Source organism: Trifolium pratense, linkage group LG5, assembly GCF_020283565.1.
Source record: "Trifolium pratense cultivar HEN17-A07 linkage group LG5, ARS_RC_1.1, whole genome shotgun sequence".
NCBI classification, from domain to species: Eukaryota; Viridiplantae; Streptophyta; class Magnoliopsida; order Fabales; family Fabaceae; genus Trifolium; species Trifolium pratense.
Genome location: NC_060063.1, coordinates 49,640,634 through 49,781,752, shown reverse-complemented (window position 1 = coordinate 49,781,752; position 141,119 = coordinate 49,640,634). Strand labels below are relative to the sequence as shown.

The window sequence follows — 141,119 nt, the reverse complement described above, 5'->3', positions numbered from 1 at the left end:
AAATAGACTTACAGTAGAAAAACAAATGTTAAAAAGATAATAACTAACTTATTTTCAATTTAAAAGATAATTATCCTAATAATAACAAACTTAAGAGGCCAGAATATCTTTTTGTTTCAAAATCAAAATTTCAGTTTGTTATTTTTTTAACATTTTTTTTTTATTCTTTAAGGGGTTGGCCCAAAAGCCCGTGGGCCGGCCCATGAAAAGCCTGGTCTGATAAGGTCTGACTCGATAAGGCCCACCCCACTATTTTTGAAGCCCGACCCGTATAAATATATAGGAAAAATGGGCCGGCCTGATAGCCCGATCCATTTTGACAGCTCTACTCGTACGACACATGTCGGATAGGTCAGACCGGTGTCCAAAAAAAATCAATTTTTTCTTTACTTTGACAATCCTTTGATCCGTGTTCGACACCTGTAAGACACTCACACGACACGTGTCGGACCAGTGTCCCAAAAAATTGTTTTTTCTTTACTTATATTCTCCTTACACACATATCAGACATATCTACAAGAGTTAAGATGTGTCGAAACAACAATATTTATCAATGATCATTACATTTTTATTACAATATTTTTAGTTTTTTCGATGGTAGATGGATAATAAAGGTAAAATATTATTATATCATGTTTTAAATATTTTTTTTAAGAAATAACTTGCTCAACTTAGATTTACATGTAGATATTTTGATTCTCAATTTATATCTTTTATAAATATGTAGCGGTGTCGATGTCCTATATTTTTTACATTAGCAGTGTCGCTGTGTCCGTGCGTATCGCGGTGTCCGTGTCAGAGTCTATGCCTCATAGATGTCGAGAGTCTGAGATTAACATGGAGACTTGGTTGCAAGAAGGTAGAAATGAATATAAACTCCAAATTAAGGGTGCATACTTTTTTGTTTTTGTTTTTGGTTTACAATGAGTTAGAGATTGAACAGAGGACTTATAACATACTACATAAACCTCTTACCATTAGATCAAATCTAGTGGCTTTTAAGGGGTGCATACTTTGAATGATAGAGAAGATTAAAATGCAATAATGTACTAATTAATTCTCCAAATTATGATACTTATGAAATTGAATTGAGAAGTTAAAACGTGATATACATATTGTGAAATTAACATGTTTGTAGATACTTTAACGACGATGAAATACAGTGATAGTAATTTTATACAGAATATAGAAACTTTGACTTTAAATAAGACTTCCGCAATTATGCAGTGTAATTGATTCTCTCGAATTAGTTCGTTCTTAAACTGGATATTTTTCTAAATGGTTGTTTATGAACAGGCTTAGGCTAATATGAACAAGTTGATCAAGTGGTGCATGGTGCACCACTTGCCAATAACTCTACGACGAATACAAATTTTACAAAATCTACCGTTGGATTGAAAGTTTATATCACATAGATCATCCATATAAATTTTTAGAAAAATTGAAAATAATTTGATATTTTATTGGGACCCATCAAAATTAACGGCTTATGAGTTTTTATTAAATACCGTTAATTTTGACGGGTCTCAATAACATATCAAATGATTTTCAATTTTTTTTAAAATTTCTATGGATGATCCATGTGATATAAACTTTCAATCCAACGGTGGATTTTGTAAAATTTGTATTCGTCGTAGAGTTATTGAGAAGTGGTGCACCACGCACCACTTGATGAACTTGTTCATGATAGAAGTGGCCTTATGAACAACCTATACACAAATTAATCATTTATTCCTTAAAAAAATTAATCATTTATATTTATTGTTTTGATAATATTGAGATAAGTCATCCCAAAATTATTGTTGCTTTGTACTCCAAACTAGGTCCACCTTTATTAAAAATTAAATAAAAATTTTCTAGAAAAAAACCAGGCCACACGTATATGGGCCATGAACTCGAATCTGTGGCCACCTAACCACTTTCACTAAACTCACGAATATTATTGGTTCGAAATTCTTTACAACGAAACTCACGAATATCCTAATGACAGATCATAATGACTCTTTTACCCTTTACAAATCATAAGAAACTAATTAAAGTAAGATAATGTTAACTTGTGCCCTTAAAGGCACATGTTAAGAAAATAAATGTGAAAATTTTTTATTGAACTTGTGGTGTGTATTCAATTTTCTAAACATTAAATTCTTTATATCATTAAATATTATATTTATATTTTTAGATAGTTTAACATGTGTCTTTTGGACACAAGTTAAACTGACCATTAAAGTATCATCACTAAATGGTCATTTCACCGCACAAGAACCTGACAACCTGTGACAATAGAGAAAAAGTAGAAGCCCGTGCAAGAATCGTTGGGCCCCACCCAATTGAAAACATACAGCGAAATTACCGGCGCAGTATCACGAGTCATGCAGCGGTCTTGTAGAGTTGATAAACCCTTAACCACACTTTACTAATTTATATACCTAAAAACCCTATTTCTCATTTCTTCTACAACCTTCTACTCTCCCTCGTTCATTCTGCTATCACTCTACTGTCTCTACTACTTCACTTCATCATCCTCTTTTTTCAGCCATGGGTAATCACAACTGTTTCCTTAATTTTCTTAATTTTTCATTTTTTTTTTCTATTAGTCTAAGTTGATCTGATTTTTTCTCTGTTTCGAATTTTGAATTTCCGAAGGTTCAGGCAAGATCAAGATCGGAATCAACGGTAAATATTCTAGTTCCTGCGATCTCTCTTTGTTTCTGCATAGATCGGAATTTTTCTTAATTATAATTATATTTACCATTCATAATTTTTTTGCCGTTTGTAACTGTCAGGATTTGGAAGAATCGGACGTTTGGTTGCTAGAGTTGCTTTGAAGAGGGACGATGTTGAACTCGTTGCTGTTAATGATCCTTTCATTACTACCGATTACATGGTACAAAATTCTTTGCTACTTTTTGTTTAATAATTCCATTTTTATTTATTTGTTTAGAAATTTTTATTCCGATTATATAGTCTCATGGTACATAAACCTTAGAAAATTTTATTTATTTGTTTATTTTTGTGTGATTATTTGTGATGTTGCTGAGTTATTTGTTTTAGATCTAATCTGTTTCTTGCAATTCTGTGCAGACATACATGTTTAAGTATGACAGTGTTCACGGACAGTGGAAAAACGATGAGTTAACTGTTAAGGATTCCAAAACCCTTCTCTTTGGCTCAAAGCCCGTAACTGTCTTTGCACACAGGTATAGTTCTTTGGATCAATTGTTATGCTTGTGTGTGTCTATAAATATGCAAATAGTCTTTTATGTTACACAACAGAATGAACTAACAATGCTCAATTGGGTATGATATGGGAATGAATGGAGTTTTTATCAAATAGTTAATTTGTGTGTTTGATTCATATGATTGCTGATCTCTTCAGGAACCCAGAAGAGATCCCATGGGCCAGCACCGGTGCTGATATTATTGTTGAGTCCACCGGTGTTTTCACCGACAAGGACAAGGCTGCTGCTCATTTGAAGGTTTGTATTTTTGTGGCTACAATTTTTTGTCAGTTGATTATTCCCTTGTTCAAGTTTGTGCTATTTTTTAATGATCGCACATATATTTTCATTTTATGTGGTCTATGTTTTGTTTATTTTTGCTTGATTGCAGTCTATTGCTTAAACTTGCCCATGGTTTTTTTAGTTTACTTGCATTCTGTTTCTGTATCATTTGCGGTTTTTTAGAACATATATGTGATACTGTGATTATGGTTGATTTTGATGCTTTCCATGTTTCTCTTGTGGGAGAGTGCTAATATTGGTGTTATTTTTATTAATGTGTGGTTTGGGTTTATTAGATCTAGTAAGCTATAATTTGCAACGTTATATGTAGTTGCTCAATGTTATGGAATCATGAATGTTACCGTGGAATGACAATGTATCTGTTTTTTTTTTTTTTTTTAATCCAGGGTGGTGCTAAGAAGGTCATCATTTCTGCTCCCAGTAAAGATGCTCCCATGTTTGTTGTTGGTGTTAACGAGAAGGAATACAAGCCAGAGTTCGATATTATCTCCAATGCTAGTTGCACTACCAACTGCCTTGCACCCCTTGCAAAGGTTTTACAACAACTGATATTTTATCCTTAGTTTCCATGTTGCTTTGCTGTATGTGGTTTTAACTAACTTTAGTTGTTTATTTTGTAGGTTATCAATGACAGGTTTGGCATTGTTGAGGGTTTGATGACCACTGTTCATTCCATCACTGGTAGGTTTTTTTTGCTAGTGTGTTACTGTTGCATTTACTATCTTATTGTTGCTTGCTAATTCCTTTTATGATCCTTTGCTAATCAGCCACTCAAAAGACTGTTGATGGGCCATCAGCCAAAGACTGGAGAGGTGGAAGAGCTGCCTCATTCAACATTATTCCTAGCAGCACTGGAGCTGCTAAGGTGAGAATATTTGACTGTTTTCAGACTCTTATCCGGTTATATTGTTGTTTAATGTCGACATTTCTTGATGTGGTTTTCATTCTTTCTTTTTCTCTACTAGGCTGTTGGCAAAGTTCTTCCTGCTTTGAATGGAAAGTTGACCGGAATGGCATTCCGTGTCCCAACTGTCGATGTGTCAGTTGTTGACCTTACAGTGAGGCTCGAGAAACCCGCCACCTATGACCAAATCAAAGCTGCTATCAAGTAAGGGAACAATGCACATTGTCATCTTATGTTTATGTATTTTATTTGGATTATAGTTTAGCATGACTTGTATATTCTTAGTTCTATGATTGTTAATATATCTGTCTCTGTAGGGAGGAGTCTGAGGGCAACTTGAAAGGAATCCTCGGTTACACCGAAGATGATGTGGTCTCCACTGACTTTATTGGTGACACCAGGTAAATATTAACTATATTTTAGATGTGTTGATGATGCGGGTTGCTATTTTATTTTTTCATTACATCTCATATAATTTATTTCATCAGAGTTAATTTTGCTTCTAATCAATGTTCCAGGTCAAGCATCTTTGATGCCAAGGCAGGAATTGCCTTAAATGACAACTTTGTCAAGCTTGTCTCATGGTACGACAACGAGTTGGGTTACAGGTAATCTTCCATCTGACCTTTTCACATGGTTTCTTTTTGCTTGATATATCTGCATCCATCAAAATTGATCTGCAATTCTAGTAGTGGAATCCAACTAGATTTCTTCCACCTATTCATTCATTCATCTAATGCCTGTTTTTTTACAATTTCCTGCAGTACCCGTGTTGTTGACCTCATTGTTCACATTGCAAAGCAACTTTAAGGTGGTTGTGCTATTAATTGTCCTACCTTTGTTTCTTACCATGCCATTAGCCTAGCACAGCAGTTAGGCCTCTTTTTAATGTAATAAGTTGTTTCCTTGAACTTGTGAAGTTTGCATGTTATGGAGCCGTAGGGTTTTTGTTTGCTTAATACATTAAGCATTGAGCTATTTTGGATTTTTATGTATTTACTGAGTTCTAGTTGTGTGACAATAAATGATTATTGCCATGTCCGCGCAAGTCAATAGAGTGAGTATTAGTAAAATTGGATTACAAAAGCTTTTTAGTAATGAGGCCGGTCAAAACACAAAATACATAAGTTTATCTTTATTAGAATTATTGCCTTTAAATATTCCTTAGTTTTAGTATTAGCATCACCTAATTGGAATATGTTAGCATGAGAATAATATATATGCATTTCATAAAGTAATAGTGAGTGGTTTTTCCTTTTATGAAACTTTGGAAATTACAGGTTTGTTCGTTTTAAATTAAATTTTAAAATAACACATCACATTATTTAAATTTAAGGTAAATTCTAACTTGACCACTTCATCAAGTGGTCCATGGTGGACATGAATAACATTATAATGAATACGAATTTTACAAAATTTATAGTTTGATTGAAAGTTTATATCATGTAGATTTAGGAAGCATCGACACTCCTTAGATTAGGCGTGTCCGTGTTGGACACGTGTCGGTGTCTGTGTCCGATACCGACACTTATGATTACACTAAATTATGTCATTTTTTCAAATTTTTATCGGTGTCGATGTGTCAGTGTTCGTGTTATGTCCGGTGTTTGTGTTCGTACTTCATAGATATAGATCATTCATAGAAAAATTTAAAAGAATTGAAAATCATTTAATATGTTATTGAGACACATTAAGATTACTGATTTATTAAATAACGTAAATTTTGATGGGTCTCAATAACATATTAAATGATTTTCAAAAAAATTTATGGATGATCTATACAATATAAACTTTCAATCCAACAGTGAATTTCGTAAAATTCATATTCGATAGATCATTTGTCCACGGTGGACTACACCGTAGCATTAGCTTAAATTTAAATGTTGCTTTCGTACTCTTTGATTATTGAAAAGCCGTGCCCTTTTGATGTTTATTCGTTTTCGCCTGTCTTGACTCTTGAGCCTTATGAGTCGTTGTTAGCTCTGAAAGGGGATGTGAGACACTCGTTTATTACTAATAATACAAATAATCAAGCTCCTTAATGCGTTTAATATTCTTTTTATCGTTATCATCATGTCTTACTTGATCACTATGTCTGACTTCAATGTTGTTTGTGTACTCTGACAACGACATTTTTGAGTTGTCATTTTCTAAATTAAACTGTTGAAAGTCTATTAGCCACAAGTTTCAGATATCATGTATGCTTAGTTAATTAGTTGAATTCTTGATCTAACACTTATGAACAGTTTTTCCGCACCAACGGAGGAATACACGTGAACTACAAGTGGTTATTGTCTTATTGTCTAAACCCATATGATTTCAAACTCAGGTTAAAGATAAAATAAAAAATCCAAAACAAAAAAAAAGAAAACAAAGGAAAGGAAATATAAGGCTTCATACGTTAGAAATGACAACAATTCGTCCCCACGAGCATATGCAGGGTCGAGGTTAAAAAAAAAAAAAATGACAACAATTCATTTGAGTTTATGTAATGTTAGGAATCTAATCTTGATACAAACCATGGAAGAGAGACGAATACCTAAGGTGAAAATAAATTTATATTCATAAGTTGGGAAAAGTAATTACATCAAAGATACGGTGGGACTTTTATTTATTTATTTATTCCTTTATTTCATAAAGTCAAAAATATAAAAGTGACAACAAAATTATTTTAAGCATGTTTGAAATTTAAAGAACTCACATATAAGTTTTTTTTTTTTTTAAACCACTCATTTATAATTTGGAGTATTTACCAATGAATCAATAAGAACAAGCCATAACCAATCGTTAGTTGGTTCAGTGGTGAATGACGCTAAACTTTGTAGGGATAATCACGGTTCGATCCCCGCGATTACGATCGGAAATGGGCTGAAACCACTTGATGCCAAAATTGACTCATGAACTAGATTAAACCGGTGGAGAAAGCATAAAAAAAAAAAAACCACATGCATGTGAAATAAAAATTTGTTACAAATTAGTTGTAAATATCACATAAATTTACTTATGTGAATTGTCTCAGTAATCTATAGTTTAGCCGTGAAGTAAATAAAGTCCGACAAATAATTATTTCTATCAAGAATCAAACTTTGAGTACAAGAAATCATCTCACCATATTGTTTAAGTCACTAAGATTTGTTGGTGAGAGATGTTTTAGGTTCAATCCTCATTATCAAGTAAAAAAAAAAACTCCCCATATTGTTTTTTGCTTTCTTATTATCCATTTATTAAAATTGATTTTTCTTTGTTTAGAAATTGTAGCTCAAGTTACAAAATATACTAAAGTGATTGGTTTAAACTCGTCTCTTCCATTTATCAGTATGAGTTTTTAATGATTCTTGTCATTTTGTTTAAATAAAAAAACTTGATTTTTCTTTATTTTTTTAAAAACTGCGTGAGAAAAACAAATCTCATAAAAATAAGTGAAAAATATTATAAAAATAAAATAAGAGTTCCTAATTGGAAACTGCTGTATCTGTATGTTATAGTTGCACAAAAGTAGGAGAAAGTGGGAAGTAAGGAAGAAAACATAAACCCAACCGTCTCAAACAAAAACAAGATCATTGAGAAAACAAAAATGGCTGAAACAACTATCAACATTAAACCAAGGAATGCAAAATGGTGCTACTCTGCTTTTCACAGTGTCACTGCTATGGTTGGAGCTGCAGTTCTTGGCTTCCCCTTTGCTATGTCTCAGCTTGGATGGTTAATTTTTTCAACTTCATTTTTTATTTTTTCATTTAATTCATCAACATTTGAAATATGTAACACCGACCGACACTTTTGATAGAAGATGTGTTGTGTGCCGCACCACCGACACATGTAATTAGATATAATTAATTTTAAAAAAAATTATTATTGACATTGACGTGTTAGTATTGTGTCTGGTGTCTAGTCACACACATTTTTTAATGGTTGTTGTTCATGCAGGAGTTTAGGCATTACAATTTTAATCCTTTCATGGATTTGCACATTGTACACTGCATGGCAAATGATTGAAATGCATGAATCTGTGCCAGGAAAAAGATTTGACAAATATCATGAATTGGGTCAGCATGCATTTGGAGAAAAGCTTGGTTTGTGGATTGTGGTGCCTCAACAATTAATGGTGGAAGTTGGCATTGATATATTTTACATGGTCACTGGTGCAAAATCTCTAAAGAAACTTCATGAGATTCTTTGTGATGATTGTGTGCCTATTAAGACAACTTACTTCATTGTTGTGTTTGCTTTTGCTCAATATGTTTTGTCTCATCTCCCTAGTTTCAACTCCATATCCGGTGTTTCCCTTGCCGCCGCTGTCATGTCTCTCAGGTAGGCCACATCAATCGTATTTGACTGTAATTCTCAGTAGTATTAACTATTAAGTATTAAGTATTAATTAACGATGGCAATGCGAGATTTAAAACCTTTAGAGGGAATTTTTTAAATTTGAATTTCTTCCATAATTTTAAAAATATCCAATGAGTTTTCTTAAAAGAATTTTGTTTTTCACTAGAAATTGTTGAGCCAAATAAAAGCATGCAAGAATGAAAAAAATTGTTTAATGAGAAAAAGTTAAAGGTAATTTCTTTTTGTATTAACTCCCTCTCAAATTATTCGTCTTTAGGAGCTTATTAACCATTTGAACCAAATCACTTAGTTGAAAAAAGTGTCAATTATAAGACACAATTTTAGAGCCATAGAGTTTTAATAAATAAATCTTGTTATATACTATGTGAATTCGAGTGTTTTTATTATTATTTACATTGACATTATTTTTTATTTGAGCAATTCACAATGAACCAACAAAATTGTGTTTTTATGCGAATTCAGTTGAGTATAGTTGGCAGGAGAGAATAATAGCGATCTATTCAAATTCTACTGTTCTAGAAAGTCGATATTTATTTAGTACTATAGCGGCATTCTAGAACAGTATAATTTGAAAAGAAAAAGTGTTATTTTCCAGCATATGCAATTGACAACATTGAATGGACCTTAGTACTATATCCAAGTAAGTAACAATTTCTTTCTTTCTAGAAGACATAAATTAACCTGAAAATTATACTCTCTCATTTTACAGTTATTCCACCATTGCTTGGATAGCTTCAATTCACAAGGGTTCTCAACCAGGTGTACAATATGGTAGCAGATATTCAACAAAAGCAGGAAATGTGTTTGGCATATTTAGTGCTTTAGGGGATATAGCTTTTGGATATGCTGGCCATAATGTTATTTTGGAGATTCAATCAACCATCCCTTCCACACCTGAAAAGCCCTCCAAAATATCAATGTGGAGGGGAATGATAATTGCTTATTTAGTAGTGGCTTTATGTTATTTTCCTGTTACTATCTTTGGCTACCGCGCTTTTGGAAACTCCGTCGATGATAACATCCTTTTGTCACTTGAGAAACCACGTTGGCTTATTGTAGCTGCGAATATATTTGTAGTTGTTCACGTCGTTGGAAGTTATCAGGTACGGACTCCATTTTATTAGTCATTCGATTCGATCTAAGTCGTTGCTTAATTAGAAAATTTTGATCTCAAACATCTGATCTTTATTAATGCAAGTTAAGATTGTCCACTATATATAGTGTCTAGTGACTATTTACCACATTAAATTCATTTTTTACTAACTTCATTTTCTATCATTATACCGGTTTGCGCGTGTGTGAGTGTTATGAAAGTATTATTATTTAGATTTTATCATTTACGTTTGATGAATTTTCTTGCTAGGTCTATGCCGTTCCGGTGTTTCATATGTTGGAATCATTTCTAGTAGAAAAAATGAATTTCAAGCCAACTCGGTTTCTTCGATTCGTGACTCGAAATTTATACGTTTGTGAGTTCGCTTTCCCTTCTCATACTTCAAAAGTTGAAGTTTCCATATCAAGCACACTAAATTCCACATACATGTAAAATTTTAAACCAACAATTACTTATATGCAGCAATTACCATGTTCCTAGCAATTACATTTCCTTTCTTTGGTGGACTTCTCAGCTTCTTTGGAGGATTTGTGTTTGCTCCAACCACATATTTTGTAAGTAAAATACAATCTCTAATAACATTTTGCAATAACACAAAAGCTAATGCTAATGTTAATAATTTTTTTTTTTGTGATGGTTTTGTAGCTCCCTTGCTTAATGTGGATTTGTATCCACAAACCAAAGATATTTAGCTTGTCTTGGTGTGCAAATTGGGTATGTAAACCATAATTCTTTTGTTTACTATTGAGGTATTTTTATCTAACTGAATCTGATTTTTCTAATCATTGTCATAGTTTTGCATCATCTTTGGAGTGTTGTTGATGATTTTAGCTCCTATTGGCGCATTGAGGGAGGTCATACTGCAAGCTAAGGACCACAAATTTTACTTGTGACATTCTTGCCATAAATGAGGCTGCAGAATCATTCTTACCTTAAATTCTTTTGGTCCATGTTGTATTGGTGTTTTTCCTTTTTATTAGCTCTAGTTTCATTCTTTAAATATATCCTGGATTACATGCTTTTTAGTGTATATTTGGTTTCATTTATGGAGTAGCCAAAATTGTTTCTAAAGGTGCAAAAATTATTTTTACATATTTGGTTTGTGAATATAATTGATTTTGGATTAAGCTACTATAAAGTGAGTGATTCACTTTAAGCGACTAACAATGATGAACATATAGAAACATGGAGAAAGAAAAAAAGAAAGATCATTTGACTTAGGATTTCAATAGAATGAACAAAACAAAGAAAACAAGAGTCCAAGCACATTGCTCATGTTGTTTTCGGACCGTTAAGTGTATAAATGTATTTTGGGATGAGATTCAAACCCTTAAACATGGTATCAAAGTTGAGTTAAGGATTGCAATGTGAAAAATGGACATAGACCCACACTAGACGTGAGGGTGGTGTTGCAGTTGTTTGAAATACCACATTGCTCAGATTTTCAGGTTGTTAAATTAAATGTATAAATGTGTTTGGACACTCTCATCCTTTGAGGTAACTTTTAAGATAAGATCCAAACCCTTTAACAATTAATAAGTTAACCATTGATTTTCTCACTTTAATTATCAACTGTTCACTTATTAAAGGAGTCAAATTCATTCACTTTGCCTTCAAAATTGATTATAAATTGAAGTTAGAATTTGAAGCATTTTATTCTAGAATTGTTTTAAGGATTTGGGGCTTTTAGATTCTAAAATTTAATTTACAATAAACTACAACATATTTGAGTTTTAGTAACAATTAAAAAAGTGTGTTAACTATGAGTGTTACTAATTAAAGTGACAAAATATAGTAGTGATATGAGTGAACCTAAATAAGAGTGTGTTTGAATGAACTGTGAAGTTGACAAAATTAAAGTGACATTGTAAATTTGTTGAAACTTGAAAGTGCAAACTTTTATCAAAATTGCAATGATTCAATGTAATTTCATATATTGACCTCACCGTGAATTTAAACATATATACTTAGCACTATGTAGCATGGGTACTTGTGAAGTACACGGTCCGTACCGGGTACGTATCAGTACCGGATACTCCATGGTACTCGTATGGTACGCACCGATTTCGTACCCATTTTTATTTGGTTGATTTATGATGATGAATACGGAAAAAACATATTGGCTGTTGAAAAATCTCTTAAAATATTATAATTTTTTATTATATTTCAATTATCTCTCATTTTTTATGAAAATAGTTAAGACAGTGGACCAAAAAAAAATTAAATTTTCAAAGCATGATGATAATAATTCACTTAAAAATAATTTTTCTAATATTTTATATTAACATACTCGTACCTTAAATTTTCTTAAAATATCGTACCGCATACCAGTACTTGTACCGGATACCGGTACCATACCCGTAGCTAGGCAAAACATATTGGTAGGCAACATATTGGCAATAGCACCCCATGTTTCGCCTGTTTTGCTATGCCTCATAAAAATTGTTGTTTTATTTAATGAAACTACAAACATAGAACATGGGTCATATTGTTGAATTATCAAGTTCAACATGCATGCCTTTCACAGATTTTAACACCCCGAGACAACGTTCATGAACCTCGGTGAAGAAAGACTTGGCTAGGTAAGATTTGTACCATATGGTACATAAGTAAAATTGTCTTGCACTTTCTACCAAAAAAAAAAAATTGTCTTGCACCATATGAGTATGTTTTATATCATTAAATTAATATGTACATATTTCATTTGATTCAATAATAAAAATTAACATGTATATATCACCAAAAAATAAAAAAATTAACATGTATATTATGCAGGCTTGTTTCAATTGCACCAAAGAATTGCACATTGGGTGCGTTTGATCTGCTAAAAAATAAGGGACTGAACAGGACAACTCCTGCCGTACTGTGTTTGATTTTAAAACTGTTCCTGTTACTGGACAAACTGGGGGCCAAGGGACAGAACAAAACTTGAAATTCTTGTCCCTCACAGAACCACGGGACAACTTTTTGTCCTCAGCATAAGTTGTCTAAAATACCAAAATAACCTTTTGTCTACCAAACATCGTACAACACAAAGTTTGATCAATACCTTAAACGTTTGTCTTGTGTTGTTCTGTCTTATAATGTCATGTACTGTTCTGTGCAGTATTTATATTTTGCAGATCAAACGGACCCTCTATGACAAGAATGGGAAAGACCCTCACTAATTATCCTTTATGATCTAGCTAGGTTCTTCATATTATTCTCCTTTTCATTGTATTGCAGACCCAAATTAAATTGTACTCGATCCAATTTGATAAAACAAACCTGCAATAATTCAAGGTTGTTTCGGCTAGAAAATAAAGTGGTGATTTTAAAGTTTTGTTTAATTGAAGGAAAGAAAGAAAGAGAATCTAACTATGAATGCTTTGTTGGATGTAGAGCAACGTGGTTCAATAAGAAAATGCCAGAGTTGATAGCTGAAGCTGAAGGGGTATCCCAAGGGACCCGGATTCCGTACAGTCACCTTTTTGGTGCAGTCATGCATTCAGGCCATCTACAGCCGTCTGATCAAGATCAGACGGTTATGATTTAAAAACTTATTTATTGACTGCATTTGTTTAAGCCGTCCGATCTAATCGGACGGCTATAAAACGACTGCATGAAAAAGTGACTGCACCAGATCCAATTCCGTATCCCAAGTGATATTCAATACGACCACGTACCCCTTCCAACTTTCAACCCAAACAGTTCTAAAGCCATTTTCCCATTTGCCCCCACCCCCACCTTCCATGTCCTGTCTCCCCCAACACATCTTCCAACTTTTTTTTTTATGAACAATTAATTAATGGGTAAATAGGGTTTTGCCCCCTGCAAAATAAGTCAATTTTGCATTACACCCCTACAAAAGAAAAATTTGGGATTACCCCCTGCAAGATTCTCTCTTTTTACCCCCTGCTTGACAACTTGGCATAAAATCTTTATTTTTTATGAGGTGGCATGCATATGTGGCAAGATTGATGTTGGATAACAAGTTTGCTATAGATTTGGCTAAGCAACAAGCATATAAAAACTAGATATCATTTCTTGAGGGATCAAGTGAACAATTATAAGCTGGAGTTGCAGCACTACAAGACTGAAGCTCAACTTGCAGATATTTTGACAAACGCTTTGAAGACTAGCACACTTGAGGAATTGAAGATGAAGTTAATTAGCAAATGAACTCTACAAATTAAGATTGTAATAAGGAGGAGGTGTATTAGTTGTATTTCGGTCTTAATTGTGTGTTTTAGTCAGAGTCTGGAGTCAGGTTCGGTGGTAAGTTTATTTGAGGAAATATTACTATTATTATTATTATTTTTGGGTGAAAATATTAAGGACATTAAGATTTTAAAAATTATGGTTATGATTTATTTATTTTGAATAAAATGATAATAATTTACTCCATATTTTATGAAAAAATAAATAAATTTATCCCATAAAAAACAAATAATTGAATATTTATAACTAAAAAAAGAAATTGAAATGACTAAAAAAATTCGTACATTACTCTAAAAATTGAAGACAATTTATAATGAAACAAGTCCCTCTAAAAATAACAAAAAAAGAAGTTAGCCATACATTACTTTATAAAGAATTGAGAACTATTTATTTAATAATTAATAAAAATAAACCATGTTCATAAATTTGCACAGAATAGTTCATAAATTTTATATGAATAGATAAAAATATCAAAATTATTAAAATGAACATCATAATCGGAATAATGCACCAAAAAATAATAATTTGCATTTAGATACAAAATAATTTTTTATTTTAAATAAATCAACTTTATTTAGTAAAAAAAACTTTTGTTTTAATGAAAGAAAAAAATCAACTTTTGAATTTTTTTGGTAAGTAATCAACTTTTAATTGTTTAAGGATAATTTAGAAAAAATAAATATAATATAAAAAATAATATAAAAAATAAATAAAATACAATTCCAATTCCAATCCATCCAGAAACGGAAACTCAGTTGTGATCTGTTTAACCATTAAAAAACATCAATTTCACGATGATAATCATATTCATTGGCTCACCAGTGTTCCAACCACAAAGGAACAGAAAACAAACTCCGAATACAAAGCTACATGCACTAATTTACGCCCTAATTTACACTCAACCCTTTGTTCTATACATTTATGATTTTAATCAACCACTCCTCCTAAAAACACATCTTCATTCAAAAATCTCATTTTTCCTCTATTAAAAAGAAGCATATAATAATACTCCTTTCTTTAATGAAGAAAAATGTAAAATTTTCAAATTAGAGAGTAGTTTAGAACTTTGAAACAAAAACACAAATTAGTTCTTATATATGAGATTAGATAAATGATTGATTTAGCAACCTAATCTCAAGCTAAGAGCAGCTTTAACATCTAATCTCCATGCAAATCCACCACAATCCATTCTCCAAACATCACAAGGAACCGTCAGTGAATTTCTCTCCCTTCCACTCCCACATGCGAACTGCACCACTCTAACCCTACACGTGAACGATGGATACAAAATCACACCGTTTACTTTCATCACCAAAGCTACTACTCCTTCACCCATCATTTCCCTATAAGCACCGTTTATCCACGTCACTCTTCCGTAACCGTCAGATATAAACCCTGGACACGTGTCCACACTCAGATTCATTTTCTTTTCATCATCCGTACTCCCTAGTCCTTCACCCTCCACCCATGCGTCAGTCACACACTCAACCGTCACGCTCGAGTAATTACCACCGTCACCTAACCGCACCGGCACCGGAACCGGATCCATCGTACCGTAGCAACCGTACTTTTCGAAACTCAGCCACCGACACCGTTGCATGTTACTATTATTTTCAATTTTATTTGATTCCTTTAGAGTTAGATCTCTCGCCGGAGAATCCTTCCGATCGGGAGTTTCCGGTAGTAAAGGAAGAGTCACCGGCACCGTCACCGGTACCGGATGATTATTTTCCGGTGAAGAAACGGTTTTCTTCCGACGGATCCTTCGTTTCTCTGTGGTATTGTTTTGTTTAACTTGTTTAACGTACTTTCTTCTTGTTCTGCCGGTTTTGACAAAAGCTTCGCCGCTCTCCGATGAAGAAGTACCGTCGGAAGCGGTGGTTCCGGCTACTACTGGTTTAGGTGCGATTGGACGAAACCTAAGCATTATTCTTTCCATGGTTGACATATCATGTGCACCAGTTGCATTTCTGACGATGCAACAACCTCCTCTTCCATCCATCATGCTCTTTCTCTCTGATCGTACCTGGTGATCAGAATAGATTGATGGCCGGTCCGTTGAGCAAGCTTCCACACCGAAGGGGGGGTTTGTACCTGCAGGTGCTCCGATGCCTAAGTCAGCAAAGAGAACAAGAGAGATACAATAGAAGAGAGAGAAAGTATAGTGAGAATGAATCAGAATACCTGGCTCTCCTGTATAGGAGAGCTTATATAGTGCCCCCAGCGCTGGGCCAAAGGTTGGTCTATTGGGCCTGGATAACCGGCCCAATAGGCTCAACTGCCAGGATAGTCCCTGTATCGTAGGGGAAGGCCGTTATTCGCCTCTATCCTGGTTGGAGTCGTTCCGCTATTCGCGGGTAAGGGATAGACTCCGTGACAGCTGTGGCGGGATAGAGGAGCACGTGATAAACGTGCTGCTTAGCTGTTAAGCTAAGGCTGAATGAGTCGTCGTGCACGGATAGCCGAGCACGTGATTAGCGTGGAGCTAATCTGTTATGTCGAGCAGGACACGTCATAGGCTGACGTGTCGGGGAGACCTCCCCTTATTGGGCTGTGCCCCAAATGTCGGGCATAAGTGATTGGGCCAGCTCTTGGCCCAGTCCAGAACAGGAGCCCCCCAAGTCGTTGCTCCTAGCTATAGGAGTAATGACTTAAGGTCCATGCCCGTATGTCGAGGAGAGTTCATATGTTGTTCATAAATTTCTCAATAGTATGACGAGGAGGATTTTACAAAGGGGAAGTTTCTCTTCGCCTGTAACACGCGTGCCACGATGTACGAGGAGAGGATTTTACCCTTTTCTTTGTCGAGGGTATATTGTGGTAATTGTATGTTTGTTAATGCTGCGCGTTTTAGCGGGCACATTTTGTGGCGTTTGTTTCACTTGTCCGTAACTCGCGTTTGCTCCTTGTGTCGAGGAGACAATTACGTTGGTGATAACGATGAGCCCCTCGAGAGACGCGTGGTCTGTTCGATGGGATGTGAAAAGACAGACGTTTCGTCTGATGTTGCCACGTGTGTGGGCTATCAACAGACGCAATGATGACTTTGGGAGTCCGCGTTTTTTGCTTCGTTTTCCGAGGAGGTTTATTAGCCATTGGATTCATCACGTCTTTTCGTTTTCCATCAGATCACATCAGGGCCCTTTGATGCGTTTGATCTTGGCCGTAGAATTCAGATCAACGGGTGTGATTGGAGGGGTGTATATTTTCGCCATGCAGGCGCAGGGCTTTGAAAAGCCTATAAATAGAGAAGGGAGGTTTCATTTACAACTTTTCTCTTCTCCTTTCCCTTTGCCGTTGCTGCTACTGCATTTCTGTGACTCAAAGGTTTCAAGCATCCTTCAAGTTCAAAGTTCCAAACTTCAAATCTTCTCAAAACAAAGGTAAATAAAAGCTCATTCCCTTGTTTTGATTTCGTTCTCATTTTGCCCATTTTGTTTGTGTTAGATTTGGGTATGCTTTGTACCCATTTGGTTTATGTTGTTCAGTTTGTTTTGTGCTTGATAGTTGTAAATCTTTAGTTTTGGTGAGGCTTAATGTTTGTGTCGTATAGCCCTCCCTTTCATACCCATTTTGTTGATGGTTTAAATCACTGTTTTTTAGTGAAGTATTAGTGTTTGGTGGTGGTATTATTTACCATCAAACGCTGATTTTGGGTATTGTAATGTCTCGTAATTCTGGGTTTCGCCCTTATTTTTCCCGTTTTCTGGAAAAACATAGAAATTTGATGAACTTTGATGCTTATCTGGGAAAAGCTATGAACATGTGATGAAGACGATGAATTTTCTGGGTTTTTCGACGAACATTCATAGATTTCTGGAAATCTGTGTTTTGTGTCGGGGAGGAGAATGGTGTTTCCTCTCCCCGTTTATTGTAGTAAAAATTAGTTGAACTTTATGTCGGGGACCGTCTCCCCGTCATTTTCGTTTAGAAAAATGAGTTTGTAAAAACTCTGTGTCGGGGACCTTCTCCCCGTTTTCGCTTTCGCGAATGTTTTAACTGTCGGGGACCTTCTCCCCGTTATTTCGCTGTGGAATTTGTGGATAAATGAGTTTGTAAAAACTCTATGTCGGGGGGGGAACTTCTCCCCGTTTTTAGGCTTTCTCCTTGCTTCCTCTGTTCTGTCTTTGTTTGCCATTTTGATAAGGGCTTTTGGTCGGGGACAGCGTCCTCGCCCTATCCTACGCCCTTTCACTTGATTTGCGGTGAAAGGGTGGATTTGATATGACTGTCGAATTCACTTCATTTTCGCTGCTTTTCAGGTATTCAAAATGTCAGACACAGAAGAGGCTACGGGAAGCCAGGCGGCGTCAAAACATAAGTTGGTCGACACAATTACAGATCCAGAGCTGGCCTGGGTTGCGCCCGAGCCTCGGGGCATCGCTTCCACGATTACTGCCCAGGATCCCCGGCTTTTTACTATAGTCGAGGAGGCTGGCTCAGAAAACTGGGAGGTTCATGCACCTGCCGAAGGGGAGCGGGTTTGCTCGTCGTACGGGGGAGGTAGATTCACTATGTACGAGATGGCATTTAAGGAGTTGGGATTTCGGCTGCCCTTCAACGATCTTGAAGCTGGGATTTTTGGCCGATTAAGGGTGGCTCCTTCCCAGCTTCACCCGAACTCGTTGGCGTTCATCCGGGCGTACCAGATCCTTTGTCGGTATCTGGAGGTGGAAGCTACTGTTGCTTTATTTTTCTACATCTTCCAAATCCAAAGACAGAAAGTCGGGGACCGGCAGGGTTGGATTTCCTTGAAGCACCAGTCGAGCAAAATTTTTAAGATGTTCGTCGAGTCTGCTCGGGGTTTCAAGGAGAGGTATTATGTGGTGAAGCCGGTGACGGAGTTTGCTTTCGATTCTCTGCACATGGAACGGCCCGTGTTCCTCGAGGATGGGTCTCCTCAGTTGGACGAGGAAGGGGAGCAAGTAATGGAGTGGGTTCTTCGATTCCCACTGTCGTGGTCGTCGGAGCACTTTGTGTTGAGGACCGACGAGTATTTAACATCTGCTGAGGATCTTTCCCCGGCCGAAATGGCAGGCTTTGAGAAGCTTAAGGCCTATGTGGACGGCTTTAAGCCGTGTAGGGTTATGACTAGTTTAGGGGAAGTTGCGTTAGATAGGCATGGTCAACCGAGGATCGAGCCTCGTTTTGTTAACACCAAATTATTACTGTCGTGCAAGACTGTTGCAGCTGAGAATACTTTGCTGGGTATTTTCTTCAATTCCTGCCCGTTTTTATTTGTTTTACATTCAGCATTTTGATGTTTTGAGTTCCTCCCCGTGTTTCTGACCACGTTTCCACCTTTGCAGGTAGAATGGCTGATCTAGCTTCCGAGTTGATGAGGATAGCTGCTGAGCAGAAGGGAGAGAAATCAAAGAAGAAGGCAAGGAAATCCAAGCCTAGTGTTTTGATTGCTGAACAAGCTGCTTCGGGGAGTATTAGTCAGTCTTCACCGGTGGGAAGCTCAGCGGGAACCCCGGGAGGTCGTGCAAAGAGGCAACGGGAGGAACAGATGACGCCTATCGTCGACCTGTCGGAGGGGGACGGTGGCTTTGTCCTCCCCGCGTGTTTGAGCAACCGGAGCTTTTTTGATAACAATCCCCTCCAGGTGCCTGCGTCGGAGAAGAAGTATATACTGGGCGCTTCTGCATCTGCCCGACAGAAACAGCTCAACGAGGATGTTGCTGCTGTCATCCGTCTGGCGGAGACAGCCTTGGTGCTGAATGAAGGGGGGCCAACTCTCGAGGCTGAGAAGCTGGCCGCTAAAAACAGGAAGCTGGAGGCAGAGATTGCTTTGTTGGAAAATGATCTGCTCGACCTTAGGAGCAAGCAGGAAAATTATTTCAAGAATATGGAGGAGGCCCGACTTACCGCTGAGCAGCTGGAGAAGACGAATAAAGTGCTCGAGGATCTGAAAATCAGTAGTGCCGAGCAGAGGGGTAAGCTGATGGAAGAAGTGGCTATGTTGCAAACCAAGTGTGCCCCTCTTGAGGATGAGAAGGAGGAAACTCTCAAGTTTGTAACTCGAGGAGACCTGGTGAAGGAAATCAAGAGGCAAGGGGGCTTGATGTTGGCGAGCATGGTGCATGGGTGGAAGAATGCGATCGCCCAACTCAGGGTTGTGAATGCCGAGCACGGCTTGATTACTGATGGCATTCATAAGCTCAAACGGGTTGAGCACGGGCAGATTGTTATTCCTGAAGAGTATAAGAAAATGGAGCTCGAGGAGGAAAAGTTGGATGAGGAGGAAGGTGATGGTGAAGACGAGGAGGATGAGGTTGAGGATGATGTTGTCGAGGAGGATAAGAATCCTGAGGAGGACAAGGAAGGTCATGATGAAAGCCATTAGGTCTCCTCGACAAATTAATTTTTCGGCCTGCGCGCCATTGTCTTGTGTTTTATTTGCTTTTCTGACAATTTATTTTTGGGGGCCTGCGTGCCCGGTTTTTGTAACATCCGAACAAATGGGTTTTTATGCCCGGTGATTTATAACAATGATGCCCGTTTATTCATCCTGCTCGTCTATTTTATCTCCTCGTATGTATGTTTTAAGTTATTGCTCTTTGTTTTTGCTAAGTTATGCCTGTTTGTAATATGCATGTCTTTATGCTTGCTCGTTTTTAACTTAACAACTTTTTGGTTTTGATATTCGTATACTTGCTCGACATTGTTGTATGCCTGCTCGACAAAACCGTTTTTATATTTGTAAGTTTTTTGTTGCGAGCGCGTTTCGTCGAGGAGGTCGTCCTCGGATTTAACTTAGAAGTTTAGGGAACTAACTAAGCGCCTAGAGTTGTTTTCTGAGGCTAATACGGACGCCGGCACGTTGTTGTGCCCGCCCCCCGCGGCTTGAACTTCCCATCGCGAGCTGGGCGTTAAGCCTTGGCACGAAAGACGAGGAGCTTGTCTTAAAGGTCATCCTTGTCGGGGAGATGCTATGCCCTTCCTGAGCCAAAGTATCTCCTTTTCAATAATTGGATCGAGCACGTGTGCCCGCGTGCTCTCCGTTGTCTTGCTGTCGGGCTCGTTGCTTGAGGATCCGAGCAGCCTCTTTTGAGGGTATGTTTTTTAGTTCGGCAATAACTTAGCTGTAGTATTGTTTTAATTTTTGGGCGTTCCAAGGTCGAGGAAGTTTCTTTCCTCGAAGATCCTCGAGGTAATACGCGCCATTTTCTGTTTTGTCAATGACGCGATATGGTCCTTCCCAGTTGGCCGCCAATTTACCATCCTGGGAGTCCTTAGCATTTCGTCTTAAGACGAGGCTGCCTACTTCGAATTCTCTTTTGATGATTTTGACGTCATGTCGGGCAGCTATTTTTTGTTTAAGGGTGGCTTCCCGAAGGGATGCCCCCGTGCGGATCTCTTCGACGAGATCAAGCTCTTCACGGAGAGCTTCGTCGTTCATTTCTTCTTCGAGCGGTTGCTCGGTTCGGCGAGATGGCTCGCCCACCTCCACGGGGATGACTGCTTCTGTTCCATATACCATTCTAAATGGAGTCTCCCCGGTTGTGGAGTGTGGTGTTGTGCGATAGGCCCAAAGGACGCTTTCGAGCTCCTCGACCCATTTCTTTTTATTTTGATCCAATCTTCGTCGTAGGCCGCGCAGGATTACTCTGTTGGCGGCCTCGGCTTGCCCGTTAGTTTGGGGATGTTCCACGGAAGTGAAATGTTGCTTAGTCCCCAGGGCAGCGAGGAAGTCTTGGAATCCTTTGTCCGTGAATTGTGTCCCGTTGTCCGTGACGACGGCTTGTGGTATCCCAAACCGGCAGAGTACGTCGCGTTTGAAGAAACGGAGTATCCTGAAGGACGTTATGTCGGAGAGAGGTTCAGCCTCTACCCATTTGGTGAAGTAGTCCACGGCGACTATCAGAAATTTATTTTGGTGGAGTCCCTTTGTGAAAGGGCCAAGTATATCCATGCCCCACCAAGCGAAGGGCCATGGCGACGACATGGATTTGAGCTCGTGGGGAGGAGCTAGGTGCATGTCCCCATGTCGTTGACATTTGTCGCATTTTTTCACATGGTCCTTTGCGTCTTGCTGCATGGTGGGCCAATAGTATCCTGCCCGAAGAGCTTTTCTGGCCAGCGATCTTCCTCCCAGGTGCTGGGCGTTGATCCCCTCGTGTACCTCGCGCAGGATGTAGTCGACTGTTTCTTTGTCGACGCATTTTAGGAGTGGGATTGAGAATCCTCTTCTATATAACTTTCCGTCGAGGACGACATATGCGCATGCTCGACGTCTAATTATTGCTGCCTCTTTCTGATCGTCGGGGAGGGTTCCATTCGCGAGGAAGTTGTACACGGGGGTCATCCAGCAATTTTGGTCGCCAATGACATTTATGTCGAGGACGTTGCTCGTCTTCTCGATGCTTGGTCGGGGGAGTACTTCCTGAATGACGGATTTGTTTCCGCCTTTCTTTTTTGTGCTCGCCAGTTTGGACAGGATATCTGCCCGTTTGTTGTGCTCGCGTGGAACGTGTTGCACCTCCACGGATTCGAACTTAGTGATTTTTTCCTTCACTAATGCTAGATATTCAGAGAGATTATCATTTTTGGCTTGATATTCTCCCAATACTTGTGAGGCAACAAGTTGTGAATCTGTGAAAATTTTTACTTCTTTTGCCTCCATGTCCTCGGCCAACCGTAGCCCTGCTAGGAAGGCTTCGTATTCTGCTTGGTTATTTGATGTCGGGAAGGATAGTGCTAGGGACACTTCGATGATGATCCCATTTTCGTTTTCCAGGATAATTCCTGCTCCTGCTCCTGTGGAGCTTGACGCTCCGTCGACGAATATTGTCCATTTGTCTGCCTCGCTTGTCGAGGAGGCTGGACTCGTCATTTCGGCCACAAAGTCTGCTAGGACTTGTGATTTTAGCGCTTTCCTGCTTTCGTAACGAATGTCGAATTCGGAAAGCTCGAGGGACCATTTAAGCATCCTGCCCGCCATGTCTGGTCGACCAAGCAATGATTTGATGGGTTGGTCGGTTCGTACTATGATTGTGTGTGCTAGGAAGTAGTGACGTAGTCTTCTTGCTGCGTTGATCAAGGCAAGGGCCACCTTCTCGATTTGTGTATATCTGAGTTCGGGCCCCTGGAGAGCCTTGCTCGTGAAGTACACTGGTTTTTGTCCTTCCGTTGTTTCGCGGACAAGGGCTGCGCTGACGGCCTCGGATGCGACGGAGAGGTAGATGTATAACACTTCCTCGACATCCGGGCGCGAGAGGACTGGGGGTTCGGAGAGGGCCTTCTTAAGATGTTGAAGGGCCTGCTCGCACTCGTCCGTCCATTCGAACACAGCTTCTTTCCTTAGTAACTTGAAAAGTGGTAATGCGTGTTGAGCAGATTTTGCTACGAAGCGAGACAATGAGGTCAGCATTCCGTTCAAGGTTTGTATGGATTTTTTGTTGCTCGGAGTTGGGAGCTCCGTAAAGGCACGACATTTGTCGGGGTTGGCTTCGATTCCTCGTTCTGTTAGGTAGAATCCGAGGAACTTTCCTGCTCGTACCCCGAAGGTGCACTTTTCTGGGTTGAATCGCATGTTGTGTTTTCTGGCCTGCTCGAAGACCTTACGTAGGTGGGCGGTATGGTCGATTTCCTCGTGGGATTTTACGATCATGTCGTCCATGTAGACTTCGAGCATGTCGCCTATTTCTGCCCGGAATACTTTGTTCATCATCCGCTGGTATGTAGCACCAGCGTTTTTTAGACCGAAGGGCATTACGTTGTAGTAATAGTTGCCCGACTCGGTCATGAAAGCTGTTTTTCCCCTGTCGGCCACAGCCATTGGGATTTGGTTGTATCCTGAATATGCATCCATAAAAGACAATAATTTAAAGCCAGAAGAATTATCGACTAATTTATCAATGCAAGGTAAAGGATAGGAATCTTTAGGGCAAGCCCTATTGAGATCGGTGTAGTCAACACACATGCGCCATTTTCCATTAGATTTTTTAACTAGTACAACGTTTGACAACCAGGTAGTGTATCTGGCTTCAGAAATAAAATTTGCCTCTAGGAGGTCTTTTACAGCTTTTTCAGCAGCCTCCGCTTTTTCGGGAGACTGCCTACGCCTACGTTGCACTACAGCACTAGCAAGTGGGTCGACAGTAAGTTGATGGCAAGCAATGTTTGGATCCAGCCCGGGCATGTCGGCGGCGTGCCATGCGAACAAGTCAGCATTTTCTCTAAGGCAGGCTTTCAGCTGCTTCCTCGCCAACTCGGGGAGCCCTGTCCCAATCTTGACTCCTTTTTCTGGATCCTCGCCAAACTGGACTATCTCGAAGTCTCCATCTGGAATGGGGCGATAATGTTCTTTGCTCGCCTCGTCGTCCTCTTTCTCCTCCTTCTTTAGCTTTTTCTCCTCCTTATGCTCTTTCTTGGAGGTGCGGCTGTCAAGATCAACAGAGCTCACACTTGGACCGGGCAGACTTGGTGGTGCTTCCGGGGATGGTTCTGGTGGTGTTTCCGAGGAAGGCTTTGGCTTCTTTGCTTCAGGAGCTTTGCCAATGAAGTTGTTACCTTTGGATGCTGCGTCAAAGCACCTCCTCGCGGCTTCGATGTCCCCGTGCAAAGTAGCAACCTGCCCCTTATGAGTGTAATATTTCATCTTCAGGTGGGCGGTGGAGGGGACAGCCATCAGGTCTGCTATGGCCGTCCTGCCGATGATGCACTGGTAGAGGCAGGGGCAGTCCACGACCAAGAATTTCACCCTGATCGACTTAGCAGTCTCTTCGGAGCCAAAGGTGACGATCAGGTCGACATAACCCCAAGGCCTAGTAGTTGCTCCATTGAATCCTGTGAGGTCCGAGCCCATGTATGGGGTGAGGTGTGTCTCGTCCAGCTGTAAGGTCCTGAACAAACTGGCGTACATGATGTCGCAAGAGCTCCCCGGATCGATGAGGACCCGACGAACGTCCATGTTGGCCATGTCTGCCCGGACGAGGAGGGGAATTTGGAAATTGGCTGTCCCACCGGGCAGCTCTTCTCGATAGAAGGCTAAAGGCATTGATCGCCCCTTCGCCTTGTCCAGCGTTGCGTTCATGTTTGAGGACGTGTTGATGAGATCCTCGAATTTTCTTTTTATTGATCCGACGGTGTGCTTGTCCATGTGACCGCCGGATATGACGAGTGAGTCTGTGAAGTAGTCCCCCGTGCTGAGCGTAGGACTAGTATGGGTGTCCCCAAAACCGCTGGGGATAGCAAAGTCTTCTGGCCGGGAGACGCTCATGGCAATTTGCTTGGTGCCACTCTGCCCGGCTGGTGGGGGAACTACCTCCTCGACGGCGCGGGTCTCCGCGGCCTCTGGTCGAGGGTCATTGTTTCTCTTCACGAACTCTCGTAACTGTCCGTTTCTTATTAATATTTCGATAGCATCTTTCAGCTGGATGCAATCGTCGGTCCTGTGACCGTAACTCTTGTGGTATCTGCAATACCTATTCTTGTCTTGGCCGGGCTTCAGGGGAGTCGGCTTAGGCTGTTTTACATTCGCTCTGTTAAACTCAGAGACGTGAACTTCAGCAAATATTTCTCCCCGTGACTTGACGAGGGGGGTGTATGTGGCGAATGTGCTTGGAGGGCCACGAGATTCACGCCTGTCGCCCCTCCTTCGGTCTCTGCCCCTCTCGCCGCCCCGATCGCCGCCTCTATCATGTCCCCGGTCGCTTCCCCTGTCATCGTTCCTGTGGGTGGACTCGCGGGCAGGGTGGCTGTTTCCAGGTCGGGCAAGGCGAGCGACATCAGCTGCCTGGACCTCCTCGTAGTCGATGTACTTTTGAGCTTTTAGGAGGAGGTCGTCCCAGGTGGGTGGTTTTTCTATGCCCACAGCTTTAGCAAAATCGCTGCCCGGGCGAAGGCCCCTTTGCAGCAAGTATTTCTTCATGTCGTCTGTCGTTTCGACCTGTACAGCCTCTTTGTTGAATCTCTCGACGAAGTTTCGGAGAGTTTCGTCTTCAGCTTGGTATATGGCCTCCAAGGCATGCACAGTCTTTGGGTGCTTGCGGGAAGCAGTGAAGTGTCTGCTAAACTGTTCAGTAAGATCCCTCCATGAATGGATGGATTGAGGGGGCAGGCTTTGGTACCATGCCATTGCTCCCTTCCTCAGCGTGGTTGGGAACAGTCTGCATCTAATGGCCCCGCTAATGTTCCTGAAATCCAGGTTAGCGTTGACATTAGCTATGTGGTCGTCGGGGTCGGTCAAACCATCGTACGCGGGGAGCGTAGGAGGTCTCTCGAAGCCCTTTGGGACACGCTTCCTCAGAATGTCTGTGGACAGGGGGCATCGGGGATCGCCCTCGTCACTCCCGTTAGGAGAATGGTCCTCGGAAGATCGGGGAGAGTAGTCGCCGGGCATGGGCGTTGGACTGCGAGATTTGCGAGGACGATAGCTGCCCGACGCGCCGTGCTTGGCCATGTTCGCCAACCCTTGAGGTGAATGGCGGCGCGGGGCTTCGTGCTTCCCTTTCTTGCCCGGGGAGAGCCTACCCTCGCGATGTGGAGGAGTACGATCCCTCTTCCGAGGAGTAACTTCGACCCTCTCTAAGTCGGGGCGTCGATGTTTGACGGCCGCCGGACGGGGAGGGGAAGGTGTAGCCTGGTGTCTCCGCGGGGGAGAGTTGGTCTTTCTGCGACGCCGGCTTTTCTCCAGCGCGGCGATTCTTTCGCTCTGCTCGTCCAGTCGACGATTTTGAGCCTGCATGGCCTCCGTTGTTTGTTTGAGGGCAGCGATCAAGGCTGCGACCTCAGAGTTGGCCAAGACGGCGGGCTGTTCGGCGTTGTTTGCCGGAGCTTCTTGCTTGAATTGCGGGCGTTTGCCCATACGACGATCGGTTAGGTTCTCAACGTCTTCTTCATCGGAAGAGAGTGAGGTTTCCCGTCCGTCGCGGGAGTCTGCTTCTGGACCGCGCGGTACGGTGGTATTGTCACGCACCGGTGATAGCACGGTGTTATGCTGCGGCGGCGGAGAGGACGGAACGTTGAGCACGTTGTCGTCGTTGGCATCGGTGTTGAGTTGCTGTGATGAACTAGCCATGATGAAAGTTGTTGAAGAATGGAATCGGTTTTGATCTTTGTTTCTTTAGGAAAGATTAAAGAAGGGGAGGAACTCAGTTCCCACAGACGGCGCCACTGATCGTACCTGGTGATCAGAATAGATTGATGGCCGGTCCGTTGAGCAAGCTTCCACACCGAAGGGGGGGTTTGTACCTGCAGGTGCTCCGATGCCTAAGTCAGCAAAGAGAACAAGAGAGATACAATAGAAGAGAGAGAAAGTATAGTGAGAATGAATCAGAATACCTGGCTCTCCTGTATAGGAGAGCTTATATAGTGCCCCCAGCGCTGGGCCAAAGGTTGGTCTATTGGGCCTGGATAACCGGCCCAATAGGCTCAACTGCCAGGATAGTCCCTGTATCGTAGGGGAAGGCCGTTATTCGCCTCTATCCTGGTTGGAGTCGTTCCGCTATTCGCGGGTAAGGGATAGACTCCGTGACAGCTGTGGCGGGATAGAGGAGCACGTGATAAACGTGCTGCTTAGCTGTTAAGCTAAGGCTGAATGAGTCGTCGTGCACGGATAGCCGAGCACGTGATTAGCGTGGAGCTAATCTGTTATGTCGAGCAGGACACGTCATAGGCTGACGTGTCGGGGAGACCTCCCCTTATTGGGCTGTGCCCCAAATGTCGGGCATAAGTGATTGGGCCAGCTCTTGGCCCAGTCCAGAACACTCTCTATGAACTCACTTTTTTTTGTTTTTTGTTTTTGTTTTTATCTTTTTTTCGGTGTTGCAAGGGGAAAGTGATGCAAAAGATGGAACCAAATGGTAGAGAATATGAATACAATACAAGTGATGGAAACGAGGGTTTGGATTTATAGGAAGATGGGAAAGTGACGCGTGTAAGAAAAAACACGTGTTTGAACAGTGACGATAGGGAAGAGTGAGGAGAATGTGATTGGTTGAAGAAGGAAACGTGGCGATAGAATGAGAGAAAGTAGAGTGTGAATTTGTGAGAACCAATGGAGAAAAGAGAAGTGCACAGTGGTTGTGACTAATGAGAGACACGTAAGACTGTTTTGTTTCGGGGATTGTGATTGTGAAGCTTTGACCGTTGGATGGTTTGATAGGAGGAGAGGGGTTGATGATGGCGACGATGTGTGCCACGGCCAATAGCAGTAACAGGTGGACGGCTCGATAAGATAACCATGCGAATTGTAGTTTAGTGATGACGTGATATTGCTGTTTTAATTTTCAGCAAATGGAGTACTGGTATTTACCTCAGGTTAAAATCGAAAGTTAATCAGGCTAATTCTAAGATGGAGTTGGTTCAAATGAGAGAATGTTGGTTTGAAATTTGCGTAGATATTTTGTGCCTACCTGGTAGCAGCACCATATAAGTAAGTATATTTTATCTAGGACAGGGCCATGGCCCTCCCCAGAATTTTTAATTTTTTTTTATAGGTATACTATTTAGCGGCGGTTGTAAACCCCCACGAAATAGTCTGTGTAGTTTGTTATATTTTGTTTTGTGGGGGGATTCAAACCATAAATCCAGTATTCTTTAACAGATTTGCTCTTTGCGGGGTTGCAAACCCCCGCTATGTTTACGTCCCATAATTCAAATGATTCAAATATACTTTTTAATTTATTTTTTTAAGCATCCCTTCTAATGTTTTATTGTTTAATAATTTATAGATGTCTTAAAATGTGTAATTTATTTTGTTGAAGTATTCAAGTATATTTTTTTGGAGAAAAAAGTACTCAAATTTTTATTTAAAATAGAGTTTGTGCATAAAAATTCATGTTTGATCAATCTTTCATTAAAAAAATTTAAATTTTTGTTAGAGAGATGCATATAATATTATAAACATAAATACAAAAACTAATTAAAAAGTATGAAGTTTACACATTTGACATAAAATATATTTCATAATATATTTTTAAAATTTATTTAATAAACATGTTAATGGTCCACCTTTTAACTATTTTTGAGATATCCATACTAGACAGACTCTCAATATGATATGTCTTTTTTTTAGTAATTTCTTTTGCATATTCGATTTATATTTGTAGCGGCCCGCCCTAATTTTTCAGGCTAGCTCCGCCACTGATCTTACCATGATCATATGTAACATTTGTCTGGTGGTATTCCTCTTTCATTCTAGTGAATGGAAGAGATGTGCTCCGACGCTCAAGTTAGTAAGAGGTGGAGTAAGGTTTTAAGAATAAAATAGAATGTATTCGATTCCTCTCCATGAGAGGAGTACATTTAGCCTTCAATGTTGGGCCAAGACTATTGATTCACAATGTCATCAATGACTGTCGGAAAATGGCGGAAGAGTCTTGATGGACAATAATTGTTCATCATTCCGATGTCGAACGTTACGATATGCTCAGTATATTGTCTGTTGACTTTGGCAACGTGATTTTGGATTGCGCAAGTGAGTTCTGCTCAAAAGTCCAAGAAGAGAATTTTCTCAGCTATTGGACATTTGACCCAGTTCAGAACAATAAGTTTTATAAATCATTTAATCAAATGAAATGTAATGTGATATATTAATTTAATGGAGAGACATATTGATTTAAATAGTGAAAATAAATTTGTGTGAGAAAACTTGAAAGATTTAATTTAGCAAGAGTTTATCGCTGATCATTTGGGTCCAACAAGTTTCGAAGGGTAAGCTACGCAAAAAAAATTAAAAAAATTTGGATCTTTTTTATAACAAAAATTATATTTGTACAATCAATTATCTCTTTATTGTTTTTGCCCCGAAAAAAGAGAGAAGAAAAAAGTTGTTTCTAAAGTTGTCCCAAATTTGGTTGTACATATATCACTACATCTTTTTATAGAGAGACTAAAGAGTACACCTATATGACACATTAATTAAAATATGGATATTAATTTATTTTTTTTAATTAATCCTCCAATTCTCAAGATAAGAGGTCTGATAATTTAGAGTTATGCTATGAAATAAGTAAAATTTAACTAAAATTTATTTTTATCAATAATCGAACTCCAGTTCTTCCAAATAATTCGTACTAGGTACATTGCATTAGGATGTCTTTAAAGACACAATGTCAAGAAAGTAAATATCAAAATATTTTACCAGAAATTGTATATTCAATATTTAAAAGGGGATCAGGGGAGTACATATATTTTAAAATAAGAGGGGGTAATACTCTAAAGTCCCGTTTGAATTTGAATTATTTTTTAACTTATGAAAATAGGTTATGCAATTAAATAAATTTTTATGGTAATTTATAAGTTTTTGCTAACAAAAATTGTATATTTATAAGTTGTTTTCTCATAAATTTTGCTAACAAAAATGGTATATTTATAAGTTGTTTTCTCGTAAACTACTTTAAAAAACTTATAATAATGCATAAAAACTTATTTATTCACATAAATTGTTTCGCATAAACTCAAAAATAAGTCAATTTAGACGAACTCTAAATTAAATGAAAGTTAATAATGGGAAAGACTAACTAGTATTCCGGGGCACTAACTAAGGATACCTAATATCGTAAAATTATATTGAAATTTGTGTAGTAATGTTTGTAAAGTATAAAAAGTGTTGTTTTTAATGGATAAGTTACTTTTTTTGTATCCTTATTTAGTTCCTCGAGCGAGCCAGGCACTATTAAATATGTTTGAATCTCATTCCAAAAATTAGCTTAAAGGGTGGGGTTGTCTCACATATTTATACACTTCACATTTCAGGAACCTAAGCAACGTGAGACTTCAAACAAACCAACAACACAACTGCATATTCCAACACTCACCCTCACGCCTAGTGTGGTCCTGGGTCAGATGACCACATTGGAGTCATTAACCCGACTCTGATACCATGTTAAATATGTTTGGATCTCATCCTCAAAAATTAGCTTCAAGGGTGAGATTGTCCTCACATATTTATACATTTTACATCCCGGGAACCTAAGCAATATGAGACTTCAATCAAACCAACAACACAACTAGATATTCCAACACCCACCATCACGTCTAATGTGGTCCTAGGTCAAATGCTCACATTGCAGTCCTTAATCCGACTCTGATACCCATGTTAAATATGTCCGGATATCGTCCCAAAAACTAGCATCAAGGGTGAGATTACCCTCACATATTTATACACTTCACATCTCGAAAACCTAAAACGTGCGAGACTTCGGTCAAACCAACGATACAACTATATATTCCATAGTTAGCATGACCCATTTATTATCGTACGAGACAGGCAACCAATAGGAGAACACCAACGCATTGTGCAATAGATAACGATTGCCACTATTTGGATGCAAAGTTAACTATCCATCACTATCAGCACAATATTATGCCACGTTTCTACTTGACAGCCTTAATTTGCCGAAATTGGCAACAAAGAAGCCCCAAAAGTATAACTCATAGACTATTGTGCCCATTACTTCTTATAGTCATGGTGGGGTAAGCGTAAGCCTATTATACGCACAGAACATTGTACACTGCTTCGGTGCTTCCTTCCTCAGATCTTGATATTTGAATATTTGAAGGTTGCGTTCAATAATTCCGGCGATCAAGAATGGGCTGGTATAAAAGGTGGATCCCATTGCATGCATGTAACAATGAGTACAGATGGACTGATCACAACCATTGGTTTTTATGTTAACTTCTTGTTGGCTCCTACTTTTGTTCACTTCTTGAATGGCGTGGTTTGATTTGTTGGTTAAATAGCCATATCGAGATTATTACAACATATATAGTACTAATACTACTACTAGTTTAGGTTTTGAGTGGATGAAATTATAGCACATGGTTTCATTATTGAGCAACATAGCACGATGTTAAATCAGTACTGCACAATAATTTATACACCTCCGGTTTCATAGGCTAATAAGTGATTAATCGGGTAGAAATATATTGAAATAAAATAAAAACCATATTAAAATAGTTATTATTTGTTTTAAAACTACATTATAAAAATAAATTATATGTTTATGTGAACTTAACTTAATTAATAGAGATATTGTATTGTCTATATAAGGGTCGATGTTCGAACTTTGAACATCCCCACTTATTACTAGACAAAAAAACATCCACAAAGTCTTAAGATTCATTAGCCATATTTAATTATTAAACTAATGTCTCAATGACACTAATTAGCATTTTACTCAACAAAATTGTTCCTTTTTAAGTTCATTTACGGTTTAAATATAATATTAGACCATGCAATTATAGTCTTTATTAATTTTAGTCTCCGTAGTTTTTTTGTTTGGATTCAATACCCGCAAATTGAAAAACAATTGTTTTTAGTCTTTGAAATCACTTTATTAAACCACGTGACGCCACACGTCAAACCACGTTTGTCATTAGGGATTAAACCCATCAAATTTTAAATTTTTAGGGATGAAAATAAAATAAAAAAAGACTCACGGGAACTAAAACAAAAAAATATTATATTTGCAGAGACTAAAATCATATTTAAACGATATTTATTTATTTAAATTGACAGAGTAGATCATATATATATATATATATATATATATATATATATATATATATATATATATATATATATGATGTTTTTAGGTTCTATTTAGTATAGTTTTTAGTAGTTTTAGTAGTGATTGAAGACCAAATCAAAGCAAATACATAAAGTTACAAAGTTACTTGACCAAGAAGCAAGAAAAGTAGAAAATGCACAAAAAATGGCAAAAAAGGAAGAATTACGCTCAAAACCACATCGTACTGAAAATGCCATAACTGGAGCTACGAGTGGCGGATCGAGACATGTGACCATGTGTTGGAAAGCTAAGACAAAGAGGTACAACTTTCGTGTTGAAGCAAAAATCAAATTATGGACGCCACCGTGGCTACGATGGGCTACATCATGGCCACAATGACAAGCAAACATGGCTGAAATCGTACCCACGATGAGATTGATAGCAGAACAATGAAAGGCGGTTTAACAACAAAGAATATATGAAGCAAATCTTTTATCGTACCACGATAAGATCCATCGTGGCCACGATGAGGCAAATTTGAACGCCATCGTGGCTACGATGGATACGATGGGTCGGGGGGAAAAGCCCAAACTCAGCTGAAAAACTATAAATAAAGCTCTTCTCCTTCACAATTATTCATTCAAAAGTTTAGAGAGCTATAAGCCTCTAAGGAGCAAAGGAGGAGGAGCAAGGAGGGCTAAGGAGCTCTCAAGGGAATGAGACTCTCCCCCACCATCGGGAGACGAAACTTCCTCCACAAGGAATCGAGGTTATTTTTATGCATGTTTTCTTTATTGTTCAATATGCTTAATAGTAGTTAAGTCCCTTTAAGTTGGGTCGAGTAGATGGACTCCCTTATGAACGCTCAGGCATCTAATTTGGTTTGAACAAAACTATATACAATTACTATTTGGTTATTATGCTTATTTATACACTTTCATATATGATTGACCACATATTTTGTTAGTAACTAGAGTCGAAGTGGATCTTGTGACACATCTGAGACTCCGAACTAAAGAGATAATATAACCAACAAGAGACCATTAAATTAAGTATCAGATGTTAAGTTTGTGATTAAGATTAGCACATAATTAAATTTTGCATGATTTAAGTTAATCAAACAAGGTAGGAGAACGCGTGACAACTTGTTAAACGTTGAACTCGAGGATAAAGATACTATAAAAAACATAATTTGTTAAACGTTGAACTTAAGGGTAGAGATACTATAAAAACAAGGGGGAAACCTATCGGCGGTTGATTTCACTTAGTCGATTGCATTAGATGTAAGGAATGGTAACACTGAACTTATCTTAATAGAAATTAATATACCAGATAATAAAGTAAGCAGATATAGCACCAGTTACCGAGCAGGAAAAGGGGAGGGATTCGAAAGCACTTAACCTACTTTTATCATCTTAAACTCTTTCTTTTATCTTTAGTCTTATATTATCTAACTTCTGTCTCAAAACATTTTTCAAACAAACAAAGCGAAAGCAAAACTATCTTAATTCCTAAACGAAACTAATCGTCTTGGCACGATCCCTGTGGATACGAACTCATTCTAAACACTAGAGTGTGAATTATTACTCGACGAGACTGATCCACTTGCCAGACTGCAGTCAACATACTATATTGAAGTGTCTGAAATATTCAAATTTTTGGGTATATACACTGGATCAAACTTAATCCTTCAACTTGAAACAAATAAAAACATTGCACAAGATAGAACAGTAGGAGTTGAACGATAAATATGTGTAACAGTACTATGACCGAAAAATAGTTAAAAATAAAATAATTTATGTTTTACATTTTAATACATTCGTGTAATAGTAGCAGTTGAACAATAAATTTTTTTGGTACAATGAACAATAAATTTGTGTCTAGAAACCAATTTTGAAATTAAAAGTTTCAAATTTTCACTTAGAATCAATTTTAAAAATAAAATCAATTATACTAAAATAAATTAGTGGACATATTAAGAATATAATTTGACACGTCTAAAATCAATTTTGTATCCTCAATATAAAAAACCTAACCATAAGTTACCACAAAATTGATTTGTAAAATCAAAATTACTTTTATTTATAAATACATTTTCAACCTATCTCACAAACAATTCTTAACATGAAATTCTAACCATTAGTCTATTAAAAAACAAACAGAGCAAATACATATATACCACGTGCTTTCGAGAGTTAATTTGTAATAGATTCAAGACAGTAATTCGTCAAAGTATGTCTCTTTCAAAAGTTGAAAGGCGTCGTTAATCAGTCCAATAATCAATTAGATAAATTACACAAAATCTTTAAATATACAACTCAAAGTTGCATGCAATCTATAAGATAGATACATTGAGTCATTGATAAATAATACTCCTCCGATCCTATATATAAGAAGAGTTTTACTTTCTAAATTCATTCAAGAATTAATATATTTAGACTAAATTATTGTCTAGATACATTAATTTTATAATAATAAATCTAAAAAGTGAAACTTCTTTTATATATAGGATAGGAGAAAATAACGTAAAATAGTTGTTTGCATTTAAAGGAAACCGAATAATAAAAGATTGACGCAGACAACAAGCTGAATATCTACAGTGTTTTGCTTCTAATATTATGACACATGGGAAGGTTTCACTCCATATATAATTATTGGAGCATTTTAATCCAACCATGTTTCGACACAAGAAAGCAACTAGAATATCGTAGATAGATTTTGAAGATCATGATACCAAGTGGTTTGCCATATAGGGTATCCTATTCTATATATAGGTGCTTAGTCTTATTCTTAACTAGTAACCGACCCGTGCGATGCACGGGTTTGTAGTGACCTCATTTATATAACAACCATGGTCGCTGCCAATCATGGTCGATATGAATCAAAGTAAGCTAAAAAGAACTATATGGTTTTGATCAAAATAGTACAAAATGTCATTTATATCATAACATTTCCTAAGCTAAAAAGAACTATATGGTTTTGATCAAAATAGTCCAAAATGTCATTTATATCATAATATTTCCTACAAAGCATAGTAATCAAAATAGTCCAAAATATCATTTATATCATAATATTCCCTACAAAGCATAGTAACTAAAATAGTCCAAAATGGCATTTAAAAGAGCATGTCTTTGTTAGAGAGTTACACTCTAAGCAAGATGAAGAACCTCAAAAAGCAGACAAATTCAATTTTGTTCCACATATTACATAAAAAGTTCCAAAAGATAGGTAGTAGGAAATCTAGAGCATGTAATAGTGCTGGCTCTGGTAGAATTTCTTCCGGTTGCTGGATGTTGAAGGAGCATGTAGGGTAGTTCTAACACCAATGAAAGGAGCGAGCTTAAAGTAGATGGTCCTATTGTTGGATGCCTCGGTGACGCCAAATTTAACAATTACATCCTTAGCCAAATTATGCACCTTGCAAACATCACCCCATTGGCCTGAAATCTTACAGCTGATATAAGGACTATTGACAAACTTGAGATCACAGTGATTCCATGTATTGTCAAGCCAGTCAATTAATCTGAGTTGAGTCTCCTCATTAGGTAATGCATTTTGACAGAAACCTCTCCAATAGAGCGTCTGTTGAATAATTAAACAACATTTTAGTGATGAATAAAAAGTATTGATGATCTTGTAGCATGAGAAATGAAACATACCAAAGTCCCAGTTTGGACATCAGGAATAGTGAGAGTTTTCTCAAGACTGTGTGAAAAAACTTTTGGGAGAACAAAGTAGGGAATAGGTCCATTTGAAGTTGCTTCAAGGAGAGGTTTTTCCAACATTAGCTTATATGGAGGAGTTTTATGAGGATAGGTGATCTCCATGCCAGTAATGTATCGAACCCGGATGAAAAAAACAAAAGGACTGATCAACAAAAGAGTAATCCAAACACCAGCATTGATGTTATAGAAATCTCTTAATCGAGACCAACCATGAGTTAAATAAATTTCTGAATTGTTCTTTTTGAGTACAGCTACTTGGATTTGATTTTCGTTGATGTCCTGTAAGAAAACTGTATCACCAATGTACTGACCAATGACACGTGCATAAATTTCTGGTAGTTTCCCTCGATTCTACATAATAACCACAATATTAAGAGGAAGAGAATGAAGAGACCTTTAAATGTCCAACAAAGCAAAATATATGCTAAATAGGTAAAGAATTTGATATTAAAAGGCCAAACACAAAAAGACCAGATGCAAACACAATCCTAGGTGAACAGTTTGATGTTAAAAGACCAGATACAGACACAATCCTAGGTAAACAATTTGAAGATGCAAGAAAAATTTACAAACTTGGGGAAGAATTAGGGAGAGGAAAATGTGGTGTGACTTATCTATGCTTGCAAGTCAATTCCAAACTGAAAATTTGTTAGTAAAGCCGAAAAAAGAAGAAATAAAGAAAGAGATTCAAATCATGCAACATATGAGTGGAAAACCAAATATTGTTGAATTTAAAGGTGCTTATGAGGATAAAAAATCATTTCATGTTGTTATGGAACTTTGTGTTGGTGATCAACTTTAGGATTATTGCTAAATTGCTAAAGGGAAATACAGTGAAAGAGATGCAGCTTCAATTTGCAGACAAATTGTTAATATTGTTCATATTTGTCATTTTAAGGGTGTGATGCATAGAGATACACTTGCTGACTTCTACATTATAACCACAGCACTAAGAGGGGGAGAATGGATGAAAGTTGGCTAAAATGTTCACAATATATTTGCTAACTTATTTAGAAATCAATGTGTCAATGAAGAGGCCATTAGCAAGGTTGAGTTCACTCAAATTGGTAATTAAAAATGATTTGTGTAAAATACTACACCCTATCTTGTCTTATAGTATGAAATGATCAAAGAAGTGATGTGTATAGACCAAGTTAGGTAAATCTGAGTTCATTTAAGCATGCTAGCTTATTTTGAAATATAATGTATAAGTTGACATCCATTAACACAATTATCACAATATTAACAGCAAGGAAATGAAAAGGCCATGAAATGATCAACAAAGCAAAATAGATAGATCAGACTGATAAGACACACTATGAGATCATTCAATTCTGGAAATTAAAAATGTCTATTAAAAGCAAGAGAATGGAAAGGCCATGAAATGAACAACAAAACAAAACAGCTCATTCAAGCTGGAAATAATCACTATGAGCTCATTCAAGTATGTCAATTAAGAATGTCTTGGATAAAACACCCTCACAATTTTTTACTACAACTACATACTTGGTACCCAAAAAACATCCAAAAAAAAAACAGCATTGCTTACCTTCATGGGATTGTACTCCATATACCCTGTTCTTGTCATCATGGAAGACCATCCGTATTCTTTGTATAGCCTTGTAAGCAAGTCATTAAAAGTGTGCAGGGCAATGAATTATAGTTAATGTCATTAATTTAGGTGTGAATTACAATCAAGCTGAATAAAAACACATGGTCATGTAACTGATATATATATCAGATGAAACATGAGAATATATGTAATCTTTGATGTAAGTTTTGCAATTTTTAGATTTAAATGTAAGGCAAGATAAGCTGATTTAAATGTAGGAACCTGCAAAGTAAAAAACTATATCATCCGAATTCAATATATAACAGATATATATCTATCAGATAAATCTCAATAAGATGTATAAAATGAGTATTGAATTGGTTAATGAGAGTGCCAACCATAATGTATGGCAAGGCAATAATGAAAGTGTGTCTTGGTAGGCAAAAAATTCGAACCATAGGATATTAATGATATGCAAGCTTGTAATAGGTTAGCTGTTCACACACCACATGCGTGATCCTCTAAGAAAGCAAATGGAAGTTTATATTCCCAAAACACTTGCAATAAATATGGAAGCTAAATGAATAATAGGGTATAATAATGACATTACTACCTAGATAGGCTTGGCATCTAAAGTCACTCTACACTATCCCATTGGGCAAAATAAAGGTGGCAGAAATTACTAAGAAACTTCAATCTTGCATAAGATGGAATTTGTATAGGCAGCCACACAAATTGCAGCAAATGTTTTGTAACAAATTAACAATATATGCAAGTGGTAGTTTAATCAGCTAATCAAGTGGTTCAGGTAGGTCGATGATTATATCTTCCCTTGGTGTTCCAACGTCGTTTCCAACTGATAAAGCAAGAGTTGATCAAATTCTTCAACTACCACTTGATCAAAATCTATGAACAAATAACCAAAAATTAAACACCAACAATGGAATTCATAATAAAAAACTATGAACAAATAACATAGGTGGATGGACAACTAAGGAAGTAGGTTCGTGATCTAGTTCACCAATTTCCAAATGATTTTGAGTCAACACAATTGGAAGGGAAGCTTGGTATATCAACTACAGTTTATTTAAAATATGAATTACCATCATCAATTAAATAGGAAGTCATCGAAAAAGTTTGATATAAAACAGAGGGAAATACTCAAATTGCTCATTCATCCATACATAAAAAAGAGGATGAATATAATTAAAATATGTCAATGACCAAATATATTTTTGCCATCCATGAATGTCTCAATACATAGTTGAATGGGTCCATGGTAGAAATGAAATTTTGAATCAAACCATGAACATGGAAAATTGGGACTCTGTATATATAGTTCAAAGTACTGATATATACTTATTGATGCTATCAGACAAGCATAAAGAATGAGAAAGGTAGGGATTTATTTAAATGCAGATTGTTAAATGAGGATCATTATCAAAAGCAATTTTTTCACACCTGAATGTCTCTCCCACCAGTGTTATTTAGGTGTGCATGTAAAAAACTTGCAGCCCAAGAAACTGTTGGCTATGTACGAATGAAAAGGATTTTTGTAAAAGGTTTTTTTTTTTACACATATATGCATCCCCCACCATTTATTTGAAAGAACCATATACTTGCAGGTCAAGAGATTGGTGATGATGACTCAATGAGACACTTATTAAGTCAGCATTATCTCTAAAAATAATTTTTTTCCCACCACTGCTAGTTAGGGTGTATACAAAAAACAACATTGACTATAACTTGTAAGCCCCCCCACCCCCATTATTTGATTTGCAAGTTAGCATATAGTAACAAAGAACTTGAACTTATAAGTTGTAGGTTAAAAAATCAGATAACTTGCAGGCCAAGAAACTGATAGTTAGGGTGCATACAAAAACAATATTAGTCTATAACTTACAGGCCAAGAAACTGAAAATCTGTTTATTTAGGGTGATTGTCTTACAATTATTTCCTACACATGTACGCCCCCCACATCCATTCTTTGGTTTGCAAGCTATGTTTGTATAACAAAGAGCCTGGGCTTATTAGTTGCAGGTAGAAATTCAGAAAAATTACAAAAGTGAACCCAAGATTATAGAGTGTTATATTAGAAGTAATCGAGCAAATAATTAGAAGGTCAAAACCATACATTCTACTATTAGAAGGATTAATAGCTGACAAATATCAATGAATGAGAAAAGAGCAATAATTAAAGATACAACTGTAAATTATAGAGTCAAAACATCAATTGTTATTGGAAGGTTCATACAAAATCTTAGGCCTACACATATTGGCATACTCATAGAGAACAAAAAAATCCAAAAATTACACATACATAACTCAAGGGAAGGCCACAAAATACTGCTGGGAGATATATAGGGGTAAATAAGAACCATCTCTGACAAGTAATGTTTTCTGCAGAAGTCCATCCAACGACCAAAAACTTTGCAAGCTAGCTCACCATTAGAATCCACAGTAAACTGTATGCGACATGGATAGCGACGTCCGGTATGATCAACCAGCACCAATTCATTGAAAGTAAATGCGAAGGCAAATTCACCAAAGCCATACCAGGGCAACACCTGTGTAAGAAGAACAATATAACCATCAATTAGCACAAAATTTATTGATAATGTTACAACTTTAAAAAATAGATCATATATATACCAAGAATCCAGATTCAACATCATATAAGGTCAATTTCTTAAGGTAGGAATGGACAAAGGAACTTGATAGCACAGAACCATTGGAGGAAGACGGGAGAGATGAAGATGACCCAATATTGCCACTAATAATGGTGTTTGCCAACATAAATTTATGCGGAGGATCATGGAAAGGATACTTAACATCAATGCCCCATCTGGTTGTAAGACTTATGGCCAAAAGATTGGGATTAACATATGTAAAAGTAAGCCACGCTCCAAACCATATGTCGTAGAAGTCCCTAAGAACCAACCATCCTTGCTCAAAATACATGTCATTAGATGTTGTTTTCAAGACCCGAACTTGGATCTCATTATTATTAGGATCCTTTAGAATGACACTTGCACCAATCAAATCACCAAACTCACGAACAAAACATTTAGGCAATCTTCCTAACCTCTGTGGACAGAGAAAATAACAAATTTCATGTCAATTTAGAATGCTAAGTATTATATGGAATAAGTAAAAACAATAACATGTCACGTAAGCCTAGTCAAGTGGCATGATGATAAACATAGAAAACCACAAGTAATTAAAACTCATGAATCAATTGGATGCAATTTCAAACCAAAATCATGAAACAAAAAATTAGCAAGGAACAATGAATCAAAATGGAAAAATAAAATAGCAACAAAGGCTAAAATATAATTCCAGATATGCTATTAACACCAACCAACCTAAAGACAATATTAGATACATGTAATTTTCTGAAGTAGGAAATAGAAAATGGTTTTCACTATAGCATAAAAGCACCAAAACAATAAAACAGCACACAAATCTGCGAAATTTTTAGTCACCATGTTTTTTCTTCCACCAATAAAAACACTAACATATCACATAAGCCTGGTCAAGTAGCATTATGATAAAAGGAAAGGAGATTATAAAAGAAGACATACATTATGAGGATCATACTCCATATGGAAAGTATGGATGTTGCTGAGTATCTTATGCACACATGAACCTTGGGCCTCATCGATTTCTTGCGCAGATTCAACATCCAGGTAAGTTGCGCAGTTGATGAAAGAGTGACTGGTGGTAGACATGATAAGAAAGAGTGAAGTTTCTTCTTGAATGAAAGGGAAAAAAATGAACTCGGTATAATGTGCTTGAATGAATGCAAAGAACAAACATTTAATGAAGAGAGAGGAGGAATTCGGTGAGAGAAGAAGAATGCAGACATTTGTTGGCAAATTGTGGATGTAGAAGGATAGAAGAAGCTTGCTTAGTTCCAAGAAAGATGTGCAGCCAATGAGAGTAGTTGAATAGGAATGATTACATAACATGATATTAGAAAGTGTGAAGTAAATAATTTATCATTCCCAAGAGAGACACATTGGATGTAGAATGGATCAATGAATGCGTATTGGTTGATTGGCAATGCATCGATGCATAGATACACGAATATAGGTTTCTTGTTGATGATGCATACATCGATATTATGATACATCACTACAAACAAAAATACTCTAAGCACTAGATGTCATTATAGATTGCGATGGCCATGGACATAGACTTAAAACCTCATCTTAAACCTCATAATAAAATAGGAATAGCATGCCATGTGCAAGAATTTATTTAGGTGTACATCTGGAACATTGAACCCTAATGGAACCCTAAAATGAATTGAAACCCTAAATGGCATGGCAAGATGTGATTGGCCAGAAGAAACAGATGTAGAGAATTGGTTGGACAAGAAATTAGGGTTAGCAAAAAGGATTTCAAAAACAACTGATCCTTTAGTATATAAAGATTAATATTTTGGTTACTAACTTTGGTTGGATTTTTCCCACATGTAGTTTTTTCTAATGCTGCCCCATATGTAGCTAGGCCGTTTTATTATGCAATTTTCTATGTTTATTTTTGGTATTATGCAGAGGTTAACATACTAATAGGGGCTTAGTTGTGTAATATAGGTAAGCTTTCTTTTTTGTCATCTATCTTAAAGAGGAAATGCAGATTCTATAAACCCCTCACAAATAAAAAGAATGGTTCTTATTATAAAGAAAAGAAAGAATAGTAAACTAGTACTATTTTTATTAGCTTTAAACTACTATTCTATTACGTGTTTCTTTAGATAAGGATTGGTTACTTGGTCCAATACATATCCAAGTCCGATGCAAACTTTAAATTGAGGTATTTAGTTGTAATATATTTTAGTTTGGACTTACCTGGCTGAGACATACATCGCCAGTTTCCTTTAATCACGAAGTCGCACCTGAATTCGAAGTGCTAGCCCTTAGTTTGACTCCGGAAATAAAAATACCCCTACAGTGGAATGTTGCTTTGTTTGGTCGGATTGTTCCGGTGAGTAAGGGCGCTTATTTGTCGATGGAGCTTATTTGGATTACTAAATTTGTTTACATTTAGTATTAATAGGTTGGATGAGATATTGAAGAGATGATATATATAGTAGGTGTGAAAATGAAAAAATGTACTTCAAAAATAAACTAAATATAGTTCAAAATATATGACTTTAAATGTAGAGAATTCAAATTCAGGTTGATTTACTTCCTAATAAAATTACTATAGTTTTGTCCCTGTGAGGTTTTACTTAATTGGTAGGGACGTCACATTTTATATGTAGAGGTCAGAGTTCAAACTCTGGACACCCAATTTATCTATCTTAAGGGTGAAATTTTTAATCATTAGACTATCTGACAAAAAAAATATATTATAATTTTTTTAAGAATAAAATTGTTATAGTTTTATTTAAATTTTATTTTCAATGCTTAGGATATGCTAAATTATTTATTAAAATAATATAAACATTTTCTTTTAATATTCAAAAAGCGTATTTTCATATTCAATTGTTGGTGATCTGAGACTATGGATTAAAAGGATGTTGAAGCGCTACCACCCACTGTCAATGGAGATCCGCCTCATTCCACCATGGGTATTGGATATTCGCCATTTGTCGACATTGTGATGGCCGACGGTGGCATTGACAGTGGCGTTACCAAAAACCCTTGATCAAGGGTTCATACTTTTGAACAAAAATTAATGATTTTAATAATCTATAAATAAGACTACATCCGTCCCTAATTATAAGACCTCGTTTGACCACTACACGTACGTCAATGCACAATTTTGATAATTAATATCTTTAATTGTCTATTAGTAAAAATTATAAAAATTTAATATTTTGAAAATACTAATCAAAACAAATTGAACAATATCTTATATAATAATATTTACATTTATATATTATTAAAAAAATATGGTCAAAACCAGAAATAATATATTTTTGTTAAACAGGGTCTTATAATTAGGGACGGAGTAGTAGATATTAAAAATAATACACTATACTCAATTTACGTTGTCTTAAAAGGTTACCCTCTACAATTGTCTTAATGTTTGGAAAAAATCAATTCATTATCAATGTTGTTGCTCGTATCTTCCTCAACGTAAGTCAAAAAATAGATGAATTAAATTGATTTGGGCTTGTTGGTACTACGTTGTTCAAACAATAATGCTCATGTGTTCAAAAAACAAAATATATAAGGACATATGCACAATTTTTTTTAAAGTTTAGAGGTTCCACTGAACCCCTCACTATACTGTAGCTCTACCACTGATCATGTAGGTAATATTTAAGTTTGAGGAATTTAATATTTCAAAAATTAGCAAACTGTATATGTGATATATAGCCATGTTTTTTAAATTTCTTTATGAAAAAAAAAAGGTTCTAAAAAGGGTTCTTTATATAAAACGAAGATAATCATAACCACTGACTAGCTGCAATTTTTTTTCAAAATTCTGAAATAAATTGATGCCACATACTTAGATGGCAACACCTACTGTTTGTTCAAATTTGGAAAAGGAAATTTAAATTAAAACTTGAAAACCTATTGTTGCAGAGAAATGTGAATATAAGTACACATAACACTGAGGTGATAGTAGAATTTAACATTTTTTTAGATAGTTGATTGCTTATAAAATGTAGGATTTAGACTACTTGACCAAAAAAATAAAAAGGATTTTAACATTTGTTGTTTCCTTTTTCTTATGGGCCGCCAAACATTTTAGATAGTATTAATTTTTTTTAAAGAGTAATTCTTTTCGTGCCCCTGAACTTTCAATTTTATCCCCTTGCATGTTAAGTAGCAAATATGTAAAGTGGCAAGCATTGGGGAAAATAATAGCTTGCTACCTAAGTAACGAACCTTATAAAAATCAAATTCTCATTTTAATGAAACACAGTTCCTGAGTTAAAGTGTGAATCATTAATTCACCTCAAAAAATATATTTTGAATGAAACACTATATGATAAAGTTATTAAAAAAATGAAAAACTATATTATAGAATCATACGGTGTATGTGTGTGTATGTGTGATTGGTCGATAATATGTTACAATTGCTCCAATGATCAATCAAAATATGATTTAGATTGTGGCCAAATTTTTATAAGGGTCATTAGTTAGAGTGCAAACTGAATTCACACTATAAGTAACAAACTTAGTTTGAGTTCGCACTCTAATAAGTAAACTGAGTTTGAATTCGCACTATAAATAGCAAATTGTGTTCGAGTTCGCACTATAAGTAGCAATTTTTTTTCATGATATTTCTATGGGAAATGCCAAATGGTACGAATCAAAATTTGAAGAAAAGCAAGAATTACACTGTTATTAAATGGTTATTACTTTTTTGCCTATCATTTGTCTTCTATTTTACCACCACTACTCGCATGTATGGTTTACTTTTTCCCACTGTTGTCCATTTCGTTGGTTAGTGGTTCGTACCGCATAGCATTGCTCTATTTCTATTCATGGGGGCATGACGGGTGCATATTAAATGTCGAGGTTGAGATAAAAAAAAAAATGTTGTCCGCTACTTAAAATGCAAACTAAGTCTGCAGCTTAAGTAACAAGTGAATAGAGGTGGGAATAGGCTAGGCCGAGTTAAGTTTTGGCAAGCCTGAGCCTGACCTGTCAAAAAATTGAACGCCTGAGTCTGGCCTATGGCCTATCATAGACTTATTTTTTAGGCCTAAGTCTGGCCTTTTGAAAGTCTAACGTGGCATGTTAGCCTATTTAAAAGTCTATTTCACATGAACATATTTAAATAAATAATTATATTTATTTTTAAATATACTTATGAACTAATAAACTAATGTCCTTTTGATATTTAACATGATATTTTAGAGATTTTGACTATATATGTCATCATATTTCAATTCTAGTTTATGATAATACATTTATGTATATATGAAAAACTAATGTACATTAATAAACTAAACTATTGAAAAAAAGTTAATAAATTTATAATTTAATCAAAGTACAAATTTTAACATATAAATAATAAGTAATAAAAATATTGTTGATATTAACTTAAATATGCCGACCTAGTAGGCTAAAAAGCTTTTTTAATGGTTGCAGCCCGACATATTTAACTAAATAGGCTTATAAAAATGCATTGGTTTGCTCTATTTAAAGAAATATGCTAATCTGACATGAACCTTTGTAGGCTAGGCCTTAAGGCCTCGTAGGCCGGCCTGACCTATTTCCACCTCTACAAGTGAAATATTTTGGTAATTTAGAACGGCGTGAGAAACTATATGGGCGCAAAAAGATATACTCTTTTTTAAAACAAAATTATTAAACAAAAACGTCAGTTTTACGAAAAGGCCCAGTTATTATTGTGGAAGTCCATCTCTTTGGAGCAGCCAAGATAGATGTTCTTGTGATGTCCACAATGGGCTCTAAATAACCACAACAAGTTGAATTTTACTCTCCTGACACCCCCCCCCCCCCCCCTCCCCTCCCATCTCTTTTCTTTACTCTCACCATTAGGCCAAATTTAGTGACTTTCTATAAGTTTTTTTTTAAAAAAAAAATTTCAACAAAGAAGAGATTTACATTATTTTTTTATTTTTTTGTTGGTGAAAATGTTATTTATTTTTTTAAGTATTATTTTTTAGCATACGAATAGGGCTTGTGAATACTCAGGGCCGACTTTGCCCGATCATTCAAATAATATCACCGGTAACTATCAATTGAAGTATCTTAATATTATAAAAAAACTGAGCTTCCCCTTTTTACAAATTAACTACTAAACATTATGGAAAACTTCTTTATAAACCATATTTTCAATTTCGTCTGTATCTTCCCTTTTTTCATTGGTTATTATCAATATTTTCAAGTCTTTCCTTGAAGTTACTCTTGACACTACAACATATAGTTGCCCATGAGAGAAAATTGAATGTGGACGATATACACCAACATGTTTAAGTGACTGACCCTGACTCTTTTTGATAGTCATAGAAAATGAAACAACCAATGAAAATTGTCTACGTTTAAACTTATCTTTTATCTGAAAGAGTCAATGATAATCTAGGAATAAAAACTTTCTCACCAATATTGCCGCGGGATATCACTCTTCCTTCAACGATATATGTTCCCAATTTTGTAATTATCAACGGGGCACCATTGCATAATCCTAAAGATTTTTCAAAGTTTTTGAGCAACATTACCAGTACTTCAGCTTTTAATCTTAGTTTGTGATTCGGAAAGAAACGATGGTGTTCAAGAATTCAGGGGTATGAATATCATCTGGTGTGTCAACATTTAAGTTGGGATGACGCGGAGAATCATAACTCAAATAAATTTTTTCTTTTGCATGAATTAAATCCAACACATGATCATTTATTACATTAACCGTTGAATTTTTAGGAGCTAATAACTCTATCTTGACAAAATGATGGATCATTCATATTGTGCAATAGATCTGGATTATGGATAAGTGTTATGAGCAATAGATAAAAGTGGATCACCTAAGATAGGAATCAACAGATCCGGTGGTATCTGTATTAATCTACGTCATTAGATTGTGCAATACTTCCATCACCAATACCCAAAATCCACTCTGAAAAATTCTTTCTATCTTCAATGTCAGAATCTGAACCTCTAGACATAAGTCTCATGTTAGTTGTCAATGTAAGCACCTCACAAAATCTCCATAACTGAGAAGAATTTATAGTGGAATTAACAATCACTTGTTCCTTTTGGTATAACAGGAAGAATCTGACGAAAATCTCCACTCAAAACAACTACTTTTCCACCAAATGGAAGGTTTTTCTCGTAGTATATCTTTCAAAGTACGATCAACGACTTCAAAACAATGTTTTTACATCATAGATGTTTCATCCCATATGATTAGCCTTGCAAGACGAAGATGTCTCATGAACATTTATAGGGATTGCAAACCTTGAGTGTACAGTTCTACCTCCAGGAATTAGCAAAAGTAGAGCGGTCAAAAGGGCGGCCCGAAAAATTTTGGCCCGGCCCGGTCGGGCTTCGAGCTTCGTCGGGCCGGGCTAAAAAGCCCGAATAAAAAACGGGCTACCAAAATTAGTGCCCGAGCCGGGCTCGGTTTATTTTTTTATTTTATTTTTTTAGTGCTCAAACTCAACATTATAAATAGGGTCAATAATTTTCGCGCTCCGTATTTTCACTCATCCGCTATTTACAAGTTTCTCGCGCGCCCTATTTTTACTCATCCGCTACCTACGAGTTTCGCGCGCCATATTTCTACTCATCCGCTACCTACGACTTTCTCGCACACCCTATTTTTACTCATCCGCTACGTACGAGTTTCTCGCGCGCCCTATTTTTACTCATCCGCTACTTACGAGTTTCTCGCGCGTCATATTTTTACTCATCCGCCACTTAAGTAGCGAACGGTGTTTTATAGTTTATATAAGTTCAAATCATCGAAAACAAATTATTTATATATTTTTTAATATTATTTTTTTATTATAATTTATTCGGGCTTACGGGCCGCCCGTGACCCATTCGGGCTAACTCATATTTTAATCGGGCTTTATCGGGCCGGGCTAAAAAAACCAGGAAACAATTCGGGCTAGGATTTTCAGGCTCAAGCCCGAAAAAATCGGGCTTGGTGGGCCGGCCCATTCGGGCTGACCCATTTTGACAACTCTAAGCAAAACAGCCATCCCACTTGACGCTACAGTTAGAACAATTTCGCCCTCTGATCTTAATGCTGCAGACATAGCTCTCCAAATATATGTTTTTCCAGTTCCTCCATATCAATAAAGGAAAAAAAAAGACTCGGTCTTTTTTCCTCAACCCTTTTCATAATTTTCTCATATATACTTCTTTATTCAGCAGTCATTGTCGACATCAATTCACGATGCTCACTTTGCAGAGATTGTCTGTCATAGTTCAATTAATCATAAATCAATTTGTTTAATAAATAAAATAAAAAAGTCAATAAATATAAAACGCAGCGAGAATCAACAGTTAGAACATATAAAAGAGAGAATAAAGCAATAAAAATCTTTTAAACAACGTAGCGCAAGTTGAGTTTCAATATTTTGATTAGACATATTGGCCATGGAAACACAAAATACGTGGAAACTAATCTCTATATAGATGAAGACTGATGATATAAGACACAATATATTGATATGTTTTTAATAATTGATTCTCATTTAATAAAAATATTGAATTTGTATAAAAAAAATTGAATCTGAGCTACATACAAATATATTGGATTTGTATCTAAAAAGAAAAAAATTGTGCTAGAAGTAATAAATAAAGTGAAGTAATTTGAATTTGGGTTACATACAAAAAATTGGATTTGTAAATAAAAACAAAAAAAGAAATGGGAGTTTGAGGATATAAAAAAAAAAATGGAAGAAGTAACAAATAAAATGAGGTTTTGTGTTTGCAATTAAGCATTTAACTCATATTAATTATGTGTTTCTTACAAAATACATCAAATTGATTGATATGACTTAATGATAAATATAATTAAAAATGTAACTAAAGGGTCATGAGTTCGAATCATGCTAAAGAATTTTTTAGCATTTGATTATAAATTATTATGGTTAAGATTAGTGTTAAATTAGATTTAGCCGGAGACATTACAACTTTATATATAAAGATTTTTGAATGTACCAAAAAAGAAAAAAAGTCAATTTTTGAATTTATAAAAACATGCTAGGTTTGAAATGAGAAAAATTCTAACTAATACCTATGAGACATGTTAGTTAATATGACCTATAAAGTCTCGAGCTTTACCGGTTACCACCTTACTAGCCCACGTGAGTTAATTAAAAATTGAATTATTATTGGTGAAGATTGATTTAGAAACTAGATAAAATTTGATTAGATCCAAGCTTAAAACTAGAATTAAATTCTACTATTAGATAAGCTTCAAGTAATTCACCAACAAAAAAAAAAAGCTTCAAGTACAAAAGAAATAACATTGTAAGTAATTTATTTTTAAAAGAATCGTAAAATTGGTTGAGAAAAATCAAATCAAATCAAATCTTAAAATTCTTGCTATAAAAAAAAAAAAAACTTAATCTTTTTATTATTCAAAGTTAGTACTTTGTAGTTGGACTTGGGCCTATTTTAATTATTATTTTTTTATACTACAGTATAAATTAAGTGGAGTCGGCGTGTTTATTTACTATTATTTTGGAATAATACAACGTGTTACAATTAATTAATATTGCGTGTCAAAAAATCCAACCCAATAATAATTGATAACATCGTGTTATTTTCCTCCACTTGCTAACCCCTTCTATAAAAAAACCACAAACCCTAAACCAAAAGCATTCACAAATTCAAAACGCGTTGAAGAAGATTTTCAAGGCGGCTATCTCTTTCGATCTCTTCCTCGCCGGTAAGGCAATTCGTAACCTCTGATAGCTTTCGAGACGCAGCCACCGTCTAGGGTTTTGTTTCTCATCTCATTCATTATCAAATTTCTTTGCTCGATTAGATTTTCGTTGTTTTTTGTTTTTCGTGTTTTTTCCTAAACTGAATCTATTCATCTTTGATTGTATTGAGAAAGAAGAAAAAAAAAACTTTTAATTGGTTCTGTTTGTAGTATTTTGTTGTGATTGTTGATTTGGTTGTGTGAATTTCGTTGATTGCAAATCCTTGAAATTAGGGTTTGAAAATTTGGGGATTTAGGGTTTGAAATTGATATTTTTCTCGAATTTTTTGTCACTTATTGTGAGGATTTGTGCTTGTTAATCCCATGGCGGCAGGAAGACAAAGTGTTTTAGGGAAGAGAGAGTCTTACAAATATGATTCTGTCAAGGAATTTGATTACCATAAGAAAGGTTCTTATGGAAAAGATGATAGAGAAGAAGGTGAAATTATTGTTGATGGGGATGACGCTTTTTCACCACCAGAAAAGAGAAGAAAATTCTCTCCTATTTTATGGGATATGGCTGAGAAGAAGGCGAAAGTTTCTTCCAAAGACAAAGTCACTGAGTCTCTAACTCGATCATCTGTGAGTCCTGGAGGCAACGGGTCGTCGATGAATTCCTCTTGTGTGGATGAAGAAAGTGATATGCAGGAATGGAATATCACAAAGTCAAAGTGGGCTTCTGATGATCTTTCACCGATCGGTGATGATGTTAAATACAAGCAACACAAAAGAGGCTCCAGTTCAGAAGTTGGTGGTAGTTCAGATAGCACAATTACTAGATCTGATGTTGATGAAGAGGGTAGTGTTTCTCCATCAGATACTTTTGAAAATAGTGGTGTGATGAACATGCAGAGAAATTTTAACATGTGTCAGAGTTGCAGAAGTGTGTCTGAGTTTGAAATGATTAAGAAAATTAATGAAGGAACTTATGGTGTTGTCTATAAAGCTAAGGATAAGAAGACTGGAGAAATTGTAGCACTAAAGAAGGTGAAGATGGAAATGGAGAGGGATGGATTTCCAATGACAGCCCTTAGAGAAATGAATATTCTCTTGTCTTTAGACCATCCCTCTATTGTGGATGTTAAAGAAGTAGTCGTGGATGATGACGATTGCGATGATGGTACTTATATGGTTATGGAACATATGCAATACGATCTCAAACAATTGATGGAGGCAAAGACCCAACCTTTTAGTATGGGCGAAATTAAATCCTTCATGAAGCAACTTCTTGAAGGAGTCAAGTATCTCCACGATAACTGGATTCTCCATAGGGATTTGAAGACATCTAACATTCTGCTGAATAAAGATGGACATCTGAAAATATGCGACTTCGGAATGTCAAGGCAGTATGGTAGCCCTCTGAAGCAATATACTTCACTTGTGGTTACACTATGGTACAGGTGAGTATCATTACAATGTTCTTTAAGTTTGGTTATCACTTAAATTATCTATGTTCTGGTTTTTGATTTTGTGTGTGTATTCTTTGCAGAGCACCTGAACTTTTGTTGGGCGCTAAAAAATACTCCAAAGCAATTGATATGTGGTCGGTGGGTTGTATAATGGCTGAATTACTTTCAAAGGAGCCACTTTTCAAGGGTAAAACGGAAATCGAACAAATTGACAAGGTAAGGTTATTACTAAAACAATTTGATATTTGCTTTATTTTCACATCATATAATATTTATAATGTGACACGGAACTTTGCTATCTTAGTAATGTTTGTTTGTTATCTGTCCACAGATTTTTCGAACCCTTGGTACACCAGATGAGAAAATATGGCCAGGATTATCCAAATTGCCGGGGTCTAAAGCAAATTTTGTTAAGCAACGGTAAGCTTGTATTTTCTATTATCATTTTTATTGTGAGCGATTTATTTTATGAATAGTAATACTTAAATGTTTTTCAACTCTGACATGAAGTTATTTATTGATATTGAAGGTGTAGTATGCTAAGGATGAAGTTTCCAGCTGCATCTTTCACTGGGATGCCAGTTTTATCCGAGTCGGGGTTTGACTTGTTGAATAAGCTTCTAGCTTATGATCCTGAAAAGGTATGTTATTTCTGTAATGATATCTGGTTGGTTTTTTGATACCTGAATCTGAATAATGCAACTGAACAGATATTTTGTTTATTCCCTTGCAGAGGATATCTGCTGAAGCTGCTCTGCAACATGATTGGTTTCGTGAAGGTCCACTTCCCCGATCTGATTTCAATCCAATTTTTTCCTCGTGGTAGTGCTAGCCGTTCAGACAGGTACTAATGCTAGAGGTGGATTCATGAAAATCCAAGAACAATATGTGAACTTAACACTTTTCCAACTTGTCTTTCCATCATTAGGCCTTTTATGTTATAAAATTGGAACGGACATTGATGTACAGTGAGCTGAGAAGGTACGACACCGGATTTTTTTTATATTGTAATTCCATGTAGTGGTGTACCCTTTACGTGGGATAAAATTATACACATATTTCAGGACTGAAGTAATAAATGAGTTTTTGCTATGGTATGTTTCTATTTATTTTATTTATTGCATTTGTTTCCAATTTTCTTTCTGATCCGAGTCTTCCAATTTTTGGGGGCTTCCAAGTGTTGTAGTTACTTTCTGTCCTGCAATTATATTTTGCTACCAGGAGATGCTCCTGAAAACTTTGGATATGTTGAGAAGTAAATCAATGCAGGGAAACTTCATTTCACCCCTGGTCAACACAGGTCATGATGTTAGTTTCTGAATTTTCAAATTTTCCCTGAAATATAATGATATTTTTATGCAAGAAATATTAACTAGTGCTTGAAAATGGATTACAAGGAAGCGGTTGATTGGTATGAAAAATGGTTTCGGAAAGAAACATTGGAAGGCATTGCAAGGGTGTCAATGCTCCCAGTCCAGTCATTGTCGCTCAATTTGTATCTTCCTGATAGGGTTGGGAACAGGCCAGGCCAGGCCAGGCCTTGACAGGCCTAAGCCTGGCCTACGATTTTTTTTCAGGCCTGAGCCTGGCCTGCGGCCTATCAAATGTTATTTTTTTTGGCCTGGCCTGAGCCTTTTAAAAGCCTGGCCTGGCCTTGTAGCCTGTTTAAAAGCCTGTGTTACATTAAAGCTTCTCTATATAGTTTTTTTAAATAGGCTAAACAGGCCTTAAAAAGTTTACATTTAAATTTTTATAATTTCTACAACATTAAGAAAAAGCTAATAATATGATTAACACAATAATTAAAAACTAATAAAATAATAAATACGATTACGAAAAATAATAATTATTATAAATAATATTTTTTTATAAGATATAAATAATAATATTATATAAATAATTATTATTATAAACAGGCCGGCCTATCAGGCTTCGTAGGCCTTTTTAGAAGCCTAAGCCTGGCCTATTTATGTAAACAGGCCGTTTTCAAAGCCTAAGCCTGGCATTTTTAATAATCAGGCCAGGCCAGGCCAGACTTATACAGGCCAGGCCAAAGGCCCCTGTAGGCCGCCTGGCCTATTCCCAACCCTACTTCCTGACTTCATGCTTGTTTATATATGACCTGTATTTTGACCAACCTCAATTAGGCCTTCTAAGTAGGAGAAATTAGTTACTAATATAATATAATTGTATTTTTTCTGATTCAAAATATTGTATTATGTTTATTTGTTTATTTTCATACTCTCCTCAAAGGGTGGTTAAGGTTCTCTCTTATGGTTGTAGGATGTTTCTCTTCTGGGTTAATCTGTGTAGTTTCTAAGCCCCGTTCAATAAAAAAACAACAGAAGGTTGATAAAATTATTTGTTTTCTATTGTGGGCATTTATGTTTTTATTTTACCTCATTTCAAATAGAATATTGCAAAAAATAAACTCACCTCCCTGAAGTTTTGCTAAATGTCACACAGCTCCCCTCTAGTTTTGTTATAGACAACAACCTCCCCTACGTTTAAACGGCGTTAGTTATTAGTTTTGTTTCATTTAAAAAGAAAAAAATTGAATCATCACACTATTGCTCCTTCATGTCCCCTTTTACTTCTTTTTTTCGATTCCTCTTTTATTTTCCCACCAGTTTATCGGTCATGCTTTCTAACTTGCTATATATCCTTCCTCAAGTTTGAAAGACCACGTGAGAAATTGAACATGCTCACAACTAAACATTTGCTCAGAATGTGCCATTTTAATCTTCCAATTTACAGTAGCAATTTAGCATCATGGGTTGATTCTTTGATACGATACATTGCTCATATGGAAACCAGTGACACCACCCCCTTTCTAGTCACACCAAACACTCCTATGGTGATTAAGGAAGCGAGGGAGAAAAAAAAAATAAAGGAAAGAAATAAACCAGCGACATGGAGAAATAATAAGTAGCTATTAATTCTCAAAATGGATCTGTAACCTTTTTTGCTTACATGAGATTGTTGCTTTGTGAGAGATGAAGATTTAACTTTCTTTTGCGTTAACTAAAACTAAGTGAAAATTATATTTCATTGCATTATTTCTTTGATTTTAATTCCCTTTTGTGAAACTCTCTGGTTGCATTATATTCCATTGCAATTATATTTCCTTGCTAATTGGTTGTGGATTGAGTTCTCCGCTTCGAGCTCAAACCAAGTAGGTCAGAGTCTACCCCCATGACCTGTGGTGTCCTTGTTGTCGAAGCTCACGCCGCAACTTAACCTTTGCCGCCGACCAGCGGTGTTAGCAGTGGGGTTGCGGGACATAATGAATTTAATTGGCAGGAACAATGAAACTTGTTTGCTGTTCGAAAGAACCAAAGGAATCATAATCATAAAGTGGTGGAATGCTTACGATATGAGCATATTCATTCCATGAAATGGAATTATAAAATGATTTAAATGAGAAAGAGGAATAAGTAAATTCACGGTTTAATGTTAAATGTTTTGAGATTGAAATATTTGATTTGTGCCTTGATTTTGGTATAGCCAGTCTTTTAGTGATTTTTGTGTTCTTTCAATTGATTAAAGATGAAGAAAGAAAGAAGATGAATGTTTGCTGTTCAAATTAGTTGAGTTATTTTATGTTTTTAATAAAGTTGATTGATTAAAAGTATTGCCCAAATTATTCATTAATTAGCTCCAAAATTAAGCGTAAATAAAAATATTTTAATGAAAAAATTCTGACAAAGTAGTGTGTAATTGTGTAGCCTTTATGGGGGGAGTCCGATAAGATTCAGCAGTTTTGCAACATTTCACCATCCATCTTGTGTGGTGCATCATGCACATTGTGCATACTAGATGCCACCCTCTAGAATCACTTCCTGCCAAAGAATTTTTTAAAAAAATGCTTAAAAGCAAGAATGGTTCAAAGCCAGAATGAATGGGTATAAAAAAGAGACCAATGAAAAAGAAAGAAAAACATGAACCAAAAGCAGAGTGAATGGCAATAAAAAACATAACCAAAAGCAGAGAGATGATGAACAAAAAAATGAGATGAAGAAGAAATATTAAGTTTTTGTTGTTAGATGTAAAACCCAATTATTATTATTATTATTATTATTATTATTATTATTATTATTATTATTATTATTATTATTATTATTATTATTATTATTATTATTATTATTATTATTATTATTATTATTATTATTATTATGTATTAGTGGAGAGATATTTGTTTCTTACAAATTTCATTTCCAGTAATAAATAGTGAAAAAAAAGTTGTTATTATGTTAGTGGTCTTTTTTTGTTGTTTCCTGTTTCCACTTTTTAAGGAAACAAACTATAACAATTTTTAAGATCGTGTCTCTCCAGATATGTTCAGTCACTTTATCATATTTTACTATATAACTTGGTTCGGTTATAGTTGGGTTGATTTTAGAAAATCGAACTTTTCCATTTCAACTCGTCCAAAACCGAAAATGTGTGACCGATGGCTCGACGACCTGCACCAATCCACATGCTTGAGCATTTTTCGGTTCGTGTTGTTTGGTTTGGATCGGTTTGCGGATTTTGTCCACTCCTAGTTTGCATGATGTAAACTACTTCAATCATCGAGTGTGGAATATACATGATGTTATTATGGACTTTTCACTTTTGACTACTAGATAATTCATACTCTTTTTTTTTATATAATCATAATTCATATTCAATTGATTTTCTCTCGTTCTCATGAATTAATGATGCATTTCAATAACAAATAACACAACAACTATATGACCATCAATATATTTTAAAGAATACTATCTCTCATTTTTCTTATGTTAAATATGATTTTTTGAATCATACGTGTCATGTGAGATTAAGAATCAATATTATTTAAAATTGAAATACAATGTGATTGTAAACTTTAACCATGTTGTTTTATTTTATTTTTACGAAATCGTATTACATTTATGTATTTATTATTTATCGAATAACTTATTATATTTAAATAATCGCATATAATTTTGTAATATCATATTGTTTTATCAAAATATAATTACTTTTTTTTTCTTGATATATCAAAATATAACTACAGATTTGTTTTGTCTCTCACTTTTAAAAATTTTTATTTTTGATTATTTTATTTTTCTTTCTTTTTTGCACATATGCATAAAAATAGGAGACATTGTTTGAAACACACGAGTTCAAAAATTGTTATCTGTCTAACTATTAATGTAAAATTTTCGTTCCACCCCTATTATAAGCACAATATTAAGATCAATAAATAATTAATGTATATGGTCTATAAAGAACATAGAATATACTATTATGAAAATACTCGCAAGTGTCAAAGATTGTTACTACTATAACTTTATTTTATATTTGCACAGGTAACTTAGTGGCTATAATTTCATCTTTAAGGTAAGTGGACTGTCGGGATTCGAAACTCGGCTACTGCATATAAAATTTGATGTCCCTACTAACTAAACTAAACTCATATTGATCTTATAATAATTATTAATATATACTATTATTAAAAAAATAAGTCTCTTATATATAGGATATTATATTTATTACTAATAAGATAAAATTGAGCTTTTGAATTGACTAAAAAACTTTTGAAATTTTGATTTGTTAGGTGAAACTTGCAATTTTAAGCGATTTTACAGAGAGTGAACTCGTATAAACTCATTTTAACTTGTGATTTTACTCAATGATTTTAACTTCGATTTAACACGAAAGTAATACTTAAAAGCATAAAATTCTTAAAGTTTACGATTTAAAACGAGATTTTCATAAGATTGCTATCAACATCTTCAGTGGAGGTGATAGAATTGAAGATGGCATGCATAGCTCACATGCAGATCACGTGGAAGAGCACTACCAAAGTTTAAATACAACATGTGGAGTTGGCATGCATAGCTCACGTGCAGATCGCGTGGAGTTGAAGTATGTGTAGCTCACATGTCATTCGTTTGTGCAGATCACGTGAAGTTTAGGCACATGTAATATATCACTATGCTCCTTAATACAGGATGTGTGGCAGGCCAAGACGAAGTCCAAATGACAATAAGGCAAATCTTAAAAGAACCCATGGCATATGGGGGGAAATAAACCAACATGACACGGAGTTTTGAATACATTCAAACATTTTTTGAAACATAAGATCTTCACCATCTTTAATGTGGGTGGTAAGTCCAATGTTTTGAAGAAGTGTGTGGTAAGTCCGTAAAGATTCATCTGTTAAAAGAATAATCAAACAAGATTACTCCATTTCCAAGCCTACTTTCTTGAATATTAAACGTGACCTCTTTCACTCCTTTTTACCTATCTTAGAGTAATTAATTAATTAATTAATTAATTTTTTTAATACAATATCAGTTTTTGTGAAAAATTTATTTGCTTATTTGGATGAATTGAAAAACTGAAAAATTTATTTGCTTATTTGGATGAATTGAAGGACGAAATTGATTGATAGGTACAAATTAAAAAATGAATTTGCTAGAAATATAACAAGCTCGGTATGATTTGAATTTGTAATCCATATTGGATATTATGTCAACTCAACTAACATAGTAATGATTAAACACTTGAAAACACGACACAAGTAATTTAGAAGTAAAATGCCACATTCAATTTACTTTTTATTTTCATCAAATTAACTCTCCAAATCTTAGTTTGAGAAAAACCGGCATCCGCAGCGAATTTGAAAGGGTATGTAGACTTCAGAATGTATCAAAATAGAAATTGGCAAACTAAGTTTCCTAAAAAATTCAACAGCAGTTTGAGCCCAAGGTTCGGAAGGAACTCTATTGAGACAGCACTTTCTCAACCTCAGATGTCACCTCTTTGGGAGGTTTTTCAGCATGGAGACTAGCCACAATGCCCTTCTTTGAATAGTAATCAATAACCTGCAAGTTCAATGCACGTTTTTTTCATTTAAGACCATGAAAACAAGTCACGAGCAAAATTCAAAAAGCAACCAAAAATATTACGAAAGGTGTGTGCATGTGTGTGCAAAATTCAAATATGGCTAGAAATTGGCCCAAATGGCGAGTAAAGAATTAAAAAGAACTTCCAATCATGCATAACTGGAAAAGATACATAAACTAGGGACGGCAGTGAGTATATCCTATTATGGGTAAGGGAGCTACAATGCCGGTCCAAAACCCAGACCCTCTCGGTATCTAAGTATCTGTTACACACTCTTTGACTATGAATAATCAATAAATAACAAAAGGTACATCAAAACTCAATTAAAAAACTATCCAAAGATCTTTCAAACCTACAAAGATGATCTATATTGTATAAGCATTCAACCCAACAATCAGTTTTAAAAATATGTATCGATAAAAAGTTATTGACCAAAGATGTGTGTGTGCATGTGCGTGCACGCCTGCGTCTGTTTGTGGGTCTACGATTCAAAATTGCGGAGTAAATACCCGACCCATAACCATAGCACAGGTACTATTTATGCAATTAAGCCACCCATTATGGGGAATTTTTACACCTTTAATGAATTTGGGTCTAATTGCCATTCCTAACAAAAACAACACTTGCCGAAAGCTATTGTATATCCGAAGTTCAAATTTTACTTTCGTTGAAAATGGATTCAGAATCATACCGGTTCAGTTTGCCTGTGAAATGCCTCCAGTCTTGACTTAAGAACAGTTGCAGTGTCATCCTTGCGCTGGATAAGGGGTTCACCAGAAACCTGAAAAGGACAGATTTGACTATGAAAGTAGTCGCAGGGGATTAACTTAAAATAACGACACTTGTAGTATGCCATAACCATTTAAATGTCTTTAACTAATGTACCAAACAAAAGTCTTTAACTAAAATATTGATAGCAACTAAAGCCAGCAGTTCCCTCAAAAAATCATTTCACAATAAAATATCTTAACAGTATATTTTTGCACCTCTTTCATTCCGCATTTACATCAAGTCTGAAAGACACTTTTAAAAGCTTCTAAAGAAGTTTTGCAAATGTTTAAGCCCCTATAACCAAAAATCATACTTAGATGCAGTTCTCATAAGCTTCTAGCTCGTGGGAAATTACATCTCGTATTTGATTTCTACCTTACAAAAAAGTCCACATATATTAGATGGTGCTCATGAAGAATTTGGATAAGGGAGGTATGATAAAGTTTAGGTGCAAAAGCTTCTTTAAGTTACATAGAAAGATATTTAAAAGAGCTGCAGTGATTGTAAGACTATTTCAACTTCTCAATTTCTAAAAGTTCTTAATGAACAGGTTAGCTAAACTCGATCTAAGGCAATTAACATTTTGCGGGGCATAAATAAAGATGCAGACTTACATCATCAACTCCAGGAACCTTGGGAGGAGCAAACTTTGTATGGTAGGTTCTGCCACTGGATGGGTGTATCCAGCGTCCAGTAATTCGCTCCTCAAGGATTGCATCATCAATCGCAAAATTGAGCACTTTGTCAATTTTAGCACCCTGTTTTTCCAGCATCTCGTCAAGCTGCAAAGAAAGAAAGAAAAAAAGGCAGGTTCATAGTAAGTAGAAGAACAAGTCATTCAAACCATTCTGCTTTTATACACAGAGTCTCGATACTTCAAACAAAAGAAACTCACTGAGTAGCTCAGATGTCAAACAATGCAATACCTTCTGTGCTTGAACCACAGTTCTTGGAAAGCCATCAAGAATGAAACCTTTCTGACATGATGGTTTCTTCATTGCTTCATCAATAATGCCAACAACCAAGTCATCAGAAACAAGTTCTCCCTGAAAAGTTTTAGTATAATGTAAGATTAACAATTTTATGGAAGCACGTTGAGTGAAACAATAGAAGCACAAGATTTTATACCAAAAAGACCTTACCTTCTCCATAGCTTCTTTCGCCTTAATACCGAGAGGAGTTTTTGCTGCTACAGCTGCTCTCAACATATCACCAGTGGCCAAGTGGCATAAGCAGTACTCATCCTTTATGATTGGCGACTGAGTGCCTTTTCCAGATCCAGGTGGGCCTGCATTAACATTTTAAAGTTATATTCGACTTCGATTTCAGAATCCATTTCAAATATGTATTGATAAATGAATTCAAAGGAATAAAACAAACCTAAAAGCTACTCGTCATTTAGATAACGTTTATGGACAAAACAGAACAAGACCACCAATTTATCATACAAAGGGTTGGTGAACACTTGAAAGAATAAACTTCCCATTTACAATAAATTATAGGAATGAACCATGAACATTTTAAATATTTTATTTGAACTCGTGTTGTGACATAAACAAGTACCATTTGGATGTTCAATGAATTAACTAAATTATGTTACGGGAAAGAAAAAAAGAACATTCTTAATGATTATAAGATGCATCACAATAAGAAAGCATATAGAAACATGCGCTTCATTGTCTATTTGAACCAATTTTAACTTAACAAATTTCTTTCCGCCAATAGTACACAGACAAATCTACAAACTAAAGTTAGCATGCATATAAAGTATGCAGAATTGCTATAGGAGCAAAGTAATGAAAACTTTTTTTTAGGTGGAGTTGGCTACATGGATCAAATCAAATGACGTCATTATCTATATGAATTATGTATAATAACATGATTGGAAAGTATTTATATTATCATCCATTCAGAAATTAAGAAATTCTTTGTGACCAATGTGTTAGTCTCCAACTTTCCATGGTCTAAGAGTATAGCTAGACAGCTCCAATCAGGAGCATCGTCTTTCACAAACTATCAAGCCTACAATGTAAACAAATACAGATGAATGCTGACCGGCAAAAAGTGAAAGAACAAACACACACAAGAAAAAGATGACAAACGAATCCTTCTGATATCACATATTGTGCTATGTGCACCATGACAATCACTATTTTGAACAAAGATCCTCTAAGAGCTGAGCATGCGCCGATTAACCAATATATAGAATTGTTCGCATAGCAAGTGTCGATATGAGATTAAATGTATTTTTCAGAAGCGACAAAGAATTTGATGACAAGCCTCGACGGTTTAAAACCACTAGACGACAAACAATTCACTTTAGAGGATAAAGTAAGTAATCTCAACCAGTGATGAATAAATCAATGAATTATATTCCAATTTCCAACACATATACCATGCATACATATTTAATATCAACTAATACTATTGATTTTATTCATTAACGGTTTCGAGATTACTTATTTTACCCTCTGAACTGAATCACTCACTTTAAAGGAGTCAAATCTCAATCTGGTAAACAAATAATAGTAAATACTAAAACAAAACAAAAAAAAAAACATCATGCAACGAAAACCGAAAAACCCTAAAAAAAATAAACAGAACAAAAACAACAACATAAAACAATAAGAATCTACTTAATTCTCTTCTTCTCCAGTAACTGGACAGTAAAACATACTATGCAAAATTGTTATAACTAAAACTACCCAAATAGTTAAAATTCTCAGTGAAATCCCTATTATGTGACAAAAATCAATTCCTTAAATAAAAAACACAAACAATTGAGAACATTCCGGAGTAAAATGAAAAACCCTAAAAACCGCATCAACATTCCTAAGCAACAAACATTATGTTTTAATACCAGCATTGAACTTTTAAACACAGGTTTTAATTCGAATTATCGGATCTGAACAAGGAACAAGAATAAAAACAAAAATGTCGATAGAACAATAAAAAGACACATAAAGAGGGAAAAAAAAACGATGAATTACCAACGAGAATAAGACGCTTGTCAGGTTTGGAGGAACACTTGAGACGACGAAGTAGTTCGGTCATGAGATCGACAGAAGGAACATCTTCCAAGTTAGTGTTCGCCATTACCGTTTTCTCTGTTAATGTTGTTTTGTTGTGTCTGTGTTGTGGCAGAGAACACAGAGACGAAGAAACACGCAAAGTAGAAACAACAACGATGATTCTTATGCTTATGTAATGTGAATAAAAAAAAAGAGAAAAGAGAAAGAGGGTAATTTGGTATTTTTATACCTTGTTTGATCCCACGTTAGGTTGGGCTTCGGACCCTTCAACGCTTCTAACTCAAGTCTTCGTCGTAATCAAACTTTGCTTTCTTGCCCTTTCGTTCGTTAATGTGTTAGGTGAGTGTTTTTTTTTTAAAATATTTTTATTTTATTGTTGTTTGGGTAGGTGAATGAGCTACTAATTCACTTTTGAAATAATTTTTATATATGAAATAAAAAGTTCTTGTCAAACATTTAGTTGAAATTGAATAGATTATTCTTTATTATTTATTTTTTGTTTAAACATATTATTAGCTTTTCGAACTAATGAAGGGTTGTTAAAAAAATTATATATTACTATCGGGTCAGGCAGACGTGTTCCGCGTATGCCTGTTTTCAACTTATGTAAAAAAAAAAAAAGTTTTATGTTATGGTGAATTTTTTAATAAAAGATTTTTGCTGCTAAAAAAAAGTGTCTTATGTTACGGTGAGTTTGTTAATAAAAGATTTTTGTTGCTACTAAAAAAACCAAGGGTATTATTGGTATTATGAAGATTGTACACCAAAACTCATGTATTCTCTTTATATATAGTATTGATTAATATGCATTTATCATGTTATTAAAAGTTTAAAAAGGGTGATTTTCAAAATGAGACGAATTATTATAAATATGAAAGCTATAATATTTCATTTATGAATTTTTTTTATTACATATATATTTGGTGTAAAGAATTTATATACTATTAATCAATTATATTCGTTAGATTGTTAGAAACGTTGAATTTTTAACATAATAATCACATTAAAATTATATACATAAATGATTTTTTTATTTGAAAGTACACATAATTACATAAATGATTGTAATGTGCTAAAATTGTAAAACTTTTTTATACTAAAAATGCATTAAAATTAAACTTTTTTATTCGTATCATTTTTTTAAGGATTTCATCCATATCATGGTTGGTTAGTGATAAATGTGAAACTCAAATACAACTTCAATATTCACTCTTATACTCAGTGTGGGATTTAATTCAATTCTCACATGCCCTACAAAATCTAACTCTGATATCAAATGGATCATATTGTCACTATTAAAAGCTAGCTCATGGTAGGTGTTCAAGTGCATATACATTGCTTTGTCAAAAAAGAAAAAGAAAGAAAGAGAGAGTCCATATACATTGCATATATACTTCTAGGGATGGGTTTACACGAATTTTGATTCTCTTCAATTTTTCTCTCATGTTTTCTCTCCTTTATTTAATCTAAGGTTTGCTACATTATAAAGAATAAAAATACACTTAAGAAGAGAGAGAATCAAATTAACGGTAATGCAGTTATTAGTCTTCCTAAAAAATACCTCAATGATATAAAACTAAAAATCGCATAAATTACCTTTGTCGTCAATGACAAACGGTGAATGGAGATTCTAAACCACGGAAAACGGAGATGTAATTACTAATTTATGGCTAGAACTGGAAAGGGGTGACGCCGTCGTAAAATGAGAGGGGAAATGGGGGAAGGTTGAGAGGAGAGGTGAGTCGGTGATGTGTCCAACGGATAGAGAAAAGTGAGGGAAGAAGAAAGGAAAAATGAAACGCGTAAAGTGTTTTTGCTGACAGACAATTTGTCTCTATTCACTCTACAAAACGACATTGTTTTGTATTTTTTTGAATTAATTGCACTTTTCGGTCCTCTATATTCATATTTGTTGCAATTTTGATCCCTATTCATATTTTTCTCTAAAAATGATGATTTTTTACGTCCTAAAAGGTGATTTATTGTCTTAAACACCTAAAGATGAAATATCAAATTTGAGACTGAAATTCACCTCTTTTGACATCAAATTGGCACTAAAGATAATGGAACCCGAGACTTTAAGTAGGGCAAAAAAAACATGTTAGAACTAAAATTGGAACAAATGTTAAACTTGAGAAACAAAACGTGGGTCAATTTTAAATTGGTGTAGCTATAGTCACACCTAACACAGAGGTTCGGCCGGGCTGCCCATGCTGATTGAATTTTATATTTGCTCCCGTGTCAGTCTCATTGAAATACTTAAAACGATGAATTGACGATGATCTAACATATGAATTAATCCATTAAAAGAAAAACATAGAATTAATGCATTTTTAAGATCTTGATTGCAATATATGTTCATTTTACAACAAAAATAAAAGAAACTTGCAGTAACCAATACATGGTTGGTGGTTTGTGCATTTTCTCACGGGTGAATATTGTGTTCAATGTTTCCATAACTACAGATCAAACAGGTCGGTTGAATCACTAACCGAAGGTTAAGTCTGATTTGAACAGAACCAACATAACCTCTCAAATCATGTTGAATCGAGCAGAACAAATGTAACAGTTAACCAGATACGGTTTTGAAAAAACATCCAACCTGAAAAAAAGGTTAAAAATGTTTTTTTTCTTTCTCTCAAGGCACAGTTAAAAACATCCAACCTGTAAATGTTTTATTTTATATGATGTTCATGCTACTTTTAAAAAAAATAAAATTGGATGTGAGCAGTTTTCCTTAAAACCAATCTCCCCTAGGAGTTTCTGTTCCATCTGAACTTGGAACTGTCATTAGGTAAACGTAAATTTGAGGGAATGGGACTTGCATCAGGGAGCAGTGGAAACATTGTAGAATGGATTGGCTAAAGACAACCAACAGATTATGTTTCCCAAATCTGTATCAAATATAATGATAACCTTGGTGTTTTTAAATACTCCTGCTGAGAGAAGTATACCCATTATGGATTCAGGGATGACACCGCCACCAGGTTAGGGAGACCAATTAGTTTGAAACGATGTAATTTAAAACTCATTTTAGGTAGCAACCAGTGGTTATAAGCATACAAGGCTACAACTAGAAGGAAAGTCAGGCAACAAAGGGCCAAGGCAAACTCCTTAAACATGATTCACAATGATGTTAGATTTCAGCAAATCAAACAATAAGATAAGAATAGTGTCACAAAAACTATCCCAATACCAATATTAAGATCAAGTGTGTGATACAAAAACTACCAAAATATTAATTTTATGCGGGAAACATGGTGGTTGGACAAAACTTTTAGGCTAAATAATTAAATAAAAAGTACTCAACAAGAGCCAAGACATATGCAGCAAATGTTAGAAGTTCAAAGCAAACTAAAATGTAACATATTATTCGATAGTGTTCATCATTCAGTATCCTTTCTTTTGGATTTCTTTTTCTTCTTCTTGCCTGATTCCCCATTGGCACCATCATCTACAACCTGTTCCTGAACTTCCACCTCCTGGTCCAATTTTCTCTTTTCTTTCTTCTTTTTCTTCTTCTCTGACTTATGCTCCACATCACCATTTGTAGTTTCTTCAGCCTTATCTACAGCCATGTCATCTTCCGTAGCTTTTTGCTTCCTCTTCTTGGTTTTCTTAGCTGAAACTTCCTCTGTTTGCATTTCTGTATCTGCAACAATTCGTATAAGTCAGCAAAAAGCAGTGTGAGATATGTAGCACAGTAGTGGCAAGCACAAGTATATGAGATAAATTGATGTTGAATTATGAGAAAAGGAGATGGGGGCAGTGAGCCCTCTCCTTGAGCATCCGTACCATTATTATCAGCACTTTCGATAGCAGATTTCATGACATCAATGTTCTTACGAGGGGCAACTCCCTTGTCATAAAAGTCAAGTCGCTCCTCAACTTGCTCACGGAGTTTATCCCCAAATGCTGAAGTACCCTTTTCTGCGCAAGACAACAAAAGCATGATATAGATGCAAAGTAAAGGATCAAGAGATTGCAAAAATTACTAAGCAGGAAACAAACCAGAAAAGCAGTCAATTCGTGATGCAATTGAGCATTTGTTTGCAAGATAGCGAGCCATTCGGCCCTTGTTTTTGGCAGATGCACGACCAATAAAAGAAGAGTGGAATATCAGACCATACTTGGGAGTGTTTCCTCTTGTTTTTAATGCCCTGAATAAAGCAGGAAAAGAGAATATCAGAGCGTTACAATGACAACACAGGAATAACAGTGTCACTTGTCCAGACAAAACACATGCAGTTTCACAAATGAAGACTACTAGTTTGTATGAAAAAATAGCAGTTCAAATTTAAAAACAAAACTTATAACAATAGGTGAAGTTAAAAACCTGAACAAAGCCTTCTCTGCACCAAGAATTTGAAGAGTTGAGGAGGGGCACTTAGCTAAATTAGTGAGACTACCAGCATGGGAAATTAAACGAGCACCAACACTGTCACCAACTAAAGATTGCAAATTTGGTGCAATATCATTCATTTTAGCAGTGAGGTAATCAGACAACCTTCTTCTGTAATCAGATAAGTCCATCACCCTTTGGGCAAACTGATGGACATTGATCAAATCCACAGGGGACAAATCCTGACCTGAAAAAATCAAAGAGAAAGTGGATTCAGAAAGAGAATAAAAAAACACAAGTTAAATGAAAGTAATATGAAATTCTACCCATGGAGGCTTTGGCAGCTTCTACAATCTCCTTTGCTTTATCTTCATCTCCAACTAAGTCGGTCAAGGCTTCAATCTTGTCTTCAGCCAACTTTGACTTATCTTCAATAAATTTTGCAATTTTGCAATACAAATAATTATCATTTACAATCTTCACTAGCTCAGGAAAATGCCATGAATACCACTCTCTGCACAATATTGATCAACCAATATAAATCATTGATTTAGTTTTTAACTCTTGGAAGATGTAAACTATTTCAAATATAAAAAATGCATATATGAATGAGTATTTGTGTTAAGCCTATGCTACCTGACTCTCATGGCAAATGAATTGATATCCTTATCAAGTGTATCGAGAAGGAAGATTGCTTGAATGACCATATTGTCAACCCGATTAACATTGAATTTCACCTTAGCTCTGCTGTAACTATGGCCCAGACCAAGTTGTGCCTTTTCAAAATCTCCTGGCTATGGAATTAAAAGAAACACAATATTAATCAAAATGGGCAAAGTAAGGATCCTGCGAGCAAAAACAAAGGCCAAAATACTAACCTTGAGATCACCAACGAACTTTTCAAAATGTTGCCTGATACCACGAATAAGTTCGCCAACAAAGTCGTTACTTTGGACTGGAATCTTTGTAGCTTCATGTATATGCGAACCAATCTTAGATTCTAATACACCTAAGGTGAACTTTGGCTTCTTCCCTTCCTTTACTTTAGGTAAGTTAGTCTCCAAAACAGTCCTCAGCTCATCGGTCATAATCCCTTCACAACAATAAACAAATAACAAATTGAGCAACTAACCAAAATGAAATAACAGCAAAATAACAGCATTTGAGTGAGTTCACTAAAAACATAGTATCAACCAAACTAAACATACATAAAATCAAAGTTCCTTAAAAAAAATCATCAACATTTTCTGAAGCATAAAAATACTAATAATGTTAACAACTAGGGTTACTTAGTAGCTTCATGTATATGGGAACCAATCTTAGATTCTACTACACCTAAGGTGAACTCCGGCTTCTAGCCTTCCTTTACTTTAGGTAAGTTAGTCTCCAAAACAGTCCTCAGCAAATCGGTCATAATCCCTTTACAAGAGAAACAACAAATTGAGCAACTAACCAAAATGAAATAAAAACATTTGAGTTCACTAAAAACATCGCATCAAACAAACCAAGCATATATTAAAACAAAGTTCCTTTAAAAAAATCCAACTTTCAGCATCAACGTTTCCTAAAGGAGAAAAATAACAACTAGGGTTTCATAAAACACTATTCACACGATGATTGAAACATTAACAAACATTGAAACCTAATAACATAGAAATTAAACCTACTAATACAATTAAAAGTTCATAACATTAAAACTAGAACTGGTTAAATAACTATAAAAATCACTATATAAATAACATAACATATTCATATAGAACAAAACAGAAATATTGATTCTAAGAGTGAGTTTGTTACCTTCAGAAACGGCGTTGATTTGTTCAAGACCTTCAAGAGCAGAGGTAAAAGGATTGAAAGAGCGAAGCTTAACAACTTTACCGAACCTGTTCATATCGGTAACGGAATTCCGAACAGCTTCGGTGTTCTGACCGATTTCATCGATTCCATGGACTTCAAACAAAGCATAACCAGCAGCGGTTTCATAGAGAAGAAAGAGAGCCATAGCCATTTTTTATGGCCGCAACAAAAAACCTATAATTGTCAGAATGAGAGAAGTATTGGGGTTTAGGGTTTAATAAATAAAGGCTCTTGAATTATTTGATTGTGACGGGTCGGGTTAAAATTGGAGGGTTAGTATTTTCTTTTCACAACCCGGCCCATTGTGTTAGCCTTTTTCTTTTTAGGTTTAGATATGTGTTTTTGTTGGAACACCACACTCTTTATTGAATTTTTTATGTAGGTTTTTTTTGTCACTAATGATTAAAATTTTACCTTTTTAATTGCTTAAAAACAAACAAAAAAATTCACGTTTTTAAAGTGAATAAATGGATATAAGAGTTTTGTAAAAAAAATAAATTCAAACTTAGGTTCTGCATATATAATACAATGTTCATGTCAATTGGGCTGACCTCATGAGACATTATTTTTACTTCTTTACAAATATAATGTTTTGCTTTTGATTTTTAATATTTTTTTTTACTAAATATTGTATTTTAGATCATAGACAATTTGATTTTTAAATTATTGAAACTTTATGTTGGGACAGTCATGACACCCATTGTTCATTATATATATATATATATATATATATATATATATATATATATATATATATATATATATATATTATAAACAAGAGAGCATAAGCCCATATTGATTATAATTTTTGAGCTAGGATGAATGTCAAAACTGTTCACAAATAAATTTCCCATAAAACTTCGGTTTTTACGAACCGCAGCTAATGATTTCGGTTCGCAGGTGCCGAACAAGCTGACATTCGGTTGGTGTTTACCGAAAACGCTAACGTTTGGTTCGCACGAACCACAATGGTCTAATATATCAGCAAAAACTTAAAACCTTCATCATTTGCTTCGGTTGTATAAACCGCAATATCTCCAAGGGTAAAAACGAAAATTCAGGGGGTAGAAAAAAAATGAGGGGGGTCGGGAGAGAAAATAATTGTCTCGTTTTATTTTGAAAAATTCTACGGTGCATTCTTTATTTGGACTGTTTTGATACATTTTTAACCTGACCAGTGAGAATGTAGTGTTGACTAACTTTGAATTATATGGTACACACCATTTATATAGTACTTACCATGTATCTTTATATCTATTAATATTTCAACTAAGCCCCTACCATATTAAAAGTAACAAAATTACCCCAATTATTAAATTGTTTTTAATTTTAATTGTGATTGTAAAAAAATTAAAACAATATCACCGAGCAACTAAAAAAAATCACAACATCATGGTTCTTGATCTCTTCATCAACATAGCAGTATAAATCCAAGCTCAAAACTTGAGAGAAACTCAGATCTAGAACCCATAATCTTCTTCTCCGTTTTTCTTTTTTTGAACATTCAGATTTTTATGATTTCCCCTTCACCCCCTTCATTTTTTTTTTCAATTGACAGTTTTCAAATTTTACCATTATTCTTTTCATATGAATTTTGCAATGGAGTTGAAGGTTCTACATCCCTTTTGATTTCTTTCATTATTTAAATAAATAAAACACACATATTTGACACAAACTCATCCAAACATGTTGAGAATTTTAATTTTAGGTCTTTTGTTTTAGACTATTTGAATCAAAACTAAAATAAAAATGTATTGTAAATGGTTTTTGTGATGTTTATGGATAATTAATTGTTATTTTTTTAGTTTAAATCGACTTGAAACTATCGGAAAATTATTGGATTTTGCGTTGGTATTGCGTGTCTGGAACCGGGTCGAAGTGACCCGGCTGAAGGTTGAAGATGATGACAAGAATCAGCCACTTTAAAATACCGGAAAAAAAATAGAGAAGAAAATGGGCGATTTTGGCAAAACCTAGATTCGAAGCAGGGACCGTAAAACATCACCATACCAATTAACCAATTAGCTATGCCAATTTTATGTTAAATAAATATTGCACTCAATAGTTTGCGGTAACCATTAATACATGAGGTGTCATTTTTTTTGGTTACATAGATGATGTGTCATTTTAATCATGTAATTATATGCATTAAAATTAATTGCTTACTTGTTTATCCAATTTAATTATGCTTGAATCAAATTCAAATGTAAATATGATTTAAGGGACCGTATTGGATTAAGATTTCACAAGACAATTTTAGCAAAAAAATGATTAGGGAGTAGCCACAGCATCTTTAATTAAGTAAAATTATTCTGAAACACCATTAATCATAGTCTTTGACTAATGACTATATTCCGGTTGAAGTTGGAGAATTAAAAATAATACAAATAAAGTAAAATTTAAAAATAAAGTATAAGTTGACAAAAGATTATTTGAAATTAAAAATAAAAAAAAATTAAGTAAAATTTTAAAATTAAGCATAATTTGACTTAAGATTATACTGCGGTTCAACAGAAGTATTATCAACCGTAGACTTTTTTTTATAAAATTATCAACCCTAGACTTTGACTGAAGGTTATACTCTAACTCAATTGAAATGCTATTAATCCTAATCTTTGGCTGAGGGTAATGCTCTGGTTGAAGTTAATGAATTAAAAAGGTTATAGTTAATAGCGTTTCAATTGAACCGGAATATAATTTTATGTCGAATTATACTTTATTTTAAATTATAATCGTCAATCAAAGACTACGGCTAAGGGGAGTACAAATTATATAAATAAAGTAAAATTGAAATATAAAGTATAATTTGATTCAATATTATACTCTCTGCTCAACTGAAGCATGATTAACCTTGATTTTTAATTGAGTGTTATACTCTGTTTTAAGTTATACTCCGGTTTTGATTATACCCTGGTTCCACTGAAGTAATACTAACCCTAGACTTTGACTGAGAGTTATACTCCGGTTCAACTAAAACACTATTAACCTTAATTTTTGACCGATGGTTATACTTTGCTCACAGTTAATGACTTAAAAATTATAAAAATAAAGTATAAATAAAAAGTAAAGTATAATTTTACATTAAATTATACTTTAGGTCAATTGAAACACTATTAACCCTAGACTTTTATCGATGGTTATATCCTTGTTGAAGTTAATGACTTAAAAGTTATATAAATAAAGTAAAATTTAAAAATACAGTATAATCTACTACTAATATATTAAAATCGATTACCACCAAAGTTACTATTTTTATGTATAAATTGTTGTTTTTTTTCCTATTTATAATTTGTTTTGTTCCTATTTTTAAGCATATCGTCTTTCTGCTTTTGATCATTGACGTGAGTGATCTGCTGTTCATAAGATGCGAAGTACTTATGACCAGCATGTCCCGCTTTTAAGCAAGGACCGGTGGGAAAAGCCTCGCTTAGAGTGGTTAAAGTGCAATGTAGATGCAAGAAGGACAACAATAAGTGCTTGTTTTCGAAATAGCTCTGGTGAATTTACTACTGAATTAACAAAGTGGCAGCAGGTGATTTTATCAATAGATGAGGGTGAAGTTTGGGCATTATTGCAAGCCATGAAAGAAGCTAAGCACAAAGGCTTTCAACAAGTCCAATTTGAAAGTGACTCTCAACTACTGGTTGAGGCAATTCGTACCAAGAGGCGAGACAACTTAGAGTTTCTTTCAATCGTTAACGATATTATTCTTATTAAGTTATCTTGTGCAAACTTTGAAGTTAAGTTTATTATGAGACAAGTGAATTTGGTTGCTCATACGTTGGCTAGGGCGGCCAATTCTTGAGCTAGTTTTCATAGATTTGAGATTATTCCTTTTTGTATTGAACTTTTGGTGATTAATGAAATGCATTAAGTTTGTTTTGTTAAAAAAAAAAGCATATCGTCTTTCTAATTATTTTTTTTACAGTGAAATTACAATGAATGATATAAAATTTGCAATGTGATTAAAAGTAATAAGGATAAATTAATAATTTTGGTTATAATTGATTTTAATATTTTTTGATGCAATAAAAAGAAACAACAACAAAACAAGTAGTAATAGATTTATCTCGTTGCAAAGAAAATTAATTGGTGTCCAACTCCAAGACCTCAGCATTAATAATAGGTAACAACTTATGCTTATACATCCTTCAAAAAAAAAACTTATGCTTATAAAAAAAAATAAAATAAAAATAGGTAACAACTTATATGTATAGTACGTGTTATTTTCTTCCATATTTATTTTAAAAAAAATTTGAAAGGATGCAGTGATGTTTTTTTTTTTTGAGGATATTTTATTTAGGATTTCATACCATGCCGATTTGTGTTTTTAATTTTTATTTATTCTCTAATTTTTTATCTTAAAAAGGTAAAACAAAAAAAAAAAGTAAGAAAGAGAATACAAATAGTCTCCCGTAAAAAGTAAAATAAGAAAATATCAAAAGTTTGATTTTTATTTGGTAAAGCTCCCCAAATTATGACATTTATCATTATAAAAAATAATTATGGCATTATGAGAGTGTATTGGAAAGATTTCAAATAGTAATTAATTGTCTTAATGAACATTTTTTTTTCTTTCATTTAAAGTGACTGTAAAGTAAAAAAAAAATAAAAAACGGTTTTTCATAAGTTTGGGTCGTGATTTTCAAAAACGGGTCTCGAATCCGACCCCGGTACCCAGAATTTTAGGTTGATGAACAAACTCGCGCTGCTAGTCTGCTACTACGATTTCACCGTGTATTTTCACAGTAATTCCGGCCGCGCCTACCAAAAAAAATTATTCTTGTCATTATCTAGCACGTCAAAGGGTACCAAGATCGTGAATTAATTGATTAACATGACATGAGTTTTTATTGTTGTTGCAGCAGAAGAATAAGAATCCATTGGTTTTTGGCTATGGCTTGCCTCTTCAAGAAAAAAAAATCTAAACAAACCAAACTTTGAAACCTCTTTGAATGAGAAAAATAAAATAATCATCACAAAGCGATTAACAAATTAAAAAAGGGCATAAAAGAACATAGAAATCAAAGATTAAACTCAGAACTCAAAAACAAGCTTGATGCAAAACCCAGAAAAATCAAACCCACTTTATTGTTGTTATTAAGAATCTTCATCTACTTGTAGTTCTTTAATGGAGTTGAAGAAATTTTGAGGAGTTGATGAAGTCACAATTAGTTTTGGGGATATGAATATTTATTTCTAGGTTTTGAGAAAGTGAAGATTATAAAGGATGATAAAATGACGATGATTTCTTCTTTTTTTTATAATCAAAATTTATGACGATGATTTCTTAATTTTGGTTGGTGATGATGATGGGTGATGGTGAGTTTGTGATGATAATATTTGTTTTTGAAAATATGATTTAAATCCAAATGAAAAAAATAAGTTTTAATTATTAAAATAATTTTAACTAATAAAAGGACTTTTTGTAAAATAAACTAATAAAAAGACTTATACGCAATAAGTGAGAGTTTCATAATGCTCATTGCTGACCATAGACTTGCACTGATGTGAGAATTAAATTGAATTATATTGATCAAAAAAATGGACTGCATCAAAACAGTCCAAAAAAGGACTGCACCATAGAATCTTCATTTTATTTTTACTAGGTTGATGTGAGTAAATTTACATTCTTAGTATAATGTGTCAATTTTATATATATAAGTTGTAATATAGGCATGTTGCATGAAACTGGAAATCTTTAACCCATTGTATTAGACACTATACTTAGAGATCATTCTCAATATATTATTGAGTTATCACAAAAAGTTATATCAATGGAGCTATAAAATTGCAAACAAAAAATTGTCAATTTAGTATGATAGACCACGATGCAACCTTCACTCTCCCTCCTTTACCCAGTTACCTGTCAATTTTAATTACTATTTTTATCAAAAAACTCAAATAAATAATATTAACCCACCATCATCTTCTCTCCCTCTTTTAACTTATTGAAGAACACAAATTATAACACATAAATTTTGGACAAAATTATTTAGCTAACCACTGAAATGTACAACTTTATTTTTTTCCCTTCCTCCATTTTCTTTCGACCCAAATCTGAATTTTCACTAGCTGGATTCTGAAATTCTTGGTTTGAATGTTTATCATTTTCATGTTTTATTTCTTTGATTTTAATTCCCTTTTGTGAAACTCTCTAGTTGCATTATATTCCATTGCAATTATATTTCCTTGCTAATTGGTTGTGGATTGAGTTCTCCGCTTCGAGCTCAAACCAAGTAGGTCAGAATCTACCCCCATGACCCGTGGTGTCCTTGTTGTCGAAGCTCACGCTACAACTTGACCTTTGCCGCCGACCAGCGGTGTTAGCAGTGGGGTTGCGGGACATGATGAATTTAATTGGCAGGAACAATGAAACTTGTTTGCTGTTCGAAAGAACTAAGAGTGTGTTTGGATGGATGAATTTTTTGAGGTAAAATAATGTTTTGAGGGAATTCAAATGATTTGAGGTGAATTCCATTGTTTGGATAAAAATTTGGAGAATTTTCAAAATGATGGAAATTTATGAAGTATTTTGTTCAAGTTAAATGTAGAGAATTTCAAAATGACACCTAAAACCAAAGAATTTGAAATTCCTTCTTCTTTATAAACTTTTAAAAATTACTAATTGATCGTAAAACCTAAAATTAGCCGAAAAACCTAAAATCGACGATAAACGCTAAATCGGCCGAAAATCAAAAAAATCGGCAAAAAAAACCTAAAATCGGGCAAAACCCCAAAAATCGACTATAAACCCTAAAATCGGCCGAAAACCCAAAAAATTGGCAGAAAAACCTAAAATCGGCCAAAATTCCAAAAATCGACTATAAACCCTAAAATCGGCTGAAAACCTAAAAAATGGCCGAAAAACCAAAAATCGATCGAAAACCCAAAAAATCGCCCGAAAACCTAAAACGGCCAAAATCCCAAAAATCGACTATAAACCCTAAAATCGGCCGGCAACCCGAAAAATAGGCAGAAAAACCTAAAATCGGCCAAAATTCCAAAAATCGACTATAAACCCTAAAATCGGCTGAAAACCCAAAAAATCGTTCGAAAAACCAAAAAATCGACTATAAACCCTAAAATCGGTCGGCAACCCGAAAAATTGGCAGAAAAACCTAAAATCGGTCAAAATTCCAAAAATTGACTATAAACCCTAAAATCGGCCGAAAACCCAAAAAATCGGCCAAAAACCCAAAATCGGCCAACATCCAAAAAATCGGCCGAAGAATCTAAAATCATCCCTAAACCCAAAAAACTCGGCCCAAAACCTAAAATCGACCCAAAATCCTGAAATCGGCTATAAACCCCAAAATCGGCCGAAAAACCTAAAATGACTATAAACCCATTTTTCGGCCGATATTAGGGTTTATAGTCGATTTTTTGGTTTTTCGGTCGATTTTTCGTTTTTCGTTCGATTTTTGCCGATTTTAGGTTTTTCGGCCGTTTTTTGGGTTTAGGGTCGATTTTTGGGTTTTCGATTCATTTTTTGGGTTTTCAGCCGATTTTAGAGTTTATAGTCGATTTTAGGGTTTTTGGTCGATTTTAGGTTTTTCAGCCGATTTATGGTTTTTTACCGATTTTTTCGGTTTTTCGGCCAAATTTTGGGTTTATGGTCGATTTTATTAAAACAAATAAAATTAAAGCAAGGAAATTCAATTACATTATCCAAACAAAGAATTTTACAATTGATGAAATTTCAACACTTTATCCAAACACTAGAATTTGAAAATCAAGGGAATTCAATTGAATCAATTGAATTACCTAGTATTTAAAATCCCTTGAATTTTTAAAATTCCTCATCCAAACACACTCTAAAGGAATCATAATCGTAAAGTGGTGGAATGCTTACGATATGAGCATATTCATTCCATGAAATGGAATTATAAAATGATTTAAATGAGAAAGAGGAATAAGTAAATTCACTTTTTAATGTTAAATGTTTTGAGATTGAAATCTTTGATTTGTGCCTTGATTTTGGTATAGCTTGCCTGTTAGTGAATTTTGTGTTCTTTCAATTTATTAAAGATGAAGAAAGAAAGAAGATGAATGTTTGCAGTTCGAATTAGTTGAGTTATTTTATGTTTGGGTCTTGCTAACTAGTGCCCTCGGGGTACTAGTTAAGGAGCTAAAAGAAGAAATAAAGGAAAAATTATGTATTGAAACAATTAAAATTTAGACTTTTCATGTGTTGACTACATAATACTCAAGAAAAACCTTCTAAATTTAAATTCTTAACCAATGCCCCTGGGGCACTATTTAGCATTTGACTTTATGTTTTTAATGAAGTTGATTGATTAAAAGTATTGCCCAAATTATTCATTAATTAGCTCCAAAATTAAGCGTAAATAAAAATATTTTAATGAAAAAATTCTGACAAAGTAGTGTGTAATTGTGTAGCCTTTATGGGGGGAGTCCGATAAGATTCAGCAGTTTTGCAAAATTCCACCATCCATCTTGCGTGGTGCATCATGCACATTGTGCATACTAGATGCCACCCTCTAGAATCACTTCCTGCCAAAGAATTTAAAAAAAATATGCTGAAAAGCAAGAATGGTTCAAAGCCAGAATGAATAGAAAAAAAGATAAAATAGAGACCAATGAAAAAGAAATAAAAACATGAACCAAAAGCAGAGTGAATGGCAATAAAAAACATAACCAAAAGCACAGGGATGATGAACAAAAAAATGAGATGAAGAAGAAATATTCAGTTTGTGTTGCTAGATGTAAAACCAGTTATTATTATGCATTAGTGGAGAGATATTTGTTTCTTACAAATTTCATTTCCGGTAATGAATAGTGAAAAAAAAGTTGTTATTATGTTAGTGGTTTTTTTTTGTTGTTGTTTCCTGTTTCCACTTTTCAAAGAAACTAACTATAACAATTTTTAAGATTGTGTCAATTTATTGTATTTTACGGGTGTCTTTGGTAACACAAATAAACTAGCTTATAGCTTATTATATGAGCTTATAAGCTTGTTTTAAAAAATTAGAGGTGTTTGGTAACAAACTTTTTGTACTAGCTTATAGCTTTTTTTTAGATGCTATTTCAAGTAGCATTTGAGCTTATAGCTTATAGTTTTTTACACTTTATTCCATTTTTACCCTTTAATTTAATAACTACCCACTCTAAAAAATAAACTACCCACTATCAATTATGTAATTTTATATTTAATAACCACTTTAAAAGCTAATTTTACCAAACACTTTAATTTCAATAAGCTAGCTTTTCACCTATCAGCTATAAGCTAGCTTTTCAGCTATCAACTAGCTTATCAGCTATCAGCTAGCTTATAGCTTATTTTTACCAAACAGACCCATATATAACTTGGTTTGGTTACAGCTGGGTTGATTTTAGAAAACCGAACTTTTCCATTTCAACTCGTCCAAAATCGAAAATGTGTGACTGATGGCTCGACGATCTGCACCAATCCGCACGCTTGAGCATTTTTCGGTTCGTGTTGTTTGGTTTGGAACGGTTTGCGGATTTTGTCCACTCCTAGTCTGCATGATGTTAACTACTTCAATCATCGAGTGTGGAATATACATTATGTTATTATGGACTTTTCACTTTTGACTATTAGATAAAAAAATAAAATAAGCGCATGTTGATTATAATTTTTGAGCTAAGATGGATGTCAAAACTATCCACAAATCTTAACTAAACTGTCAGAAATGTCGAAATTGTTAGTGTCGAACGTCAGGACTCAGGTTCGAATCCGGATCACTCCACTTTATGTGTATGTATTTTCAATCACTTTGTCATTTCATCTATCAACCGTTCAACCAAAAAAAGATGCATGTCAAAACTATATTTTTTAATCGCGACATTAATAAAAAAAAATGGTGCAATCAGAGGAAATCGAGTCAATAGACTAAAGTAGATAAAAAAAAGTAGATGATTTGTAAATTTATAAAATCCTCTTACTAATAACTAAAGTAGTTGCCTTGTTTGAGTTACCGCAAAGTCCAAGATAATTGTCTCGTTTTATTTTTAAAATGACTACTGTGGAGAATTGTGAGTTTTACTAAGGTTGATGTGAGTAAATTTACATTCTTAGTATAATATAATGTGTCAATTTTATATATATAAGTTGTAATATAGGCATGTTGCATGAAACTGGAAATCTTTAACCCATTGTATTAGCACTATACTTAGGGATCATTCTCAATATATTATTGAGTTATCACAAAAAGTTATATCAATGGAGCTATAAAATTGCAAACAAAAAATTGTCAAGACAAAATATATAAAAAAAAATAAAAAATCTATTTTTTCTTTATATTTGAACCACCTCTATAAATTTCGGCAAATTTTGCCCCTGGATGCACCACATTTTCTATAGCAACGGCAATAACTTCAGGCCGTTTGCCACTATACTTCCTCACCATTTTCTTCAACATCGCAGACACGGTTTCTTCCATGTGAGCCAGTCAGTTTACAGGGCAACTTGAAAGAGCAGCTTTATGGAGTGCGTCCAAACAGCTTCCCTTTGTCAAGCCATAGGCATCTTGTGGTAATTCTTATCTTTGCTTTTAAGGTGTTTTCAACGGAACTGTCTAAACTTTGAGGGTGACTTATTTCCATGCTGTAAAATGATCAAGATTAGAATGTGATTGAACATGTTAAACACTTAAACCTGACTTCGACTAACTATTTCGAAAATCTACCTGACCACAATGATGCCGTCTAATGCACTTCTCAATCTTTCATCAATGAAGAGTTCACTTGATGTACCAAAAGCTTTGTCACCATCACTATATATACTTGAACTGCATGACAAAAGGGAGGTAGTATCACAGAATTTATAAATTATAAATTTCTAATAAAGAGGCCACCAGAATACTTTGAGGGCTACAAACCTCCAAATTCTCTTTTCCAAGGGAAATAAAACCATTAGAAAGGACTTCTCTATTTCTCAAATGTGAAACACCTAGCATTTCTCCATTCTTAATAACCTGGTGGATAAATATCTTATCAGTTGCTTCAACAATTTATGCTATAATTCATATATGACATATTTATCTAAATCTTGTAAGCCACTAATTTCATATCTATATGTTGTAGACATTCCTTCTTCCCCATGACTATTGTTGGTCCAATCTCTGATATGCGGTTTAGCATTTCCATAACACGAGAGTCATTACCGGGGATAACCTAACAGTCATTACCGGTTTAGCATTTCCATAACATAAACTGATTTTTAGATAAAAACTTGAGAATTATCTTTTCCTTTTGCAGAAATATTTTCAGAAATCAATACAATCAAAAGTTCATCTGCTGATATCAGTTCCTCAGCAACCTAGGAAGGGGAAATCGTCAAAATAATAGTTATTATACCTGTGTCATACTTATAATTTCTTAATTTTTACACCAATACAACACCACTAAATAACTTAGAGATTTGACTGTGTGAGTGTGTGTGCAATGACTCCATGTTAACTTTTAAAACGTCGATTTTTCTTTTGATTTAAGATCTGCATTTTATCTAATCTTATATGAATTTTATATATGGTATCATAGCCATGTTGTATCCTATAATCTTCTAAAAATGCCGTATCCCCATACCCCATGTTGTATCTATGATTTCCAGAGCACAGCAAACATTCTTTAATAAATCAAAAGGCAGATAATAAACACCGAATTTGTTATCATACCTTAGCTGAATACAGCACAAAATCGTCCTTTGTCAGTTTGAAAGCATGACTACTTCCGTAAGATGCAAGATTCAAGGCAGCACGTGGTTCTGCCCGACACAATAGCAAATATTTGGTGCATATGCCATAAATTTGTTCCTTGTTCGTAGTAGATGGAAATGGAAATAGACGGTCTTTGAGGACCTTGAAAATAACTTACTTGAGAACCCGTTGTCACAATCAGCAAATCCTTAGGCGCATAAGTATCAATATCCTCTACTTTCACCTATTTAAAATTAGAAATAATGAGACTTCCAAAGATAAAGCATTTACTAAATCTCTCTTGGTTTAGCCTAAAGTTTCCCTTGGTCTCCATTTAACTACTGGACTATTCTCCATCTAGTTAAGACATGATTACAAGGGAGGCTATCCAAATTTTCTCCCTAATGTTGTATTGCCAATCCTATCATGTCTTATGAAACACAAATCTATCATAATATTTTTTATCTGTGAGACTGTGACATTAAATCCAAGGTGGAAAACAAGAATATACAACTGTAATTACTATTTGTGTGATCAACGGTGGAAACAAGAAACAAATCCAACAAATATCAAATCAAAACAATTTGGAGGAAATTTTTTTATATATTTGAAAAATTAGATAAATAATTATTGGCACATATGTTGTAAAAGGAAAGGGAATCTTGGGATTGGGACAACACTTGGAATCATTTACATGTGACCTGAAGTAGGTCAAGTCGTGGAGTGGAATCAACAACAAGCAAATCCAAGCATCATCTGCAAAGCAATTCCAAAATACTGTTTAAATATTGTTTGCTTATATCCTTTTGACAAAATTTAAGAAAAAGGCAACATAAATTCTACATGTGTTATGATAACCAGGCAGAGTGGAAAATGAGAAGGAACCAACACAGATTTTAGTGGATGTTCAAGCTATAACAAACTTCAAACCTATGAAGATAATATGAGTTAGCTACTCAAACGATCAAATCCAATACACTCAAATACTCAATGTGAATTATGTGAACATCTAATGGCCTAATCCACCACAATATTCCATGAAAAATAATTGTGAGATCAGGTACATGTTATAGCACACTTGAATTTCATCAGACAATTGAGAGCATATCTAACTGGTATCAATGTGAATTATGTGAACATCTAATGGCCTAATCCACCACAATATTCCATGAAAAAAATGTATGTATGGTTGTTTTGAGTTTCTCTTTGTCTTACAAGGCTTAACCCCACACATTTTCCGGGTATGTAAGACACTGAGACTGCAGCTTGGTAAGCAAAATATTTTAAAAATATCACACTTCGACAAGCAAGGACAGCAGTCACACATAGAAAAAGGGAATTCACACAACACAGCCATTACCATAGATATATGATATAGTTTGTAAAAGCGTACATTATGAATAACCAGTAAATTTATCCATAAAATTAGAGACCTAACATATTCGATCATAGTTGTATATCTTCCTTGAAGCTTTGCATTGCCTTAAAATTATCATAGCAGATATGGCACCAAATACTGACTCATTTATGAAGCTAAGAGTGCTTGTTTAAGTGCAGTTTCAGATTCTTATGGCAAAATGCATCAAACAATGGTCGATGAATCCCATGACAAACACTTGAACAAATCTAATGGAACAAGTGAGAGAGATATAGTTGATGAACAAATATATTTCCTTGGAGTAGGAAGCATTACCCAAGGCAATGCACCAATATGATCTTCGTGACCATGCGTTATAACTACTGTTTCAATTTTGTGGCTCCATTTTTTAATAAATGTCGTATCGTATCAGGTATTATCTTTTGGACCCCAAGCTCATCATCGCTAAAACAAGTGAACAATGTGTAAATATAAAAGGCCAGTAAACCTAGAAAGCTAATGAAAATCAGAGCAAAAAACAATCATGCAGCAGCAATCCGACAGCACTTAACAATGCAAATGGGGTTTAAAATTTTCAAATCATTTTCATGCGGAAAATATATTCAATTCTTAACTATATGATGCAATGCCAATTAGTAGTTGATCTTAACTGTTGATCAGAACAGGTAGATGACCAGCTAGCAGTCCGTTGAGCAGGTTGTTGACGGCGGGTCGAGCAGCTGATCCATGGAGGGGTTGTACCTGCAGGTGGTCCGATGCCAAAATTAGACAAGGAAAGAGAGCAAGAGAGATACTAGAGAGAGAAAGTAATTGAGAGAATGAATAGTATTACCTTGCTCTCCTGTATAGGAGAGCTTATATAGCCCCCCCAGCTCTGGACCAAAGGTTCTCTTATTGGGCTGGACTTGCCAAGGCCCAATAAGATGGACCGCCAATATATCACCCTTAGATATTGGGTAGAACAGTAATTTGCTCCTATCTTGGAGAAGTTCCACCATGTTCTGCTGATATGGATATGATGGGGCAAGCCATGTAGACTTTAGAGTGTATGAAATGGACTAGTTCTAGTCTCAGAACAGTAGTGTTTTAACATTTTAAAGTATTTCATATGAAATTTGCTATGCCGACAGTTTATCTTATTCAATGTGCTATGTCTGAGTGTGATAAGTGTGATAGCCACACATAAGGGAGAGCTAATGGAGTTGTAAGCCTTACCCTGGAAACATGACACCGGCATCAATGAGGATATAACGATCATGGTTCCCAACAAGCATACAATTCATTCCAATTTCACCCAACCCACCAATAGGAAGAACTCGAAGGGGTGGTCCATCCGATCCTTCGTAAAATTGCTCCATCTTGCGTTGAACAGAGTCTTCCATACTTTTTCTAGGACCTTCAATTTTTCTTGTCCTTTTGTGCACTACTTTGGCTCCATCAGTATCTACTCAAAACAAACATTATAAACTATAAACACAAATCTTATATATAAATCAATACACATATTAAGGATGTGAGAAGAGGAGGAAGAAGATGAAGCCGTTGCTTAAAAAAAATTGAGAAATATTCAAAATAGAATATGTTGATCAAAGATGTGAAATGATTACAAGTAATGCTCTATTAATAGAGCTACATAGAGAAATTTTATTTTTTTTCAAAACTCGGTATCCGGCCCTAAGACTAAGCCCTACTAATCCGATGCGACCAATCCCACCGCCCACTTGCCGCCCATTGAAAGCCGGAGTTTTTTTTTTCTCTGTATGGACTAGCCCACCGAAATTGGCACTAGAGTAAATCGAACCTGAGACATTGAATTTTTTTATAAAATTCGTTTTCGTTATAATAATATTTACAACTTGTATACCATAAAAGACTCGACGAAGTCTTCGATGTTAACCAAATCCCACAACATGATGCAAGAAGGGGCAACTTTGAAATTTCCATAGTATCTATCTTTTATATATTTATTATTTATTATTATATGATTATTTATACTTATTTTTACACAAATTATTATTTATACTTTTTTTTTTTACAGAAAAATTATTATTTATACGGCTTAACTACACATTTGGTCCCTTACGTTTATTTTAGGTTTCAATTTGGTCCCTTACGTTTAAAAAGTATCAATTTGGTCCCTTACGTTTATTTTAGGTTTCAAGTTAGTCCTTTCCGTCAATTTTGTCATATGTGGCAGTCAATTTGCATATGTGGACATACACGTGGCACTTGTACACGCTGAGACGTATACTGTTCAAACGGTGTTAGTGACAAACCTAACGGAAAGGACTAACTTGAAACCTAAAATAAACGTAAGGGACCAAATTGATACTTTTTAAACGTAAGGGACCAAATTAAAATCTAAAATAAACGTAAGGGACCAAATATGTAGTTAAGCCTATTTATACTTAAGCAAGCAGAAGCAGCACCCCTCATGACTATTTAAGAATCGTGGGTGGTCCAATAAATTGCAAAAGCAGATTGGCAAAAGATAGAAAAGGGGAATCGTTGTCTATTTGATTTGATGAGTGCCAAAGCTGTCCCCGCCCACTTTGTGCTTGTGCTCCAAGATTTTTCTTTCCAATTTGATTTTGGTATCTAGGCAATGAATATATCGAAATTACGATGATTTGTTGTAATTTTACATAAATTATAGTGTTAGATATGTTTTTTATTTTTATAGTTTTTAAATCCTTTTCCACCAAATTTCATGGTTGTGAGTTGTACGAATTGGATTTCTTACTGTTATAATATAGTATTGTAATTGATCTAAATCGTCTGATTTTTAATCGGCAACTGAGATAATTTTACTTTACAAAACCATTTTTTTTTGCACGGCCATATTTTAAATCTTAACTAGTTAAAAGACCAGTGCATTTGTACAGGTCTATTGACTTTTATTTGATATTTATGTTAAGGTAAAAATTTATTATATAAGTGAAACAATTGTGTTGTGTTATTTCTTGTAAAATTAATTAAATGAATAAATTATCAATGACAACTAATGGCCCCATGTATATTTTTTAATTAAAAAATTTAGAAATTTGATTACGAATATTGTTTATGTTTCTATTTCTATATTCTTATTTTTATGCATATTCATCTTATTTTTTCTAGAGTTTTTTTAATTCCTATTTTTAAACATAAATATATTGTTCTGTTTTATTCATATCTATAATATGTTTTATTCATATTTTGAAACATATCATCTTTTTATTATATTTATCTTATATTCTTTCTATATATATATATATATATGAGGCTGCTAACTTAGACCCAGTTGGGTCTAAATTAACAAAGTGCACCTTTTCAGTTGGACCAAAATACCCATTCTTTTTAATTAATTAACCAAATTACCATCAATGGACGCGGATCCAGTGTCGCGCGCGTACCGCAGGACCATGGTTACAGGCCGTTGATTTCCATCAGACAGCCAAGATCTGATCTCATCAAGACTGTCTGATCAATCAGACATCCCAGATCATCCGAATCCATCAGATTCCAGCGCGTGCACCACACTGGATTACACCCTGGAGAGAGAAGAATCTACTTTTTAAAAGCAGGACACGTGTCGCTGTCTGATTGGCTGGGCGTGATTTTTTTCCATTTAATACTTTGAACTCAATTATTTCGTTGTAAATTAATTTTTTATTTTTTTTTTATACCAAAATTCATAATTTTTTTTTTCTACAAATAGAGACTTGGTTCGTTTGATTTGGACACAGAAAAAAAACCCAATTTTTCACTACCTTAATCTCATTTTTCACTACCTTACATCAACTCACTGAAACCATTCTACCAGGAAAATGGTTTCAGATTATAACTCTCTGAAACCATTGTACCAGATAAATGGTTTCAGAAGCAAACACAATTAATAAATTACTCACTGAAACCATTCTACCAGTAAAATAGTTTCAGAGTACAACTATGTGCAACCATTCTACAAGCTAAATGGTTTCAGAAGCAAATAACTAATAATCAACTTACTGAAACCATTCTACCAGCAAAATGGTTTCAGATTACAACTCTCTGAAACCATTGTACCAGATAAATGGTTTCAGAAGCAAACACAATTAATAAATTACTCATTGAAACCATTCTACCAGTAAAATGGTTTCAGAATACAACTATGTGCAACCATTCTACCAGTAAAATGGTTTCAGAAGCAAACATTAGTTTTTAATTACCGTTTTATCTCATTTAATTAACTAAAAATAGTTTCAGGTCTCCAAAAATTTCATAAAATATACCAAAAGTTCCAGAATATTATCTACTATTTTCCTGGTATAATGGTTTCAGTGAGTTGGTTGAGTGGTGCGTGTTAAATTACAACACACAAGTAACGTATTTAGTAGACAAAAAATGAGATTAAGGTAGTGAAAAATTGCATTTTTTTTTCGGTGTCCAAATCAAACGAACCAAGTCTCTATTTGTAGAAAAAAAAAATTATGAATTATGGTATAAAAAATAAAAATAAAAAATTAATTTACAACGAAATAATTGAGTTCAAAGTATTAAATGAACAAAAATCGCGTCCAGCCAACCATTGTGTGACACGTGTCCTACTTTTAAAAAGCAAATTTTTCTCTCTCCAGGGTGTAATCCAGTGTGGCGCACGCGCTGGAATCTGATGGATCAGGATGATCTGGGCTGTCGGATTGATCAGACAGTCTTGATGAGATCAGATATTGGCTGTCTGATGGAAATCAACGGTCTGTAACCATGGTCCTTCGGTACGCGCGCGACACTGGATCCGCGTCTATTAATGGGTATTTTGGTTAATTAATTAAAAAGAATGGGTATTTTGGTCCAATTGAAAATGTGCACCTTGCTAACTTAGACCTAACTAGGGTCTAGTTAGAAAACCCCTATATATATATATATATATTTATTTTTTTTGTACTTATCTCATCTTCGTTCTATATATATTTTTATTTATATTTTTTAGTGAAATTACAACATGATTAAAAATAATAATGATAAATCAGCAACTTTGTTGATAATCAATTTTAATATATTAGTAATAGAAATAGTGTATTGAAAAAAAAAAAAGTAATAGATTATTGGTAGTACACTGTACAATTTCAAATTAACGATCGTGATTTATTAGGATGCGAAACTGCTGACAAAAGTGACTCCAAATCTATCCGTGACCAGAAGAAGTTTACAATGTTGGGACCAATTTGGTCATTTCCTCAAAGTTGAAACTTTTAAAACCCTGGTAGTAAACACTGCGACAGCAGCTCTAAGTTATAACTTATAAGCCCCAAAATCCGCCGCAACCCACCATCTCCGCCACCACAAAAACCATTCTTTATCAGTTCACAGCAATCATCTCCGCACAGCCACCGTTAGCCGACCAAAGCAGCACTTAGTTTGTTTTTGTTCACTTCAACAATGGCTCAGTTGAAACCATGCGCTACTATCACTCCTCCTTCTTCTCTACATGCAACAGGTTAATTCTCTTTTATTTTCATTTCAATCTCTTTCAAAACCCCATTTTTTGAATCCTAATAACATTTCACTTTTTTTTTTTTTTTTTGTTGCAGAGCATGTTTTGTTTAATCGGTTCTGGAAATCAAACACATGTTCATTCAAAGAGGTGATTTTAAAAAGTTAAAACTTTAACAATAAGTTTATGAATATATGTTTTTTACTTTATATTTTGTCACCATTTTTTGTTTATATCTTTGTGTGTCTTATTTTTGGATTTTTCTACCATGTGTAGTTCAAGCCAAAAGCTAGTGTTGGTGCCGGTAGACTTCAAGGTGAGATTTTTTTTTTTCAAGATCCATTGAAAATTGTATACGGTTTGCATTGTCTTAAATTACTTGATTTATAAATAATGGCCAATCCATGGTTTTAAATTGCGGTGGCAGTTTCGGTTCGCTGTGAATCTTTATATTGCATCAAAATGCAGTCCATGTGGTCGAAATTGCGGTTGCGAAGTCGTCACTCGTAGTCGTATTTATATATATAAATTTAAGACAGAATTCAAGACCTTATTAGCTATTAACATGGTGTCTCCAATTGTATTCTTTATTTGTTGGACATGAATTGACTCATTTTATTACTTGAATTTTGAAAATGATAAATAAATTTCTAAAAGCCTAATTTGTGGCTTCTTAGGTTATGAATGGTTTATGTTGAATGCATCAGTGGATGCTCCGTGTGTTCACCGGTTGATTATACTGATTTGGTGTTGTCTGATACTTAAATTTAATTTTTATAACGCTAAGTTTTCATGATGTGCAGTTGTCAAAGCAGTAGTGCACAGTGATGCAAATGTAGAAGTTTCTGAAGCCAAGAAGGGTAGCGGGCTACGAGGAAAATTGAACAAGGTTGTACTGGCGTACAGTGGTGGCTTAGACACATCAGTTATCGTTCCGTGGCTAAGGTATAGATGCTTCCTCGTTCTTCTTTCGTTTTTCTGCTAGATTTCCATCACAAGTTCGCGATCGTCTCCCTTGCATATTTTGAATGAAAAATACTGAGTAGTTTAGAGATGTAGTTTAATTTTCTGAGTGGAATGGGTTATTAAAGATCATAAACCATTTTGAAGCTACCTATTGTTGTATTATTTTGTTCTTGTTATCTTATTTAATTTAATGATTTTGGTGTTACAGAGAGAATTACGGATGTGATGTTGTGTGCTTCACTGCTGATGTTGGCCAAGTATGTCGCGACTCTTGGAATTCATTTTTTGTAACAAAGTTTTTTGTTGTTTAAATTAGTTATTAGAAGATTGTAAATATCCGGCTGAGAGATTTGTTTTACTCAGTTTGTTGTTGACATGCTGTTTGTCTGGTAACAAAATTAATTTCACAGGGAATAAAAGAATTAGATGGTTTAGAAGCCAAAGCAAAAGCTAGCGGGGCTTCTCAATTAGTCGTAAAGGACTTGAAGGAGGAATTTGTTAAAGATTACGTATATCCTTGCCTGCGTGCTGGTGCCATTTACGAGAGAAAGTATTTGCTTGGGACCTCAATGGCCCGCCCTGTAATTGCAAAGGTACTTCTGCTTGAAGTTTGATTTATTACTTCAATTGGTAAAACATTTCTCCCCGTAAATATGCAGCACATACACTTTCAGATTAATGGTGTGTCCGATGTCTGATAGTTACATTCAAATTATTATCTGTGTCATGTCCGGTGTCCATGTCTGTGTCTTTGGTTCATAGTAATTGTAATTAGCAGTGATTGCGGAACAAAGTTAGCCCCCCGCTTCTAAAGTATAATAAAAACTTATATTGATTGATGATTGCTGACTGATAGGCCATGGTGGATGTTGCCAAAGAAGTTGGAGCTGATGCTGTCGCCCATGGGTGCACTGGGAAAGGAAATGATCAGGCATGTCTTACTAGTTACTATTATGCTTACAGTACTATGTCATGTCAATTGTATTATTCTGACTGATTTTGTTTATAAACATTTAGGTTCGATTTGAGCTCACCTTCTTTGCTCTGAACCCCAAGCTAAACATTGTGGCTCCATGGAGGGAGTGGGATATTACAGGGAGAGAAGATGCGATTGAGTATGCTAAAAAGCATAACGTTCCTGTTCCAGTGACAAAGAAATCCATATATAGCAGGGATAGGAACCTATGGCACCTTAGCCATGAGGTATGCATTGTGGTTATCCTCAATCTGGCTCTATTTATAGTGTTGAATTGAATGTTGGCCAAGTCTAATGATTTGTCTGTTATTTTTTTTTAATCTTTGGGTCTTAGCATTATTAGTATAGCTGCTATTGAATTTAAGGTCATGTCATCATTTTCAAAGTAATAAATTTGGTCTTCTAAGAATACATATTTCGTCACATATCAAAGCAATATATACAAATTTCTAATAGATCAACAAATTCTATGAAACGTAAAAAAATCCTGCGATTATATAAGTGTCACCACTTTAGTGTGTTTTTTATTTTGAATTAATTGATTCCATGAAAAGGATGCTGGCATAGTTGTCTTCATGTTTGGAAGCACATATGGCTATTTATTTTCCTATTCACCGCATTAATGTTTGTTAGATGGCCTTCATTCATAATGTAACTGATCGACCAAAATGCTATGGACTCGCTAAATTGTTAACAACAAAAATCTTGGCTTCACTGTAATTTGTTTCCAAGGGTCTGAACTGTAATTTTAGAAGTATTTCAAGAAATACCATCATTTGTTACCGGTATCTAGAGAGCACATGAATCCTCAAAGGGAATACACTACATCATTTCTATGCTGAATTGTCTGAAATTGCTTATATTTAGTTTAATCTAGGATCATGATTTATAAGTGTAGATCCAAAAACTATACTCTGGGAGGGACATTTTACTGTTTCTCTGATATATGCAATCTGTGTCACTTCAGGGTGATATTTTGGAAGACCCAGCTAATGAGCCACAAAAGGATATGTACATGATGTCTGTAGACCCGGAGGATGCTCCAGATCAAGCAGAGTAAGCTTCCTTCTCGTGGTTTTACCAACAGGCGTGTTTTGGATTGACTTATTTGAACTCGTCTACTGACCACCAGTATTTGTGAGACTGTTTGAGAGAATTTATGAAAAAAAGCTTAATTATACTGTTTGTTGTTTTCAGCTTATTTCCAATTCCATAAGCTTTCCAGGATAGTTTATGAAAACAAATTATAACTTTAAATAAACTTTTTGCTTTGATTTTATCTTTTATTATAAAAATGGTTTACACATAAGCAATTATGCTATAAACACTTAATTATACTGTTTATCCAAGCAAATCCTAACTTTATACACAACCTAAAGTTTATGTTATGGTTTTAAAAGGTTGCACCCTGCAATTCTTTTTGGAAGTTATACCTTTTTGAAAGCTTGCATTATGTCGTGCAGATATTTGGAAATTGGTATAGAGTCAGGGCTTCCTGTTTCACTCAATGGAAAGCCACTTTCACCAGCATCTTTACTCGCTGAGCTCAACGAAATAGGTGGAAGGCATGGAATTGGCAGGATCGACATGGTTGAGAATCGGCTTGTAGGCATGAAGAGCCGTGGAGTCTATGAAACTCCTGGTGGAACTATCCTTTTCGCTGCAGCACGGGAGTTGGAGTTTTTGACACTCGATCGAGAAACAATACAGGTGAAAGATTCATTAGCCCTCAAGTATGCAGAGTTAGTGTATGCCGGAAGATGGTTTGATCCACTTCGCGAGTCCATGGATGCCTTTATGCAAAAGATTACAGAGACCACAACAGGTTCTGTGACTTTGAAATTGTACAAAGGTTCTGTTACTGTAACAGGTAGGAAGAGTCCCTTTAGCCTGTATAGGCAAGATATCTCATCATTTGAGAATAGTGAGATATATGATCAAGCTGATGCTGCTGGTTTTATCCGGCTTTACGGTCTCCCAATGAGGGTCCGAGCAATGCTTGAGCAGGGCATTTAAGTGTTGATTACGTTTCAAAACATGTTTTTGATTGCAATAAAAAGACATGCTTTGTTTCACTGGACAACATAAATGTCTTATCTCTGTTATTTTGATTTTGCTGTTATTTTAGTTATGTTTTTTTAGGAATTGGATTGTAATTTGAGAAAGGTCTTTGATGTATTTAACAATGAAATTGATGGCAAGCAAATTCATTTTAAGGTACTCTTCTCAACATTCATTTTATAATGTTCTTAACAGTCTGCAATCCATATTATATCTTAAAAAGTAAATAAATAATTAGGGAGTACTTGTCTCGTAACTCTGAATGAAATTTACATGCATCTTTCTACAAGAGGTAATCATATATAGTCAAAGACAAACAAATTCAATCCGAGGTGGTATTTTGTCCTTTAGTCGCAGAGCATGCTTTCTGTTTTCCTCATGATTCCAAGTTTTGAAGTGCTCCTCGACCAGTGGCCTTAATTTCGGTTTAGTTGGTAACCTTGTATCAATAGTTATCTTCTGAAGTTCAACTGCATTCTCAAGAATGTGCATAACTAATTCAACTTCACATGCTGCTCCACAAAATCCAACCAATTCTAACTCCTTAAGACTATATTGACATTCCATTGTAACTTTGCGTAGCGTTCTAAAAGTGGGATTGGTATTTACCATCTGCAACATGTAAAAACGGCAGATTCAGACTCAGAATTGCTTTAGCTTTTGGACGTAAATAATAAGTTTGATGCATGTTTCATGACAAAGGTAGGTGCTACAAGAATTAAGAGCTGCTATAGATGGTGAGATTTGTGCATAAGTATATATAAAAATGTGATTTAGAAATATAAATTGATTTTAATCATTATTTGATGCACAAGAATATTCACCTTGATTGTGAACCTCCATAGTGAAGGTGATGCTCTCAATAACATAACACAAGCACCAAGTGTTATGCCATCATCAACACAAGCAACCAACTCCAAATGCTTGAGATTTTTTAACTTGGGAAGTTGACTTAACCAATAAATCTGAAAGAAAAAGGCAGTAAAATAGATATCACTCTTTATGATTCAATGTAATTATATGTGTCAGTGTTCGACATCGAAACACGTCTTCGATCAGAAGTGTCGGTGCTACAAAGATAATTAAGCAAATCACCCTAAAAGAAAATAAGGGTAGGTAGGAAATTTACCACATCGGGTGAGTTTTGTGTGATATCCAATTTAAGCACTTTTATTTGTAACATAAAGCTTTGTCTAACAAACTCCACAAATGATCCTCCAAAAGATGCTTCCACAAGGCTTGGAACAGTCTTGAATTCTGTCTCCAAATGTGATCCATAGTATTTGAATGACACTAATTTCTCAGCAAAAATTTCAACTTTTGTCAATTCCCAACATCTTACCAACTCTAAGCATTTCAACTTCAATGATGAACCTGAAACCTTCATAGTTTTTGGAACTTCTGAATCAACCAAATTCAATGTTTCAAGTAGTTGACAGTTACACAGTAAATACTCTAGCATCTCTTCGGTCACAGTGATCGATTTCATACGCAAAATACGTAACGAATTAAATCTTTCCACCTTAAACAAGTCCAATGGAATAACATAATCAATTGAATGACCAAAATACAACTCAAGCTTTTGAACCTTTTTTTGAACTGCAAAATGAATCCACTTATCAATATCACTCACACTTTTCATTGGAAACCAAAACTTCAATCCTTGTAGAGATGAACATTTTAGTGAAGCTAACAATTCATTGATCCACCTTGTATATGTTTGTCTTTCAGCATCATACATAATTTCCATTGCCATTTGTAAATGTCTTCCTGTGATTTTCTTCATATCTTTTTTCATGTCTTTCATAATAGGTGAACCTTCAAATTCTAAGGTACCTGAAAAATAAGTCCATAGATTTTTCCATTTTTTTGAGAGGATGCTTGTTCTAGCAGCTTCATTTATTGGTAATTTTGATAAAATGGCTATAGAGATTCCTTCTGGTAATTGGTTTATGAGATCTTCTTCATAGTCTTTTTCATTGTTGGATTTTGCTCTTTTTTGTTTACCATCATCCCTTCTAGTTCCATCTAGCATGGTCCTAGATTTTACCAAAATTTATGGATCATCAAGATAAGGAATTAGAATTATGAATACATAAAATTAAATTTGTTTATGATGAAGAACTTGTTATTGATATTAACTAAGGAAGAAATTTTGATGATGATATCTAGAATTGAATTTTGTCAATATGTCATCAAATTAAACATCTTATGAAAATAATAGACATATGATGTAAATGTAATAAGGATTATGAATATTTGTTTTTGAAAATTAAAATAAACAAATGTTTTTTTAATCACAAAATGAAAAATGGTGAAGAAAACAAGAAATGAGTAGTTACCTTATGTTGTTCATTTTGTGAATGAGACATGTATTAAGATTGTGATTGGGTTTTCATGTGATTCTATGTTATCTATAAAACCTTGTACTATGTCAAAGATCCGGAGTATGCTCCGTCGGTGATGATTGATGAACCTCAACTCAAGTTACCTTTTTCTTTTCTTTTTTTACTATTTTCTTTTTGAGGGGTTCATTTAATTTAATATACTTTGTTTGCTTAGGAATTTAATGATTCTATTCCAAGCAAGCATAATGGGACCGGCTTTGCATTGCATCATTTTAAACAAAAATTATATTTTGAAACACAAATTTCACAACAAATTTCTACAACGATTTACTATATGTAGTCCAAATATGTGTGATTAGTTATATTTGGTGAATAATTTATATAATAAGTTATTGCAACTCATTAACCTTTCACTAAATGGCATTAGGCACATTTTATCTTTAAACTATGTTTTTTTTAATGTTATTAATCATAATTTTTCAAATTTTTAAATATATTTTTTATCTTTTAACCATTGAAATTGTATTCATCAAATATACATTTTTTATCATGTATATTTGAACACCTTTTTTTTCGTAAAAAAAAAATTGTTCAAATATACATGATACTTAATAAAAACAAAGGTATATACGATAATCCCTCTGTACCACAATTATTTAACTATTTCATATGTTAAGAAGAAAATTATAAACGAATGAAATATAAGCACAACTCTACTAAATTATTCTTATTAGCTATTGATGGAATTTCATAATTATAAATGCAATTAGAACATTCAATGAGAAAAATCCAATTAATTAGAATATACAATGAGAAAAATCCAATTAAAACTATATTGAAAATCAAAAGTGAGACTCTTTTACCATAGTTTTCCTTCTTTTTTATTTTGTAAATGTGATGGTCATAATGAGTAAGATGGAGCATCAATTAGCCATGATTTATATTCTATTTTTTATTTTATTTTATATATTCTTGAGGACTAAATGCCAAAAGAAAAAGATATTACAAGGAGATTACTCCCAAATTCCAACATAATGCTATTAAGAAAAAACAAACAAACATCATAAAAATAAAATCTCATGTTCAAGCAGCATCCAACATTAGTTAACGCATTTGCACATTTATTGACTTCTCTATATAAATTTGAAATTTCAATATTCCAATCCAAATTCAAGAGCTTCCAAATCTCCTACACTACCGTTCCTCCTGCCAAACTATAAAATTTCCTTAACTTAAGCACTTGCACTACAGATGTTGAGTCGGTGCGATCAACTCCGCCCTCTTAAAACCCATCCGTCTAGCACATCACAATCTTTCAAGCACTTCCCACAGTTTCGCCACGAACGAATTACATTTACCTACATTCTTTGCATAACCTCGAATCCACTCACCTTGACTTCCCCGAATCACTCCTCCACAACCTGCCATTTGATTAACTTTGCAAACCTCATCTGTATTGAGCTTAATAAAATCTTCTTTAGGAGCATTCCAACCAATCACAACAACCCTTTAAGTTTTCTCTACCATGACACCATTCATACGTAGTGTAACATTCATGTAGCATGTTATTTTCTGCATTACAACATGCACCGGACAAAGAGGACCATAAAATACAGTATTATTTAAGTCATTATTTCAAGGACAATGCAGTATTAATTAAGTCATTATTTCAGTTGTAAAAAGAATGATAATTAAAGTTGGGCCAACTTATTATTTTGGATTCCATATTGTTCTGGACTGGGCCTAGAAGCCCAATAAACTGAGGAATTGCTAACTGGGCCGTCGAGCAAGACCCAATAAGGAACAACCAACGAAGATTAACGGCGAGCCAACGGTCACAATACTTCTACGTATTGTAACGGCCGGCCACGGAATGATGAACATTTACTGCTCATCATGGCTCTCCAGCCGTTTTTCCGGCAGCCACTTGATGACCATTAACGTCATCAAGGGTCTTGGCCCAACGCTAAGAACTATATATACAACCTTCGCAACCACCCAAAAGGTACGTATTCACTTTGAGAGAAAACCTATACTCCACACCAAAATTGACTTGAGCTTCGAAGTGCCTACAGGTAAACAACCCCCTCCGCTTCACCGAAGGCTTAAACGGAGCAACGCCGGACACAGTCGTCTTTCTGATCAGCTAAGATCACATATTTTTGAATTGTAATTTTTTACTTTTAAAAAATGTTTCCGACATCATTAAAACTTTAATAATTTTAAACACCGATTTAGAGTAAACTAGTTATTAAAATGGTCACCTTACACTCGCACACAGTATAATCGTAAACATTACTAACTCTGGGGGCAAACAAAAAATTTATGTCACTTGCGCCCAATGAAATTAAATCAAAATGTCAAACTAATATCCCTTAGTGTCAAAATTTGGTCACTGACCTTAGCTAAGAAAAATCAAAATAGTCCAAACTAATAATAATTGTTTATGGAAATGAGAAAAACCAAACAAAAGCAACAATTTTGTCCAATACCGACTTAGTTTCAAATAAATCGTCAAATGACAGAAAAACTAAAAAAAAGGATCCAACGTTATAAACGCCAAATCCTCATACAACTATTGTTTTCTATAAGAAGTCAAGCCCTATGAATCTATTAAAATAAATTAAATATAAGGTGTGTTTAACAAGAGTTTCCAAGAACATACAAATCTTATTACAAATAAACCAATAGCTCATCAAAACATCGCATTCACCAAGTTTCATTCCTGAACAAACTAAGGCATAAAACCACCATACATTTAAAACATGATTAAAATAATTTTTATAGATCTTCAATCACTATCAAACAAGAAATAAAACCATTGTTCTATTTATAAACTTATAAACAGAACATATCTGATACAGACGAAGAGGACGACCGTCTTAGATTCCAACAAATAAGTCTAAAATTGGATCCAAAAATATTTTTTTAGCGATCCCAACACATACTCATCGTGTCTCCTTCTAGTTTTTTCTCTGCAAGTCTGCAACTCATCAATTATCTCTAATTTATCTTATTTTCTATTTTTGCGTGCGATTTTGTGTTGTAAACATCCTTGTCAAATTAGAACTAGAAATGCTCGTAGAAAATGATATAAACAGAATTATTAACGACTTTGCATCTAGAAATACTATAGAAATTGTTTTACATTAGTATTTGAATATTAAAAATAAATAAGCACATGCACAAGAAGGACAATTATATGCAATTTCTATATTAAAACCTCTACGTTCACATGTTAACTAGAACGTCAAAATGTTTATAAGTATTCCACCAATTATGATAGGTGATCACATACTATTAAGATATGTTCGTTACACTTTTTTTGTTCTCTCTAGAATTGCGAAGAAAGACTAGAGAAGTTCACCAATGATAGTGTTTGGATGAGAACGAATAATATAAAAAAGTATAAAATTTATTTCCATCATCAATCACCATACCAAATTTTGAAAAAATTAGGGATTGGATACAATAAGTAAACTTTACAATAATGCCTTCCCACTGCAGACGTTATGCGCGTCCTGTCCTATAGAGTAGTACATCATGGAATCTGCAGTCAAAGTCAGGTAAAATAATGCTTCGTGCATGGAACTAGCACACATGATCTAGTAGTATCACGCAAGTGGCCACGCAACTTACGCAAGTTACATTTCATCCGTGACTCTTTAAACTTTGTGAATTATCCCTAAAATTGTGATTTTTAGGTAAAATTTGGTTAAAAAATTATTTTGAAGGAAAATTTGGTTAAAATTTAGTATGTACTATTAAGGTTAGTTTAGGTTAACTTATTTTTCAGCGAACTAATTTATAGAAATAAATACTCCATCCGTCTTATGTATAAGAAAAATTCATTTTTTAGATTCATTGTAAAGTTAATGTATCTAGATAATATTGTAGTCGATTTATATACATCAACTTTACAATAAATCCAAAAAGTAAATTTTTCTTATATATAAGATTGAGGAAAATAAATTTTTATGTATTATTATATGTTTGTCAAGATAGTTTATGAAAAAACTTATAAAAATACAAATTTAGTTAATGAGAACATATGAATTAACTTAAAAGTTTATTTATTTACATAAATTGTCATGCATAAGTTCAAAAATAAATCCGTTTTTTTTTAAACTTCAATTAATTGAAATTTTTATATTCACAAGATATTGAATTTTTGAAACTACACAACAATCAGACTCGTTTCATGTTGATGGTCGATTTATTATACTTTTGATTAATATTAAGCTTAACTAATTAGAGGTTGAACACTTGTACTGAATTTTACTAGAATGTTTTTTATTGGTTTAATTTTACTTTTAGTCCCCCTAAATTTATGAAAATACCCCCATTATTAATCCAATTTTTTTGGACCGTTAATACGTTTGTTGTAAATTTGATCTTAGCGGATGTTTTCCCCTAATAATGGTATTTTTTTATAAAGTAAAATTCATTTATTGCCCCAATATTAAATCTAATGATAAAACATTTATTTTGAGATTATAATGCACATTTTTACACAAAATTCACAATTTTTATGACAAAACACGTAAGTTGAGACTAAAATTACAATAAACATAAAAATAAAAGGTCAAAAAATACGACTAAAAAAAAAAAATTTCTCCATGAAATGAAGATTCACAATATTAACTTTGAATTTATTTTACAATTTCTTATATATATCATTTAAAATTTAATTTATTCTTTATTAAATTATACTTTCAAATTCGTACTAAATTATTTGTACTAAATTATAAGTCACTTTATATTATCAATGAAACATTTAATTTTATTTTTCCTATTATACCCTTAACTATTTATTATTCTCTTTTCTAACAATTACTACATTCGTCCCCTAATTATAAGGCTTTATTTGACCACTGCACGTACGCCAATGCACAATTTTGATCACTAGTATCGTTAATTGACTATTAGTAAAAAGAGTCAGGATCCGTTGACACCAACTAGTTTGACACCAAATGTTACACCTCTCAATAACGTTTTAACCGATATAAATTTTATAAAATCCACCGTTGGATTGAAAGTTTACATCATATAGATCATTTGTGTAAAATTTCAAATAAATCCAAAATCATTTGATATGTTATTGAGATACATCAAAATTAACGGTTTTTGTATTTTTTTAAATGCCGTTAATCTTTATGTTTCTCAATAACATATCAAATGATTTTGGATTTGTCTGAAATTTTACACAAATGATCTATATGATGTAAACTTTCAATCCAACGGTGGATTTTATAAAATTTATATAGGTTAAAACGTTATTGAGAGGTGTAACATTTGGTGTCAAACTAGTTGGTGTCAACGGATCCTGACTCTAGTAAAAATTATAAAAATTTAATATTTTGAAAATACTCATCAAAACAAATTTAACAAGATCTTATATGCTAATATTTACATTTATATATTATTAAAAAAATACGGTCAAAACAAGATAAATGAATAATATATTTTTGTCAAACAGAATCTTATAATTAGGGACGGAGGTAGTATTCGATTTATCTTTCATATACCCTTAATAAAAAACAATTTTATAAATTAACTCACAGTTTCTCTTTTTCATACGACACTAATTATATTTCTTAATTTGTAAGTATAATTTGGCCAATGTGATTATATTGCGATACAGAGGAGTATATCTTATAATTTACTACTACCTTTTGTTAATTGATGCATTCAATTTGACTAATTAAGAGATATATTATATTGAAAAGATAAAAAGAGCCTCAATTGTATATCTAGGTAATTTACAAAGAGTCTTATATTATTGAAAACAAGAAGTTAATTCCAAAAGGATTCTTTTTGTTTTTTTAAACACAAAAGCGTCTTATATTAAACTATAAAAAACAGACCATTAAACTACACGACCGTTTGTGAACGGATAAATAAACAATCAGTACTTGGCTACTTGCTTCAAAAAATAAAAAATAAACAATCAGTACTAACCCAAAATGAAAAAAAAATTATGTTGATAAGGCATGGGTATGACAAGTGTTTCCACCGTGTGACTACGGTGGCACCGACGCGTTTGAACACTCATTGGGCGGCCGTGCCAGTTCCTTCCCATCATAAACTGCTCCCCCAACTATACAAAGAATTTACCGTAAATAGATAAATAAAGGAGAATGTTAACTTGTGCCCTTAAGGTCACATGTTAAGAAGATAAATGTGAAAAAAATTTATTGAACTTGTGTTGTATTTAATTATCTAAACATTAAATTCTTTGTATCATTAAATGTTATATTTCTATTTGGCACCCTTTCTATTTTTAGGTAGCTTAATATGTGCCCTTAGGGCACAAGTTAACATGACCCATAAATAAATAGTTAACTTGTGCCCTTAAGGTCACATGTTAAGAAGATAAATGTGGAAAAAATTTATTGAACTTGTGTTGTATTTAATTATCTAAACATTAAATTCTTTGTATCATTAAATGTTATATTTCTATTTGGCACCCTTTCTATTTTTAGGTAGCTTAATATGTGCCCTTAGGGCACAAGTTAACATGACCCATAAATAAATAGTCTTGCTAAACAGTGTTTCCAGGACACTTGTTAAATATATTAAAAAAATAAAATAAAATATAAAATTAATGGGGATAAGATAATTTTTACTATATTTTAAGGCATTGAATACACAATTTTCAAGACAAAATTTTTATATTAATAGGCTTAATTAATATCCCAGAAGCACTGTTTAATATTTTTCATAAATAAATAGAAATAAAACGATCATAATAAAAATGAATCTTCTCCTACTAATGATGCTTGTGGAACTTTCTTTTCTAGATAGTTTGTTTTTCTTTTTCTTTTGTTTCTTCTACATATAAGAAAAAAAAAAGTCACGTTCTCGTTGACCGTTATTATAGGTTATTTCTAGGCCTTTAAATTTGATAAAGTCTGTTGACCCCGCGTTATCCATTTTCTCTCTCTTCTCATTCATTATGGTATGTCTGTCCCACCAACCGCACGCCGTGACGTTTCTGCTGTTTCCTCTTCCTCGAACATTCATCCTATGAAACTTGCTTGCACCATCCCAATCATAATCTTCCTGAAATTTCACACGCCTTCAAAATTCTCATATAAATACCATAACACACAACCAAATATTTCATAACCAACTCAAAAATATATAAATCCTGCATATATACTATCTTACACATAATTCCTATACTATATACTAATAATCTAATTTCTTTAATTTGTTGGAGTATATAATTACTTTGTATAGTTCCAAATATATTCAAATTTTAGGTTTTTTGTTAACATGATGAGTCCTAACATGGAATTTGAGCGGGTTCTTAGTTATTTTGATGAGGATGGTGACGGAAAGATTTCGCCGAACGAGTTAAGGAGTAGAATGATGAAGATTGGTGGAGAGTTTCAATTAAAAGAAGCGGAAATCGCTATTGAGGCATTGGATTCTGATGGTGATGGATTATTGTGTTTGGAGGATTTGATAAGGCTTATGAAATCAGGAGGAGAGGAAGAGAAATTGAAGGATTTGAGAGAAGCTTTTGAAATGTATGTTAGTGAAGAGTGTGGGTTCATAACACCAAAGAGTTTGAAGAGGATGTTGAAAAAATTAGGGGATTCTAAGTCTATTGAGGAATGTAAATTGATGATTGGTAAGTTTGATTTGGATGGGGATGGTGTTCTTAGTTTTCAAGAATTCAGAATCATGATGGAGTGATGATGATGATGTGAGGGAGGGATGATATATATATGTTATTCATGTGACATGTTTATAGTGAGTTTCATTCATTCTTTTGTACACTATTATTGAATAGTGAGTTTCATTCATTCTTTTGTACATTATTATTGAATTTAATTTATAGATTGATCATTTTGTCCAATATATTTTTTCTAGATTGATCATTGTTTTTGTAAGTAACAACTTTATAGACTCCCATAATAATTTGAGACATGAAATTTGTCAAACAATCCGTGTTGTAACCTTGATTCTACTATTATTATAATTTATAGGGTCTTGTTAATGAGTGCCCCGGGACACTCTTTAAGCATTCTATTAAAAGAAACTTTTTATTCAAAAAATTACACACTCCAATTTTCAATGTGTTGACTTTACGAATTTCCATAAAAATTCTATAAAAAACTTACTATTTAAGGGCTTAAAGAGTGTCCCAGAGACACTATTTAGCATTTGCCATAGTATCTTATCATCACACGTATAAAATATAATCATCACAGGATGAAAGAAAAACCTAACCCACCATACTTTGAACTTCAAACACTTGCTTTAGGCCAGACTTTACTTTTTACCAAAATCTTGTTCTCGATGGGAATCCGATTCAAGTATATAAATATTATTTGAATAATCTACGTGGTATCCTAAAAATTTGCTTGCATGTGACGCACGAATACTATTGTGCACATATCTAATATTTGGTGGATGGGACTGTATCCGGATTTTGATTTAGCATTGGTTGTGAGTTTCAAAACTACGGCTACCCAAAAATTGTTAGTGTCATTACTTGTGGAACAAATTACCTAAAAGCAGTTACAACTTGTTATGAGATTAATTAGTTGTAAGTTCGATTACTTGGTGTTTAAGTAACTGATGATTAGGTATGTTTGTTAGAATGATCAAGACTATGAATTGTATCGTTAAAGCCCAAATGAAGTAAGAGACATATATGTATGCAAAAATGTAACTTGATCATTCAATAAACTTTTACACAATTACTCTCTCTCATTCTCTCGTATTTTCCTCAATATTCTCTCTCTAAGTCCTAACAAAAATCACGTCCTAATGCATCTTTTTGCTGTAAAGGTTCACTCAAACATGCAAATTTTAGCTCCGGTCTTGAATCCAAACAGGCTATTAATTAGTGGCTTTGATGGTAGAAAAACCACTATGACTTTAGTATATTTTGATGTATTTTATAAGAGAAAGAGATGAAAGAGAAAGGATAAATAAGATGAGAGTGCAAAATAAGAGATAGATAGACACAAAAGATATTTTCGCCTTAAAGGTAGTAAATTTGGTCAGGGTCTGTACACTTTAAAAGAGATAGAAAATAATGTGATAGATGTGATAAGTTTGTGATGTGATAGAAGAGATATATAGATAACATGATGTGTTTACTGAATGTTGAGAAATATGACCAAATATCATTATTGTGTTTTTTGTTTTAACAAAATTGGGCACGATGTTTGGGTCGATGGAATATGATTGAAATTTGAGAGTTTAAAACCTAGAGAGTTTAAAATTTGACTTTTTGGATCTTTTGAACTATGTTTGGGTCGATGGAATATGATTGAATGGAATGAAAATGGATGGAATGGAATAATGTTCCATCGTTTGGATTTCAAAATTAATAATGAAATGAAATATGATGAAATGAATTTCATCTCATACCCCCACTTTTTTTCCATTTTGTTCCCCTCCAATTTGGGAGGTAAAGGATGGAATGCAAAATTTGTTCCTCTCCATCATAAAATATCCGAATAATGAAATGAAAGATTTATTTTATTCCATTATGCTCCATTCTATTTTACTCTATTCCGCTCCGCTCCATCCCGTTATATTCAATCAATTCAAATAAAACCTTGGGCTAGTGGTCCAAAAATAAAATTCAGGGGTTCAAATTAAAATACAAATATATTAGGATATATTTGTATTTTTTTTTTTTTTTTATGTTTAGGAAGTTCAGCTGAATCCCCTCAAACCTCATCTTCGCTTCTGTTTACAACGTGACATGACAAATCAAAGTTCAAATATTTGCCGAGTGAGATATTCACTTTTAGTATACTCTTCACGTTAAGATTTGAACTTTAATTTGTCATCTCTTGTCATTGAGAGTTGGAGTTTAGTACAAATGGAATACACAAATATTAACAATTTTTTTTCACAAAAGATATAAATTTCAATGCACTATAAGGTGTAATATTTTTTTAGATATACATTCCATCAAATCATAATAAATATATATATATATATATATATATATATATATATATATATATATATATATATATATATATATATATATATATATATTTTTATAGATATTTCATAAACTAACATAAAAAAATTGACATCTCATAATTAGATTAGATTGGATGTATGTAGACTATAATAGTTTACCGAATGAAAAGGAGGTTTGTACAAAAAAAAAAAGAAGGATTATTTGTGGTTTTAGTCCTGATATTTGGGCTTTTCAACCAAAAAAGCAGGAACGGATCTAGAAATCAATAAGACGGGGGGCCGAATGGGCCGATTTTTTTTTTTTAATAACAAACAATACATATAAAATAAAACCACTATAGTTTTTTTTACAAACATTGTAGCACCTAAAACAAAATAAAATTTTGTGATAAAATAAAGGAAAATGTTAACATGTTAAAAGTCGGATATGGTAATTTTGACTAAAAAATCGTGTAATCAATTTCTTAAAATTACAAAAAAAAAAAATATGCTCTTATCAATACAAAATTTCTATCTTTAAATTCATTATCATTAGCAAAACTCTAAAATAGAATAGACAGACATATAGTATTAGATTAGATATTGTATAAAAAGAAGTAGCTAGGAAATAGGATATGTCATTAGCAACCCATAGACATTAAATGATCATCTATCTATTTGAATTACTAGTACACAAAAAGACAACAACTAAAACACTCACTCTCTCCATTCATTTATAGGATATACATGCACATATGCCCAACTTAACAATTTATAGATTATAATATACACATATATAATATAGTATACATATTTAGGGAGGGGTTGGAGCCCCTGCTCGCCCCCCTCCAGTCCGTCCCTGCAAAAAAGGGGTGCAAATATTAGAGAAGCAAAAAATAATAAAAAATTTATTTTTGTCATCCAACTCCATATTTCGCGTGATATAAATTTATTAAAATATCTCGTGCGCTACTTTTGTAACAGAATTTTTATATCATACGCTACTTAAAAGAAAAAAGTAAAATAAAAAATGCAGAGGACGCAAGAGTAACTAATAGATAAATCTCAAATAAGAAAATGAGGTTAGGAAAAGGACGAAAAATAAAACAAAACAAAAAAACTAAAAGAGGCACATAGAGAGCATACGTATATAAGAGCAGAGCGTTGGAAGAAAAGGCAGAGAAAGAAACGCATTGGACGTAATGGAATCCTCCGGTGCGCATTTCTACCGTTGGCATCCTTCATCCTCCTCTTCTCCTTCTTCTTCTCCAACCGAAATACCTTCCAGTAACATCTTCATAATCGGTATATGCATAACCATTCTTCTTTTTCCTCTTTTATTTGCAACTAACTAATTCCTCTTTTCCATCTTTTTGCTTCATTGCAAAATTCAATCTCTTTCGCTTCTTCCTACATACATTATAAGCACACGCCGCGCACAGGCCGCGCACACACTTGCTTGTTTTTGCTTGATCTGTTTAACGGATTTGATCGTGGAATTGAAAATAGAAGATCAAAACATTTATTACAATAATTTTCCTGCATTTACTCGGAGACATGATTTGATTCAATTTTATTTGCGTTTTTCTGGTGAATCAGGTGTCTCTGGAGGTACTGCATCGGGGAAAACTACAGTGTGTGATATGATTATTCAACAGCTGCAAGATCACAGAGTTGTTCTCGTCAATCAGGTTACTTCGATTTTCTAGTTGTAATTTTGTAATGTTAATGGATCATATCATACATCAATCATGAAGCTAATAATACAAATTAGTTCAGATTAATGACTAATGTACTAGATCACAGAATTGTTTGTGAATCATGTCACTGCGATTTTCTAGTTGTAATTTTGTAATGTTAATGGATCATAGATAGATCAATAATGAAGCTAATACAAATCAGTTCAGATTAATTACTAATTTACTAGATCAATAAATTGTTCTTGTGAATCATGTCACTGTGATTTTCTAGTTGTAATTTTTTAATGTTAATGAATAATTTGGGGAATCATGAAGCTAATGCAAATCAGTTCTGAACTTCTGATTAATTACTACCCTCTCCGATTTTGAATACTATAAGCAAAAAACAACTTTTTAGGTTCATTGAATAAAACATGTATCTAGACTATTTATGGTCCAGATACATAATCTTTTTAATGAACCAGAGGGAGTAATTTACTAATAGCTCTTTAGTAATTCATCTGTTGTTGTTGTTGTAGGATTCGTTCTATCGTGGTTTAACAAATGATGAGTGCAAACGCGTTCATGAGTATAATTTTGATCATCCTGGTATGGTAACACAAAGTTTAATTAAGAATTTAAGATTATTAGGCAAAATTTTTGGAAATCATGTGATCTGGAATAAATCTTTTTGGTTTTTGTTTTAGATGCATTTGATACAGAGCAACTTGTAGAAACACTCATCAAGCTTAAATCTGGACAGTCAGTTCAGGTTCCTATTTATGATTTTAAGCTCCACCAGAGAGCTTCTGATAGACACCGACAGGTAACCTTTCTGATAAGTTCAAATTAGGTGTGGTGTTAGTATCAGTTGTTATTGAATTTGTTGCCTTGCTTAAATCTTTTCATTTATGAAAGTTAAGCAACAATCATCTACCATAACAAGAGTCATCAGTTGATATGATATCCCTTAATTATTAACGACGAGTGCTAGCAACACACTTTTCATCACACTCTCTTTTATTGGTTAAAATCCACACGGACCCCACAAAAGTATGTGGATCCTATATAAATTTTATGAAATCCAATAAAAGTGAATGTGTTGAAAAATGTGTGTTAAAGAATGTGTTACTGAAATTATTCATTGTTAACCATATACTTGTCCTTGTGTCTATCTGTTTAGAAGAAGAAAGGGCATAATCCATTTCGTTAGTCTATTGATTTTTCCCTCTTAAAACTAAATGCTCTTTCTTCACCATGACGATTATTGAAACCAGTTTCTTGATGTTTTCAGACAATTATGATTAGAGGCGTAATATCGGTGTAAAATGAAAATATAGGCCAGTGCTTATCATTACTAATATTACTACTACTCACCTTTGGCAGGTTAATGCATCTGATGTAATCATTATGGAGGGTATATTGGTTTTTCATGAACAACGTGTCCGCGACATGATGAATATGAAGATATTTGTTGATGCAGGTCTATTGATGTTCCATTTTGTTTATCATTTCAAGCTGTTGTCCGTCCCATCTATTACAAGCTAAATGGGTTAAAACACACTGAATTTTGTTTGTCATAGGGAAAGGAGATGGTTTAAAGTCAAGGAATAAAATGGTACATACACCATACTAAATACTGCACTTAGCTAGACCTAGTATGTGTAGTTGTGCTATGCCTTGTTCTTCTACAGTTCAGATCCATGAACGTACGTAGTAGCCCCTTTCATAAAAGGTTGCACTGTTGCAGTAATCCATAGTGAGTTTATTAATAAAAAAATGGCTAAAGTGGTGCTATAGCACTGTAACATAGTAGAATTTACAACCGCCTGTGATCCACAATTTACAACACTCTCTTCGTTTTGGAAAATTCTATCGTCTCAGCTGAGCACTGATGCTGAGTTCTGAGAGGGCCATGACAAAATAATTAGAATTGTTCTCTTATGTTGTTTTTACTGGTCTAGTAAAAATCAACCAACAAGTGATCACTTGGTTATAAAAATTACTACTATGGCTATAATGGACCGAACCTGGTTAAAAACCTTGGACTATACTGTGTAAAGGTCTAGCCTTTCAACATTATATTATACTGTGTAAATAATTAGACATGCTTTCTGGTTATTTGAGGAAATGTTAATTGTTTTCTTCTAGTTTCTTTAATATCATGCATCTCTCTCTGTGTTTATGTGTTCTATCCGGTGTATCTGTTTTAATGTGGATAGGAAAGGAATAAGAAAGTAAGATTCTAAATACAAACAAACAATTTAATTTTCAAACCTCCACCCCTATTTTAAGAGTACCCGACATATATAGAATGAGTGGCAATGGGGAATCATGTGACCTTGTAAAGTGAGGAGAATGTGCTCCATGCTGTTTGTCTCAAGTTTTTTAAATGTACATGGCGACAATTTTGTATGATAATGATCTCTCTATAGAAATTGTCGGTGTGTTTTATATTTCCTTATGCTTGAAAGTTATATACTGATATTGCACTGCATGTCTGCATGTTATGTAGATCCGGATGTAAGGCTTGGCCGCAGAATAAAACGAGATACTGTTGACAGGGGTAGAGATGTGCACTCTGTACTAGAACAGGCATGCCTTTTAATATTTTGTATATTATAAATATCTTCAGTAGACAGACATATGTCAGGAATTCAGGATTATAATTTATGAGAAGTAACAATTTATTTATATTTATATCGTATTTCTTACAATTGATTAGATCTTTTTTGGAAAGACAACAAATAAATTATGCCTGTAATGTCCATTCTAAAGAATAGTTGTGTTGTGGTAGCCGATAGGGACAAACTAGTGCCAGATACAACAATTCAGTCCCATTTCCTTGGGAATAAAATCATGGAGATAAGAGAAGTTATTTTATTCCAAGGAACCTTCATATCCATGAATAATTTTATGTCAACCTTGTAGCAAACATGGGTATATCTATTCCTACCCATATATTCCCAGAAATATAGACTTGAAACAAACAACCCCTTTGTTTCTAATGCACTGAATTTGGTTTTGCTTTGTACAACACAAATTCCTGATTGTCCACCAATACATGAAATTGCATGGCTGATATGGAAATATCTTACTGAATTTTCAGTATGCTAAATTTGTTAAGCCTGCCTTCGATGATTTTATTCTTCCAACCAAAAAGTATGCGGACATAATCATACCTCGTGGGGGAGATAATCATGTAGCAATTGACTTGATCGTTCAACATATCCGCACTAAGCTTGGGCAGCATAACCTTTGTAAGATATATCCAAATTTGAATGTTATACAGTCTACTTTCCAGGTGATTTTCATCTTACTGTCATTTCTTCTACCTTAACTCTGTCTTCTTTTTTGCTCCAAGGAGATATTTTTAATGCTAAGTTCTAAAGTTGGAGCTTTCTTGCAGACTAGAGGCATGCACACTCTTATCCGTGATAAGGAAATATCAAAGCATGACTTTGTTTTTTATTCAGATAGGCTAATTCGTTTGGTAGGTAATACTTTATACAAGATAACATGATTTACAACCCTTAGTAAGGAGAATTAATGTCAGTATCACTGGACTTAACAGGTAGTGGAACATGGTCTCGGTTACTTGCCATTTACAGAGAAACAAGTTACCACACCTACAGGTCTATCTCTAAGGAAACGAAAACTCATTCTATCATTTAAACTTTAAATCTACCAGCAGGTTTTTTAGTTATCTATGTTTTAATATAACTTGAAAGACTTACTATGTTAGAAAGAAGCTGCTAAGTTTAGAGAGAGAGAGAGCTAAATTATAATTTTTGCCGCATTTCAGGATCAATTTATATTGGAGTCGATTTTTGTAAGAAATTGTGTGGAGTATCTGTTATTAGAAGGTAACTTTTCTATTTCAAAAGGTTTACTGAACTGCTTGTCTTCAGACTTATTATCTCCATACTCAATTGTCATTCATTTTTAAGATATTGGATCTACTAAATGTTCTGATCTGAGTGGTTAAATTGGGAAAAAACTTGTTAGCATTATCAAGATATCATTATCCATTACATAGGTTTTAATTTCAATTCCAACGTATAGTTGCCTCTGATAACAATTTTATTTATCTGAACCATTTTCAGATATGATAGTGTATATATTTGACCCCTATTCAGGTGTGAGGATTGTGCGTTTAAGCCATCTTTTGAAATTTTAATGCCATATTGTTTATGAATTCTACTTCAGCTGTTTTAAAAGAAATTTTATAACTTCCTATAATTGTTCAGTGGTGAAAGCATGGAAAATGCTCTCCGTGCATGCTGTAAAGGAATAAAAATAGGAAAAATTCTCATCCATCGAGACCGTGATGAAACTCAGGTAATTAGACTTCCTTTTTTACTATGTTTATCTTTCTTGATTTTGTTTGTTCCTGTGTAAAATGATACAACTCTTCAAATGTAATTCACCACAATGTTTTCATTCTATAAGCTTATTTATGAGAAGCTCCCTAAAGATATTTCAGAGAGACATGTTCTTCTCATGGACCCAGTACTTGGTACAGGTCAGTTATGTTCTTCATTCATTCTCAGAAGTCACAACTTTTTATAATTCATCATGTGTCCATCATTCAGCTATATGGTCTTTTCATTTTTTAACACTGTCTCACTGTCTATACAACAAATTTATTTGGAGTAACAATACTACATTATAACTACAGTTATATAAGATTGGAAAATATTGACGTCACGCACCTTATTGCAATGATTTATTTAGGCAACAGTGCCAGCCAAGCAATCGAGCTTCTTATAAAAAAGGGAGTTCCAGAGTCACGGATAATTTTCCTCAATCTAGTCTCTGTAAGTTATTCAATTGAGTACTAGTAAAGATCCTACTATGTTTAATGAAAACCAACATAATACATTTCAAAAATTATTTCAGGCTCCCGAGGGAATACATTGTGTATGTAAACTTTTTCCGCAACTGAAAGTTGTCACTTCCGAGATTGAAGAAGGACTAAATGACCAGTTTCGTGTCATTCCTGGATTGGGAGAATTTGGTGACCGGTATTTTGGTACAGACGACTCCTAAACGCGAGGGTGAGCTAACTTCAAAAACCCGTAAAACCCAAAAAAAAATGAAGGCGGAAAATATATTGGAATTTTACAGTGTATAATATTAATATCTCCTTATAACTATAAGGCTATAATCATGAACAATTGCACCAAAAGAAAGGAGAAGTTTATTTTAAATTAAGTTTATTATCCAATTGGACCTTGATCAAACTCGGGCATCACATTACTTAGATGTTTTTTAGTTGGCTTTGGCTAAATTTTTCTGTTTCTGATACCTAGAATAATGTTACTTTTTTAGGTATGAATGAAATCTTACTCTAAATCTATTTTAGTCTAAAATAATATAATATAGAATCATTATTCATTTTTTTTAAGTTAATTTAAGGATTAAGGAAGTTGTATTTGGTGAATCAAATTTTCGCTCTTTTTTGTTTGTCCATTACTTCACTACGTATAAACAGGGACTCTAGGAAAAGACACACTATCTGTTGGATTGTAAGCTAAGCAGCCAAGCAGGCCTGGCTTGCCAAGCCCACAGGCGCGCGCGCAGGTTGGCTTGAGCCAACTAGTTGCTTGTTGTTCAAGCTAGTGTTAAATCTCCTTGTATACTTGCCTATATAAGGTGCATTGCCTTATGTGAATAATAGAGAACACCATTTTACCTAACATTTGGTATCAGTGAGCCCACAAGGGTCCTGATAACTGCAAATCGCAGATTTTGCAAATTCAGTTACAATTCTGTTACAAACCGTTTCATATCGTTCTTCCCAAACTTCATCGTCTTCTTCCTCGATTGATCGCTTTCTATTGCCCTCTAATGGCTGATTCCGATTATCTTCGTCCATCAATTCCAAAGTTTGATGGACACTATGATCATTGGGCAATGCTTATGGAAAATTTGCTTAGATCGAAAGAATATTGGTCCCTAATTGAAGATGGCATCATTGTTGCGCCTGCAAACGCAACTGCAGAACAAACACAACTTGCAGCGGAAAGCAAACTCAAAGATCTAAAGGCCAAGAACTTTCTCTTTCAATCAATTGAAAGATCAATCTTGGAAACTATTCTTGAACGCAACACAGCTCGTGACATTTGGGAATCAATGCGCAAGAAATATCAAGGTTCGACCAAAGTGAAGAGAGCTCAGCTTCAAGCATTGCGAAAGGAATTTGAAATCTTGCAGATGAAAGATAATGAGTCTGTAAGTGATTTTTTCTCAAGAACTTTAGCAATTGCAAACAAGATGAGTGCTTCAGGTGAAACCTTGACTCAGACTATAGTTGTAGAAAAGGTGTTGCGATCTATGAGTGAAAAATTCAATTACGTTGTGTGTTCCATAGAAGAGTCTAATGATGTCACCACCCTTACAATTGATGAATTACAAAGCAGCTTGTTGGTCCATGAGAAAAGAATGAAGCCTACCCTAGTGAAAGATGAAGAGCAGGCCTTGCAGGCTTCACATGGTAGGGGTGGGGGTAGGGGGAGAGGAAGAAACGGTTCAAGAGGTGGAAGAGGCAGAGGTAGACAACAAAGTAGAGAGCTTGTTGAGTGTTACAGATGCCACAAGCTTGGACATTACCAGAGTGAATGTCCAACTTGGGAAGAAGCAAACTATGCAGAGTTTGATGAACATGGCGAAGTCTTGCTTATGGCGCAAGAAAAGCTTAAAGAACCAGTCAAAAGTGAATTGAAAGATGAGATCTGGTTTCTTGATTCTGGCTGTAGCAATCATATGGTTGGAAAGAAAGAATGGCTGTTTGAATTTGATTCAGAGTTTAGAGAAACTGTGAAATTGGGTGACAATTCAAGAATGCAAGTCATGGGAAAGGGCAATTTGAGATTGCAAATTGGAGGAATAGTGCAGGTCATAACTAGTGTGTATTATCTTCCTGAGTTGAAGAATAATCTGCTGAGTATTGGCCAATTACAACAGAAAAACTTGACAATTATCTTCTCCAATAACAGTTGCAAGGTGTATCATGAAAGCAGAGGTTTGCTTATGTCCACTGAGATGTCAGCTAATAGAATGTACATGATACATGCTTCAGTGATCACTCCAATGTGCTTCAAGACTACAAGTTCAGATCTTACACAACTGTGGCATTGCAGATATGGCCACTTGAATCTTAAAGGGTTGAACATTTTAGCAAAGAAATCCATGGTCAAGGGATTGCCTGCTCTACAAGAAACTGCAGAAACTTGTGAAAGCTGCATTATAGGCAAGCAACATAGGGATCCTATTCCTAAAACTTCAAATTGGAGAGCTACAGAAAGACTTCAATTGATACATTCTGACATCTGTGGCCCTATCAACCCTACATCAAATGGAGGAAGCAGGTACTTCATTACCTTCACTGATGATTTTAGCAGGAAAACATGGACCTATCCTCTCATAGAAAAATCTAGTGCACTATCTACTTTCAAAAAATTCAAAGCAATAGTAGAAAAAGAGTCAAGTTGTCAAATTGAATGTCTAAGAACTGATAGAGGAGGTGAATTCACTTCAAATGAATTTAATGATTTTTGCAGTCAACATGGAATCAAAAGGCAACTCACTGCAGCCTATACTCCACAGCAGAATGGAGTATCTGAGAGAAAGAATAGAACTATTCTGAATATGGTCAGGAGTATGTTGACTGAGAGAGGGGTACCTAAGAGATTTTGGCCTGAAGCAGTCATTTGGGCAACATATGTGTTGAATAGAAGTCCAACCATGTCAGTGAAGGAAGTGACACCAGAAGAGGCTTGGAGTAAAGTGAAGCCAGCAGTTCACTACTTCAAGATCTTTGGTTGTGTGGCCTATGCACATGTATCTGACACTCAAAGGAAGAAATTAGATTCAAAAAGCATTAAGTGCATTCATCTTGGTGTGAGTGAAGAATCAAAAGCATACAAACTTTATGATCCAGCCAATAAAAGGATAATTGTTAGCAGGGATGTAATCTTTGATGAGTCAAAAGGATGGGAAATGAAAGACAATAAGCCTGCAAAGGCTCAAGCAACTGATCTAGATGATATTGAAGCTCTAAGCAACAATGATGAAAAAGATCAAGTGAGTAATGATGGGCCAATGGAGGTTGGAGAAAGCAGCCAACAAAGTCCTGATGTTGAACATGTTAGTGACACTGAAAGTTCTGATGAAGATCTACATGGTAATCCCATTATCTCTCCCAGACCAAGGAGACCACCTGGTTGGATGAGAGACTATGTGACTGGACAAGAGCAAATTGAGGATGATGGTTTGCACAATTTAGCTGTTTTCTGCAATGATGATCCAGACACATATGAAGAAGCTGCAAAACATGAAGTGTGGAGAAAAGCAATGGATCAAGAAATTGAAGCCATTGAAAAGAATGGAACTTGGGAATTGACAGAATTACCAGAAGGAAGTAAAAGAATTGGAGTGAAATGGATCTTCAAAACTAAATACAATGAGAATGGAAAGGTTGAGAAGTATAAGGCTAGACTAGTAGCTAAAGGTTACAGTCAGCAGCATGGTGTTGATTACAGAGAGGTTTTTGCACCTGTTGCCAGATGGGATACAATAAGGTGTATATTGGCCTTATCTGCTAGCAAGGGATGGAAAGTGTATCAGCTTGATGTAAAGAGTGCTTTCTTACATGGTGAATTGACTGAAGATGTGTATGTTGAGCAGCCATGTGGCTACCAGACCAATGATAAGTATAAGGTGTACAAGCTCAAAAAGGCCCTATATGGCTTGAAGCAGGCTCCCAGGGCTTGGTACAGCAAGATTGAGTCATACTTTGTGCAGGAATCATTCACCAAATGTCCATATGAGCACACTCTTTTTATCAAACATGAAAAAGAAGGAAAAATTCTGATAGTAAGTCTATATGTTGATGATCTGATATACACAGGTAATGATGAAGAGATGTTTGAAAGTTTCAAAAGATCAATGAAAAGCAAGTTTGCAATGACAGATTTAGGGAGGATGAGGTATTTTTTGGGTGTTGAAATCAAACAAGCTGAAAATGGGATATTCATCTATCAACAAAAATATGCTCAAGATATATTGATGAGGTTTGGTATGGAGAATTGTAACAAAGTATGCAGTCCAATTGTCACTGGCTGCAAGTTAACAAAGAATGAAGGTGGGAAGCTTGTTGATGCTACTGAATATAGGCAAATGATAGGTTGTCTAATGTATCTTTTGGCCACAAGACCTGATCTTGCCTTCTCTGTATGTTTAGTAGCAAGATATATGGATAGGCCTACTGAACTACATTTGGCTGCTGTGAAAAGGATTCTGAGGTATCTGAAGGGTACAATCAATTTAGGGATATTGTATCAAAGGAATCAAGGTGAATTGAAACTGCAAGGCTGGACAGATTCTGACTATGCAGGTGATTTGGATGACAGAAAATCCACATCTGGATATGTGTTCATGTATGGAAATGGACCAATCTCATGGTCTTCAAAAAAACAAGCTATAGTGACTCTTTCCACTACTGAAGCTGAGTTTGTAGCTGCAGCATCTAGTGCCTGTCAAGCAGTATGGCTGAGAAGGATACTTGATCAACTTGGTCAAGCACAGGTGGGAGAAACTGTGATACTTTGTGATAACAGCTCTTCCATTAAGCTGTCAAAGAATCCAGTTTTACATGGTAAATGCAAACACATAGATGTTAGATACCATTTTCTGAGGGATCTTACCAAAGAGAAGATTGTTGAGTTGGAGCACTGCAGCACTCAAGATCAAGTTGCAGACATTATGACCAAGGCACTAAAGCTTGAGAGCTTTTGTAAATTGAGAGATAGACTTAGCATTTGTGATGTCATTACTGTTGTTTAGAATTTGTAATTCATACTTGTTTTAGAGGTTTAGCTTAAGGGAGGGTTTGTTGGATTGTAAGCTAAGCAGCCAAGCAGGCCTGGCTTGCCAAGCCCACAGGCGCGCGCGCAGGTTGGCTTGAGCCAACTAGTTGCTTGTTGTTCAAGCTAGTGTTAAATCTCCTTGTATACTTGCCTATATAAGGTGCATTGCCTTATGTGAATAATAGAGAACACCATTTTACCTAACACTATCCATCCTAGAATCCCGTTTTCCCCATTTCTATTTCTACTTTAAACCTAGCCTATTTTTTTAAAACCTAGCCTATTTTTTTAGGTTTATGTTAAATAAAAGCTAAAATAGTTTTTGTAAAATCGTAGGTCAAAACGAGTTTACACAATTTAACTCTCTGAAAATCAATAAAATCGTTTAAATTCGCACGTTTTTACCTACTTGAACGATTCAAAATCTCAAATTTTTTTCGTCAATTTAAAAGCTTAATTTTTATCACTTGAACATAATTTTTTGTACAAGGAGCATAAATTCTTTTAAAAATACATGTTATGTTATATTAGTAATACAATATGATATGCGTAAGTATTCAAAGACATTGACATTCATGAGCAATAGCATTTTAATATGGTTCCATATTCAGTCTAAATTATAGCAGCCTAGCAGCGAAAAATTTCTCTTATTTTATGCACTTTTACGAAAATAAGAAAGAAAAAAGAAAAAAATATACAAAAGAATATATGAAAACATGTGAGAGACCTAACTAATTATAATTTGATAAAATAATATAATATTATAAAGTTTTATGCAATTATTCAAATATAATAAGTTATTTAATAAATAATAGATACATAATAGGAGTTTCGTAAAAATAAAATAACAGGGGTTAAAATTTACAACATAGTCACTTTATTTTTATAGTTTTTGGTATTAACCCTTTTGTTCCCATGGAAAAGGGACTCCAGTAATCCAGAGTTCGACCACGAGGTAATTAAGTCTGGCTAAGAATACAATCACTTTATATTTCAATCCTATGTAATATTCATTCTCACATGACATGCATGACTATAGTCATATTAAATTCATAAGAATGAGAAAAAATCAATTGAGTGTGAATTATCTAATATTTAAAATTGATTTTTGAATTTAAAATTAATAATATATTAATTTTTTATATTTTCTGTAATTAGTATTCATAACACTTAAATTTCTAAATTAAAAATAACATTATTAATTTTAATATATATAAAATTTTAATATGAAGTAAAAACTCTAGAAGTTTAGGAGTTGAATTTACATTTCAATTCCACCTAAATTAATTGCATCGAAGTAAAAACTTAATTCTGACAAACATGATAATACATGTTGCACACCATATTGCTCACCGCCACAAGCAATCACTGCACCACCATGCTCTGGCACAATTGCGCCGCAAACCACCACTATTGAGTACATAGACTAAAATGCGAGTAACTCTTAACAAATTCAAACATTGGTTCACCACATTGTGGAAGTCTAGCTCCTTCCACTAGACCCAAATATCATTGGTAATATAAGTTTTACACGCATAAAATTACATTTTACCACATAGATGATTGTAGAGATATTTTAAAATTAATATAATAAAATGACATAATGATGAAGTATAATTGGATATATGTTTTTGTCAAAAAAAAAAAAGGATATATGTATTTTACTTTACACTTATAATGTATACCAATCATGCTTTCAAATCAATTAGATCCTATAAAAATAGCACCGAATCGAACATAAACTACCTAAAAAAAGCCAAAGGAGATAGATCATGTTGTCCCAAACCAAACTTCAAATTTCACGATTTGGTAGTCTTTCTGCCTAGATCACAATGAAACGTTAATTCGACGCTTGGCAAATTGCACTAGTGTTTGATACCAAAGCCAAACAAACATGAAGCGTATACAAGATATATATCAATCTGCAAGACCACAAAAAAAGAGCTGGTCGCCGGTTTGCAAATGCAATTTAAAAGAATTATGATAAGAATCAAGCTACAGAGATAACAACAGAAAACCTATCCCAGTGATAAAGGAGAAGCTAAAATATAAGTTACGAGCAAAAAAAATTCCATTCGAGAACTATAATAACCTGTGATTTGTGTATTATAAGATTTCATCCTTAAGTTACACAAGAAAATCTTGACCAAACAATAAAGCAATCAATCTACAGGCCGCATTGACTCCAAAGATGCAAACTCTTATAATTTAATTGTGTTCTGCTTATCTGCTGGAGCCACACACTGCCATAATGAACGATAGGATGCAATATTAACTGCTTCAACCCCTAGGGCAGCTAGGTTACGGGCATACTCCTGGTGACAATATGCAAGAGGAAGGTTATTATCTTAAAAGAAAGCATTCACAGTTTACAGGACATTCACTTAAAAAATTAATTTTGAAATTATGGCATCCGTGTCTTGTATGTTGCGGTGTGCAAGTATCATGCCTACCTGAATATCAAGGAACAACTGCATACACATTTTGTCAGGTTCAGAAACATTATTATCGGCGATGTCTGAACTTGCCCCGGCTCGTCTCTGAGCACTCTGCCTAATTTTCTGAAGAGAAGACTCTGTCTTTCTTGCCTGCTCGTAATAAAAATTTCTTAAACATTATCAAAGAATCCGAGAGATAAAAAATTCATCATTGTAGTACTTTCATCGATGTAGTTTGGATTCTTACCACACTAACAAGGTCGGAAGCTAATTCATAATAACGGTCAGTAATCTCAGTTGCAGCACAAAGGAGTATTTCTTTCTTGGTTTCACTTGCCAAATATCTAGAGGTTCTTTCCCCATCCAAAAAAGTCTGCATTTCATCAATACACACACTAAATTATTGAAAACAAATAATATTTCTCACAAATTATACATAATGCAATTTTTTTGCCAGGTTCATCATAATCTTTTGGTTTCCAATTTTATAAGAGTGGAATTAGATGTTATCTTTCCATTTTCTACAGCACGTGCAGATTGTAGACAAGAGTGTTCAAAATTGGGCACATGAAATGCCACAGCATATCAGATTGGATTCAATTTGCATGAGTGTAGTTTCACTCACCTCTAACCAAAAAGCTAAGCACAAAAGTAATTATTCTTCTTTCTTTTTGGGTTGAAATTTGAGGCCAAAGAGGCTAACCGGAAGCAGTTGTACCCACATTGCATGAACTTCTAATAATCCTTCCGGACTATTAGAATTGGGTATTGGACCTAACTCAACCCTACAAAACCGGCTTGTAAGGTGAGGATTGCCTCTTACTTATAAACCCTTGTCCAGGCCAACTCACATCCGATGTGGGACTTCTTAACACGGACTTGCAATAATTCATAACATGGGCAGCCCACATAACAATAGTTGTTTAATTATAAAAATTTTGGTTGAAATTGAAATGTGAGGCAGAAGGCTCACAGAAGCAGTGATACCTACATGAACATGTAATAATCAACAGTTCATATCTTAATAACAGTTTCCTAAATGTGTTTTATACAAATGCAACTGATAGAATCCCAATAATAAAGTTTTAATGCCTTGCCAAGGATTTCCCACCAAATTTAGTGAAAAGCATTAGTGTGGATTGTATCTCAAGTGCAAATTGCCCCTTTAGGTTGAGTATATTTCAAATGCCAAAAATTGTTTTAAATGCCAAATTTATATTTAAATCAAAACTTCGTTGAAAAAAAAATTAAATCAAAACTCATGTTTTGCAGATCAGGATTTTCTACCAAATGCAAAAGACAAACCATAGATTGCATATCAACTGTGCATCTAGTTCCTACTCCTATATTTAAGAAACATACTTCATATATATATATATTAACCGGATCCTCCATGTTCCTTTAAAGATTAAAAATGCCACTAGATACAAACTAGAACGCTGCTTTCACAAACATTGATGAAACAGCTGAATACCAGTTCAGTTTAAACCATCCCATGGTTTAATGTTGAATACCTTTTGTGTGCCTCATGCATGCGGTTGGGTGTGGAAATAGGTGTATAACATTAATGACTCTCCTTGTATGGGGAAGATGAAATTTTTGTGAAAATAAAATTTATTAATAACATACGGGGATTTAAGGAAATTTATCAATCTATAAAGGACCAAAAATAAACTCGTGTCTCCTATAAAAAAAACTGGATGGAGTAATAATGAAATCAAGCACCATAAATGTTAAAGCTTTCTCTATGATCATGCTATCGGACCCAACATCCTACCAAATATATATCACCATCCCATTGTATTTAAATCCAGCTAACCAGTGACCATGAAAAGAAGTAATCAGGGTGAAAATAATATTAAGTATAAAACATAATCGATATCACATACCTTTAGGGGACGTAATACTCCCGCAACATATGGTGAATGCCTAACAGGTAGAGGCTTATTAGTCATCCTGTAAGTTGCTGTTATCCCCTTCATCTGTCTCAAGTCCTAGATTATTTTTGAACAAGCGAAAAAAATGAACAAATAGGAATGGAATTGGGGGAAGTAAAGGAAGGAAAAAAAAGTCTAGAAAATTGCAAATATATGTCTAACAAGTAGAGGCATAATAGTCATCCTGTTGCTTCTATCTCCTTCATCTGTCTCAAGTCCTAGATTATTTTTGAACAGGCGAAAAAAATGAACAAATAGGAATGGAATCGGAGGAAGTAAAGGAAGGAAAAAAACAAGTCTAGAAAATTGCAAATATATGCATCCCTGAATAAGGCAACCAATTTAATGAATACACGCTCTACCTCGACTGATTTTTCCACCAGTGACTCCACCACTGCTTTGATGACCAAAGGTTCTAAAGATTTCAAGGATTGACCACTTTGTAAAATGCTCTGCCTTACTGATTCAAGAACATCGGGGGAGCAGGAAGATAACGCCTGAACCACATGTTGTAAGTAATCACCATGAACATGCTCCTCCAAGCATCTTATATCATGAATAACCTACAAATGAATTCACGTCTGTTATGATTTAATGTGAAATCATATCCTCATTTTGCATATCTGGCAATATTGCAAGCAACACAATTGTTATTTCATCATACTACCGTTTTTTTTTATACACAAATCCTCAAACAAGAATTTCACAAAAAGTCTAGTAAAAGACAATATACGTATGGGTATGAAGTATTTAAAGCAGTGGATCTCCTAGATTTACTTCAAGTCTAGCATACAGATGTAGGTTAAGTGAACACAAAGCAGACAAAAACAAAGTTAAGGCATGATGCATACAAAGATAAAGTCATCTATGACAGCTGAAACGGCCCATTCGCGCCCGGTGCCGGTGCTTGTATTATGATTCTTGCGTGCAGTCAGTCCAGATGACAGCCAATTTGAGTATCTGTAATTCAAAGATAAGTTAGCTTCTGTTTTGTTCAGCAAAAGAGAAACAAAAATTGTTAACATTCAACCTTAAACTGACCTAGAAAGAAGCTGCAAGGATAGGCGAAGGAACTTGTCGGAACAAGAAAGGACAAGAACATCTTCTCTCCAGCACAATCTCAAACTCTCCAACAGTGTTACACTTTGTTTTAGTGTTAAGTCTTGATAATTTGCTTCGCTGGGATCTAAACTTTGAACAGGGACAAGACTGGATGTTGTCAGCACAGAATCTAAAGACCCTGCTATTTCCTGAAACCTGAGGCAATTGAAGATATGAGATCCATATCACTAATAACTCAGATATTCTTGTAAAGTTATGACTCATAACTTTATGACCTTCTTAAAGAAGATAATCACCTCAAAGAAAAATATACTCCAAGATTCCATTGCTTCATGAACTCGGTATAGATTGCTTCGGATCGAAATTTAGCAACAGCAGACCTGGACGGACAATAGCCTTGCATGAAATTAAATGACATTTATTAGTGAATATATACACTTAAAGGCAAAATTAACATGTAACAATAAATTTAGCAAATAGACTGCCAAATCCATATATTATCAAATCAGCAAAATCGTTTGCCACTTGAAGGCTACCTTTTCTTGATTCTTTTTGTTTCTCAAGGTGAAAAGTAAGATTAGCCGAAAGGAAATATGACTCTACCTTCTAGACAAGCCAAGAACTCCAAGCTTGATTTGTAATTTTTCAAGAACTCTGTTGGTCTTCCAGGAGAAAATGCACCTGGTTTTCCCTTCTGAATAGCAAAGAGAACCTCTTTAAGGATTGAATTAGCCAAGAAGTCAAATACGTGCAAACCTGAATTTTCTGCACCAAATACCAAACTTTAGATATGTAAATATAATGCTTTGACAAGTAAGCATGATATTTGTTGGCACAACCTCAAGCACGACCATAAAATAAATGACTTGGCTAACAGTACATGTAGTAAAAGAAAAAGTGAAAGGTGATTAACTTCTAACTTTTAAAGACCAAGAGGAATAGAGGATTAAGGAATGCATCAGAGCAATGACTGACATGGTCCAAGAAACCAATGCACTATGACAGATTAAGACTCATGTGGATCCTAAAGTGGTAAGAAAAAGATAGATGAGGTACCGGCTGAAGAAATATCCAATAAAAATTTGCAGTCTTTATAAATGCACTCCTTAATTAATTGATAATCATTTTCAAGCCCATCCCCAGATGAACCAGCAGCCACAGCCAATGGCCCATGTGGGATAATCTTCTGTATCAATGGAGCCACAACAGTGACTCGGAAAGTTTCTTCTGCATTCTTGGTGTTATCAATGGCAGCATATGCACGTAAGCAATTGTAAATTGCAGTTGCATCCCGGTGCTCTAGACCATCAACAAAGCAATGTCCCAAGCTTGCATCTACTAATAGGCTTGCATTTTGAATCCTCTTCTCCATATTCTCAATAAAAGGCAGGTCCTGTACTGGCAGAATAGAGAAAAAGAGATGAGCACAGAATGTACCAAGATCTTAAAAAGAAGATAAACTTTATGGTGAACCACAAACCTCTGAAACATTAGAAGAAAGTTAAAATAAATACAAAATATATCAACACCAGCAAAACTTCAAGGCACATATAATACTATCAACAATCTAACACTCTGAATGTTACCTGCTAGTTCATCATGAAAATGTCGAAATGACAAAATAAGTAGTGGCATGAGATATTTGATCATAGTCAAGTTGCTATTTTTATTCAATAAATTATCAAAGGATTCTTCCAAACAAAGAGATATCAACATCAACTACAAACACACACACACACAACATAATAGCTCCCTTTCTAGTCTTTGCCATTCTGCAGTCCACTGATCCTAACAACTACAATCAAAGCTAAATGAAAATGCACAGTAAACACAAACAGTAGACTATGGACTTTCAATGCCTGGTTATTATGTATAATAATTTAATACATAATAAAGTATTTTAATTTGACTAGTCATATCTATAATTACCTGAGCATGACTATCTTTGTCAGTATTGTCCCTTTCATGTTTCTTTATTTTATTTTATTTCCCTTTCAGAATGCTAATTAGTCGGTGCTGTGTGTGTGTGTAAACAATAGTAACCCAAATAGCACCCAACACATAGCCTACAAAATGGTATTATTTTATTTCCCTTTCAGAATGCTAATTAGTCGGTGTTGTGTGTGTGTGTAAACAATAGTAACCCAAATAGCACCCAACACATAGCCTACAAAATGGTATACCTTTGGCCTCTCACCAGGCTTTTGAAAACAATAGTTTTCAACTAAAATTTTAATGCCATGTTGCCAACTAATTTATAATTTTTTCTGGAAATTGTCAGCAAGTATTCAACAAAAATAAAAATTAAAACAAACCTTTGCATGTGTAACATAGAACTTTAGTCGGTTCATCTCACTGGCAATTCTTTCCAGCAACATACTTTGTGTCTCTCTAACACTTGTCCCATTCTCAACAGGCTGCACAGAAACGCCATTGCTCAATGAATTTTTGTCGTACAAATTCACGTCTCCATTTGACCAGTCTGAAGGTACACTAGGCAGCTCCTTTATTAGTTTCTCAACCTGCAATTTTGAATGAATCTTGAGCCAATGCCTTTTGTCTTAACCCTAAGGTTTCCAAAATCAACGCTACAAATCATTGTCAACAAACAAATCTTATTGAATGTAACGTACTAACGTCCATGTGATGAAAAAGTTGCCCTCGGTTTTAGAAACATTCATCAAAATAAACCACAACCACCCTAAACCTAGCAATGAGATTGATGCTACACCCTAACTAAAACTAAACAAGTTAACCAAAAATCAATAGCATAATAATCTTCCTCCTCAAAACAAATACATTGTATTTCAGATCGAAGACGTATCTGGTGTCCGACACACTGACACATGGCATTACATTCAATCACTTCTATTTTTTCAAATTATTATCGGTCTTTGGTCTTTACTCTTTACGCAATGGTGTAATTTGTTCGTGTATGTAATTCATATAGTACTAAGTAATAAAATTACACTATCTATGCCTAAAAACTGAAGAAATGTCATTAGTTCTCGCATAAAAAATTCACCAATTCTATTCTACAACGTTTAATAAGCAATTAGAGTCACAATTAAACACTAAAGATGCAACAGCTACCTTGGAAACCACATGAAACGTATCAAGAAGAAGCTCCAAAGTCTCTCTCGCAGAAGCAGCTTCAGATCTTTGCTTCAAACCATTCTTTATAGCAACAAGCGAAACATCAACAGATCCTCTAAACTGTTCGATCTTCTCTCGAAGTTCAACGAGCGGTGCTCGCATCCGCACCACAGCAGCATCAACATCGACAAGCTTAGTACTAAGATTAACGAAATCAGTGTAATCGCGATTGATGAGATCAATGAGTTCGTGATTTAGGGATGAGAGATAGTTGTTAAGCTCTGAACGGAGAGTATCGAAGGGGACGAAGGTTCGGAGTTCGGAAATATAGGATTCGGAATCGAAATCAGGGGAGAGGAATGATGCGGGTTTGAACCATAGAGGGTGGGAGTCGAGTGGATCGGAGAAGAGGTTGGTGGCGGATCTGTGATGCGCTGGGATTGGATCCGCCATTGTTAAGTTGTTGAGAAATTTTGGAGAGATTGAATTTGTTTAGTTAGGAATGGAAAATTCACGATATAACTGTAAACTGCTTGCACTGGGAATAGTCTCAATAGTCCCTTTTCTTTTTCTAATCTCCACCGGCAATTTTAACACCGATATATATATATATATATATATATATATATATATATATATATTTCTTTTCTTAACACCGATACTCTGTTGAATTTAGGGAAATGATAAAGTGCACGACACGATAAATGATTTCTACTATTTCTATTTGTTTCTCTTATTTGATTTGAATTAAAAATGATTATTTTCTATTGGTTCTACTATAATTAATCCTAATTCATGATTTATTTTGGTAGTAAGAGTTTGGTATATTTGACCTTTATTCAATTGAAGATTTGCAGAAAAATTGTTTTGGACTATAGCTAATGACGGTGAGGTGGTATAGCAACAATGTTTAGATTATGCTTATTTTTAATCAGATAAATTAGCATTAAACCCATTAAATGAGTATATTGCATTGAGTTTTTGCGTGGGTGTGCAACTTCGTGTCAAGAAGGTGTCGTGCCATATAGCACCACTCATTGAATTATTAGGATTTGTATGCTGTAGAGAGTAAGGAATTAAACTTAAAGTGAAATTTAAGGATTTGATTATTGCTGTATAATAAAAAGGGTTTGTCTAACATTTTTTTAACAATATCCCTGTGTTAAAATAATCAAAAGTGATAATTTTTTATGGAAAAATAATAATGATTTATTAAAAAGTTTTATTTAATATAAAATACACAAGTTTCAATACAAACTTTTTTAGGTGTGCAAATTTGTACATGATAGAAAAATCCTAACAAAAAACATAGCACTATATTATATTTCAGTTTAACAAGTGTAGTGTAACGTGAGCGAGTTTTGTTTGCCCCATAATTTTTTTCTGATTATATTTTGTAATGTGAAAATTAACTACTATCAACTAATTTAAAAACTCGTGCATTCGCACGATTCCATTGACTTTTATTAGATATTTGAGCTTGTCACTATATTGATGTAGACAATTTATTTAAAATTTTGTTACGTAATATTGTTAAAATATAAGTGGATTATTGTCTTAATTAAATTATTTATTGTAAACTTATTTATTCAATATTTTATGTTTTATTGACAAATAGGACGGACTCAAATAGTTTTTTTTCATAAAGCCCATATTGAGATAGGCTTTTGGAAAATTTCTCATCTCACCTACTCACTTTCTCACCCACTCCCTGTTTTTTCCATTTTTGTCTTTGGTCAAAAAATTCGGAACGCGTTTTCCAAATTTTTTTTGCCTTTAAAAACAACTTCGGAATGTGTTTTCCGAATTTTTTCCAAATTTAAACTAAAAAAATTCGGAAAACACGTTCCGAATTTTTTGACCAAGGACAAAAATGGAAAAATAACGTTGGGTGGGATGAGAAATTTTCAGGCTTTTGAAGGCCATAACCCACTCACCACTTTTTGAGGCCCTTGTTCAAATATATCACTCGCACTTAATTTACCCTGAGCAAGAGTAATGAAACTTTGAAGAACTCAGAAAGTGAAAAAAGAAAATGAACTGAAACCAAAAGCAAATCACACACACAAGATGATGAATTGAAAATAACAGTAAGCAACGTTTTCTCTTTCGCGGGTTTATCGTTTTCGTAATTAGGGTTTTTCATTTATTCTTTATTTCCCAAATTATTTTCAGATCCCAAAATCGTTTCTTTACTACAAAACAATGAACAATAACAATAATCCACCCAAGATTCCGGCGACGGCGCAACCGTCGTTTTTAGGCAGTTCATCAATCGCCGTTAACCCACCACAACCAATTCATCTTCTCACTCAGTCTCATCCCCAAACTCAAGGTTCTTCTTCAACATTCCCCGGTCACTTTCAGCTATCACAACCTCAACCCCATGTCATTGCACAACAACAACCACAATTTCCAAACCCTCGTTCTCACCCTCAAACCCAACTACAACAACAGCAGCAGAAGCAGCAACAATCTGTTAGCCAAATGCATATTAACAATAACACTAATGTGGCTTCTCCTGCAACTGCGGCGACAACTACTACTGCTGCTGCTACAACTACTACATCTGCAAAGCGTGCACATCAGAAGTCGAGTTCGCGTCCACAAGGTTCACCGAGTGGTAATCAAACATCTGCTTTTAAGACTATGGAGTTAACTCCTGCTCCTTTAAGGAAAAAGAGGAATTTACAGGAGAATTTAATACCGGAAAAAGTGGCTAAGCTTGTGCCCGAGTCTGCGATTTATACTCGGTTACTTGAACTTGAGGCTCAGATAGATGCTGTTTTAAATAGGAAAAAGATTGATGTGCAGGAGGCTGTTAAGAATCCTCATTCCGTTAGGAAAACTCTCCGTGTTTATGTGTATAATACATTTTCAAATCAGACAAAATTGGATTCTGGGAAGGTTGGTGGTGTGGAGGAGCCTTCTTGGTCGCTTAGGCTAACGGGAAGGATATTGGAAGAAGTTGGTAAGGATTCTGTTGTGGGAGGGGTTTCGAAAAAGGAAAGTTTGTACCCAAAGTTTTCGGCTTTCTTTAAGAAAATTACGGTGTACTTGGATCAGGGATTCTACCCGGATAATCATGTTATGGTATGGGATAGTGCTCGTTCGTCTGTACAACAGGATGGTTTTGAGGTGAAGAGGAAAGGAGACAAAGAATTTACTGCAGTTATTAGGTTAACAATGAATTACTCGCCTGAGAAGTTTATGGTTTCAACACCGTTGGCTAAAGTTTTAGGGATTGAGTTTGATACCCGTCCTAGGATAATGGCAGCTCTATGGAACTATGTGAAATTCAGGAAGCTACAGAGCCCGAATGACCCTTCGTTCTTCATGTGTGATGCTTCTCTCCAAAAAGTGTTTGGGGAAGAAAAAATGAAATTTTCATTGGCTTCACAGAAGATATCACAGCATTTGTCACAACCACAGCCTATACACCTGGAGCATAAAATCAAGCTTTCTGGAAATTGTCCTGCTGGAACTGCGTGTTATGATGTGCAGGTTGATGTGCCTCTTCCACTACAGAAAGATATGTCGGCATTCTTAACAAGTATGGAGAGTCACAAAGAAATTGATGCTTTTGATGAAGTGATTTGTACGTCCGTAAAGAAGATCCATGAGCATCTTAGGAGACGAGCTTTCCTTCTTGGCTTTAGTCAGTCTCCAGCAGAGTTTATTAATGCCTTGATAGTTTCTCAGGGTAAGGATTTAAAGCTTGTTGCCGGAGATGCCAGCCATAATGCCGAAAAGGAACAGCGTTCTGAATTCTACAATCAACCATGGTAAGCATTATGCTACTTCACCTAATTTAATTTGTTGTGTTTTGACTTAGAAAGGCATGTATGAATAATATTTAGCTTACATCTTGGTTCTGTATGACCTTAATGTTTGTGTTTATTTGCTAAATATTGAGAGTTGAGAGAGAAGCATCCTTTAAAGCCGGCACTTCAAAGAAGCAGCTATGTCTATATTGGGCACTAATTTTAGGGAAAATTTTAGAGATGAATAACTCTAATATTTCACACTGCTTTGCAGTATCCCGTGTTTGTTCCATTGTTTTAAAACCCATACCAGTCGTCTAATCAGTCGAAACCCTGGGTCAATGGGTTACCAGTCAGACCAATGGGTCACTAGCCTGACCACATAAATTAAAATATATTAAGAGCATATCACATGAGAACTCTTGTTTATTATGAGAATCGAGAATTCTAAATAGTAGTCAGAGGACATGAATCAACGGATCAGATTAAAAAATTAATTAAAGGGTTACGTGATCCACTAATAGTTATACGGGCATAATCCTTCCTTTGGTTCCGCCCAATTGCAAACTTATTTCATTGGCACTGTTCATACCTCAGACTTCACCATTATTTGGACGATTTGACTCAAATCTTATCGATTTATCATTTTCAAATTCCAACTTTTCCTTGTTTTTTTTCTTTCATTTTTCTGATAATTCGGCTCTAAGCCGTGCATCGTCTTTTTCCTTTGCTTAGCCATTGTTTCCTTTTTCTATTTAGTTAGATGAGTGTAATCGGTGATTGGCGCTGATCTTTAAAGATACAACGGTATTGCTTCTTTATTGTTTTTGTTTAGCCTGAACATTGGATTTTCTTCCTTATATGAAAGAACAGTTTTCCCCCAATTTGTTATTGTACTGTGATCATCCTCATTTTCTTTTTTGCAACTTCTTTTCTTAAAATTGATGACTATCCAGTTTCTGATTTTTTGGCTGTACTACCTAATGTGTTGCATTGCATCTCCCCTGATGGGAGAGGTGGGGTGAAAACTGAAAATACACTGCAATGCACAATGCCTGCAGAGGAGGTGACAAACTCCCAACTATTAATGGCTCATGTGACCCTTTAATTATTTTTTTTAATCTGAACAATTGATACACATCCAACGACTATTTTTGAAAGTTCTCGTTTGTCATAATAAACTAGAGTTCTCGCATGATACACTTCCTTTTATTGTGTTTCTATATATATAGGGGGGCATATCAAGTGTGAGCAATGAGTTATATCCCTTAGATTAAAATCAATGGTGCCAATCAATTTAAACTTTAAAAACTGCACGTGAATCGTTTTTTCTCCGGTATTTGTGTGCTTGTGTCCATCTCTTGTGCTCCAATCTGTTTTCCACCTGACCCCTCATCTTCGTCATACTTGATGTTAATTTTCTGATTTTTTAGGCGTAAAACAAATATTGATTCATTGCACCTAATAGAAATTGATTCACAATCATGTAAAGCACCTTCCATTAACTAACCCCTTTCAACAAAATTTGATATAAAATCTTTCATTTACAGTAAAAATATCTTTCAATGGACAAACAGTCTCAATGTAACACAATTTTGAACACAACCGTGGGATAGGCAACACCAGGCACAGTTGAGTCAGAGGTTAAGTCGATTGCCCTTGTCGGGATGTTGATGATCCATAATCCAAATCGCGCGTGTGTGTGTGTGTGTGTTTAAACCAGTCGGACCGGTTTAAAACACTAGTTTGTTCTGTGTTCTTAAGTGGTCTTTAATAGTAAATGGACAAGGCTCCTTCAAAGTGATTAAGCAAGGGTGAATACTAATAGGACCTTCATGTTTGGACAGCACATTGTTATCGTATTCCTTAAATTTAAAAGCACATGCATCTTTATTTATTTTAGAGACAATCTCGCTTTAGAGAGGCTTTTCTGTAAAACCGTGTATTACAGCTTCTGCAACACGTTCTGATTGTGCTCTGAAATTATGTCAACATTATTCAAACAGCAATATGTTTTAAGTCTAATTTGTGGAATTGTGGGGCAAAAGACAGTAAGTGATTCCATCTAGATGCAGTATTATAGGACTGAAGATTTAGGACCCCAATTATTTTTGCATTCTTTAAGTAAACATTATTCAAACAGCAATTGATCATGTATATTATAAGGTGTTTCTGATTGGTTTGTGTTCTTTTATGAATATTTGCAGGGTTGAGGATGCTGTCATTCGCTATCTGAACCGGAAAAGTGCTCGAACTGATGCTCCTTGATTTGAAGCATTTGATGGAAAATTGGGAAATAGTTGTTTTCTGTGGTGGCAGGGGAGATGATTAATTTCCTTTCATCAATTGGTCTTATTCCAGCCTTGCTAAATTTTCTATTCCATCCTTCATTTTTGGAATTGAGTACTGAGCATATTGACTCAAGTAGTTTCTGATCATTCCTGGCTCGCTTCTGGAGTCCCTCAACCATATTTGTATCTATTGATTCTCATTAACTGATATCTCCTCTTTGACAATGGTAAAATGAGCCAAGAACAGTTAGCTAGTTTCTTGCGTAGCATCAATTACAACCTTTGTATTGGTATATTGAATGTTATGGGTAGTGGTATATTGAATGTTTTGGTTAAAACTTAGAACTATACCATGTTTGTTTTTTAAGGTACGTAGCATATTTTTCATGTGGCTAGAACTAGAAGTAGTGATTGACCAAATTAAAATTTAAATGCTAAGCATAAAACCATGTACAACTTAAATAATGAAGGTAAAATGAAGTTGTAAGAGTAAAGTTTTAGCTGCGTTAGGACTAGACATGACAAGATAATACAGGACAAAACAAAATTGTACCGGAGAGATATAATGCGATAATATTTTTATATTCGAAAATAAAATGAGTATTTTTTGTATTTTCTATGGTTGTACCGTAGACAAAAAGTTGTCCTGTGGTTTAGTGAGCGACAAAAAATCTTGTTTTTGTCCTGTCCCTTGCTACCTAATTTGTCCGGTCTCAAAACCAGTTTTAAAACAAATAGGGTATAACAAAAGTTATCAAATCTAGTCTCCTGTTTTTTTAGCAAATCAAATGCACCCTTAGTGTTACTAAGTGCTATTATGGACACAAGTTAGACCTAACGCTGCCTTAACCCATTTAGTATCATTTCTCTCATTCCATTATTAATCCGTCGTCATTTTTGTCCATCTCTTTTGCCTTTCTTGTCTTAGTCAGCAACTCAGTCTAATTATTGTTCATGATTTTATTCTTATGTTTAAGATTTGTTTTTATTCTTTCCGTTTTTGTCATGATTCATATTTTTTCTTCAATTACTACAACTTTTTCCATAGTTTTTATTGACTTCTTTGAAACTGGTTTACCACTCTTGGAATTTCTAAGGTGATGAAATGGCGAGGTTATATAATGTGGTGGTTTTATTATTGATTAGTAAAGTATTTGAACTTGTATAATTCATTAGTAAGAGAGTATTTGAACTTATATAAGACGATTGAACAAAAAGGGAAAGAGACGATCCATTTTTGCACTTAAATGGTTAAGTGTGTATAGTTCTACAATTTTGTATAATTCATTTTAATCGTAAACGTTTTATGTTTGAATACATTTACTCAAAAGTGATTTGGAATAATAAATTTGAGGGCAAAAACCATGTTTAAAGACAAAATCTGCAAATCATAACTTCAAGTTAAAATCAATTTTAGAGACAATTAATTTTAATCACAAAATCCCCAAGCATACCAAAATCCTTCAAGTCTTCGTGCCAAGGTGAACTAATTTGGCAATTGATCTACAGAATAGACACAAACTAGGTAGCTGAGGATTGTGAAAGACAAAAGTTAGAACTGAAGTCAAAGAGATGCTTACGAAAAGTATAGAAAAACATTGGACAAACCTTGCATACTTGCAAAGTTGTCGAAGTTGAAAAAGTCAAAAATTAAGGTTTTCTCCAATTCAACCAAAACAAAACAAAAAGGTCTTCTCCGACAAAAAGATCAAGATGAAAGAAATGTCCCAAGACTCAACTCTATGTTACAAATTATAGTTATTTATGTCGTTTTTCAATAAAAATAAAAGTTATCCTTACCAAAAATTAAAAATAAAAGTTATAATTATTTAGCTAGAGTATTATTTATTTTTGATGAAGTCAACAACCAAATAAGTCAATAACAAGTGTCTCAATACATACATTAAACAAAAATTTAGGCATGTACACTGGTCAAAATCCTGTAAAACCAGAAGTATATAAACTAAAATCAAGGCTTTCAATTTATAACAAAAAATTATCATAATTTAGTACATAATACATACACTCATGAAACAGTAGTGACAAAACGATAATATTTTTTTCTTCGATAAATAGTGCCAAAACGATAATATTCAAATTTCGCCACAGTTACAGTTTACACTAGCTTTATATGTATATTAGTTCCATATCCTAAGTTACATGAAGAACAAAAACTAACTACTCTTACATTGGACCCTGAATGATCGGGAATTCCACCCTCCATGCTATGCTTTCCCAGCTGCATCTTTTAGACGCGTAATAAGCTCCTCCTATACATTTTATTTCTCGAATTAGAATAGAAAATATGTATAAAAGTTGCACGAACAAGGACTTCGACAATAGTCAGTCATGGATAAATAATAAATCAGTTCATAACCATTATATCATTATGATGAATTGTGTTATTTTGACATCAATTTGGATGATCGGTTTGAATATTTGATAATTACGTTTTGTGGATGGTAATGAATATAACAAGGTGACGCAACTCATTTAAAAACAATTGACCACAATTTTGAATGTCAGTGACCACAATTTTCAAGTGAATATTTGAACACAATTTAGATTGTTAATGGATATATGTATATTTGAATACCTGAAAGTTATGGCTAACTATGTTAGTGGATGGTTAATGAGTTGTGACACTTATTATATTCATAAACTATCCGCTAAACACAATCAACCACATATTTGAACTGTCCAAATTGATGTCAATTATGCGTCAAATATCATTTCTCTTATGATATATATATATATATATGAACCACCATTAAGCAAAAGTAAACAAAAAAACTACCAAGCAACTTGTTTATTATCATATGCAGTCTCAATGCAACTTATATATGAATGTATGTTTAAACTACTTGCCTTCTTTCCTTTGGTTGGAAGACCTTTAGCTTTTAAAAGAGCTCGAAGCTTGTCTACAGTCAAGCTTTGGAAGTTCCGATTGGATGTTCGACCGTTTGATCCCTCTGCATGTTTAAAAGCCATAGCAAGACAAGATGAGAAATACCGAGATTTACTGTAGAATACAAGTGGTAAAAAATGTCCAGCCATCTCATTATGGGTCTAGGGATAATATCATCACTACAATAAAGTCTCAAAGAATCGGGCCTAGCTAAGTGAGCTACAAACTCATTGGCCTTAGAAACGTTCTTAATGCCAAATGCAAATGTTCTTGGTTCACTGTAGATTCAACTAGTGACTTGAATTTATAGAAATAAAACAAACATGACAACCCCATTTGACAAGAATTGTTATATCCAAAACAGGCATCTTGAGAACGCAAACTTGATACGCATTACTAACTATGATATTTTTATCAGTTTAATCTACATTTGAGAAAAAAAGATTGGCTAAATTATTTTATTGGTGTATATAAAAATACAAATCTAAGCTTTATGGCATGTTTAAACATGTATAAGACAGAATACGACATCTAAGCATGAAAAAGGAACCATGAGACAAGTGGTGATAGACACGTTTAAGAATTAGGAAGATGAACTAGCAGTCTCAACTCTCAAGAAAACAAATATTCTTGTATCCAGCAAAAAGAAAGATATGAACCCAATCCTAATGCATCATAAAGATCATCTGAACCCACCTTGTTGAGAGTTTGCTTGATTATTTGGTTTCTTGGCTGGACCTCCCAGACCCTTTTCAGCAGTTCTGATAAAAAGTTTGATGAGACAAAATCAATAACACTGGAACAAGATAAAAATATAGACATAAAAGAATGGGAGACATCCATAAATAATTTGCATAAAAAAACTACCAAGCAGTATGAAATAGGGAAAAGCTCAACAAATTATATAATACACTTGACTCTTCCACAAAAGGCGGGGCGTGGGAATAATACCTCTTTTTTGAATTGTCATTCTTCAATGTGAGTGCTCTGATCAGTATGTTCTGTGTATTTGTCTTAATATGTTGCCCTTCTGGATGATAAGTAATGGAGTCAAAACCACTTCACAACAATTTTCTACTTATAGCTAGAATTCATATGACGAAACAACAGCTTGGAAAAATATATATCATGGCATTATGACCAAGTGGGTGGAAGGAGCTTTTACTGTAAAAAATAATTCCATAATTTCTACAGAACACATAGGAACAAAAAATTCAATAACATGATTCATTTAAAAAATGAATCTTTCAATCCTTCAAGTTAGGGGAGCTAAGGAGATGGAAAAACATTCTTCTAACTCTGGTGACAAGAATGAATCTGTTCAAAATAGTACATCATCATAGTAATAATATACTATACCTTATGGCACACCTAAGGAAGATAAACTTACTACAATAGTATAAAGGAAATAAGTACTACAATATGCTTTATAAGTTACATGAACAAGTCAAAATACTTTAAGCTAATGAATGAGAAACCTGGTGGTGTGGTCTTGTGATCGCATACATAAACCCGCATCCCATTCTGCAAAATCAAAAGATAAAATTCAAACATAAAGTCACTCATATAAACTCACGAAACCATTAAAACTTAAAAGATACTACTTCAAATTTTACATCAACGAGGTGCCATAAAATATATCATCATAACATTGACAGCATAACATAAAAAAGATTAATGTACATTTAGTAAAATAATTACACAGACACTATATGATATGTGACACCGTATAAATTTATCTCATCTCTCTTACTTTTTAACTTCCACAACTTATAAGCATTTCAAAAATACATATGAAAACCAAATGACGCCGTATTTGAGATCAAAGTTTTAATGTCTAAAAATCATCTCTCAAATTGTTTTTAACAGCAAAATATATTATTAATAATAACCAGTCTCCGTACAAGTCGAACAGAGACCAGGAGAAACGGAACTACAATAAACAAAGACGCCGGATATAACCGTAACACCATTGAATAAAACCAAAACCGACACTATCTAGTAGAGGTCCACTTCTAATCCCATTCTTAGAAAAGGCACTCCCGCCTCCAGACCACCAAAGAAGACACCAATCCAACCCATAAATATGCCACTAGACTCTAACTCCCAATCTCGAAACAAAAGAAATAACGTTCATCAGACAAACAAACAAGGATCCTATTGATCTAATCTATCTATAATCTATACCATTACCACGATAGAACAATTATTGAATAAACATCAAAATAAATATCAAAATAAGAGCTACCGTAACATCTAAAATGGATGATTAAACTCTAAACTAATAATTTTGAAACTTGAGATATAAAATCACATATACATTAGCAATTATCAAGTTAGGGTTCAAGAATTGCATCGATAGAATTAATAAAAGTAAAATAAAAGGGAAGTTGAAATAAAAACCTAATTGTAGCATAGAAGAAGATGGAAGATCGAAAAAAATGTACCGAATTGCAAGAAATTGAAGGGGAAGTGAAGGTGCCGCGAGAGGGAAGATTGACGAGGTATTGAGAAGCACCACCACCGGAAGAAGAAATTGAATCCATCGGCGAAGTAGTAAAGTAAAAAACTGTGTTGGTTTGGTTTTGTTTGGTTTTCCCTCTAAAGTGTGTTATTTATATATGGAATGAAATTAAGGCTAAAGTGGACCTTTGTATGTGGACTTACTTTGACAATGGATCTGCTCTGCTCTGCTTGTCTTTTTTTTTTTTAGGCAAATAAATCTTATGTCATTTCATTCATAATAATAGTAGCAATATAATGAGGAATTACATTAAAAGTATTGCGATAAGTATGGGATAAAGCTGCTCATGCGAGTGCATGAGCGCTACCGTTTGCTTGACGCCTAGTAAAAACGACTATGAAGTCATTATAGTGATGAAGTAAGGTTCGATAATTTTAAATGATTGAACCATACTCCGATTGGTTGATACTCATCTTGTTCACATCATCCACAACAATCTTACAATCTAGTTCAAAGACAACTTTATTATAACCCAAGCTAGCAACCCATTGTATACCTTGATATAAGCTCCACGCTTCTGCTTCTTGTGCTGTCATTACCACATCTTCATGTGTTGTCATGGCCAAGATAAAACTCCCTTTGTCGTCGCGAAGACAAGCTCCCATGCTTATACGTTGCTCATGAGAAAATATGGCTGCATCAAGGTTGCACTTGATGAAATTTAGCGGCGGAGGTTGCCATGGTGTAACTTGGACCTGTTGTTGTCGTGGGTGGGCTATGTCAGCTGGTTGACGCGCCTGCTGCCAGGCCTGGAGGGTACCATTGGCGCGGCCAATTACCTGTGTCGCGCTCTCAGTTTTCTGCTCCCATAATTGCAAGTTTCTTTTGCGCCATAAACTCCAAATACGTTTGAAAACATCATTAAAACCTTCAGCATTTTCCATTAAATTTTGCAACGCATTCCACAAATTAACTTGTCGCCAACAAGTTATACTATCAGCACAATCAAGAAATAAATGCCAATTATATTCTGTGTATCTATGACACACAACACAATTAGAATCACCATGAATTCCTTTGCTCATTAATATTTGCCTATTAGGTAGACAATCCTCTGCTCTGCTTGTCTGTGAAATGAAATGTTTGCAACTCAAAAACTAGACTAATAATAAGCTTTGATTTTAATTTCTACTCACATTAATGCATACATCTAATAATATATTCTCTAATTTAATTTATATACACAGTCAGAGGTAAATTTTTTACACATACATCTAATAATGTACACACATCATGTATTGTGTTAAAAACACATGACGTGTCACGTTCATTAAATAATGTGGCAACACATGCATGTGTAAAAAAACTTTGCAGTGACAATGCACAACAATTAAACTCTATATTGTCACGTAATCTAATGAATGTGATAGATCATGTGTTTATAAATATAATATATGATGTGTCAATATATTTGTGGATGTATGTATAAAATAGTTTTATATTAACGGTGTATATAAATTAAATTCATAAAACTTGAAATATGTTTTTAATTCTCACAAAATTAAGAGATTTTTTTTAATAAAAGAAGAGTTTGATTGTCGTATATTGTTAGTGTAAAATTATTTTACACGTGTATCTAATAATGTGTTATTAGATCATTTAGTAAATATAACACGTCATATGTTTTAAATCACGTTAAATAATTTGTCAATATATTATTCGATGTAAATAACTTTCCATGTTGAAAATAAATGTATGTATATAAATTAAATCCATAAAAAATACTTTTATTAATTCAAATCAGTGCACTACAAATTTGGCCTACAATGATGTTTGGGGGTTTCTTCTAGCCATAAGAACTCTAAAAAATTTATTTACTTATTTGTACTTTTTCAAGTCTCTATTTGCATTTTATAAGAATCCACTAGATGGATTAGATTAGAAACATTCATTTTTTGTAAAACGTTTTTAAAATGAAGAACAATTATAATATCCGTTCTTACTTACGGGTCGCAGCGTTGTCGCGATTTTTTTACCAAAATTCTTTCTGACATTTTTAACTTATCATAAAATTATGGTCTGTTTGGTTTGATGGAAAGAAAGTGAGAGAAAATAAAATTACGCAAATCAATGAATGAACCTAGACTAACTTTGGTCCAAATTCATTCATTGATTTGCGTAATTTTCTTTCCTCTCACTTTCCTTCCTTCATACCAAACGGACTGTTGACTATGCGTCAGTTAAATTGTGTGGAGTTATTGCCTACACGACACTTAACACTCCACATCAATGTATTTAATGGTGTAAGAAAAATAAATGTCAAAAAAGCGACCAAATTGATAAACGTTTAGCAAAGACATGGACTAATTTAAAATATTAAGTGTGTTATGGATCTATTTGAGTGAGTTACGTAGACAAGAACGAATTTAAAAGTTTACTCTAAATAATACTCCCTCCGGTCCTTTTTATAAGAAACACTTTGGAATTTTTATTTGGTCCTTTTTATAAGAAATACTTTGACACAATTCCATTTGTACCCTTATTAAATACAATCAAATAATTCATTATAATGCTAGTGCATTAATTAGAGAAGTCTATTTCCCATACTAGTCAAAGGTTAGTTTTGGAATATAACATAAAATGATAGAATCATTAATGAGAAAATTTACCTTCCTTGGTCTGTGTGATTTTGTCAAAGTGTTTCTTATAATAAGGACCGGAGAGAGTACAGTATATTTTTAGTCTCTCGTTTAAGGACTAAAAATATGCGGTGTTGTATTTGTATGACTTTGGGTACGTGTACTAAAAAGAGGTGCAAAAACTAAAAAACAAAATATGCTATATTTATAGAACTAAAAATTTATAATTTATAACAAAAGGTTCAATTTGTCTCATATTTTATCATTTTCACATAAATAGGTATATATTATTTTATAATTAAATTTGTTTGTCTTTCAACTATTACTTTTGTTGTAATTTTGATCTCAACATAGATTTTTAGCCTAAAAATGATAATTTATTGCCCCAATTATAAATTTGAAGAGAAAACATCATTTTAAGTAAGGTCTACTTTATCCTTTCATAATTTGGGAGTATATATATCCATCAACCGATGAGAATAAATTACATAAGTAAGTTTTTATGTGATATGACTTGTTCTCATTTGTCGATAGATAAATATACTCCCAAATTATGATGGAGTAGTTTTAAAAATACCCACTTTTTATAGATTTGAAGAGAAAACATCACTGCAAAAAATTGCCATTTTTTAGCCTAAAAATTAGAGTGTCACAAAAATGTGATAAAAAAAAAAGGTGAGATACTATGGATTTTTTCTAATCATCCATTCTTTATGATTTGACATTCTACCATCATTCCAACATTCGAAATTCAAGAATTTTTTTTTAATCGGCCAAAGAAGAAATTCAAGATTATGGGTCTTGTAATTGTGATATACTACAATTTTTTTTTTTATGGTTATTCGTTCGTCCCTAAATTAGTTATAAATTCATAATCCTATCAATGTTCCTCCCACTGGGAGATATCTCGTGGGAGTATAAATAATAAATCTACCAGAAGATAACTTCCATCGGCAAAAATCTTATTGGGAGATATCTCGTGAGAGTATAAATCTACTACCAGTTTAATTTGGTTTGGGAGTCAGTTCCGACATCAAGTGATTCCAACCCTCTCCCGATCGAAGTTACGGGGATCGAACCGTGATCCTTCCTACCAAATTAAGCGTCAATCACCATTGAACCAACTAAGGATTGATTTATCGGGAGATATCTTCTGATAAAGCAAATTTTCATTGTTTATTTTTTATTTTCTCTGCATAGTTTATTTTTCTATTGCATGTCACAAATGAATAATTCTTCATGCCACCCACCTAACTTAGATCCTTGAATTTTTGGGTAGAATAACCAACATTCAATTTATTTATTTTTTTGCGTAAATCACATATCCTTTGCGTGCATTACATAGATTAATTCATTGAGACTTGTGGAACTCAAATGAACGAGAGACTCTTACTCTTCCTAAGAGTTTTGACCCTCTTGTATGTCTAAACCAGATATCAAAGTCACGATCTTGATTAAATTTAAAAAAACCCGCACCATCTCATGTGCCAACGTTCAATTTTAGTTAATGAAAGATCTAGCCGGAGTAGATCGTTAACATTTAAAAAACTGGTTCCATTGAAAAGCATAAGTATGGTTTAAAAAAAAACATAAAAATCTACTTGGAGCTCCATTTTGCTTGCCTTAAAAGAATAAATCGACCGATCGTTAGTTGGTATTAACACTGAACTTGATAGAGATAACCACGGTTCGCATAGACCAAGTAATGCATCCAACTTATGCAGAAGTTGGATTAGGCTTACAATCATTAATTAAACTTAATGAGGCCTCAAATTTAAAGATTTTCTGGGATTTACTTCATTGTGAAGCTAGCTAGGCGCCTAGGCCAAATTTCTGTCTGATAGAGTGCTCAGGAATGGTAGGCCAATAAATCATCATATATCATCATCTATTTGGAGTAACATAAGTTCGATGTCATTTTGGAGAATTCTAGCTGGTAACTAGGTACTGGTAGAAGATTCAATTATGGGAGGATTCTTGGTGTGGTGAGCCTCTCAAAGAAAGGCTTCAAATCAACGAATCATTGTTAAGAGATCTTCCAGTTAAAGAGTGCGAGATTATGCATAACCGTTCTTGGTTTATACCTCAAAATTTAGGTGTTATGTTTCCTAACTTAAAGGACTTGGTTCAAAAAGTTACTATTCCTTTAGAATACTTACATGACAAGCTTATTTGGAACAACTCCCCTACTAGTGATTTGTCTTCGAAAATTGCTTATGAGTTCAAGAGGCATAAAACTCAAACCAAAAACTGCGCTAAGAACATTTGGTGTAAGGATGTTCCCCCTTCTAAGTCTTTATTGGTTTGGAGATTGATGTTGGACAAGGTTCCTACATATGATATGCTTATGGTTAGAGGTTGCAGCATGACTTCAATGTGTTCCATCTGTCACTCTTATACTGAATCAGCATTTCATTTGTTTTTTAACTGCACTTTTGCTTTCAAACTTTGGTGCTGGCTAGCTACTTCGTTGAGTTCTACTCTTCACTTCCAGTCCATGGAAGACATTTGGAGGTTATGTGAGAAACCTTGGTCTCCTCAGTGTAAGCTTGTTATTAAGTCTGCTATTATTAATATAATTAATGCTATGTGGATGGCTAGAAATAATGCTAGATTCAATCATAGTCAAACTCACTGGAAAAATGCTATTGTTTGGATTTATTCAAATACTGCACTTGCAGGAAACAAAACTTCATTATACTCCTCTGCTTGTTTATCAGACTTCACCATTCTTAAAGGTTTAAATGTTAACATTCATCCTCCCAAAGTCCCAAGTAGATGCAAGCTTGGGACATTTGCTTTGTAGATGGTCTAGAGCACCGGGACGCAACTGCAATTTACAATTGCTTACGTGCATATGCTGCCATTGACAACACCAAGAATGCAGAATAAACTTTTCGAGTTACTGTTGTGACTCCATTGATACAGAAGATTATTCTACATGGGTCATCAGCTGTGGCTGCTGCATCATCCGGGGATGGGCTTGAAAATGATTATCAATTAATTAAGGAGTGCATTTATATAGACTGCAAATTTTTGTTGGATATTTCTTCAGCCGGTAACCCATCTAACTTTTTCTTACCATTTTATGATCCATAACCTTTATCGGTCACACTGCATTGGTTTCTTGGACCATGTTAGTCATTGCTGATGCTTTCCTTAGTTATTCTTGGTCTTTAAAAGTTACAACTTATTAAATCATCTTTCACTTTGTTTTTGCTACATGTACTGTTAGCAAGGTCATTTATGGCCGTGATTGTGGTTGTGCCAACATATATCATGCTTACTTATCAAAATGGCAGCATGATAAAATGACAATTGTGTTGCTTGCAATATTGCCTGATACACAAAATGAGGAAGTAAACAATGGAAAGCTCAAGCTGGAGCATTGCAGGACAGAGCTGCAAGTTGCAGATGTCCTAACAAAGGCAATGACAGTTGAAACCTTTGTTAGGTTGAGAAATTTGATGTGCATTAAGTCCTTAGAGAACATGAATTAAGGGGGTGTGTTGAATTGTGCAAATTCATTGTGTAATCCATGTTCCTAAATCAGTTACTTGATGTCCAAGTTAGTTTCAAAGTTAGTTAGTTTGTTGCTTATGTGGCAAGTGACAAACAAGTTAGTTGTTAAGTAGTTAATAACAGTTTTAGGGAGTTAGTTAGTTAG

At 34.4% G+C, this 141,119-nt stretch overlaps 16 protein-coding genes and 1 long non-coding RNA gene across 29 annotated transcripts in view; 8 read left to right on the top strand and 9 right to left on the bottom strand.

Moving 5' to 3' along the window:
• Positions 1-2,316: 2,316 nt before the first annotated feature.
• On the top strand, positions 2,317-5,478 carry LOC123883502 (glyceraldehyde-3-phosphate dehydrogenase, cytosolic). 2 transcript variants are annotated; one of them, XM_045932323.1, is made up of 12 exons: positions 2,317-2,539; positions 2,644-2,673; positions 2,784-2,884; positions 3,082-3,197; positions 3,377-3,476; positions 3,908-4,054; positions 4,142-4,202; positions 4,289-4,386; positions 4,487-4,629; positions 4,743-4,826; positions 4,944-5,033; positions 5,190-5,478. In XM_045932323.1, exons 1-12 carry the CDS (start codon positions 2,536-2,538, stop codon positions 5,233-5,235), a joined length of 1,020 nt encoding a protein of 339 aa, XP_045788279.1. In that variant the 5' UTR covers positions 2,317-2,535; the 3' UTR covers positions 5,236-5,478. The 2 variants fall into 2 exon arrangements, with proteins under 2 accessions (XP_045788279.1, XP_045788280.1); XM_045932324.1 differs by having other exon boundaries at positions 2,413-2,539; positions 2,650-2,673.
• A 2,372-nt stretch (positions 5,479-7,850) lies between these two features.
• Positions 7,851-10,958, top strand: LOC123883501 (lysine histidine transporter 1-like). Its single transcript, XM_045932322.1, has 7 exons — positions 7,851-8,127; positions 8,353-8,736; positions 9,485-9,878; positions 10,139-10,244; positions 10,352-10,443; positions 10,535-10,603; positions 10,684-10,958. The coding sequence occupies exons 1-7, from the start codon at positions 8,000-8,002 to the stop codon at positions 10,780-10,782; spliced, it is 1,272 nt and encodes a 423-aa protein (XP_045788278.1). The 5' UTR covers positions 7,851-7,999; the 3' UTR covers positions 10,783-10,958.
• A 3,867-nt stretch (positions 10,959-14,825) lies between these two features.
• Positions 14,826-27,932, bottom strand: LOC123887121. Its single transcript, XM_045936410.1, has 2 exons — positions 27,811-27,932; positions 14,826-16,107 (listed from the first exon to the last, which is right to left on the bottom strand). The coding sequence occupies exon 2, from the start codon at positions 16,092-16,094 to the stop codon at positions 15,210-15,212; it is 885 nt and encodes a 294-aa protein (XP_045792366.1). The 5' UTR covers positions 16,095-16,107; positions 27,811-27,932; the 3' UTR covers positions 14,826-15,209.
• A 7,711-nt stretch (positions 27,933-35,643) lies between these two features.
• LOC123887201 lies at positions 35,644-37,870 on the bottom strand. The gene is made up of 3 exons (XM_045936480.1): positions 37,828-37,870; positions 36,213-36,629; positions 35,644-36,135 (listed from the first exon to the last, which is right to left on the bottom strand). Exons 1-3 carry the CDS (start codon positions 37,867-37,869, stop codon positions 35,794-35,796), a joined length of 801 nt encoding a protein of 266 aa, XP_045792436.1. The 5' UTR covers position 37,870; the 3' UTR covers positions 35,644-35,793.
• A 780-nt stretch (positions 37,871-38,650) lies between these two features.
• LOC123886842 lies at positions 38,651-41,561 on the bottom strand. The gene is made up of 4 exons (XM_045936120.1): positions 41,415-41,561; positions 40,483-40,917; positions 40,277-40,397; positions 38,651-38,736 (listed from the first exon to the last, which is right to left on the bottom strand). The coding sequence occupies exons 1-4, from the start codon at positions 41,559-41,561 to the stop codon at positions 38,651-38,653; spliced, it is 789 nt and encodes a 262-aa protein (XP_045792076.1).
• An 8,463-nt stretch (positions 41,562-50,024) lies between these two features.
• LOC123887323 (cyclin-dependent kinase G-2) lies at positions 50,025-52,706 on the top strand. Of its 3 annotated transcripts, XM_045936626.1 has the most exons (7): positions 50,025-50,169; positions 50,540-51,605; positions 51,695-51,830; positions 51,946-52,034; positions 52,144-52,255; positions 52,348-52,458; positions 52,543-52,706. In XM_045936626.1, the coding sequence occupies exons 2-6, from the start codon at positions 50,722-50,724 to the stop codon at positions 52,438-52,440; spliced, it is 1,314 nt and encodes a 437-aa protein (XP_045792582.1). In that variant the 5' UTR covers positions 50,025-50,169; positions 50,540-50,721; the 3' UTR covers positions 52,441-52,458; positions 52,543-52,706. The 3 variants fall into 3 exon arrangements, with proteins under 3 accessions (XP_045792582.1, XP_045792581.1, XP_045792580.1); XM_045936625.1 differs by having other exon boundaries at positions 52,348-52,706; XM_045936624.1 differs by having other exon boundaries at positions 50,057-51,605.
• A 5,465-nt stretch (positions 52,707-58,171) lies between these two features.
• LOC123887325 (adenylate kinase 4) lies at positions 58,172-62,538 on the bottom strand. Its single transcript, XM_045936627.1, has 6 exons — positions 62,255-62,538; positions 60,407-60,552; positions 60,191-60,310; positions 59,879-60,046; positions 59,185-59,274; positions 58,172-58,471 (listed from the first exon to the last, which is right to left on the bottom strand). Exons 1-6 carry the CDS (start codon positions 62,358-62,360, stop codon positions 58,370-58,372), a joined length of 732 nt encoding a protein of 243 aa, XP_045792583.1. The 5' UTR covers positions 62,361-62,538; the 3' UTR covers positions 58,172-58,369.
• Positions 62,539-65,469: 2,931 nt separating this feature from the next.
• LOC123887322 (nucleolar protein 56-like) lies at positions 65,470-68,699 on the bottom strand. Of its 2 annotated transcripts, none has more exons than XM_045936622.1 (8): positions 68,436-68,699; positions 67,517-67,731; positions 67,275-67,432; positions 66,965-67,152; positions 66,633-66,885; positions 66,308-66,456; positions 66,092-66,226; positions 65,470-65,948 (listed from the first exon to the last, which is right to left on the bottom strand). In XM_045936622.1, exons 1-8 carry the CDS (start codon positions 68,644-68,646, stop codon positions 65,683-65,685), a joined length of 1,575 nt encoding a protein of 524 aa, XP_045792578.1. In that variant the 5' UTR covers positions 68,647-68,699; the 3' UTR covers positions 65,470-65,682. The 2 variants fall into 2 exon arrangements, with proteins under 2 accessions (XP_045792578.1, XP_045792579.1); XM_045936623.1 differs by having other exon boundaries at positions 65,470-65,942; positions 68,436-68,698.
• Positions 68,700-78,610: 9,911 nt separating this feature from the next.
• On the bottom strand, positions 78,611-83,131 carry LOC123887321. Of its 3 annotated transcripts, XR_006801424.1 has the most exons (8): positions 82,770-83,131; positions 82,205-82,295; positions 81,870-81,998; positions 80,355-80,420; positions 80,156-80,244; positions 79,361-79,456; positions 79,169-79,270; positions 78,638-79,086 (listed from the first exon to the last, which is right to left on the bottom strand). It is a non-coding gene; the product is annotated as an uncharacterized LOC123887321 (long non-coding RNA). The 3 variants fall into 3 exon arrangements; XR_006801423.1 differs by having other exon boundaries at positions 78,611-79,086; positions 80,355-81,998; XR_006801422.1 differs by having other exon boundaries at positions 78,611-79,086; positions 80,156-81,998.
• A 3,561-nt stretch (positions 83,132-86,692) lies between these two features.
• On the top strand, positions 86,693-91,178 carry LOC123887319 (argininosuccinate synthase, chloroplastic). The gene is made up of 10 exons (XM_045936619.1): positions 86,693-87,009; positions 87,104-87,156; positions 87,283-87,322; positions 87,810-87,951; positions 88,181-88,229; positions 88,383-88,565; positions 88,829-88,903; positions 88,990-89,175; positions 89,916-90,004; positions 90,412-91,178. Exons 1-10 carry the CDS (start codon positions 86,952-86,954, stop codon positions 90,962-90,964), a joined length of 1,428 nt encoding a protein of 475 aa, XP_045792575.1. The 5' UTR covers positions 86,693-86,951; the 3' UTR covers positions 90,965-91,178.
• Positions 91,068-93,531, bottom strand: LOC123887320 (putative F-box/LRR-repeat protein At4g15060). The gene is made up of 4 exons (XM_045936621.1): positions 93,352-93,531; positions 92,139-93,048; positions 91,834-91,974; positions 91,068-91,621 (listed from the first exon to the last, which is right to left on the bottom strand). The coding sequence occupies exons 1-4, from the start codon at positions 93,363-93,365 to the stop codon at positions 91,316-91,318; spliced, it is 1,371 nt and encodes a 456-aa protein (XP_045792577.1). The 5' UTR covers positions 93,366-93,531; the 3' UTR covers positions 91,068-91,315.
• A 6,533-nt stretch (positions 93,532-100,064) lies between these two features.
• Positions 100,065-101,229, top strand: LOC123887318 (putative calcium-binding protein CML19). The gene has a single exon (XM_045936618.1). It carries the CDS (start codon positions 100,639-100,641, stop codon positions 101,062-101,064), a length of 426 nt encoding a protein of 141 aa, XP_045792574.1. The 5' UTR covers positions 100,065-100,638; the 3' UTR covers positions 101,065-101,229.
• Positions 101,230-104,433: 3,204 nt separating this feature from the next.
• LOC123887317 (uridine kinase-like protein 1, chloroplastic) lies at positions 104,434-110,211 on the top strand. The gene is made up of 14 exons (XM_045936617.1): positions 104,434-104,607; positions 104,902-104,993; positions 105,521-105,590; positions 105,689-105,807; positions 106,368-106,464; positions 107,497-107,576; positions 108,091-108,285; positions 108,391-108,474; positions 108,556-108,616; positions 108,787-108,847; positions 109,232-109,322; positions 109,434-109,506; positions 109,719-109,801; positions 109,884-110,211. Exons 1-14 carry the CDS (start codon positions 104,505-104,507, stop codon positions 110,031-110,033), a joined length of 1,359 nt encoding a protein of 452 aa, XP_045792573.1. The 5' UTR covers positions 104,434-104,504; the 3' UTR covers positions 110,034-110,211.
• Positions 110,212-116,317: 6,106 nt separating this feature from the next.
• LOC123887315 (conserved oligomeric Golgi complex subunit 2) lies at positions 116,318-123,995 on the bottom strand. Of its 3 annotated transcripts, XR_006801420.1 has the most exons (13): positions 123,384-123,995; positions 122,606-122,812; positions 121,347-121,683; positions 120,894-121,055; positions 120,587-120,686; positions 120,270-120,485; positions 120,080-120,188; positions 119,591-119,791; positions 119,181-119,285; positions 117,539-117,664; positions 117,307-117,441; positions 116,946-117,168; positions 116,318-116,775 (listed from the first exon to the last, which is right to left on the bottom strand). XR_006801420.1 is itself a non-coding variant. In XM_045936616.1 (12 exons), the coding sequence occupies exons 1-12, from the start codon at positions 123,837-123,839 to the stop codon at positions 117,055-117,057; spliced, it is 2,268 nt and encodes a 755-aa protein (XP_045792572.1). In that variant the 5' UTR covers positions 123,840-123,995; the 3' UTR covers positions 116,806-117,054. The 3 variants fall into 3 exon arrangements, 1 of the variants encoding a protein (XP_045792572.1); XM_045936616.1 differs by lacking the exon at positions 116,318-116,775 and having other exon boundaries at positions 116,806-117,168; XR_006801421.1 differs by lacking the exons at positions 116,318-116,775; positions 116,946-117,168; positions 117,307-117,441 and having other exon boundaries at positions 117,621-117,664; positions 119,181-119,446.
• Positions 123,996-125,289: 1,294 nt separating this feature from the next.
• LOC123887314 (SWI/SNF complex component SNF12 homolog) lies at positions 125,290-129,789 on the top strand. Of its 2 annotated transcripts, XM_045936615.1 has the most exons (3): positions 125,316-125,476; positions 125,562-127,171; positions 129,358-129,789. In XM_045936615.1, exons 2-3 carry the CDS (start codon positions 125,592-125,594, stop codon positions 129,416-129,418), a joined length of 1,641 nt encoding a protein of 546 aa, XP_045792571.1. In that variant the 5' UTR covers positions 125,316-125,476; positions 125,562-125,591; the 3' UTR covers positions 129,419-129,789. The 2 variants fall into 2 exon arrangements, with proteins under 2 accessions (XP_045792570.1, XP_045792571.1); XM_045936614.1 differs by having other exon boundaries at positions 125,290-127,171.
• Positions 129,790-131,400: 1,611 nt separating this feature from the next.
• LOC123887313 lies at positions 131,401-135,043 on the bottom strand. 2 transcript variants are annotated; one of them, XM_045936613.1, is made up of 6 exons: positions 134,797-135,043; positions 133,828-133,873; positions 133,301-133,376; positions 133,046-133,110; positions 132,310-132,413; positions 131,401-131,711 (listed from the first exon to the last, which is right to left on the bottom strand). In XM_045936613.1, the coding sequence occupies exons 1-6, from the start codon at positions 134,893-134,895 to the stop codon at positions 131,667-131,669; spliced, it is 435 nt and encodes a 144-aa protein (XP_045792569.1). In that variant the 5' UTR covers positions 134,896-135,043; the 3' UTR covers positions 131,401-131,666. The 2 variants fall into 2 exon arrangements, with proteins under 2 accessions (XP_045792569.1, XP_045792568.1); XM_045936612.1 differs by having other exon boundaries at positions 133,301-133,379; positions 134,797-135,038.
• Positions 135,044-139,147: 4,104 nt separating this feature from the next.
• The window catches only part of LOC123887311, a 2,229-nt gene continuing 257 nt past the window's right edge, over positions 139,148-141,119 (top strand). Inside the window, exons 1-2 of one of the 3 annotated variants that reach the window (XM_045936611.1) lie at positions 139,148-139,995; positions 140,221-141,119. The exon at positions 140,221-141,119 is cut by the window's right edge and continues 257 nt beyond it. In XM_045936611.1, the coding sequence (XP_045792567.1) occupies positions 139,512-139,995; positions 140,221-140,258 (522 nt within the window). In that variant the 5' untranslated portion in view covers positions 139,148-139,511 and the 3' untranslated portion in view covers positions 140,259-141,119. The other 2 variants (XM_045936610.1, XM_045936608.1) reach the window with 2 other exon arrangements.

Coding starts and splice junctions, on each gene's coding strand:
- LOC123883502 (XM_045932323.1), top strand. Junction 4,055..4,141: donor GCCTTGCACCCCTTGCAAAG/GTTTTACAACAA, acceptor TTTATTTTGTAG/GTTATCAATGACAGGTTTGG. Junction 4,203..4,288: donor CACTGTTCATTCCATCACTG/GTAGGTTTTTTT, acceptor TTTGCTAATCAG/CCACTCAAAAGACTGTTGAT.
- LOC123883501 (XM_045932322.1), top strand. CDS start 8,000: ATGGCTGAAACAACTATCAACATTAAACCAAGGAATGCAAAATGGTGC. Junction 10,245..10,351: donor GACTCGAAATTTATACGTTT/GTGAGTTCGCTT, acceptor ACTTATATGCAG/CAATTACCATGTTCCTAGCA. Junction 10,444..10,534: donor TTGCTCCAACCACATATTTT/GTAAGTAAAATA, acceptor ATGGTTTTGTAG/CTCCCTTGCTTAATGTGGAT.
- LOC123887121 (XM_045936410.1), bottom strand. CDS start 16,094: ATGATGGATGGAAGAGGAGGTTGTTGCATCGTCAGAAATGCAACTGGT.
- LOC123887201 (XM_045936480.1), bottom strand. CDS start 37,869: ATGATGACAAGAACAGGGTATATGGAGTACAATCCCATGAAG. Junction 36,630..37,827: donor TGGAGTACAATCCCATGAAG/GTAAGCAATGCT, acceptor GTTATTATGTAG/AATCGAGGGAAACTACCAGA. Junction 36,136..36,212: donor ATGTCCAAACTGGGACTTTG/GTATGTTTCATT, acceptor ATTATTCAACAG/ACGCTCTATTGGAGAGGTTT.
- LOC123886842 (XM_045936120.1), bottom strand. CDS start 41,561: ATGTCTACCACCAGTCACTCTTTCATCAACTGCGCAACTTACCTGGAT. Junction 40,398..40,482: donor ATGTTGAATCTGGATTCTTG/GTATATATATGA, acceptor CTTCTTACACAG/GTGTTGCCCTGGTATGGCTT. Junction 38,737..40,276: donor GTTTACTGTGGATTCTAATG/GTGAGCTAGCTT, acceptor ATTTGTTCATAG/ATTTTGATCAAGTGGTAGTT.
- LOC123887323 (XM_045936624.1), top strand. CDS start 50,530: ATGGCGGCAGGAAGACAAAGTGTTTTAGGGAAGAGAGAGTCTTACAAA. Junction 51,606..51,694: donor GTGGTTACACTATGGTACAG/GTGAGTATCATT, acceptor TATTCTTTGCAG/AGCACCTGAACTTTTGTTGG. Junction 51,831..51,945: donor AAATCGAACAAATTGACAAG/GTAAGGTTATTA, acceptor ATCTGTCCACAG/ATTTTTCGAACCCTTGGTAC.
- LOC123887325 (XM_045936627.1), bottom strand. CDS start 62,360: ATGGCGAACACTAACTTGGAAGATGTTCCTTCTGTCGATCTCATGACC. Junction 59,275..59,878: donor AGGTTCCTGGAGTTGATGAT/GTAAGTCTGCAT, acceptor TGTCCTTTTCAG/GTTTCTGGTGAACCCCTTAT. Junction 58,472..59,184: donor TTCACAGGCAAACTGAACCG/GTATGATTCTGA, acceptor TTGAACTTGCAG/GTTATTGATTACTATTCAAA.
- LOC123887322 (XM_045936622.1), bottom strand. CDS start 68,646: ATGGCTATGGCTCTCTTTCTTCTCTATGAAACCGCTGCTGGTTATGCT. Junction 67,153..67,274: donor TCATTTGCCATGAGAGTCAG/GTAGCATAGGCT, acceptor AATATTGTGCAG/AGAGTGGTATTCATGGCATT. Junction 66,227..66,307: donor ACGAATTGACTGCTTTTCTG/GTTTGTTTCCTG, acceptor TGTCTTGCGCAG/AAAAGGGTACTTCAGCATTT.
- LOC123887319 (XM_045936619.1), top strand. CDS start 86,952: ATGGCTCAGTTGAAACCATGCGCTACTATCACTCCTCCTTCTTCTCTA. Junction 88,904..88,989: donor CTGGGAAAGGAAATGATCAG/GCATGTCTTACT, acceptor ATAAACATTTAG/GTTCGATTTGAGCTCACCTT. Junction 90,005..90,411: donor GATGCTCCAGATCAAGCAGA/GTAAGCTTCCTT, acceptor TATGTCGTGCAG/ATATTTGGAAATTGGTATAG.
- LOC123887320 (XM_045936621.1), bottom strand. Junction 91,975..92,138: donor CACAAAACTCACCCGATGTG/GTAAATTTCCTA, acceptor TTTTTCTTTCAG/ATTTATTGGTTAAGTCAACT. Junction 91,622..91,833: donor TATGGAGGTTCACAATCAAG/GTGAATATTCTT, acceptor TACATGTTGCAG/ATGGTAAATACCAATCCCAC.
- LOC123887318 (XM_045936618.1), top strand. CDS start 100,639: ATGATGAGTCCTAACATGGAATTTGAGCGGGTTCTTAGTTATTTTGAT.
- LOC123887317 (XM_045936617.1), top strand. CDS start 104,505: ATGGAATCCTCCGGTGCGCATTTCTACCGTTGGCATCCTTCATCCTCC. Junction 108,286..108,390: donor TTATACAGTCTACTTTCCAG/GTGATTTTCATC, acceptor GCTTTCTTGCAG/ACTAGAGGCATGCACACTCT. Junction 108,617..108,786: donor ACAAGTTACCACACCTACAG/GTCTATCTCTAA, acceptor GCCGCATTTCAG/GATCAATTTATATTGGAGTC.
- LOC123887315 (XM_045936616.1), bottom strand. CDS start 123,839: ATGGCGGATCCAATCCCAGCGCATCACAGATCCGCCACCAACCTCTTC. Junction 120,189..120,269: donor TCCTTGCAGCTTCTTTCTAG/GTCAGTTTAAGG, acceptor TTTGAATTACAG/ATACTCAAATTGGCTGTCAT. Junction 117,169..117,306: donor AGTTGTTCCTTGATATTCAG/GTAGGCATGATA, acceptor TATTGTCACCAG/GAGTATGCCCGTAACCTAGC.
- LOC123887314 (XM_045936614.1), top strand. CDS start 125,592: ATGAACAATAACAATAATCCACCCAAGATTCCGGCGACGGCGCAACCG. Junction 127,172..129,357: donor GAATTCTACAATCAACCATG/GTAAGCATTATG, acceptor GAATATTTGCAG/GGTTGAGGATGCTGTCATTC.
- LOC123887313 (XM_045936612.1), bottom strand. CDS start 134,895: ATGGATTCAATTTCTTCTTCCGGTGGTGGTGCTTCTCAATACCTCGTC. Junction 133,111..133,300: donor AATGACAATTCAAAAAAGAG/GTATTATTCCCA, acceptor ACTTTTTATCAG/AACTGCTGAAAAGGGTCTGG. Junction 131,712..132,309: donor TTCCAACCAAAGGAAAGAAG/GCAAGTAGTTTA, acceptor TAAAATGTATAG/GAGGAGCTTATTACGCGTCT.